Genomic DNA, 144,179 nt, shown 5'->3' on the forward strand with positions numbered 1-144,179 from the left:
TTACCTGTTCACAGTGGTCGACCGCTTCACCCGGTGACCAGAAGCAATCCCCCTGGCCGACACATCCACCAGGTCCTGTGCCAAAGCACTCCTCTCATCCAGGAGTGCAAGATTCAGACTGCCATGGCACATCACTTCTGATCAAGGCGCACAGTTCACCTCCAGTTCGTGGACCAACATTGCCAACCTGTGGGGCACTCAGCTACACCATACAACGGCATACCACCCGCAAGCCAACGGCATGGTGGTGTGTTTCCACAGGCACCTCAAGACCACACTCATGACCAGGCTGAAGGGCCCCAATTGGGTAGACGTGCTGCCATGGGCACGACTGGGCATCTGAACAGTGCCGAAAGAAGACCTCCACGCATCCTCCGCTGAACTCATCTATGGAGCCCCACTCATGGTTCCCGGGGATTTTGTTCCACAGGCCAGAGGACAGCAGGAGGAGACAATCATCTTCCTGGACAGGCTCCACAAAAATGTTGGTAACCTGGCTCCGATCCCACCCTCCAGACACGGACAAGCCAAGTCCAACATCCCCAAAGTACTCAAGGACTACGAGTATGTGTTTGTACACAGAGGACTCCACCGTTCACCACTGCAGAAGCCATACGAATGTCACTTTCAAGTTATCCGGAACAACGGAGCCACCTTCGAGGTGGACATCGGTGGTAAACCAAAGGTCTTCTCTACTGATAGACTCAAGCCTGCCCACACAGACCCAGCAGAACCTGTGGAGACACCAACACCTTGATGCAGAGGCAGACCGCAAAAAACTTTGGGGACTATACCTACGGACACTATAGACTGTAACGCTGGTTCTGCGGGGGGGGGGGGGGGGTAATGTGGTGGCCCGCAATTGCGAAGATCAGGCCAGCACATTGCGCAGCAGCAGATGCAGACAGAGATCGCTAAAGTGATTCCCAGGACAACAAACCGGCAGGGATAGAAGCTGGGGCAGCATCAGACTAACAGCCCTAAAATGATGTTGGTCAAACTGCCCAACTAACTCAGCAGAAACAGGCTGGGGAAGAAGGGCATTCATATGCATGGATGTTCGCACCTGCTATTGTTATTCATACGGCTGACTCAGTCAATCAGCAAAAACCCCAGGAACTTGAACAGTATAAAAGCAGCCTTTCCAGCCCTAATAAAGGAGTGAGCTTAACCTGCCACACTGTGTGTGTGTGTGTTTCTTTGTAGCAGTCAGCTACAGATAATTAAAAATAACTTTTGTTCCAGTAACCATTTGTCTTGGTGAATATCTATTGCTGCTGGATTTTGGTGTCCTCTGGGCTCTTAACAATCCCCACTCCCCAGCCTTCTCCCCGAAACCCTTGCTGCTCTGGCAATTTCTGTCTTAAGTACACCCAATTATCTCGCTTCCACGGCTGCCTGTGGCAACAAGTTCCACAGACTCACGACCCTCTGGCTATAGAAATTTCTCATAATTTGTTTTAAATTGATCCCCTTTTATTCCGATATTGTGGCCTACAATGGGAAACAACTTTGTCACATCTACTCTGTCCAGGTCTTTCAGTATTTGAAATGTCTCTAATGAGGTCCCCCTCATCCTTTTGTTCTCCAACAAGTACAGTACAAGAGCTGACAAACGTTTCTCTAAGGCTAACCTTTCATTCTAGTAAATCTTCTCTGAACTCTCTCCAATGCTAGCACATCCTTACTTAAATAAGGCATCCAAACTATACACAGTACTCCAAATGAAGTCTCACCAGCACCCTATAGAGTCTCATCATTACATCCCTGCTCTTGAATGCTATTCTTCTAGAAATGAATGCCAACAATGCATTCGCTTTCTTCACTACTGACTCAACCTGGAGGTTAAGCTTTAGGGGATCCTGCACGAGGACTCCCAAGTCTCTTTGCAACTCTAAATTTTGAAATTTATCCCCATCTAAATAATAGTCTGCCCATCTATTTCTTGTATCAAAGTGCATGACCGTAAACTTCCCAGTATTGCATTTGATCTGCCATCTCTTTGCCCATCTTCATAATCTATCCAAGTCTCTCTTCGGCCTTTCCATGTCTTCAGCACCACCATTTTGGTGTCATCTCCCAATTTAGCAACAAAGCTATCTATTCCATTATCCAAATCATTTAAAAACCACGTAAAAAGAAGCAGCCCCAACACTGATCCCCGCGGAATATCACCAGTATCAGGCAACCAACCTGAATAGGATCCCCTTATTCCCACTCTGTTTCCTGCCTATTAACCAATGCTCTACCCATCCTAGTATTCTTCCTGTAATTCAATGAGCTCTTGTCTTGTTAAGCAGCCTTATATGTGGCACCTTGTTGAAGGCCTTTTCAAAGTCCAAATAAACAGCATCCACTGTTTCTCCCCTGTCAATCATTAGCTCCTCAAAAAAGTGTAGTAGGTTTTTCAGGCATGATTTTCCTTTAAGGAAACCATGCTTACTTGGAACTATCTTGTGATGCTGCTCTAGGTACATCACAACCTCATCTTAGACAATTGATTCCAACATCTTCCCAACCACCAACATCAGACTAATATGTCTACAGTTTCATTTCTGCTGCCTCCTTCCCTTCTTAAACAGTGGAGTGACATTCGCGATTCTTCAGTCCTCCAGAACCATGCTAGAATCCTGGAAGATCATTTGCAATGCCTCCACAATCTCTGCAGCAACCTCCTTCAGAAGGGTATATTTCATCTGGTCCGGGAGACTTATCTACCCTTAGACCATTTAGCTTCCAAAGTACCTTCTCTTTTGTGATTTTAACAGCATTCACTTCACTTCCCAGAGATCCTTGAAAGTCTATTAAGCTACTAATGCCTTCTACTGTGAAGACGAATCCAAAATATTCATTCAGTTCCTCTGTCATGTCCTTGACTCCCATCAGCTGTTCTTCTTGAGTACTTCAATACTTCAGTTTTTAATAAAGCAAATACTCCTTTGTTCTTGAATAATTAAGACCCACTTTATTTCCATTAGCTCTGTCTTTCTGGATGCTGTGTCTCCAAATATGAACACTTTTTTCTTATTTCAATGGTATTTCTGCAACTGTGCTCTATAACTTATTTTATTAAGACATTTTTATATGAAATACCTGTATAACTTAACATTAACCTAAATATTAATATTAACACAGATCCATTACACTGCTAAGGGTCCCTTTATCTTTAGCTCTCTAATCATCTCTGGTTCATTTGATAGCACCCAAGCCAGAACAGCTGATTCCCTGATGGGCTCATCAACAAGCTACTCCAAAAAGCCATCCCACAAACTCTCTCCTGAGGTCCCACACTGACCTGACTTTCCCAATCTACTTTCATGTTAAAATCCCCATGATTATCTTTCTGACATGCCTTTTTATTTCTTGTTGTATTTTGTAGACCACATTGGCTGCTGTTTGAAGGCCTGTATAATATAACTGCCATTAGGGTCCTTTTACCTTTACCATTACTTAACTCAACCCATAAGGATTCTACCTCTTCTAATCCTATGTCCCTTCTTTGCAATGATTTAATATTGTTAATTACCAGCAAAGCCACACCACCCGCTCTACCTACCTGCCTCCCAATGGCACCTATCCTTTAGCCATGACTCAGTAATGGCAACAAAATCATATCCTCCAATTTCTAACTGTACTACAAGATCATTCACCTTGCTTCTAATGCCACGTGCATTTAAGAATAATACCTTTAGACCAGTAGTTCTCTACCTTTTCCTTTCCACTCACATACCACTTTAAGTAATCTCTATGCCACAGGTGCTCTGTGATTCGTAAAGGATTGCTTAAGGTAGTATGTGGGTGGAAAGAAAAAGTTTGAAAACCACTGTTTTAATCATACCTAATTGATTTGTAATGTGCATGGTTTCATAGCTCGAAAGGAAATGGGCCAATGACAATTTTTATCCAGCAAAATATTTCAGTAATAATTGGGTCTAGAGCAGTGGTTCTCAATTTTCCCTTCTCACTCACGTACACCTTAAGTAATCCCTTACTAATCACAGAGCACCAATGGCATAGGGAATACTTAAAGTGGTATGTGAGTGGAAAGAAAAAGGTTGAGATTGGTTTAGACCAGTTTTTGAATGTACTCTGCCTCTGTCATCCCTCTGGTTGCAATTTTGTCCCATCACCTGCTTTTCTTTTGAATATTTTATTTATCATTTTCTAAACTCAAACAGTGTAAACAATCTATATTAATAAAAATACACTGCATTTTCCAATTATATTCAAACTTCACCGCCGTCCAATTTTTTTCCAACCCCTTCCCTTATGCCAATTAACATATCCAGAGACAAAATTAAATAGACAATTACCTCAAAAATTTACAGTGTTCCTTTATCTTCCAGACATAATAGGAACATCAGGACCAAAAAATAAAACCAAACAATTACATATAAAAAATTCTTACGAAAAAGTAAAAACAAATTAAATGATAAAACAGAAATCGTAGGATTCGTCGGGACCCCACCGCCAGCTTCCAGGTCTTTAAATTTTTGTGACCCAACCTAATTAAAATGGATGGATAGAATGTGTTCCCCCACCTCCAAAGAGAGGGTAAACGGGAATGGACAGAGCAATGAAGCACAAGGAACTGCACAATATCTTTGCACCTATATAACACAGGTACGGTTGCCAAATTTTAAGGAAGGTGTCATATTTCCTCCTTAAGTTATAGGTAATTTTCTCCAAGGGAACTCAGCTCTGTATTTCCGAATTCTAGCACACAATGCCTAGATGAGAGTCCGACTTCCAAGTTAACGCAGTGCACTTTCTGGCCACTGCCAAAGTGATCAACACAAATTGGATTTGAAAAATGGACAGCTTCATCATAAGTCCATGATGTTTCCCAACTCTGGGTCCAGTGGAAATTCTTTCCCTATGATATTTTTCTTGGACTTGGCCTAGCTCTACCCAAAAGGGCCTCACCTGGGAGCATGAGCAGGTTGAGTGCACAGTTTCTCTTCTCTGTACCTCAGCTAAAACATTGATCTGAATTTTCTGGCTTAGCTTTGTTCAATTTCTATGGCATCATAGTATAACTGATGTAGAAAATTATACTGCACCAGCCTGTATTGAGAGTTAATAATTGTGCTCATGCTGTCATAATACAGGTCTGACCAGCATCTTTCATCAATCGTTAGACCTGTCTGATTCCCATCTTTGCCTAGATTTAAGAAGATCTAGCTTCAAGTTTTCCATTTGGAGTAAAAAATACATTGCTGCAATAAACTTACACATGTTCTCCTTTTAAATCATGGCTTCCATGCCACTGCACTCTAGTAGGACCATAGCTGGACCTAATATGTCCCTTAAAAAAGACCTTAACTGAAGATAGCAAAATAATGTCCTGATTGACAAATCATATTTATTTTTAAGCTGTTCAAATGACATAAGATGCCCCAGGCTCGTAACAGTCCTCGATATTACCTGATCCCTTTCTGGCACCAGGTGTCCAGGATCTTGTTATCTTTTGTCCATGGTATTAAGCCATTCTGAGTCAGGGTTGTTTCTGAAGACAGCCCCATTTTAAGTCCAATGTATTGATTAATCTTGTTCCACACTTAAAGAATATGTTTAATAAAGGGGTGTCTTTGTCACCAGATAACAATTTAGAGTCCCATTTATAAATAAAGTCTTCTGCTATCTTTTCACCTATCGTGTGCAGACCAATTTGTGCCCAGGGTAGTACACCTCCTCCCTCAATGAGTGAGGGAGTGCAGAGAAGGTTTACCAGAATGTTAAACCTCAACATCGACTGTGCTGCCCAATAGTTTTTTTAAAGTCTGGTAACCTCAGTCTGCCCAGACTATAATCCCAAGTTAATTTCTGCATGGAGACCCTGGCTACCCTCCTGTTCCAAATGAACCTTTTTACCTGTGAATTAATATTCTGGAAGAATCTCTGGGGCAATGTCATGGGCACAGTCTGGAAGAGGTACTGAAGCTTTGGCAACACATTCATCTTGATACAATTGACCTGCCCATCAACGTGATGGGTAGGGGCATCCATCTGTTTAAGTCCTCCAATTTTTTTTGAGTAAGGGGGTATAATTCAGTTAATATAAATTTTGCAGATTATTAATCACCTTGACTCCCAGGACTCTGATTCCCTTGTGGCCACTTCAATTGAGTGTTTTCTTTAAAATGACTATTGTCCCCTGTTGTAATTTCGCTCATTTTCCAATTAATCTTGTACCCATATTCCTCTAGGGTAAAACCTGGTCAATGAACTTGCTGGGTTTATCAGATATATCAGCACATCATCTGCAAATAGGTTGATTTTATGTTCTTCACAGCCCACTCTGAATGCCTTGATGTCTGGATCCCATCATATAGTTTCAGCCAGCGGTTCTATAGCCAAAATGAATAGAGGTGGATACAATGGACACCCCTGACTACTAGATCTCGATAGTGGAAAGGGTGGAGATATTTTCCCATTGATCACAACTTTAGCCTTGGGCACGCGATACAGCGCCCTAATCCAATTTATAAAAGTTGTTCCCAGCCCAAATACCTTCTCCACATCCAGGGCCTTGGCTACACTTGGTCATCTCTTAACTGTGCCAGATGTATGATATTCAACAGGCTGCTTAAGTTTTGCACAACCACAACCCCTCCCCATGTTCCCTTCTCCTAACCCCACCCCCCACCATCCTTCCTCCTCTGGCAATTGCATCTCCCATCCTGTTGTCATTTCCCTCCATTGTTTCCTCTCCATAACATAACATAACAATTACAGCACAGAAACAGGCCATTAGGCCCTTCTAGTCCGCACCGAACCAAACACCCCTCTCTAGTCCCACCTCCCTGCACAATGCCCATAACCCTCCATCTTCTTCTCATCCATATACCTGTCCAACCTTTTCTTAAATAATACAATTGACTCCGCCGCCACTATTTCTCCCGGAAGCTCATTCCACACGGCTACCACTCTCTGAGTAAAGAAGTTCCCCCTCATGTTACCTCTAAACCTCTGCCCCTTAATTCTTAACTCATGTCCTCTTGTTTTAATCTTTCCTCCTCTTAACGGAAATAGTCTATCCACATCCACTCTGTCTATCCCTTTCATAATCTTAAATACTTTTATCAAATCCCCTCTCAACCTTCTACGCTCCAAAGAATAAAGACCTAATCTGTCTAATCTCTCTCTATACTCTAGATGCTTAAACCCAGGTAACATTCTGGTAAACCTTCTCTGCACTCTCTCCACTCTGTTTATATCCTTCCTATAATTAGGCGACCAGAACTGCACACAGAACTCCAAATTAGGCCGCACCAACGTCTTATACAATCTCAACATCACCTCCCAACTCCTATATTCCATGCAATGATTGATAAAGGCCAGCATATTAAAAGCCTTCTTCACCACCCTATTCACGTGAGTTTCTACCTTCATGGAACAATGTACCGTTACTCCTAAATCTTTCTGCTCTTCTGTATTCATCAATGCTCTCCCATTTACCACGTATGTCCTGTTCTGATTCTTCTTACCAAAATGAAGCACCTCACACTTATCAGCATTAAATTCCATCTGCCATTTTTCAGCCCAAATCCCTCTGCAATCCTTGAAAACCTTCTTCATTATCCACTATTCCACCTATCTTAGTATCGTCTGCATATTTACTAATCCAATTCACCACCCCATCATCTAGATCATTAATGTATATAACGAACAACAATGGGCCCACCACTGTGGTGGCACACCACTGGTCACCACTGTGGAGGCACACCACTGGTCACCGGCCTCCAACCTGACAGACAATTATCCACTACCACTCTCTGGCCTCTCCCTTTCAGCCAATGTTCAATCCATTTGACTATCTCAAAATTTATACCTAAAGACTGCACCTTCCTAACTAACCTTCCATGTGGTACCTTATCGAAGGCCTTACTGAAGTCCATATAAACAACATCCACTGCGCTACCCTCATCCACATTCCTAGTCACCTCTTCAAAAAATTCAATCAGATTGGTCAAACATGACCTTCCTCCCACAAATCCATGTTGAGTGCTCCTGATCAGACCCTGTCTATCCAGATGTTTATAAGTACTATCTCTAAGAATTTTCTCCATTAATTTACCTACCACAGACGTCAAACTTACAGGCCGATAGTTGCCAGGCTTCCTCCTTTCATCTTTTCCCCCTCCACCCTCACCCCAGAGTCCTCTCAGGTGCCTTCCCATTTACACATATTTACATCAAAATCACTTTTGTAGTGGTTGTTTACATTGACATACATTAATCCCAATTTTTATTTTTTTTCCCCCAACTGCTGGCAGTTCCTTGGCAAATTTCTGTGCCTTTCCCAGGTCTGCAAAGAACCTCCTTCCCCTCCCCGGCAGTACTACTTTCAGAGTAGGTGAGTGTCTAAGGACACCCTTGTGCTTCACCATTCTCTTAACTGGAATAAATTCTTTCCTGCACTTTAAAAGTGCTGCGCTGATAATAGGGTAAAAAAATGCTTTGTAACCCCCTTCTTCCTGCTGCGGGCACCACCACCCCCCAAATTTTTTCCGTCTTGGTGACGCAGTAGCTTCTCCAGGACCCGGTTTCAGAAGGGGTGATTCAATAATCCAAAGACCTGCCCTCTGCACTAGTGTCTCTGATCTCACTATTTTTGCCCTCAGTAGTACAAGTCACAGGCAGTAATCCTGAAATTACCTGCTTCTCAGAACTTGGTGGTACGAATGTAATGGCATTATTCCCTTTCCTGATGGCAGTAGCACGAACACAGCATGTCCTGGGTGGAGTGGATCCTTAATGTTTGCTGCTGTTCTCTGACACAGTGTTCCATTGTGATGTTCTCAATGTTGGGGTGAGTTTTGCCTGTGATGCAGGGCTTTTCTCTCAGGGGTATTGGTGCCCCCATTCCAGATGGTGATGCAGCCGATCTACACACTTTCCACTGCACGTCTGTAGAGGTTTGCCAAGGTTTCCGATGTCATATTGAACTTCTGCAAACTCCTGAGGATGTATGGGTGTTGATGTGCTTGTTTTGGGTCCAGGAATGGTCCATCGACATAGCGTTCACCCTCTCCACCTCTGATCCCCAAATGATCACTGGATCATACACTTCTGATTTCTCTTTCTTAAAGTCGACAGTCAGCTCCTTGGATTTTGGTGATATTGTGTGAAAGGTTGTTGTTAGTACTCCATTCAGACAAGTTTTCAAGCTCCCTCCTGTGTACTGACTCTTTGTCCCTTTTTTATGCTGTCCACTTCTTCTTTTCTTCTTTGGCTTGGCTTCGTGGATGAAGATTTATGGAGGGGGTAAATGTCCACGTCAGTTGCAGGCTCGTTTGTGGCTGACAAGTCCGATGCGGGACAGGCAGACACGGTTGCAGCGGTTGCAGGGGAAAATTGGTTGGTTGGGGTTGGGTGTTGGGTTTTTCCTCCTTTGCCTTTTGTCAGTGAGGTGGGCTCTGCGGTCTTCTTCAAAGGAGGTTGCTGCCCGCCAAACTGTGAGGCACCAAGATGCACGGTTTGAGGCGATATCAGCCCACTGGCGGTGGTCAATGTGGCAGGCACCAAGAGATTTCTTTAGGCAGTCCTTTTACCTTTTCTTTGGTGCACCTCTGTCACGGTGGCCAGTGGAGAGCTCGCCATATAACACGATCTTGGGAAGGCGATGGTCCTCCATTCTGGAGACGTGACCCACCCAGCGCAGCTGGATCTTCAGCAGCGTGGACTCGATGCTGTCGACCTCTGCCATCTCAAGTACTTCGACGTTAGGGATGAAAGCACTCCAATGAATGTTGAGGATGGAGCGGAGACAACGCTGGTGGAAGCGTTCTAGGAGCCGTAGGTGATGCCGGTAGAGGACCAATGATTCGGAGCCGAACAGGAGTGTGGGTATGACAATGGCTCTGTATACGCTTATCTTTGTGAGGTTTTTCAGTTGGTTGTTTTTCCAGACTCTTTTGTGTAGTCTTCCAAAGGCGCTATTTGCCTTGGCAAGTCTGTTGTCTATCTCGTTGTCGATCCTTGCATCTGATGAAATGGTGCAGCCGAGATAGGTAAACTGGTTGACCGTTTTGAGTTTTGTGTGCCCGATGGAGATGTGGGGGGGCTGGTAGTCATGGTGGGGAGCTGGCTGATGGAGGACCTCAGTTTTCTTCAGGCTGACTTCCAGGCCAAACATTTTGACAGTTTCCGCAAAACAGGACGTCAAGCGCTGAAGAGCTGGCTCTGAATGGGCAACTAAAGCGGCATCATCTGCAAAGAGTAGTTCATGGACAAGTTTCTCTTGTGTCTTGGTGTGAACTTGCAGGCGCCTCAGATTGAAGAGACTGCCATCCGTGCAGTACCGGATGTAAACAGTGTCTTCATTGTTGAGGTCTTTCATGGCTTGTTTCAGCATCATGCTGAAGAAGATTGAAAAGAGGGTTGGTGCGAGAACGCAGCCTTGCTTCACGCCAGCATCATCAGCAAATTTGCCCCTGGTGTTATTGTCGCACTGAGGCACAGTTGTAGGTGTAATGAGAGGAGAGCAGGGAGCTACATACACAGCTCTGTGGTTCTCCGGTGCTGATGGAGATTGTGGAGGAGATTTTCTTGCCAATCCTCACTGACTGTGGTCTACAGGTGAGGAAATCCAGGATCCAATTACACAGTGGGGTGTTGGGGCCCAGGTCTTGGAGTTTGATTATCAGTTTTGAGAGATTAATGGTATTAAATGCTGAAGTGTAGTCAATAAAGAGGATCTTGATGTATGCATCTTTGCTGTCCATGTGTTCCAGGGCTTTGTGCAGAGCCAGTAAGATGGCATCCACTGTAGATCTGTTGCTGCGGTAGACAAATTGGAACAGATCCATGTTTCCACTTGCATAGCAGCAGATATACTTAACAGCAGCCTCTCAAAATACTTCATCATTGTGGATGTAAGTCATTTAGCCAGGTTATCACACTTTTCTTAGGTACTGGTATGATTGAGTCCTATTTGAAACAAGTGGGTACCATGCCCTGACGGGGTGAGAGGTCGAAGATATCCATGAATACATTGGCCAACTGGTCAGGTTTTCAGTACTCGGTCATCGTAAAGGTAAAGGTTCCATTATTGTCACATAATCCTACATTTAGAATGTAACATACATGACATTCTTTAACTATGTTCACTGTAAGGAGGACAGAGAGTCACCACTTTGTCCAGCACCCCCTCATAGAAATGAGGCCCCAGTAAGGAGAGGAATGAACTTGCAACCCTGGTTTACAAGACCAGTGTTCTAACCACTGAGCTATCAGAGCATTGCCTGTACTGTGGTCTTGGAGCAGTAAACATTTAACAGTTCATTTCTCACAAACTGATGGTGAGGGGATTGCAGGGTTGAAAGAAAGTTCATAAAAATTTAAGCTTCACATTTCTGACAAAGAATTTTTGGAGATTAAGATAAATGAGTTTGAATTTTACATATTCTTTGGCTTGGCTTCGCGGACGAAGATTTATGGAGGGGGTAAAAAGTCCACGTCAGCTGCAGGCTCGTTTGTGGCTGACAAGTCCGATGCGGGACAGGCAGACACGATTGCAGCGGTTGCAAGGGAAAATTGGTTGGTTGGGGTTGGGTGTTGGGTTTTTCCTCCTTTGCCTTTTGTCAGTGAGGTGGGCTCTGCGATCTTCTTCAAAGGAGGTTGCTGCCCGCCAAACTGTGAGGCGCCAAGATGCACGGTTTGAGGCGTTATCAGCCCACTGGCGGTGGTCAATGTGGCAGGCACCAAGAGATTTCTTTAGGCAGTCCTTGTACCTTTTCTTTGGTGCACCTCTGTCACGGTGGCCAGTGGAGAGCTCGCCATATAACACGATCTTGGGAAGGCGATGGTCCTCCATTCTGGAGACGTGACCCATCCAGCGCAGCTGGATCTTCAGCAGCGTGGACTCGATGCTGTCGACCTCTGCCATCTCGAGTACTTCGACGTTAGGGGTGTAAGCGCTCCAATGGATGTTGAGGATGGAGCGGAGACAACGCTGGTGGAAGCGTTCTAGGAGCCGTAGGTGGTGCCGGTAGAGGACCCATGATTTGGAGCCGAACAGGAGAGTGGGTATGACAACGGCTCTGTATACGCTTATCTTTGTGAGGTTTTTCAGTTGGTTGTTTTTCCAGACTCTTTTGTGTAGTCTTCCAAAGGCGCTATTTGCCTTGGCGAGTCTGTTGTCTATCTCATTGTCGATCCTTGCATCTGATGAAATGGTGCAGCCGAGATAGGTAAACTGGTTGACCGTTTTGAGTTTTGTGTGCCCGATGGAGATGTGGGGGGGCTGGTAGTCATGGTGGGGAGCTGGCTGATGGAGGACCTCAGTTTTCTTCAGGCTGACTTCCAGGCCAAACATTTTGGCAGTTTCCGCAAAGCAGGACGTCAAGCGCTGAAGAGCTGGCTCTGAATGGGCAACTAAAACTAAACATATTACATACAACAAAATGTACAAATTAGAAGCAGGAGTGGGTGGGCCATGGCACCTCAAACTTGCGAGCTAATGTGCAGGCAGAGGCAGTTTAAAGTAGCACGATTGTAACCACCAACATTGTGGGCTGAAGAGCCTGTTCCTTCACTGCACTGTGCTACCTCATTCAGGATGGTCTCACAGTCTACAGATCCTTGAAAGTTCAGTTTTGATGCATAATGTGCTACATAATGTCATTCTACACATTTTTAAAATGTTTTTATTAACTCTGCTGACAACTTTTTTTGAAGGTATTGAGCCACACAATATACCATCTTGAACATTGAGGGCTTCTTCATCTGAATAAGTTTGATCTCAAGCTAAGGACATCTACAATTCCATCATCTACTTGAGGAAGTTGATATTTACCCAAGTTAATAAGAAGAATCCAATACAACCAGTTACCACCTCACTGTCAAAAGACAAAGGAGGAAAAACCTAACACCCAACCCCAACCAACCAATCTTCCCTTGCAACTGCTACAACCGTGTCTGCCTCTCCCGCATCGGACTTGTCAGCCACAAACGAGCCTGCAGCTGACGTGGACTTTACCCCTCCATAAATCTTCGTCCGCGAAGCCAAGCCAAAGAAAAAAGAGGCATTGTGTGTTTTTACAGTCATGTCAAGTATTTTTACAGTGTTATTAATAGGCATGTACTCAACAATAACCCATTCCCCATTGGTCAGATAGAATGCTCTCCAATGATATGAATGAGTGAATCTCCAACAGTTGGTAAACATCATCTAGGACAAAGTGATTTATGCTCTGTTAAGCAACATATACTTATCATCTTTGCAACTATGGTTGGAGTTTATAACATTTACAGGAAATTAATACAGATTAAGACATCATGATTGTCATGATAATGAATATGCATGAGATGTATGCAGATAGAGGTTGAGCTATTAACCTGACCGGAGGTCAGAGGGCATGCGCGCGATGTATGCAAGTGGAATAATGGAAGCAGAGAAATAAATACACGCCGATGTTCAACGGGTAAATCATGTGTTGATGGTGCTATCAATTTCACATTTCGGGCCATAAATGTGACATTGGCGATGAGGAGAAACATTTTGGATTTTGAATCCGTGGCTTTGAGCTGGAACGTTTCATCATGGCAGTCACTGGAGCTGAATTTCTAGCACTTCACGGTGTTCCTCATTTTGACCCGACGGGCAATGCAAGCACTGTGAGCGTGAAGTGGAAGGCATGGCTTGAAGAGTTTGAAGCTTACGCCAACAGTCGTGGCCTATTTCTCGATGGGAGTACGGCGGAGCAGAAAGCACAGCGGAGGGCGTTACTCCTCTTCACCGCAGGACCTGCAGTTCGGGAAACTTTTAAGACGCTTTCGAATACTGGAAGGAAGGAGGAATACCAGAAAGCTGTAGATGCATTGAATGTACACTATGTGGTGACACCGAATGCCATATTTCAATGCCATTTGTTTCGCAAAACAAAACAGGAAGATGGGGAAACGGTCGCTCAGTACGTGATGAGATTGCGACAACTGGCTGTTGGATGCAATTACGTGGCAGCTGATTTGGACAACCAGTTATTGGATCAAGTCGTACAACACTGCAGATCAGACAAACTCAGAAGGCGACTGCTTGAAAAAGGGGGTGAGTTGAAACTTACCAATGCTTTAGCAATCGCTGCTGCATTAGAGGCTGTTGAGGGGCAATTTCATACCATGAAACTGAAAGACAACTCAAGCCAGCCCGGTAAAGACAAAGTTGGTCAACAAGTAAATAGGCTCTTGCATAGCCATAGCCAGCCAAGAAATATGCCGACACGTGACTTGGAGTGTTACAGATGTGGAGACAGAGGTCATATTGCAAAAGACCCATGCTGCCCAGCAAAAGGCAAAGTTTGTAGAAAGTGTGGAGGTAAAGACCACTTTGCAAAGAAGTGCGAAAGCAAGTCAAATGCAAACCAGAATGGGAAGAGTACAGCTTCTAAGGGCAAAGCTTGGGGGAAAGGAAAGTCTCCTGGAAAGAAAGGCAATTATGGACAGAGAAAGTAAGGCACTATTCGCTGTATAGAAGGTGACCCAGAAAGTGACGATGATGACGTCAACTAGGATGGGCAGAAATACTATCAGTTTACATTGAATGATGACCATCATGAGAAAGTCCCAGTGATAATTGGTGGTGTGACAGTTCCGGTCATTGTAGACTCAGGCAGTGACAGTAATGTAATTGACTGACACTTATGGGAGAAATTGAAAAAAAAAGATCATTTGTACGTCAAAGAAACTGTATCCATACACAGCAACCAAGCCATTGCACACCATTGGATGTTTCACTGCGACTGTTGAAGATGGTGACAAGTATACCGAAGCAGAGTTTGTTGTCATAGACGAGAGGGGAGAATTGCTGAGTAGACGCATGGCGCAAGATCTGGCAATACTTCATATTGGAGCTCATATCAATTCAGTTCAGTCATACGAGGATATGAAGCAAGAATTCCTCGCTGTTTTCCAGGGAGTAGGAAAGCTGAAAGGTCGACAACTAAAGCTAGCAGTGGACAAAACGGTCAAACCCAAGCACAACCAGTGCGCAGAACCCCATTTGGACTTCGTGGGAAAGTCGAGGCCAAAATCAAAGAGTTGATTGAGCAAGACATTATTGAACCTGTAGAACATTCAACGCAATGGGTCAGCCCAGTAGCGATCATGCCCAAACCAAATGGTGACATGAGACTGTGGGTTGATATGAGGATGGCCAATGAAGCTATAATTCGAGAACGACACCCCATACCAACAGTAGAAGAAGTACTCCAGGAGTTAACAACCAGTCAGGTGTTCTCAAAAATCGATTTAAAATGGGGCTATCATCAACTAGAGCTGGAGCCAGAATCCAGGGACGTGACAACATTTGTGACTCACTGTGGATTGTACCGGTACAAGAGGCTATCGTTCGGCATCAATGCAGCTCCTGAGATCTACCAGTACGAAATCCATCGAGTGATTCAAGGCATTCCTGGAGTCGCCAACATTTCTGATGACATCATAGTCCATGCGGCTACACAGGAAGAGCATGACAGATGGTTGAGGCTTGTGCTATCCAGACTACAGGGGGCAGGCCTTACTGTGAATGGAGACAAGTGCCAGTTCGGTGTCTCAGAGATGGACTTTATGGGACACATGCTTACACGGGAAGGACTGAACCCAGCTGATGCCAAGGTGAAAGCTGTTGCCGATGCACGTGAACCCCAGAATGCAACGGAGATGAGGAGTTTCTTGGGATTGGTCAATTATTGCACAAAGTTCATCCCTAACTTTGCTACACTGGCAGAACCACTGAGGAAACTAACCAGGAAAGGTGTACCATTCCATTTTGGCCCTGAGCAGAAGGAAGCATTCACAGCTCTGAAACAAAGTCTGACGAATGCCGATACTCTTGGGTATTATGATCTGGATGCACCAACCAAAGTCATAGCGGATGCTAGCCTTGTTGGTTTAGGAGCCGTGTTGGTCCAGACGCATGATGAGGGACCAAGAATCATTGCCTATGCCAGCAGATCTTTGACAGATGTTGAAAGGAGTTATTCTCAGACAGAGAAAGAAGCACTCGGACTTGTATGGGCCTGCGAGAGATTCCATGCATATTTGTATGGCATTGAATTTGAACTCATCATGGACCATAAACCATTGGAGGTGATCTATGCCGCCAGGTCCAAACCGTGTGCCAGGATAGAATGATGGATGCTCAGACTCCTACCGTACAAGTACAGAGTAGTCCACTTTGCCGGGAAAGCAAACATTGCTGATCCGCTGTCCAGATTGTTGAAAGATGAATGCCCACTATCCAAGTCAGAACTGGAGACAGAAGCAGAGAGCTTTGTACGCTTCGTAGCTATCCAGTCGACACCGGGAGCTGTGACAACGAGGGAAGTCGAGAGAGAGTCCGAACATGACCCAGAACTCATGGAAGTTAGAGAATGTATCCAAAGTGGACAATGGGACAAGTGCACTCACAAGGCATATATTCCCGTTAGAGACGAACTTTGTTGCATCGGGCAGTGTGTGTTGAGGGGTTGTAGATTGGTGATACCACAGAGGTTGAGACCGAAGATCGTATCATTAGCTCATGAAGGACACCTAGATATTGTTGGTATCAAGCAAAACCTCAGGAGTAAAGTATGGTGGCCAGGTTGTGATAAAGACATGGAGAAATTCGTCAAAACCTGCCATGGGTGTCAACTCACAAGTAGGAGTAATCCCCCAGAGCCGATCCAGAGTACGCAACTCCCGACAGGACCGTGGATCGATGTAACTGTTGACTTTCTCGGACCTTTACCAACTGGCGAGTCAATCATGGTAATGGTGAACTATTACAGCAGATACTATGAGTACTCTGTGATGAGGTCAATGACCTCTGGAAAAAACGATACAAGCATTGGCAGAGATCTTCGCGAGACATGGATTGCCTGTTACGCTATACTCTGATAATGGTCCACAGTTCATCTCAGAGACATTTGCTGAATATATGAGGACCACAGGCATCCACCATCACAAAGTAACTCCTAAATGGCCGCAAGCCAACAGAGAAGTAGAGAGACAAAATCAGTCCATCGAAAAACGACTATGGATCGCTCATGCAGAAGGACAGAACTGGAGAGAAGCATTGCTATCCTATGTAGCTGTCTATCAGGCAACCCCTCATGCAACCACAGGAAAAAATCCAGCAGAAGTACTCTTCGGGAGGAAAATCCACACAAAAATGCCCGAACTGAAGGAAATCAGGGACAACCAGGAGATGAGGGACCACGATGCTGAAAAGAAGGGGGCAGCAAAGCTGGATGCAGACTCGAGGCGTGGGGCCAGGTACTCAGACATCATGCCTGGAGATAATGTTCTTGTGAGGCAAGAGAGTGGTGGTAAGCTAGACACACCTTATTACCATCAACCCTACACTGTTGTATCCAGAAGCGGCTGTATGGTGGCAGTCAGGTCTCCAGCTGGAATCCTCTACAAAAAAAACGTGTCTGGTGTCAAAAAGTACCAATCCAGAGTGGCACCGAGTGAAGTGGTTGGAAACCAGTACGAGTTGCTCAACCTGAGGGACCAGACGACGTTCCAGAGTAGTTACCAGTTTTCCCGATGAAGTGGCCAGAGTACCAGAAACACCAGAGGCCGTAGCGAGCAGTGTTTCCGGTACTGAGGGTGAGCAACCAAGTCGCGACAGTAGCATTGCAGGAAGGCTGAGACGGGACAGGAAACCACCTAAGCGATATGAAGATTTTGTGCCATATTTCTAATTGTGCTCGCATTATCATGAAAGTGAAAGTTTGTGATAGTTGGAATGAGTTTCAATGAAGAAAAAAAAAGTGCATCGATTCAGTGGAAACGCAGTAATGATACTCGCCAAGGAAAAGTGGAAATGTGTGGTGATTGTGGAAAAAAAATAAGAGAAAGAATGTAAAGGGTGTACGCTGAACGCTGCCCTTGTGAAAAATGCAGTGAATGCGCATATGTGGATGTCAGGAAGGAAACCATCGCGAACTCCATGAAAGAGACTTTTGCGAAGTTGTGCTATGATTACCTGGATCATTGCTGTTTTGTTGTGTTTAGCGTTATTAGAAAAGGAAAACTGTGCGCCGAACATTTATTTTATACTTGACGTGGTTTGACTTTGGAACATCAGTAGCAGTAACGAACAATCAGAAGTATTTTGATGCAGGAAGAGGAATGATAATGGGAAGATTTGGACAGTGATTTTGATAAATACATCATAAAGTACATGTATGAGTGCTGTAAGAATTGCATTTTTGTTTTAGTCGACTATTTGGTATTAAATGAAAAAAATAACAAAAAAAAGTATAATTTTAAACGTTTACATTTTGCAAATGAGGTGACCATTGTATTAGTATAACTACAGAAAAAATATTGAGCCATTATATTACATTTGGTTATAACACGGTTACGTTACATTTTGTGAAGAGGGAATTTGATGTTGCTTTTGTTGGTTTGAAGGCAGAAAAATGCTATTGATCGTGTTAAAGTGTTTGCATTTAAACAGAAAGAAATACAGCAATGTATTATGTTCGGTGATATTCATACAAGATATACACTTAGATTGAAAGGTTAAGACACATAAAGATATAAAGTTTATTTCCAGTGAAAGGAGGGATGTCATGATAATGAGCATGCAGATAGAGGTTGAGCTATTAACCTGACCGGAGGTCAGAGGGCATGCGCGCGATGTATGCAGGTGTGGAATGGTGGAATAATGGAAGCAGAGAAATAAATACACGCCGATGTTCAATGGGTAAATCATGTGTTGATGGTGCTATCAATTTCACATTTCGGGCCACAAATGTGACACACCAAATGGGATACTTACCAGGAATATGGGAGTATTATCAACTATAGGTTCCCCTCCAAATTTGCACTTCATTCTGACTTGGAAATATATTACTTGCCTTCATCATTCTTGGGCCAATATCCTGGAATTCTCTGCATTCGCTTTTGTTTCTCTTACTGCCACAGAACTTCATTGATTTATCCCAAGTATTACTAATATTTGGGATAAAACGATTAAAAAAAGCAAAAAGGCATCGCTGGATTGCGTTTGTGTGGGGGTAGCGGTAATGCAGAACAAGAACTAAAATAGGAGGAGGCACGACTTCTATGCAAAAAGCTTTGGGATGAGGTAGAATGTAAGGAGAAAATCCAGACAACAAACAGAAATGCAGCAACAATGCAATATCCGGAATGGGCAGGAGATCCAAGATGGCGGCTGTGAATACGGTGTATTCACAGCAAGGACCCGGAAGTGAAATTGTGATGTGGGCGATTACCAAGGGTCCAGGCTCGGGCTGGCTGTTGGAGTGCGGGTTGGGGGACTCGTCCCGTCCTCGGAGAAGGTGGTCCATGGTGGCGAGTGAAAACCGGATCGGACGGTAGCAACTCGCCTCTCATGGACGAGTGGAAGCCGAACCCGCGGGCCAAACCGTTCATCCCGCGGCGGCACAGGAGCTGGTTCATCTCATGGAAGTACAGGTTAAGGGGGCAGCGGTCCGTCAGGAGGCTGTGCCAGGTAAGGAGGCCTCGGCCCTGGGCCCAGCACCGCCCCCTGGCGGGTCGCTCCGGGACAGCGAGGAACTGGTGGGGGAGGGGGGGAGAGAGGGGAGTAGAGAGGAAGAGGGGGAAAGAAAGGGGAGTATAGAGAGGAAGAGGGGGAGAGAAAGGGGAGTAGAGAGGGAGAGGAGGGAGACGAAGGTGGAAAGGGAAAGAGGTGGAGGGGAGGAAGGGGAAAAGGGAGAAAGGTGGAGGGGAGGAAGGGGAAAAGGGAGAAAGGTGGAGGAGGAGGGACAGGTTGGATAGAGGAGATGGAGGGACGGAGAGAAGGGATAGGGACGACAAGGGCGAGAGGAGAAGGGGAGGGGTGGAGGATGGGGGAAGGTGAAGCAAGGAAGAGAGTTGGTCGGAGGGAGGGACAGGAGATGAGATTGAGGAAAAGGAAAGAGGACTGGAAGCTCACTTTCCATATCGGCTACTTCTCAGCAGAAAGGGCATTTTAAATCCCTCGCCCCATTTACACTGAAAAGCTGCAGTTTATATGACCTATCTTTGGAAGCTTGCTTGCTTGTTCATGCAAAACAGAAAAAAGCTGGCTCCGTGAGACCTTTTACACAGCAAACCGACTTCCTGAAGCAAAGGAGGTGCGGGATGTGTAGCACAACAGTGTCGGCACCTGATGTGACATTGAGTTAAGAAAATAATCTGATTCGGTGGGTCTGGACACAAGGATTAGCAATCACACATGGCTTTTATTAACGCACAACAATTATAGAAGGGTGTGGGAAAATATTAACTGGAATAAAGCACTCAGGCGCGCACATTTATAAAGGAGCTGGAGAAAATGTCACAGGAATAAAGCACATGCGTGCACAGTTTATAAAGGAGTGTGGGAATTTGTTATAATACTATGCAGTTTATAAGTGGTTGACTATTTCTGTTGATTTTAGCAATTTTCACAGATAGACATTCAAACTCAAAAAATATGGCTGCTGAGATTGAGGTCACAGAACAGTTTTGCATTATAGCAACTGTAACTCTCTGCTAACAAATGCGCGCCAGCGCATTAAGTGTCTAAATGTTCCATTGTTGATGTGATAGGTAATCAAATTGTAATCTAAACTAAGCATGAGATATGCTTTCCCTGCCAACTCCAATCGGCAGTTACAAGGGCAGGCTAAGGCTAATTGTATTCAGCATCCTTTTAGCACACTTTTATAAGACCATAAGAAATAGGAACAGTAATTGTGTTCTGTTTAACATTTTCCCACACTCTTTCATAAATTGTACGCGTGCGTGTGCTTTATTCATGTAACATTTACCCACGGTCTTCTACAAATTGTGTGTTAATAAAAGTTAAGTTTGATTGCAAACCTTTGTGTCCAAACACACCGAATCTGATTCACACAGGCGGTGCCGACCTTCACACACCTTGCACCGTAGCGTCCACTGCTCTACTCACTACTGACTATGACCCTTTTCTGGACCCAACATCGCAACGATGTCTTCCCTTGCCATTTTGACCCGGCAATGTGGGTCGACCGTTTTAGATAGGTCCTGCATCAATATGCTCCACCGCTGAGAGTGCCTACCTTGGCGGATTGAAGACGGGTAACTCTAGACCCCCCCCGCCCCCCCAATCCGCCTTCAATTTTATTTTAAGCACAGAGCTCGAAAGGCGGATAAAACCCGGCTTTCAAGCCATGTGTAATAGGGGCTCCTGAGTAAGTGGGAGAGCCAGAGATTCTTATGTCTTCAAAGTAACATCCAGCATTCCCAGTACATTAAAAGGAAAAGTATCAAGTGCTGGCCAATGTAATTCATGCAAATGCACATTTGATGGTGCTTAGATGTGACAACTAAAGGGCCTTTTTCTGTCCGTACGACTTCATAACGCTGCAGATTTTCCAGCAACTAAATACATTAAATGGTGCCTTGATGAAAGTCTAGGACTTGAAACAATGGTTATTTATCTTTTCCCCATAGGACCTGTTGAGTTTCTCCAGCAATTTTGTGTAGGTATTTACTCCATTCATTGCGTATGCAGACTTTGTGGTTTCGCTCCAGAGTTACCATCAACGTTGTCTCTGCAAAAGCTTCCAAATCTACGGATGGATACAGGCACCAATGTTGGCGTCGTTTCCCAGTTCGTATTCTCTAGGCTCTGACCAGGCTCCTCTGATCAGTGGGGAAAAACAAGTTCACTTGCCTGACTGTAAGATTCCCAAAGATACGATGAGATGCTGTTGGGACTCGATGGGTCAGATGGGTAAGATAAAGGCCCACCAGAGACTGCAGATGCTGGAAACTGGAGTAAAATATCCATCTGCTGTAAAGACTGCTCTTGATGAAGGGTTCTGGCCCAAAAAATTGACATAGTTTTCTCTTACTGATGCTGCTCGAATGGCTGAGTTACTCCAGCAGATTGTGTTTTGCTCAGATGGGGGAACTTCTCAATCAATGTTTTGGGATGTGACCCTGTTTTGAGACTGTAAACAAGGAAGCATTTAAAAAAAAAGTATGGGTGGGGCAAGAAGTGATGGGACGATATGAGCAGGGTTAGATGCTGGCTCACAGCATCAGGCTCTTTGGATCCATTTGGATTATTCTCCCCATTACTGTATGGGCCTTTGCCATTTACTATTCTTCCAAATCAGACAAGGCATGTGCGAATTATAACGCTACCTAAAAAGCCACCTTACTGAGAATTTTGTCGCAGTAGGATATTTCCAAGAGTGATCAATTTCATAGTATTCTTGGGGGAGAAGGGATGGAATAGGGGGTAGCGAAGGGAAGGGTTGCAACACTCTTGCATACCCATGGAGATTGCTGGCTCAGATTGGGTTCCAAATGTATTTGGAATATCCAGCAAGGGACAGATCCCCTCAAATCCACAGCAAGTGATTATGGTTAATCCCAAAGCCTGTGGCTTTGAAACCTGGAATTGGAGGCTGAATTTGGATTTTTTTAAAGAATTGGTAGAACTCGGCCACACAATTATAGCTGGTAACTGTTTAATACTTTCTATTATTAAGGGTGCCAGCTAACGTACCTCCTAAAGTATCACTGTGCACTCTTGCACTTGTATATTTTATTTGGTTTTGGTGTTTTTTGGATGTCGAATCAGCAGAAGGCCTCCTGACATTTCTAGTCAATGTTGCTCATTTTTTAATTTATTTCAGCATCAGGCGGATGTAAAGCAAGTGTTGAAACTGCAGTGAGTGGGGTGAGGTGCGAGCAGGGTCAAATCAGTGTGAATTTGGATGTCCAAAAGCTGCCTGGCGTTGATTTCAAATATGCATTGCAATAAATGTAACCAAGTTGTGAAGATAAAGTGTAAAACATGCGTATATAGTATACTGGCAGGACACCATTTTTGTTGTCATCCATATCTCTGCAGCTCATGAAATGTGTTTTGATTTGAACTAAGAGTGTGGTGATATGTAATTACATCACTAGGTCACCAGGGGTCATCCAAGTAACCTTGTGTACAAAGCAGTCCAGAGCTACAGTCTAGCCTTCCAGGTTCGTCTTGCAGGGAGACAAGGCAGACCTCTTAGTGTACATATTAGTTTATTAAAGCTGTCATATACTCGCACTGCTGGTGTGGTTATTGTCAGTACAAAGATCTCCTCTACTGAGCTGTTTGGGCTCATGTTTAATATTTTGTTTTTGCATTTTGATGTTTTTATCAACGTAAGATGGATCATTTCTGTCTTCCAGACTGGTGCACTTCTGTTTTTAATTGTGACAATAATTGTCAACATCAAGCTTATTTTGGACACAAGAAGAGCAGCAAATGAGGAAGAGCTAGAAGAAGATTATGGTGAGCTTCTGTGAAGAACTCTACAATATTTTGATTTCTGTTTTGTTAACCATGCTAATGTGTTATTTCTCATTTTCTATTGGGAGATGTGATGTCAGTTCTTTTCACATTTAATTAGTAAAATTAAAGAGGGGTTTTTAATATGGAGAGAGAATTCACTAATGTTTATTTTTATAATCTTGATTTACACAGAATATTTTCTCAGGCTCCAAATTGGCAAACCTGTTTCAGTGAAGTGTTAAACATGGCCTTTTGAGTCCAGTTTGGCAGTTTAAAGTTGCTAAGAGGAATAAACCTTGATGGGGTAATCATTACACATTAATGTTTTTGAGATTGCAGGTTTAAATTGTTACTATTCTATTTTTACATGTAACATAAATCAATAGAAGTGATTTGCATTGTGGTTTAATATGGTTTGTTTTTTTTTAAACTTATTTTTCTTAAAAAATTGACAATTATTTCAATTTTAAAAAGTTTTATATGAAGCCAATGAAAAAAACACATGTTTAAAAAAAACCCTAACTTTACTCCCTCCCTTCCCCCCACCCCCCCCCCCCCCCCCCCCCCCGCCTTTACTAAATACCTTTTCGTACACCGTCAGAGTTCATAGTTTAAATTAACCTCAGGATTCAGGGAGAGATCACTTTTGAATTTAGCAGCATTATTAAAGTTGGGCACCAACATAGTTAAAATATGGTCACCATATTTTAAGAAATTATCATACTTGTTCCTTAAATTGTGCGTTATTATTTCCATTGGTGTACAACTAAACTTCACTGCTATCCACCTCACCAAGGTAACTGGAGAGTCCAACTTCCATGTGTTTGCAATACATTTAGTGCAATTTTAACAAACAAAATTTGAAACTCTGTAAAATCATTAGTTATATCTATAAAATTGCCTAACAAATAAAGTTCTGGATCACCTGGGAAGGTCATCTTGTAATACTTGTTAATACATAGAAACATAGAAGATAGGAGCAGGAGTAGGTCATTCGACCCTTCGAGCCTGCTCCGCCATTCAACGAGATCATGGCTGATCTTAAAGTTCAGTACCCCGTCCCCGCCTTCTCTCCGTAACCTTTAATACCCTTATAATGAAGAAATATATCTAATTCCCTCTTAAATATATTTAATGAACCTGCCTCTACTGCCCTCTGTGGCAATGAATTCCACAGATTCACCACCCTCTGGGTAAAGAAATTCCTCCTCATCTCGGTCCTAAATGGTTTGCCTATTATCCTCAAACCATGGCCCCGGGTTCTGGATTTTCCCATCATTGGAAACATCCCATCTGCATCCATTCTGTCCAGTCCTGCCAGAATTTTATATGTCTCTATGAGATCCCCTTTCAATCTTCTAAACTCCAGCGAGTACAATCCCAATTTGCGCAATCTTTCCTCATAAGTCATCCTGCCATTCCAGGTATCAGCCTGGTGAATCATCTCTGCATTCCCTCCATTGCAAGAACATCCTTCCTTAGATAAGGTGACCAAAACTGCACACAATACTCCAGGTGTGGTCTCACCAAGGGCCTGTACAGCTGCAGTAAGGTATCCTTGTTCCTATACTCAAACCCTCTTGATATGAAGGCCAACATACCATTTGCCTTTTTAACCGCCTGCTGTACCTGCATGCTCGCCTTCAGAGACTGATATACAAGTACCCCTAGGTCTCTCTGCACTTCCCCATCTCTTAATCTATTGCCATTCAAATAGTAATCTGCCCTCACATTTATCCACATTGTAGTGCATTTTCCATGTATCTGCCCAGTCCCTCAATTTATCCAAATCACACTGGAGCTTCCTGACCCCCTCTTCCGTTCACACAACCCCTCCTAGCTTAGTGTCATCTGCAAATTTTGAGATATTACATCCAATCCCCTCATCCAGATCATTAATGTAAATTGTGAACAGCTGGGGTCCCAGTGCAGATCCCTGTGGTACCCCACTGGTCACCGCCTGCCACTCAGAAAACGAGCCATTTATCCCAACTCTCTGTCTTCTACCTGCCTGCCAGTTCTCAATCCACATCAATACTTTGCCCCCAATCCCATGAGCCTTGATTTTGGAAGCCAGTCGTTTATGCGGGACCTTATCGAAGGCCTTTTGGAAGTCCAGGTACAGCACATCCACTGGCTCTCCCCCATCTATTTTACCTGTCACCATCTCAAAGAATTCCAATAGATTTTTCAAGCACGATTTACCTTTTCTAAATCCACGTTGACTCCGTCCGATTCCTTCTCTGCTAGTTATATGCTCCGCTATTACATCCTTAATAATGGATTCCATCATTTTGCCCACTACTGATGTAAGGCTCACCGGCCTATAATTCCCCGCTTTTTCTCTACCCCCCTTTTTAAATAGTGGGGTAACATTAGCTACCCTCCAATCCATGGGAACTGATCCTGAGTCTATCGAGTTCTGGAAAATAATTCTTAAAGCATCTGCTATCTGAATGGCCACTTCCTTGAGTACCCTAGGATGTAGATTATCATGCCCTTGGGATTTATCTGCCTTCAATCCCATCAATTTCCCCAAGACCATGTCCTTAGAGATACTGATTTCTTTCAGCTCCTCCCTTGCATTAGTCTCTATGTTTCCCAACATCCTTGGGAAGTTATTTGTATCCTCTCTTGTAAAAACAGAACTAAAGTAAGAATTTAATTGGTCTGCCATTTCCTTATTCCCCATTATATATTCCCCTGATTCCGACTGCAAAGGACCTACTCTGGATTTCACCAATCTTTTCCTCTTAACATATTTATAAAAGCTTTTGCAGTTGGTTTTTATATTTGCCGCAAGCTTACTTTCGTAATTTATTTTTGCTCTCTTGATTAATCCCATTGTCCTCCTTTGCTGCATCTTGAACTGCTCCCAGTCTTCGGTTGCAGTACTTTTTTTGGCCAATTGATATGCTCTCTTTGGACCCAATGCTGTCTCTAATTTCCCTTGTTATCCACGGTTGAGTCACCTTTTTTGGTTTATTTTTATGCCAAAGCTGTATAAACGATTTTTGCAATTTCTCCATTAGATCTGTGAATGCTTTCCATTGTCTATCCACAGTCAACTCCCCCATAAACACCACCCAATCAATCTTACTCAACTCCCGTCTCATACCATCATAATTCCCTTTATTTATATTCAGGACCTTAGTCTCGGTTTTAATTTCATCACTCTCCATGTCAAGTGAGAATTCGATCATATTGTGATCGCTCCTACCCAAAGGGCCTCGTATAACAAGATTGCTGATTAGCCCCTTATCATTGCATAATACCCAGTCTAAAATGGCCTGCTCCCGAGTTGGTTCCTCGACATATTGGTCTAGATAACCGTCCCGTAAACATTCAAGGAATTCCTCCTCCTCTGTATTTTTACCAATACCTCAGAAATATCTTGCCAAGTTGCCAACATGGTCAAGTTGAATGAAATAATACCTCTTTTGCACACCTAAAACACAATTCTGGCATTTCTGGCTTAGATTTGTGCAACTTCTGTGGAGTGAGATACAGCTGATGTTTAAAACAAAATTATATTGAACCAACCCATATCTCTCATTAATAGTTCAAGTTACACTATATACACACCATTCAGACCAGGATTGTTCTGATATTGCAACACCTAAGTCAGACTCACACCTTTCCCTTGATCTCTGTAAACCAGGTTTAGCACTTTCTAACTGAAGAACAAAATACATTCTGGTAATAAATTTGGGCATATTACCCACCCACAGCATTCGTTCTATTTCACTAACTCCTGGAGGAGTCAATGCCTGTCCCCATCATTTCCTCAGGAATGCTCTCAGTTGAAGAAAACATAGAAATGTTCCATTAGGTACTCCTAGGTCTGTCTCATTTGTTGAAATGACATCAAAGCACCATCTTTATAACAGTCCACTATACAGCGTATACCCTTTTGTAACCATGTGTTTAGAATTTTATATCCATATTCAAAAAATACATTGTTACATAATGGAGCTCTTAGTGAAATACTCACTTTTCGTACCGATAGTGTTACTTATCTTTCTTTTTATTGATTTAATACTCCATTTATAAAGTCTTTAGCTGTTGCTTCATTCATCTTGGTGAACTCTCTTCAAAAAAGTATGCTAAAAATCTTACTTGTGCAGCCAGATAACATTTTTTTTAAAGCCTGGGAGTCTCAGCCCTCCTAATGTAAAATTTCAGGTTAGTTTTTCCAATGCAATTCTGGGCCCATTATTATTCCATAGGAATTGTCTTACTTAATTCTTTAACAATTTGAAACAAAATTATTGGGTAAAGTTTTGGGTAATGATTGGAACAAGTATTGAAGTCTTGGCATCTTTACACAACTCGCTTTTCCTATTAGTGTTATTGGCAAATCCTTCCAATTTTGAAAATCCTGTTCTATTTACTAAGCAGAGGAACATAATTAAGCTTGTACAGATTTTGTAAATTGTTGTCTGTTACTTATTTAATCCTATCTGATTTCCATTCAAACTTACTGCTTCTTTTATATCTTTTGTAATCATGGTTTGTTAAGGGGATTATTCACTTTTGTCTATGTTACCCTTATAACCTGAACTCTACCATATTTTCTGAGGGTCTCCTGTAACTTTTCGAAGGACCCTTCTGGATCTGACAAATATAATACATCGTCCACAAATAAATAATTTTAGGATCGTCTTAATCCCAGGATCTCTTCTAATAATTTCAGCCAGAAGTTCAATTGCCATTATAAACAATGCTGAGAATAGTCAGCATCCTTGCTTACTCGATCTACTCAAAGGGAATACTTTTGTCATTTGACTATTCGTAATTATATTTGCCTGCTGATTGTGATATAACGCTTTAATCCAATTGATGAATCCCCTTCCTATTACCAAATTTCTCCAATGTTTTAAACAAAAACGGCCATTCTAATCAGTCGAATGCTTTTTACTGCGTCTAGAGAAACTGTTATATTTGGATTACGCCCTGATTTTGCCATGTGTATTATATTAAACAGTCTGGCTAGATTATTTGCTGAATGTTTACCCTTTACAAATCCTACCTGGTCCGGATGTATTATTTTTGGTAGATATTGCCCCAGCCTATTGGCTAACGCCTTTGCTACAATTTTGTAGTCAACATTAAGAAGAGAAATTGGCTTATATGACACCGTTTTTTATGGATCTCTATTCTTTTTGGGAAATACTGTAATTATCACCATTGAAAAAGATTCTGGAAGTGTTTGTGTCTCCACCGCTTGATCCAATACATCCATCAGTAAGGCATTAACATATCTTTACATTCTTTATAGAAGGTGGAAACTTATCCTCTCCCAGAGACTTGTTATCCTGCAACATGCTCAATGCTTTCTAATTCTCTTCCCTTGTAAAATTGGCTTCCAGGTCATTTCTATCATTTCCATCCAATCTATAAAGTTCAACCCCTTCTAAGAACTCACGTATTTTGTTTTCTTCCCCCGGTATATCCTATTTATAAGGCTCAGAATAGTATCGCCGAAAGGCATTATTTATTTCTTTCTGATTATATGCAACTACATTGGCATGCTTCTGTATTGCATTTATCACCCTTGTTGACTCTTCCGCCTTTAATTGCCATGCCAGCACCTTATGAGCCAGTTTCCCCAGTTCATAATATTTCTGCATACTTTTAAGTTTTGTTTTTTTCCACTCTGTACATTTTTAAGGTCTTATAATGTTTTGTTTTCCATTGTTCTATATTCATCTTGTTCACCTGTTCTCTGATATTCTTTTTCTATTTCCAATATCACTTTCCAGATTATTTAATTATATATTATATTCTCTCTTCAGACTTTTCATAAATGAGATAATTTGATCTCTCAAAAAGGCCTTCAAAAAGCTGTTATCCATTGATCCCAAATTTGTTTCACAAAAGATCTCTATTTCTTGCCTATTAATTGTTTAAAATTCTCCCGCTTTAACATTATGGGGTCAAAACGCCATTTGTAAACACCTTCCTGTTTCTTCACTATTGAAATAGTCAGCATAAGCGATGAGTGATCAGAAAATAGCCTCAATAAATATTCTGACTTCATCACCCTACCTTTTAGTCCAGCCTACAGTCAAAATAAATAGATTCTTGTATGTGATTCATGTACCCTTGAGTAGAAAGAATAGTCAATCTAAGCTGCCTCCAAATATCAATCAAATTTAAATTCTTTATATAAGGTAATGTCATTTTAGCAGCCTGAGCCCTAGTTACTGTTCTTACAGATTTATCCAATTTCCGATCCAGACAGAAATTAAAATCTATCAAAATATTTTGTCTCTCCTCAGCAGTTTAAAAAAAATCCTTCATAAAGGCTTTGTCATCATAGCTTGGTGCATAAATATTAATTAATTCCATAATTATGAATAAATCTTACAGCTTACCAAAACATATCTACCCATTTGGTCTTTTGATTATATTCTCTACAATAAACAGAACATTCAAGACAAAGGTTCATAGTCTAATTAGGAGTGGACAGTAAATATCAGTATTGCCAGCAACTTCTGTATGCTGAGTGTAACTACCTTATAACCTCAAATTGTACATACAGCATAGCCTTTCAACCCATGCAAATCTATTCAACTCCATCTAACCCTTCATCCCTCACAGCCCATAATCCTCCATTTTTCTTACATCCACGTGCTTATCTTTTAAATGTCCATATTGTATTATCTTCAATCACCCTCCCCCAGATAATGAATTCCAGGCACCAATTTCCATGTGTTCTAAAACAAAACTATCTCTGATCTCTCCACTAAACTTTTCTCCACTTACCTTAAACAGATATTTTCTAATGGCTTTTTACCTATTTGGTGTAACTTTATTCTTCCAGCTCCCATTATTTACCAGCATGTCTCTACAGGTGTTTTATGGATATTTGTTTTGTTCGTGGTAGACAATGCGATGCCTAATATGGAAACTGCTCGTAGGCCATCGCATGGCCGGAAGGTTCTGGACATTGAAGTATATTCCAGCCGGTCAAAGGTGTACGTTGCTGTTGATGGAACTACAGTAAGTATTTTCTCCCTATTTAATTTTAGTTACTCTGCGATATTCCAGTACTAGTTTTAGTATTGCATATAGAGGCAGTTCCTGGGTTGAAAACGTCTGATTTACGACAACCTGTAGTTGTGAACCGATAGTCCGGCTGGAAGGAGAATGATGTCCATTTGAGCAGAGCTCGCTTTCCATTGGCTCGCTGCCCTGTCAATCATCATGTGGCCGGTGACACACATCCGCTGTCAGGCTACGCTGCATGTGGCCTGGGCAAAGTAGCAGGCAGGCAAGGGGATGAGCGGACCAGTGGAGGGGAGGGAGGAGAAGAAGAAGAAGCAGTGTTCACCATCTCGATGCCTCTGGTATCGGCTCGGCGTGGGGCCGCGCTTGGCTCCGCAAAATGGCAGCCTGGCCTTAAAGTGTGATTGCACCACCGAGGAGGGAGGGGGAGCGAAGGAGCCAGGCGCGGATCAGAAGGAGCGAAGATGCAGGAGGGCGGTGGGGTCAGGGGTGCTGCCATTGCCTAGCATAGCGAAAGAATAGTGTACCCCATGTCTCAAGTGTGGGAACAGATTCGGAATTCAAAATTGAAAGTACCTATACTGTACTATAGCCATTTGTCCATCATCTTCTCCTGTAAGTGTTGACTTTTAATCATCATCTTATGACCATACGTAGAGTTACTTTTATTATTGCGTACCGTACTGTATTATTACCTGTATTATTATGTACTGCATTGTCATGTTTAAGATGTTTTAGTATATTGGGAAGTGTTTCATATTCCTATAAAGGTAAAATATATACTATATGTGCTATATCCCTAAGATAAACATTTGACTAACTGATGCTGAATAGGGTTCGTATGTACCTGTACCGACTCAAGGTAACGGAACTCATTTTTAACCCGAGGATTGCCTGTACTGTATAGGATCAAGTTGAAAGTATTTTTTGTTGGAACAGGGTACCATCAAAGCATTAGCAAGAGCTAATACAAGGAGTATGTAAGTTCACTGTAATTGCTTTTGATGGTTATGCATGCGTTTTATTTTACAATTCAGAGAAGAAATCTTCCTATTTCATTCTATTCATATTTTTATTGTAGTGTCTTGTAACTTCTCTTCAGGAGAGTGGATGTTACACGAATATCTTTGTAAGTTTTTATTTCTGAATGTCCTGATTTCTTGGTTACTACCTTTTTGTTACTTTCTGGATCTCTTGGGTCTATTTGCTCTCCATTACATTGATGAGATAACCATAATTCATGTGCGCCATGACATGCTGTTGGCCGGCAATTCAACCATAGGGCTGTGGAACTCGAGACATCCTAGCATTAGGCTGCATTGTGTGCCTATCCATGACCGTGGTGAACAACCATGGAATATTTATTTCTATCTCCTCTTTGTCTTCCCTTGAACTTGGTGTTCTATTATGACATGCCTATTGACATGACAGAATTTGAAACTGAGTCCTCCTTGGCATCCACCGTATATTTCGGTGTATAAGTGGACCAGTGTATAAGTTGACCACCACCCCCCCCCTTTTTAGCCTCATTTTAAGGGTTTTATGGTATATCCGGCGTATAAGTTGACCCTAATTTTCTAGCTGCTTGATATGCCCCATTGACTGGCGTACAAGTCCACCCCAAAGCTCGTGATGCATTAGATGGGGCATTGACTGGCGTATGCTTTGGCCCCTCCACCCCCCCCACCCCCCCACCCCCCAAGATTGCACGGATTTATCTGCTGGGTGTTGGCTGGAGGTGATTGCTATCGAAAATATGAAGCAAGCTTGAAGTTGAAAGAGATATTTGTTTGGCTCCTTCATTGTTATAAATCAGACTGGTTGGGTAATTAGGAATAGGAACAGAACCTTTTACGCTTGCGGAGATGAGGTAAATTGGGGCTGGGGAATGGTATATGACCAAATTTTACTGACTGATACAAGATCAGATATAGTCACATGATAGAAGCTACTAGACTGTGTACAAACAAAATGCACATAGTGCATTTAATATACTGTCCCCTCTCCCAGGTACCTAGAATACAGAACTTTACAGCAAATGTTGTGCTAGCCTATATGAACAGGCTCAACAGTCTAAGCCAGGGGTGTCAAACTCAAATTCACGGAGGGCCAAAATTAAAAACTTGGACTAAGTCGAGGGCCGAACTAAATATTTATTGAAAATTTTCAACAACATCTGCATGTTTTCTCTTCTTTCAACATACGTAATGTTAAACTTTTTCTTATTAAAATAAATGTTTAATAATAGTTTTGGATAAACTCTTTCCAGAAGCATTAACAAATGAGAAATAAAATATTCAATAAATAATATTTCTCTACAGAGGATTTGTCAAATGTTGCTAGTGTGCTGTCGAATAGTAAAATCTGAGGGCTATTGAGAATGTGGGAGAATAACATGATTCCTGAAACAATCAAATGGGTGACTGATTGTGGGCATGAACTCTAGCAGGGTTATTTGCCATGCCCTTTTTCCATTGGTACAGATATCCTTTGATTTACACACTTTTCAAGTTTTATGCCTAATGAGCTTGTATCCAGGTGCAGGACCATTTTTTTGAGGAGGTGACTAGGAATGTTGATGAGGGTAGAGAAGTAGATGTTATCTCTATGGATTTCAGTAAGGCCTTTAATAAGGTTCCACATGGAAGGTTGGTAAGGAAGGTTCAGGCGCTAGGTATTAATTTTGAGATAGTCAAATGGGTTCAACAGTGGTTAGAAGGTAGATGCCAGAGAGTCATGGTGGATAACTGTCTGTCAGGATGGAGGCCAGTAACAAGTAGTGTGGCTAGGGGATCAGTATTGGGACCCTTGTTATTTGTCATTTACATTAATGATTTGGATGATGGAGTGGTAAACTGGATTAGTAAATATGTGGATGGTACAAAAATAGGTGGCGTTGTGGATAGTGAAGAAGGTTTTCAGAGATTGCAGAAGGATTTGGACTGCTTAGAAGAGTGGGCAGAAAGATGGCAGATGGAGTTTAATACTGAAAAGTGAAGTGCTTCATTTTGGAAAGAATAATCAAAACAGGACATATACAGTGAACGGGAGGGCAGTAAAAAATGCAGAAAAACAGAAAGATCTAGGAATAACAGTTCATTGTTCTTTGAAGGTGGAATCTCATGTGAAAAAGGCTTTTGGTATGTTGGCCTTTATAAATCAAAGCATTGAATATTGGAGTTGGGAAGTGATGTTGAGACTATTTAAGGCATTGGTGAGGTCAAATTTAGAATACTGTGTACAGTTCTGGTCACCAAATTATAGGAAGGTTATCAACAAGCTAGAGAGGGTGCAGAGAAGATTTACTAAAATGTTGCCTGGAGTTCAGAATCTAGATTACAAAAAAAGATTGAGTAGATAAGGTCTTTATTCATTGGAGTGTAGAAGGTTGAGGAGGGGATTTGATAGAGGGGGATAGATAGAGTAGATGTGAATAGGCTCTTGCCCTTGAGGGAAGGTGAGATTCAAACAAGAGGTCACAATTAAGAGTTGGAGGGCAAAAGTTTAGAAGAAATGTGAGACAGAACTTCACTCAGTGGTGGCTGAGTGAAATGACCTTTCAGAAAAGGTGGTCGCAGCAAAGTCAATTTTGTCATTTAAGGAAAGGTTGATAGGTATATGGATGAGAGGGGATTGGAGGGTTATGGACAAAAAGCAAGTAGGTGGGACTAGAGGAGATCACTTAAATCGGTACGGACTAGAGGGGTCGATATGGCCTGTTTCCGTACTGTAATTGTTATATGGTTATATGAATAAGCATTTCCAATTACCTTAGACGTTAATCCAATAAGCAAGAAATTACACCAGCACCTCTACCTTCCTAGAAAACGTTCTGCCAACAACTACAGGTGTGCCATTGAAAACCTACTCGATGCATCGCAGCATGGTATAGGAGCTGCTCTGCTCAAGGTGAGAAAAAGCTACAGAAGATGGTGAATGCAGCTCAGAACATAATGCAAACTTCTTTCCCATTTACTTGAGTTTAAATCACCCAGTTCCTTGTTGGTAGGCGAATTAGTTCGAAGAGATAGGTTATGTTTCGGTATCTGTCTTGTGTGCAAATAATCATTGACCTCGCACACTATCTTATACCATTTTCTTTCTATCATGATTATAGCATTGCAGAAATATGTATGCAGGCAGCATCTGCTGGGAGTTAGAGATGGAGTTGAACCGTGGGAGGTTGTAAGTTGGCTGATGGTATTTTTATTTTTCTAAAATTCCACTCACACAAATTTTACCCTGGAACCAGTATTTGGTTACATACAAGTGAGCTTTTGGAATCTTGGAAATACTTCATTTATTCCTTGCAGATTATTTGTTGTATGTATAGCGTTCGTGCTACGCGAGCGTGGAGAAGAATGACACACACACCAAAGCCCTGGAAAATGAGACTGGTTTATTGCCCTGGCTGTTGCGCTTATATGGGCCCTAGGCACTGAAGTGAGGGCCCCGTGTCATCGGAGCACCTACCTGGGATTGGCCAGTGTTCATACCAGAGTTCCCCATCGTCCCGCCATGCGGAAGGTCATGTCGCCCCCAGGTCTGTGCAGTCGCTGCGTTCATTGGCCATTTTGTGAGCCGGTCCTTGTCTCCAAGCACAGGCTGCTACATATGCAACAAGTAAATTTTAATTTTAAAGTAAAACTATGATTTGTTGTGAATTATGTCAACTAATCCAATTATTATCATACCAAATGAAGAACGTTACTGAAGACACTAAAGAACAAATGTCTTAATTCCACAGGCAGCCAAGAAACTTTCATTAAATGTTACCGCCAATCTGTCTTTGTAGGTTCTTGAAGATGAAGTCAAAGAGCAGAGTCGAGGAATACACGTTATTGTTCTGAATCAAGCCACAGTAAGTAGTCTGATACATGAGGCAAGATGTCTTCCAACAAACCCAGAGTTTACACATTTGGGGTGTATGTGGTATAGTCTTTGGATATTTTGACGGATCCACAGTAATTGAAAATAATTCTTTCTGTAGCTTTTCAAAGAAATAAATTTTTTTGACGAAACTGTTAATATGGCCTGGACCTTTCCATTTTGCTGGGATAATGTAAATTATCAGGAAAAATAGTATGTTCAAAATGATAGGAATTGTCCACAATGAGAAACCTCCAGATATGATTATTATGGACACAAACTTGGATCCCACACGTCAATTTTTGTTTGGCATTACAGGTGTCAGTTTGCTTCTAGGAGTCTGTAGGTCACTTGCAGGTTTTAGTATAGTTTAAGGCATTTTGCACATTGAACTATATGATGCCCATTACTATAGTGCATTACTGATACCAGAAGTGTGCTGGGTCGGTGGATCAATCTTGTATAGCACTAATTTGACTCATTGCTGCTATTCAGTTTAGATGACATCATGTTAAGAAGCACAAGGGAATCTTGGCTATTAGCTGTAAATTGGATTGCTGAAATGGTGTTGTACACTGAGATGGTCCTGATGGGCTTACGCAAAGCAGGATAAATTTGGTCTGGTTAATTACGCTTCAGGGTCAGCAAAGTCCTTTGTGACAACATAAATTTTCTTTACTGTTGGCTGTCACTCTGTACCTAGTACAGCGAGAAGAGTTCTTCTGCAGACAGTCTAACAGGTTATCTCTAACATTCATATGTTATGTAATGAGCATAATTTACAAAGTACAGGATTACAATCTAAAGGAAGACATGTTAGCACCAAGCAAGAGTAGCAGGTGAGCACTGCTATGGGGTTCATTTAGGAACCTGATGGCTGCAAGGAGGAAACTGTCATCAAGCCTGGTGGTGCATGATTTCATGCTCTTTCACCTCCCCACTCCCCCCAAACCCAGATGGGAAAAAGCAGCAGTGTGCCTGAGGTGTGATGGGTGTTTCCTATGTGGGCTGCTTTTCCTAGCCAGCAGGAGATAGAGATGGAATTAATGAATGGGAATGAAGTTTGAATTGTGTTCTGAGCTGCATGCACTTCCTTCTGTAGCTTTAGATCTTGAGCAAAGCACCTCCTATACCATGCTGTGATGTACCCAGCAAAAATATTTTCTATCGTGCATCTGTATAAGTTGTTGGGGGACCAGGGGACATGGTGAGCTTCCTTTGCTTTCTAAGAAGGAGGAAGTGCTCGTGCGATTTCTTGCTCATCACGTCAATGAGCTTGTCTAGGCCGGGTCATTGGAGATGCTTACCCCTAAGAACATGAAGCTTGTCTACTCTTTCCATATAAGTACCATTGATGTGGAAAGGTTGTGGTTTATGACCCGTCTCCTGATGTCAAGGATCATCTCCTTTATCTTCCTAATCTTGAGAGAGTAGTTGTTATCTTAGGACTATGCTACTAGATCTTCAATCTCTTTCCTGTATTCCATCATGTCGTTATTTGATACTCAGCCCACTATTGTGGTGTCAGTGACAAATTTGAAGTTGGATTTGGAACGGTATGTAGCTGTGCAGTTGTGGGTGAAGGAGGGGGATGGTTATGCATCTTTGATATTGAGTGTGCTTGTGGAGAAGATGATGATACCCATCTTCACTGGTTCTGGACTGCAGGGCTGGAAGTCAAGAATCCAGTTGCAGAGCAGGTGTTGAGGCCTAGATCCTGAAGTTTGGGATTGAATTTACTGGGCTCTAAATGTCTCACTAGTATTCTGTGCTAATAACTGAGCCACATCCCAACCCATCAGGATTTCCAAGCAAGTGGATTATTGGAGTTTTACTGTCATCTGTTATGAATTGAGGTAGCTGTGTCTGGAAATGTTTGGCATGGTGCATTGAAGATAAATTTCTTGCTCCATATATAATTTTCCTCCTGATATCAAACAGTCCTTCTGCTGAACAGATTGCCAAAAGTGAAATGATTAAGCAGTAGGCAGCCTTCTGTCTGAAGACAATGGTGCTATCATGGATAGTCAGTTGGTTTTAGAGCAGTGTCTGGAATGACTCAAGGCCCACACTGGCGTGACAGTCTCTGCCACAGGTGCTGCAGATAAATCGGGACAAAGGATTATGGTTGACTGGCTCTGCTGTCTCTGCTTGTCCTCTTGTCCTCCAGCTGGAATGTCTGCTTTTCCTCACCGCTCCACTTCCTTTCTGGCAGTGCTTCTTCATTAGTCATACTCATCAGGGGCTCTCAGTTGAGCATATCAATGTGAGCGAGTTTCAGATCACACTTGCAGACATCTTTGAACCACAGCTGTGGCCAGTTGGTGAGTCGAGATCCTTCATCCAGACAACCTTACAGCAGGTCTTTTAGGATGCGACCATCCTCCATATGGTGTACATGGCCAAGCCACCAAAGTCGTCGCTGCCACAGCAGGAGGTGGCTTTATCCAGAACCTCTGTGTTAGTGAATCTATCCTGCCAGGATATGTCCAGGATGCGTCGAAGGCTTCAGTGATGGAAGCTTTCAAGCCAGTTCTCCTGTCTGGCATGCATTGTCCATGATTTGGCACCATAAAGCAGGTGCTGAGGATACACATCTTGAGCTTTGTGTTCACTGTGAAGTGTTTGTTGTTCCACACTCTGCACTTTCCAATTTCAGCATCCAGTGAGAGGTGGAGCCCAGGTATGTGAAGCTGTCAGTGACATCAAGTTCTTCATCTCCAATGCTGATTGTTGGTGTGGTTGCAACATCTTACCCCGTCACGTTGGTTTTCTTGCTCATTGTCACCCCAAATTCCTGTAGCTACTCTTCAGTGTGGGAGGTCAGTGTGAACAGTAGCTCTCTGATGAGAACTTGCCGGGTCTTGCTCTTTGCTTTCAGATGGGCCAGATTAAAGAGTGTTCCATCGTTCTTGTGTGCAGATGTACTCTGTCCTCGGAATCCCAAACTGCGAGTGACAGCAGCAGGGAGAAGATGATGCCAAATAGTCTTGGTGCTAGGACACAGCCCTGCTTTAATCCACTTAGAATCTTAAATGGTTTAGAGGTGGGTCCATTGAAGCTGACTGTGCCTTTCATCTTGTCGTGGTAATAAGTGATAATGCTGAGCAGCTTTGGATGGCAGCTGATCTTCCCTAGCAGCTGGAACAGTCCATGCCTGTTCATGAGGTCAAAAGCCTTGGTGAGGTTTATGAAGGCAATTTACAGGGCATCTGCTGTTCCCGGCATTTCTCCTGGAGTTGGCAGACTGAGAAGATCATGTCAACTGTTGATCACTTTGCCATGAAGCCACACTGAGATTTGAGTAGATGCGATTAGTGAGGTTTTGCAGCCAGGTTAGGACCATGCGGGCAAAGAACTTTCCCACGGTGCTTAACAGTGAGATGCCGTGGTAGTTGTTAGAGACACTACGATCGCCCTTGTTTTTGTTCAGGGTAACGATCTTCGCATCATGCATATCCTGAGGTATGTTTGCCTAAAAAACAGAAACATAGAACATAGGAGCAGGAGTAGGTCATTCGACCCTTCGAGCCTGCTTCGCCATTCAACGAGATCATGGCTGATCTTAAAGTTCAGTACCCCGTCCCTGCCTTCAACCGTAACCTTTAATACCCTTGTACTGAAGAAATATATCTAATTCCCTCTTAAATATATTTAATGAACCTGCCTCTACTGCCCTCTGTGGCAATGAATTCCACAGATTCACCACCCTCTGGGTCAAGAAATTCCTCCTCATCTCGGTCCAAAATGGTTTGCCTATTATCCTCAAACCATGGCCCCAGGTTCTGGATTTTCCCATCATTGGAAACATCCCATCTGCATCCATTCTGTCCAGTCCTGCCAGAATTTTATATGTCTCTATGAGATCCCCTCTCAATCTTCTAAACTCCAGCGAGTACAATCCCAATTTGCACAATCTTTCCTCATAAGTCATTCCTGCCATTCCAGGTGAATCGCCTCTGCACTCCCTCCATTGCAAGAACATCCTTCCTTAGATAAGGTGACCAAAACTGCACACAATACTCCAGGTGAGGTCTCACCAAGGCCCTGTACAGCTGCAGTAAGGTATCCTTGTTCCTTTACTCAAACTCTATTGATATGAAGGCCAACATACCATTTGCCTTTTTAACCGCCTGCTGTACCTGCATGCTCGCCTTCAGAGACTGGTGTACAAGTACCCCTAGGACTCTCTGCACTTCCCCATCTCTTAATCTATTGCCATTCAAATAGTAATCTGCCCTCCGGTTTGTATTACCAAAGTGGATAACCTCACATTTATCCACATTGTAGTGCATTTGCCATGTATCTGCCCAGTCCCTCAATTTATCCAAATCACACTGGAGCTTCCTGACCCCCTCTTCTGTGCACACAACCCCTCCTAGCTTAGTGTCATCCGCAAATTTGGAGATATTACATCCAATCCCCTCATCCAGATCATTAATGTAAATTGTGAACAGCTGCGGTCCCAGTACAGATCCCTGTGGCACCCCACTGGTCACCATCTGCCACTCAAAAAACGAGCCATTTATCCCAACTCTCTGTCTTCTACCTGCCAGCCAGATCTCAATCCACATCAATACTTTGCCCCCAATCCCATGAGCCTTGATTTTGTAAGCCAGTCGTTTATGCGGGACCTTATCGAAGGCCTTTTGGAAGTCCAGGTACAGCACATCCACTGGCTCTCCCCCATCTATTTTACCTGTCACCATCTCAAAGAATTCCAATAGATTTTTCAAGCACGATTTACCTTTTGTAAATCTATGTTGACTCTGTCTGATCCCTTCTCTGCTAGTCGTATGCTCCGCTATTACATCCTTAATAATGGATTCCATCATTTTGCCCACTACTGATGTAAGGCTCACCGGCCTATAATTCCCCGCTTTTTCTCTACCCCCCTTTTTAAATAGTGGGGTAACATTAGCTACCTTCCAATCCAGGGGTACTGATCCCGACAGTGAGATGTCTCTCTCCAGCATAGACAGAGAAGCTCATGGACCGACTCCAGCAGCGATGTCTTCCCGCACTTGATGACTTCTGGGGATATGGAATCTTCGCCTGGCGTTTTTCTGCCACTCAGGCTGTCAATTGCTTTGCTCAGTTCTTCCATTGTGGGTTGTGCATCTAGTTCCTCCAATATTGGCAAGTTATCAATGGCATCCAGGGCTTCTTGAGAAACTGAGTTTTCTCTGGAGTAGATTTTCAGTTAGTATTTAACCCATCTCCCCATCTGCTTTTCCTGATCAGTGATGACTTCCCCTGTATAGGTCTTCAGTGGGTCTGACTTCTTCATTGGTAGTGCAGTGGCTCGCTTGATGCCCTGGTACATGCCTCTGGTGTTGCCGGTGTCAGAAGCACTCTGAATTATTGCGCACAGCTGTAGCCAGAAGTTGCTGGCACAGTGACGTGCTGTTTACTGGGCCTTGCTGTGAGCAGCTCTTAATGCCTGCAGATTTTTCTGCCTTGGGTCAGCACAGTACATTTTGCTTCATCACTGGTGATGTTTACCTCAAACCAATTGGTGTTCTTCCACTTTTTTTAAAACTGCATGCTGTTACTGCGGTGTTATAAATGGCACTGCAAAAGGAGGTCCAGGTTGCTTCTGTACTCTGATCTCGGTTCATGGGAAGAGTTTGGTTGAGTCGCTCAAAAAAAAATCTAGATGTTTCTCAGGATACGTTGTCTTGCAGGTGCTGATTTTCGGCTGGCCCTTCTATTTGGCACGGCAGAACTTCTTTGGCTTGAACTTCCCTCTGGAGATGATCAAGGAGTGATCCGTGTCGCAGTCAGCACTGTGGTACGCTCTGGTGTTGGCGATGCTATTCAGTGAATCTCGTCTGACGATGACCAGATCCAGCTGGTGCCCGTGTTTTTACCTGGGGTGTCTCCATGACGCTTTGTGGCACACTTTATTCTGGCAGAAGGTGTTGGTGACATATGTTGTGGTAGCAGCAAAACTCCAGGAGTCTCTTTCCATTTTCATTCATCTTCTCCACGTAATGTTGTCCAAGAACAAGTGGCCAAGATTCATGGTCTACGCTGACTCTTGAATTCAGGTCACCCAGGAGGGTAATGTGCTCTGACTTGGGAATGCTACTGACCTTGACACCAAGTGATTCGTACAACTGGTCAATGGTTTCAGCTGCTGAGCAGTGTTTTGGCAGTGTAGACACAGATGATGTTTATAGTCCCTGTGCGGTGGAGAGGCGCAGACTGATGATTTGCTCTGTACCATTTGCTGGAGGCTCGACCATAAGGAGCACCACATTCCTTACAGCGAAGCCTATGCCATGCTCTCTGGACTCCTCAGTTGTCTTTCCTTGCCAAAAGAAGGCATAGTGTTCCTCCTTTAGGGTACAACTGTCTGGGAGTCTGGTCTCCTGCAAGGCTGCTATATCAATTTTTAGTCTGTGTAGCTCAAGGTCAATAACCGCTGTCTTACAGACATCATCAACTGCTTCGAGGTCATCCGTCAATCCTAGATGTATAGATCTCACGTTCCAGCTTGCGATTCGAAGAGCTGGCGTCTATGTTTTCTTTTGTTGTTTGACTGGTGTAAGGTTGGCAATCTGCTTGTCAAGCACTGGGACTCTAAGCTCCAGACACCTACTGAAGCAGGTAGATTGTGGCGGGTCAGCACTTTATTGGCCAAGGACTGCTTGGCTTAAGGTGGGCGATAGCTGACCAGTAAGACGTGATGGCCCCTCCCACTGTTGAAGACAACCTGTGGCATCCAACTCCAGTTGAGTCGGGACTTAAAACCTGTAACTGCTGTCTTCCATATTGTACTCTCACTGCATGGTGAGCCTGGAGTGACCTCTCCAGGGCGCATGTCAGGGCAAAGTGAAAGGAGGCCTTGCGCTGCCCAGACAACATGACCCCCCCCACCACCACCAACCACCCCCCCCCCCCCCCGACCTCATCATCAGAGTCCAAAGGCGGGCAGGGCACCACGTTTAGGGATGACTTGATTGCAGAAGCAGCCAAAGGATGGCAACTATGTGATGTCCAACCGCCTTTGGAGCTTCGCTCTTGGTTTTCTGTAGGAGTTCGCTCCCTTAGCCTACACATCTGATGCTGATCCACTTGAAAATGGAACTATTGTTCCATAGCTGGAGCATGGTGGTTGGGAGCATGCAGTATATGGTATATATAATGTCCACCTGCATTTCTATCCATTCAAAAACACTTAGAAACACTCAAAACCATTCATAAACACACTAGAACTGCAACCTTCTCCCATCCACCTCTGCTACCGCAGCCCCTCCCTTTCAGCCTTGCAGCTGACAACTCTCTTCCCAACCCCCCCCCCCACCCCCCCAGTGCTGCCGTCACAACCCTCTCTCTTCCATCAAAACTGCCACAACCCTCTCCCCTCCAGCCTGGCCTCTGTGACCCCCTCCCCAATAGAGTAACTGATTAAACAATGGTATCTGTGGAAAGAGCTGATAATAACTAGGTTTAAATGGATTGCAGGAGATTAATATTTAAGGAATTCAAGGTAGGTAACTGGCACAATTTTTAAGAAAAGGAAAATACCCAAACAGAAAATATTTTTATATTTCTTTGGCTTGGCTTCGCGGACGAAGATTTATGGAGGGGGTAAAAAGTCCACGTCAGCTGCAGGCTCGTTTGTGGCTGACAAGTCCGATGCGGGACAGGCAGACACGATTGCAGCGGTTGCAAGGGAAAATTGGTTGGTTGGGGTTGGGTGTTGGGTTTTTCCTCCTTTGCCTTTTGTCAGTGAGGTGGGCTCTGCGGTCTTCTTCAAAGGAGGTTGCTGCCCGCCAAACTGTGAGGCGCCAAGATGCACGGTTTGAGGCGTTATCAGCCCACTGGCGGTGGTCAATGTGGCAGGCACCAAGAGATTTCTTTAGGCAGTCCTTGTACCTTTTCTTTGGTGCACCTCTGTCACGGTGGCCAGTGGAGAGCTCGCCATATAACACGATCTTGGGAAGGCGATGGTCCTCCATTCTGGAGACGTGACCCATCCAGCGCAGCTGGATCTTCAGCAGCGTGGACTCGATGCTGTCGACCTCTGCCATCTCGAGTACTTCGACGTTAGGGGTGAAAGTGCTCCAATGGATGTTGAGGATGGAGCGGAGACAACGCTGGTGGAAGCGTTCTAGGAGCCGTAGGTGGTGCCGGTAGAGGACCCATGATTCGGAGCCGAACAGGAGTGTGGGTATGACAACGGCTCTGTATACGCTTATCTTTGTGAGGTTTTTCAGTTGGTTGTTTTTCCAGACTCTTTTGTGTAGTCTTCCAAAGGCGCTATTTGCCTTGGCGAGTCTGTTGTCTATCTCATTGTCGATCCTTGCATCTGATGAAATGGTGCAGCCGAGATAGGTAAACTGGTTGACCGTTTTGAGTTTTGTGTGCCCGATGGAGATGTGGGGGGGCTGGTAGTCATGGTGGGGAGCTGGCTGATGGAGGACCTCAGTTTTCTTCAGGCTGACTTCCAGGCCAAACATTTTGGCAGTTTCCGCAAAGCAGGACGTCAAGCGCCCAAAGTCCCCCAAAGTTCCTCAACATGATTATCCAACTGCACGAAAACCAACAAGGTCGGGTCAGATACAGCAATGAGCTCTCTGAACCCTTCTCCATTAACAATGGCGTGAAGCAAGGCTGTGTTCTCGCACCAACCCTCTTTTCAATCTTCTTCAGCATGATGCTGAACCAAGCCATGAAAGACCCCAACAATGAAGACGCTGTTTACATCCGGTACCGCACGGATGGCAGTCTCTTCAATCTGAGGCGCCTGCAAGCTCACACCAAGACACAAGAGAAACTTGTCCGTGAACTACTCTTTGCAGATGATGCCGCTTTAGTTGCCCATTCAGAGCCATTTTTATATTTAATGCATATATATTTATATATGTGTGTGTGTGTGTGTGTGTGTTTTTTATATTTAAATATAAGGCTATAAACCCATTTATTGCATTTGAACCACTCGCATTGACTTGCACTTCTAGTGCACAATTTTTGTGAAATAGTAATATTGGGTCCAAATTTTGGAAATTTGCATTTTGTCAAAAAAAAATTCAGGTAGTTTTCCAGTAACAACATATGGCAATACCTTGACAGGGTAAATATGAATATATTTATTTGCCTTTCTCAATGTATATTTTCTTATTATATTTATCAATTTTTTTCTTTGTTGCATTTTAATACGAGTTGGAGTGGTTTACGTCCAAGAAAGCTGCATCGATAAAACTTTAATTATGTTGTACGTGTATATGACAAACTTTTGGTCTTTGACCTGAAACATTAGCCCTATTTCTCTTTCACAGATGTTGCCTGACCTGTTAAGTGTTCTCGGCGTTTTATGTTAAGAATTCTTGGTTTGTTTTTGAGTCCAATTAATCTTTGGCACAATCTTTCCAAAGCAGTTCTGAATTATCGCTGCATTAATTATTATACAGAAGGGACTTTCAGACATTTTAAATATTTGCTCTTTGGCAGGCTTTAAACCAAATGGATTTGTTGATTAGCCAGTTGCAGTTGTGTGGTCAGTAATAGTTTACATTTATAGTTTACATCAATTGTTTTCAATATTTTTGTCATGCTGTTTTAAGGAATAACATTTTTGTGGTTACTTGGGTCATTAATGGCAGTGAATGGTTCTTGCCTTAAACAGGGTCATGTTATGGCCAAGCGTGTGTTTGATACTTATTCGCCCCATGAAGATGAAGCTATGATCCTGTTTTTGAATATGGTGTCTCGTGGAAGAATCCTTCTCTTCACTATCAAGGTTAGTGTCATCTTTTGGTCTTCAGAGATGCTTTTCTCTGTGTAAAGTTTTTATTTTGCAATTTGGTTTTGTTTGGAAGGAGATACAACTTTCAACTGAATTGTTGGCATATCCTTCTGGGATGAAACTGTTCTTGTCAGAGGTATATGACTGCCTCTATATTAGTTATACATTGTCTTTCTCCGTCTATATTCTACTTGCTACAGTATCCATTTTAAAACCTTTAGATTAATGGGGTAGCAGTTAACGCTGTTGAATAAAATTAAAAGTCAAATTCTCAGTATAGGAATGCTCTTTGAGTGATGTAGCAGGTAGAAAGCTGATGAGATGAATGTGAAGCATTTCTAGCCCCTCATCTCTGCACAGCACAGCGGAAACTCCCAACTCAGCTAAATGTGGTGGCAAAGCAGGATGTGATGTACATTCCTGACCTCTGCTGCAGCTGTGGAAGAGCACGTTGACCTGCTGGATTGGAATCGACATGATTCAGGCTTACATTATGTAGAAGATTTTATCCAGCAGAGGGGGCCATACACTAACATCATCTGTGTGGAGAAAGGCAAATTTGATTTGTCAGTATGGATAAGGTAAAGTGAACACTTTTTTTAAAATGGCGCCTTACAGTGTTGACTAAACTTTAGCCCCTTTTCCACTGGTACCTTGTCCCAGGAATTTAATGGGGAATTAACTGGTTATGGGTCCAGTGGAAAAGGAAAACAATCAGCATGCCAGTGTCAAATCACGCTGGAGATTAGCAGCCTCTACCCCTACTCATATCCCTGGCATCAGCTGATTAAACTAGTGGAAAAAGGACAACTTCCATCCATTCCATTGTATTCGAAGGTAGACTCTCCAATCCCCAGGGATAAGTGTGTAAACCAATCAGTATCCCAGTTAAGGTGGCCCAGTGGAAACAGCACAAGTGGCTTCCTATCCCAGGACACTGCGCAGCCAATTAACTGGATGCCAGTGGAAAAAGGGTTCTTGTGTGCCCTTTCTGTACCCTGCCAGTTCTGACAGGAATTATCTGAAGGGGAGTTCCCATTCAGAACTATTAAAACTCAACCCCAGAACCATAAAATCAAACTTGCCCGTGAATAAGGATGTCCTAAGATCGCTGGCAAACCTCGCAATTGGCAGAAATAGTAGTCTCCGTCAGACCATGAGATCTTTATAAACAGTTGATGCACAGGCAAATTAAACACCGCAGGAGTTTCAAACAGCCAACAAATGGGTCATTTAAACTTGGTGGGAGTTGCAAGCAGCAGGCGCTCAGTCCATTTAATCCAGGAGATTTAGAGACATCACATGAACCATTTAAACACCACAGGAGTTACCAGCAGCAAACCCATGGGCCAAATAAAAAAAGATCCAACCTTGTGGACGTGTTGAGGGGGTGGGAGGGGAGGGAGGGTGCTACAGGTTAAGCTAAGACTCCGGGTCTTGAGGCTTCTGCTCCCTACCTAGCCAAATGTACAATACTTGGAGAACAAACGATAAACTCTGAGCGAGATTATAGCATCAGAGAGACATCAGGGCATACTGTGTTATATGTTTTACAGAAACATGGTTAAGAGAGGACTTTCAGGTCATGGTGCTACAGCCTGTAAGGCTACACCGTCCACTGCACTGATTGGATACTGGTGTCAGGAAAAACCAGGGGAGGCGGCATTTGTGTCATCATCAATTCATTGTGGTGCACAAACATGATAGTTATGTCCCAGTCCTGCCCCCCCCCTGACCCGGAACATCTGGCGATTAAGTGCTGCCCATTCTACCTGCCGTGGGAGGTCACTGCCATCATCCTGGTTAGAGTACATTCTGCTCCAGGTTGACATCAGGGTGGCACTGGAGGGACTGAGCACTGTGATTAGTAGCCATGAGACACCACGTCCTTCCTGACCATTGTAAGAGACTTCAATCAGGCCAACCTGAAGAAGACTAACAAACTACCACCAAAACGTCACGTGCGAGACCAAAGGAGCCAACACACTTGACCACTGCTACACATGAAGAACACCTACCCAGCCATACCACGACCACACTTTGGCAAGTCTGATCACCTGGCTGTACCTCTATTCCCAGTGTACAAGCAGAGACTGAGGATCACAGCACCCATGGTGAATATGCTTGAGGGAGGCGGAGGACTGTCTGCAGGACCGCTTTCAATCGGTGGACTGGAACATATTCAAGAACTCATCCTTAGACTTGAATGAATATGCCACATGTGTCACCAATTTCATCAAGATCTGTGTGGATGCATGTGTGCCTATACACTCCTGGGTGTTTTCTCCAAACCAGTAGCCTTGGATTAATCAGAGAATTTGCAACCTGCTGAGGGTGAGATCATGGGTGTTTAAGGCCTGGGATCCAGATTTCTACAAGAAGTCCAGGTAAGACTTGCAGAAGGCTATCTCTGAAGCAAAGTGGCAATTCCGGAGGAAGCTAGAGACTGATACATGCCAGCTATGACAGGGAATGCAGGCCATTGCAGCCTACAAAGTGAGGGCAAACCCAATGGATGACTGATGCTTCATTACCTGATGAGCTGAACACCTTTTATGCCCACTTTGAGAAGGAGAACCCAACAGTACCAATCCTTGAAAAGGCTGAGAACCCTGTAGTACAGTGGTTCTCAACATTTTTCTTTCCACTTACATACCACTTTAAGCAATCCCTGTGCTGTAGGTGCTCTGTGATTAGTAAGGGATTGCTTAAGGTGGTATGTGGGTGGAAAGAAAAATTTTTGAAAACCACTGTTTTAATCGTACCTAATTGGCTCGTTATGTGCACAGTTCCAGAACTCCAAAAGAAATGAACCAATGACAATTTTTCTCAAGCAAAATTGGGTCTTGAGCAGTGATTTTCAGCCTTTCCTTCCCATTCACTTACCACCTTAAGCCATCCCTTACTAATCACAGAGCCCTTGTGGCACAGGGATTACTTAAAGTGGTATGTGAGCGGAAAGAAAGGGGTTGAGAACCACTGCTGTAATATCTGTCTCTGACCATCATTCAAGAGGGTGAAACTTTGCAAGGTATCAGGCCCTGACAGCATAACTGGTAGGGTACTGAAAATCTGTAGCAACCAACTAGCCAGAGTATTCACAGACATTTTCATCTTCTCATTTCTGCAGTCAGAGTCTCCCTTGCTTCAAAAGGGCATCAATCATCCCAGTACACAAGAAGAGAAGTGTGAGCTGTATCAATGACTATCGCCTAGGAGCACTAACATCTGCTGTACAAAATGCTTTGAGAGGCTGGTCATGGCCATAATTTACACCTAAGCAAAGGCCGAGACTGACTGCAATTCACCTATCGTCACAATCGCTCCACAGCATATGCAACATTGCTGGCTCACCACTCGGCTCTGGATCACCTTGAAAACAGCAACTCATATATACGGCTGCTCTTCATTGATTACAACTCAGACTTCAATACCTTTATTCCCTCAGTGTTGGTCAAGAAGCTATAAATTCTAGGCTTCTGTACCACCCCCTCTGCAACTGGATCCTTGACTTTCTCATTGGAAGACCACAGTCAGTACAAATTGGAAACAATGTCTCCACCTCACTGATTATCAACACAGGCGAACCCTGTGGTTAGCCCACTACTCTACTCATTATACACCCATGACTGAGTGTCCAGGCACAATTCCAATGCTATCTACAAATTTGCCAATTACACCATAGATGTCAGCAGAATTACAAATGGCAATGAGGAAGACAGATCATCAAGAGTAAGGAGATGATTGTGAACTTCATGAGGAAGTCAGGGGAACACAACCCAGTCTTAATTGAAGGGTCAGTAGTGGAGAGGGTCAAGAACCTCAAAATCTTGGGCATCGACGTCTACGAGGATCTGTCCTGGAGCCTCCATGTCATTGCCAGCAGCTAAATGTTGTGAGGAGTCTGAGGAGATTCGGTATGTCATCAAAGACTCATTTAAACTTCTATAAGTTTACCATAGAGAGCATTCTGGCTGGTTGCATCACTGTCTGGTGCAGAGGTGCCAACATTCAGGACAAGAAAATATTCCAGAGGGTTGTTAACTTGGCCTGCGACATCCGGGGCACCAGAGTTCACTCCATCGAGGACATCTACAAGAAGCAGTATCTCTATCCTCATGGACCCCCATCACCCAGACCATGCTCTCTTCACTCTGCTACCATTAGGAGGGAAAAGGTATAGCAGCCAAAAGACGAGCACTCAGAGGCAGAAGGACAGCTTCTTCCCTGCTGCCATCAGATTCCTTTGACTTATCGTGCACTATTTTTATTTATTCCCATAAGGTGGTTTATCTGAATGTTTACTTAGCCATCAGCCAGCTCCCCACCATGACTACCAGCCCCCCCCCCACATCTCCATCGGGCACACTGTACTCAAAACGGTCAACCAGTTTACCTATCTCGGCTGCACCATTTCATCGGATGCAAGGATCGACAACGAAATAGACAACTGACGCGCCAAGGCAAATAGCGCCTTTGGAAGACTACACAAAAGAGAAAAACAACCAACTGAAAAACCTCACAAAGATTAGCGTATACAGAGCCGTTGTCATACCCACACTCCTGTTCGGCTCCGAATCATGGGTCCTCTACCGGCATCACCTACGGCTCCTAGAACGCTTCCACCAGCGTTGTCTCTGCTCCATCCTCAACATTCATTGGAGCGACTTCATCCCTAACATCGAAGTACTCGAGATGGCAGACAGCATCGAATCCACACTGCTGAAGATCCAACTGCGCTGGGTAGGTCACATCTCTAGAATGGAGGACCATCGCCTTCCCAAGATCGAGCTCTCCACTGGCCACCGTGAGAGAGGTGCACCAAAGAAGAGGTACAAGGACTGCCTAAAGAAATCTCTTGGTGCCTGCCACATTGACCACCGCCAGTGGGCTGATATCACGTCAAACCGTGCATCTTGGCGGGCAGCAACCTCCTTTGAAGAAGACCGCGGAGCCCACCTCACTGACAAAAGACAAAGGAGGAAAAACCCAACACCCAACCCCAACCAACCAATTTTCCCTTGCAACCGCTGCAACCGTGTCTGCCTGTCCCGCATCGGACTTGTCAGCCACAAACGAGCCTGCAGCTGACGAGGACATTACCCCTCCATAAATCTTCGTCCGCGAAGCCAAGCCAAAGAAGAAAGAAGACATAGTGATGGTGCTGTAAAACAACAAATTTTGTGATGTTCATAACAATAACTTCTGATTCTAAATGTAAACTAACTTCAAAACAGTCAGTATTCTGACTAAAATTTGACACTTGGCTGTGATTCTATCTATGAGCTTGAAGTGTACACAATACACTCGGGTGCAGATATTCCTAGTGGGTTCCATTTATCGACTTCTTATTGTCTTGTAGGGCAGAAATAGAAAAGAATAAATAATTGGTCATGCGTGACCTGCTGAGTTTCTCCAGTACTTTTATGTCCTGCAAAATACATAATTGGTGTAAATGATATGCCCTTTTCTTAATTGTTTTCCACTTTGGATACATTTCTTCATTTTTAAACTCAACATAATCTACTTGCCCAATTTTAGATTTTTCCCCCCCCTTTCTGCTACAGGAAAGTGTGAGAAGCAGAGGTGCCTTCACAAATTTCACTCGAGACAAAAATTGAGAACAAAAAACATTTATTTTACAACAATGCAAAGTTGGGTGCTTCCCCTTACCCTGGGAATATACACACATACTGGGGCTTACCCAACTTTTTATACATTCCATTTCAGTACAGAGGTACCTCCCCCCTTAACATTCTTCTGCCTCCTGGATTGGTTTAGCATTAGGTAATTCTGCCTACGTACAGCTTATGTGCCTTTATGTAAACTTGTTTACCAGGAAGTGTCATATCTTTGTTCTTATTCATAAATCTCAACCCCCAGGACTTGCTAAATCTATCTACTTGCTATACGACCCCTATTCTATTATACTTACTTAACCCTTCCTCACATTCCATTCTTACTTCACCCTTATTTAACCCATCATAATTCATTCCCAATTAGCACTTGCTTGACTCCCCATATTCCATTATCCCTTACAAAAGTGTATTCAGGAGAAACTTTCCGGGAGGTGGAAATGAGAAGGAAGAAACAGATACCTTAACAAATATTAAGTTTAAAATCAAATATGATAATCTTGCCTAAAAATGTGTTAATGGTGGATTAATTGGTGTTGTTTGATCTAATCACCTTTCTTGAAATCCATTGCTCATTGATTTTAATTTGGACAAACAGCACAGTAGCAGGCCCTTCTGGCCCATAAGCCTGTGCCACCCAAATATCCCAATTAACCTACGGCCCCAGTAGGATTTTGAAGGGTCGGAGGAAATCCAAGCAGACACAGGGAGAATGTACAAACTCCATCCATACAGACAACACTGGATTAGAACCCGGGTCGCTGGCACTGTAATAGCATTGTGTTATCTGTTACGCTAACCGTAGCACCCTGATTTAGTAGTTTAAGCTATTGAATTTGCAATGATCTGTCAGTGGCACACACTTGCATTCTATACTTCTCCTCATGCTTCTTACGAAGGATAATATTTAATATACGCTGTACCTTAAATTTTAAGTTTCTAGTATTATTACCAAATAAGAAAGGTTTTTACAAATTTCTGTGGAATAATACAGCATGTTCTATATGCATTTTTCTTCAGAAAATGGTGAAACATCAGAATGCCTCTTGCAAGGGTTAACTGTAATAAATATGAAAGTTCTGGATGACCAAGGCTAGAGACTTTGAAGCTCTCTACAGTTCTTTGATCTGACATATTAACTATTTCTCTTTGCACAGATACTGCCTGAAATCTTGCATTTTCTGGGTTTATTTCCGATTTCCAGCTTCTGCAGTGTTTGGCTTTTGACTTTGTTTTGTCAAGAACCTGAAGTAAAAATTGTTGAAGGCTTTTTCTCTGGAAGTTTTAAATTTTGCTGGTCTGACCTTTGTCAGGACAGCATGATCAATACAATTAATATAAGGTATTGGCTGGTGCAATATTTTTTTTCATCATCTGTACCTTGCTCCACAAAAATGAAATAAATTGAAATCTGAATTATCCAATCTATGTTTTTGATGGAGTCAAGATTTAAGGATCTTTTTGCATTCGACCTAGTCATGCGCTAAGGTGAAATCCTTCTGGGAAGACTTGGGGAATCTCCTGGAACAAATTTCTGGAATACAATACCAGGTGCCAGAATTGTTTTTATTGGGGAAATTAGACCTAAAATGAGGCTGTCAAAATATCAGTTGAAATTTGTTAAACTCGCTTTATCAGTGGCTAGAAAATGCAAAGCCATTCCAGAAATCTGATTCCCAACTGAGTATAACCTGCTGGAAGACAGAAATGCATAGTTGTGTTCCCCTGGAGAAGATTACTTACAATCTCAGAAATTTTTACAACATGTTTTTAATAATGTGGAACCAGTATTTAAGATATACGGGGGTTAACTTTGACGATTCCGCCTCCAATCTCCAATATCCCTAGCGATGTCTATGTTAAGACATTAATCCCTGAAGGGTGGAAGTAAGCTTTTTTTTCCTTTAGGGGAGGGGAGGGGGTCTTTCCCTTTTTCTTTTTTCTCTTCTTTTTTTTGTTTCCTACTTTTATTTTAAGGATTGGCACAGTGTAATTTTGCATTTCTAAACAATAGTGCAGAATTTGATATTTGTGATAATTTGTTGATGGTTCCTTTTAATATCAACATGTAGTTCAGTTTTGGCATTTTATATATATCTGTGATGTTTCTTTGATTTTGTTTGTTTTGTAACTCGAAGTTGATTGAAAATCCTTAATTAAAAAAAAGTTTTTAATTTGCAGCCATTGTGTAGACTATATTGGGAAGAACAGAAACATTTACTTGTGTTGGGATGAGTCTGAGATTACAATAATATACAACAATATTTATACCAGCCATTTTCAACCACTTTTTGGCTATGGCCTCTTTCAGACTCTTCTCAAAGTTTATGGGCCCCCTTCCCTGCGAAGCAGTCAAGTTTAGTTGGTTTCCTCCTTACGTAAACCTACTACATAAAAAATATTTTGTGATTTTGATATGTGCCCACCACTCACCTATCCCCTCCCCCCCCCCCTTCCCACCAATATATGATGTAGCCTCTGGGGGATGAGCGGAGGGTGTAGGGCTCCCAATGAGAATGGTGGATTTTTTTTTTATTCATTGTTTCCATTTTTCAAGTGATTAAACAGACTGCACAAGGTGAAAATTCACTATCGTACTCTTTTTTTTCTCCTTCCCCCTAAGGATGAGGGATCCTTCCATCTGAAAGATGCAGCCAAAAATCTGCTTAAAGGCCTGGGTAGTCAAATTGCCTCATCACTCAGTTGGCGAGATATGTGGACTTTTGTGGTAAAGAAAGGAGGTGTGGTATATCCATATTTATAAACTAATACAATGCAAAATAACCTTTTTCTTGAATAATTAAAGGTAAATAAAGTGGAATAGTCATCAATATTTTCTTTTAAGTTTGTATTTGTAATCTACAATCTGTACTCGTAACTGCGGATTTCCAGTTTTGATCTCATTCTCGGCAATGCCATATTAATAACAGCTATAGGGCTTTGCGTATTCTTGCAGTTGGTATGTGTAGTAAAGGTAAATGCAAAACTGATATATTTTTATTTTCAGGTCAAGTGTATGGCGAAAAACATTCAAAATCTCCTGCCTTGGCCACTTGGGGTGATCCAGTTTTATTGAAGACTGAAGTTCAGTTAACCTCAACTGAAGGTGAATTTTCATACCTCCTGTCCTTTTTTTTTCTAAATGTGGGTTTGTGGCAGTGCACCATACTCGTGGTGAACCAGCCAAGCTTGTACTGCCACGTGGCGGCGCACCCATGAGAAGATGGTGCCCTCAAGGGACCTCCTTGCCTCGTGGCTTTAATCCAGCGCACGCCTTGCGCAGATGTTATGACATCACCACCCACGCGAGGGTGGAGCTTACTCTGCTCTTAAATTTACAGTCGTTGAGAATCCCCAACGTAGTGGCTGTGAGTTTCTTGCATAGTAGCTACTGCTACATTGGTGACCCTGACAAGGCCAGATGTTTTTTTGGTCTCCCGGCATGGATCCCGCTGAGATCAACACTGTTGCCATAAAATTGCCCCCCTTCTGGACCCATCGCCTACGTACGTGGTTCGGGCAGGCAGAGGTGCAGTTTCGCCTCAGGAACATTTCTTCAGATGCCACGATGTTTTACCATGTTGTGGGCATGCTAGACGAGGAGACAACAGCCAGGATGGATTAGCTCATCCACAACCCGCCAGCTGAGAGTAAATACCCTGCCCTCAAAAACCTCCTTCTGGGTACATTCGGTCTCTCCCCACAGCAGCGCGCTTCCAGACTCCTGCACCTAGACGGGCTAGGAGACAGAATACCGCCGGCCCTGATGGACGAGATGCTAACGCTGGGGGAGGACCACAAGCCCTGTTTCTTGTTCCGCCAGATCTTCTTGGAGCAGATGCCCAAAGACATTCAGCTCCTGCTGGCGGATGAGGACTTCATGGACCCATGGCGAGTTGCGGCCTGAGCAGACACCCTCTGGTGAACCAAAAAGGAAAATGAGGCCACCCTCAGCCTGGTCACCCGCCCAGGAACCAGCCGGTCACAGCCCTCCTCCAAGCACTTTCTTTCTACCCACTTACCACCTTAAGCAATCCCTTACTAATCACAGAGCTCCTCTGGCATAGGGAATACTTAAAGTGGTTTGTGAGTGGAAGGAAAAAGGCTGAGAACCACTGTTCTACAGCTATAGCTGGGAATATGAAATGAACTACTTGGTTAGAAGTAAGTGGTTGAGAAAACATTGGTCAGTAGATGCCGATGGAAATAAATGACAAATGATCCAAGCCATTTTGTTTGGTGTGAGAAGGCATAAAAGGTTGAGTGTCTGCTAAAAGTTTTCATTTCTCAAGATGCTGAATGCCGCTGGGCAGACACTGATGCTAATCGGAGGAGGAAGACTTTCTGCAGTAAAGTGGAAGGATATGGGAGCATCTGTAGCTGTAAGGATCCAGCTCCGATTGAATTTAACCCTGAGCCTGTAAGTTTGTATTATCCCTTTGAATTGTTTTATCATTGGTGCCTTCAGTATTTTCAACCAATTGGTTTCAAGTGGCTACGATGTTAGGATTGCTGGAAACGTGTCCCAAATTGATTTTTGTTTAAAAAAATTTGAAAATTCTAAAATTTGAATCTTGACTTCTGATAGGCTCAGTGAATTTGTGGTCATCCCTGCCATTGAATTGAATCAATGTTCCAGAGCATTGCGTGTCGACTAATTTTATAATTTCCAGTTTTTATCATTTCGATCCCCCGAAAATAAATTCACCTGAGAACAGGGGAGAGATTGCTCACGAGATGCTGTATGACTGGTGAATTGGAACAACTTGTGTCTGTTTCATTTTTTCCTTTATCTTTCTGTACCCTCACTTTCTACTATCTTTTTTAGAGGCATCTCCCATAGTTGAGCAACATAAAGTAGAGATTTGTGAGCATAGCCATGAGCCAACTTCCTGTGGCCTCCCCCTCATTCTAAAATATTATATTCATAGTTTTACAAATGAATGGGGAAAATCTAGCTATTTTTCAAATAAGAGGAATTGTGTTGCCATAAGCTACAGGGTTCAGATTCTTAGCACTTGTTTTTATAACATTTTAGTCCAAAAATATTTGGATAGCATGTTATAGGGCTTGTTAAAGCTCTTTTGATTGGTTTGCTGCTACCTTGACACCCCTTGCCAGTTTTCTCTGTTCGTACAAATTGGAGGCCAAATGCTTTCTCTGACAGACAAAGCAACATTTGCAGAGTGATTTTGATGGCTACTACTCATTGGGTCAGATTAGCGTTGGTCAGCTGTAGGGAGTACTTCAAAAGTTCCTTCAAAGACTTAGTTTTTTTTAAAAATTGAATGCCGAGTTTTTTTGACTGATGTATAAATCATTTGACGGAAGTTTTAGATCAATGATTTGCAATTCAGGGGCATTTGAATTTTATTACAATTCATAGTATAACGCATTTAAACCAATTTGTTATAATTGTAATTTCCATATCCAGGATAATACAGAATATGATGTTTATTTTAACAGCTAAAAGATAACAAAGTTTATGATGTTCCCGTGGCAGTGATAGCAGGTAACAGGCCTAACTACCTTTACAGGTGAGAATGGTTACAGTTTATTTGGTTTATATGGTGATGTATTAGAGTTTTTTTAATGTTAATTTGAGTACTTTTAGCAATTTTGTAATCATTGTTGCTGAAATGGGTTAAGAAGATCTACATGGATAACTGTTGTAGCTTGCAAAGCTTTGCCATGAAAATTAGGGCAGATGATGGTAAATTCTTTGGCATTGGAGTGGAGAAAGATTCTGGATTCTGGGCACAAAATAGCAGAAGGTGATTTTTGAATTGAGCTGCAAACCAGACTCAATGGGTAGTCTTGTGGACCATGAACTTTAGGTCTAAAAGGATATGAAATGTTTTAATTTTTGATTAACACATTGGCCAAGATTTTAACATATCTGATATGAGGGAGTTGACAAAAATAAATGTTCATTTTGAATGTATCCTTGCTTTTCCACAGGATGTTGCGTTCGTTGTTGTCCGCACAAGGTGTAAATCCAGAGAGGATCATTGTTTTCATTGATGGTTACTATGAGGTGAGAATTTATTAATGTTCTTAATTGATAAAGGACATCTGTATAAAAATCATTTCCTCTAAAAATGCAATGCCTTCCAAATGAATTTTCTCCTTGTAGAAGTAAGGGTCTGTCTAGTGAACATTAATGCAGATTGATCAGTTTCAGTTGCTGTCCACGCTGCTTTGTGAAGGAATGCTGAGAAGGTTGCAACTGCTTTAGAGGAGTGAGGGGCTGCATGATGTGTGTTGCCTGGCAACCCCAGCTAAGCCAGTAAATTTCTACTAGCATTGAGATCCCTAGATCATGTGTCTTGCAAGAACAATGCCTTGGAAGATTTAATGTAAAGGGTTAGTACAAGGTAATAGAAACATAGAAGATAGGAGCAGGAGTAGGTCATTCGACCCTTCAAGCCTGCTCCGCCATTCAATGAGATCATGGCTGATCTTAAAGTTTAGTACCCTGTCCCCGCCTTCTCTCCGTAACCTTTAATACCCTTATACTGAAGAAATAGATCTAATTCCCTCTTAAATATATTTAATGAACCTGCCTCTACGGTAATGAATTCCACAGATTCACCACCCTCTGGGTAAAGAAATTCCTCCTCATCTCGGTCCTAAATGGTTTGCCTATTATCCTCAAACCATGGCCCCGGGTTCTGGATTTTCCCATCATTGGAAACATCCCATCTGCATCCATTCTGTCCAGTCCTGCCACCTCCTTACAACAATACATTTTTTACAAAGTGCACGAGAAAGCAAGGCAGTGTCTTTGGTTCTCGATTATTCAGGAATCTGATGGCAGTGGGGAAGAAGCTGTCCTCGTCCTGCTGAGCACTTGTCTTTAGGCTCCTGTACCTTTTTCCCAATGGTAGCAGAGTGAAGAGGGCATGGCCTGGGGAGTGGGGGGTCTTTGAGAATAGAGGCTGCTTTTTTTAAGACAGAGATATGGCAAAAAAGTAAAACTATTTGTGACTGTTGCACCAGGTTCAAAATGTCAGTGCCTCATCTTGGGTCAGCAACTGTGATATCCCTTGCGTGTTGACCGAAAGAGTTGTAAAGCAATGAATGATCAAAACCATTGGTTTCAGATGCTGGTGCCTGAGTCAGGAAAAGGAGATAAGAACAGGACCAGCTTGATCACAGGCTGAGATCAAGCTAATGAAAAAGAATGAGAAATCATAAAGAGCTGTTGGCAGACTTGCTTACTGCACGACCAGCTGCTAGATAGCAACACACCCTGTGTTAACTGAGTCCTTGGGTTTTGAAAAAATAATAAAGTGGTACTTTTAATAATGCTGTGGTCCGGAAATTTATTTAGAGGTCTGAAGCGGGACAAAACGTTGACGTCATTCTCCTGTCTATACAGTCCGTTTCCCCATATCCAAAACTCGGTTAACCAAAAAGTTCAATTATCTGAACTTTGTTTAGCGGTGACATGACGTCACAAGTTGAATTTTTTTTCATCCAACGTGGCTTTGACTCACTGTTCCATTTTGGTAACAACAGAATTCAAAACCAGTCGGGAAGACAGACATTGAATGGCTGGATGCCGGCTCAGAGAAGCAGGCTGTCAGTGAGCTGGAGGAAGTCGGTGGGTCAGGCAGTGCATATCCTCATTTCAGTTAACTCCCTTCCCTCTCTCTTTCCATTTCTTCCTTACCCTCCAATGTACTTGGTTCTTTGCTGTCCTGGTGTCATCAAGGAGAGCGACCTCTGAGGCAGAATCTGTGACGGCAGAGGGGAGATGTCGGGAATCGGTGATGGCTGACCTTCCATTTTCTTCTGTTAACTGATACAAATATTCTGCTGATGTTTCTGGGCTGCTTAAGCCATTATTCAGTTATCTGATAAATCTAGTTAATTAAAAAATGTCCGGTCCCAAGCTTTTCGGATATGAGAGACGTACTGTATTACCTTTTTGCACTGGAAGTCACTTGTAATTCTTTCGGAGATGAATAATATTATGAATTGATATTCTGTATTAGAATTAAAACCCGATCATTTGATGGGTCCCATTAATATTAAGTGCTCATCTTTTTTTTTTAATTAAATTTTTTATTTTTCACACCATAAATCACAATAGCCATGATATACACTTTTTCTTTTCCACACATTTACAGTGACTTTTTCTCCCCCCCCCCCTCCTCCCAAGCCACCCCCCCACCCCCCCCCCCCCCTCATCCATTTTAGGTATACACATCTTAAAAAAAAGTGTGAATAATGAAGAGTTTCAATACAGGTACACGATCCTTTATCCGGACATCTAAAATCCGGAAAGCTCCAAAATCTGGCAAGTGGGGAGAGAGGCGGCAGCGCGAGTTGGACGGCTGAGGGACCGACGGTTGGAGGAGGCGGCCGGGCAGCCGAGGGACCAGCGGTTGGGGGAGATGGCCGGGCAGCCGAGGGACTGGCAGTCAGGGGAGGCGGTCGAGCGGCTGGGGAAGCCAGCCAGGTGACTGGAAGGGGGTGGGAGTGGATACAGTAGCACAATTCGGGTGGGCTTTCCGAAATCCAGAAAAATCCGAAACTCGGAACACATTGTCCCCAAAAGGATCGTGTACCTGTATTTGTTCTCTCTTGCCTACATGCACACTATCTTCTTGAAAGCCAGATCCAGTGTTCAAAATCCAAATTGGAGACCCCAAAATAGGCTTCACATTTCAGGAATTTTATTTTGGGATATAAATCATTGTGTGCTGGATTGATGTTTTCTGTGATCTAATATATATTACTTTATAATATTTAAATTCTTACTTTTACACAGTGTTTACTTTTCCCCTTCACCAGGAGCCAATGGATGTGGTGGAGCTCTTTGGCCTGAAAGGTGTTCAACACACTCCCATTAGTATTAAAAATGCTCGCGTCTCCCAGGTATCAGTTTCAAGTTGCAGTAATCTGCTTACCTTTTGCTCCTTTCATCCTCCTAGCAGTCCAGTTAGAATTCTTTCTCATCAATGTTTTCCGATTTAACAGTTCATTGAATTTGTTTATTGCTGCTGATCAGCACAGAACCATGTCCAGTTTATTGTCATCTGATTGCACATGAACAACCTGACGAAATAGTGTTCTCAGGTCCTCGGTATAAAATATGCAGACACACAACCAGACTTAACTCGCATACAGGCAAACAATACATATCCAGGATAAGTATTTCATCTATACCAGTGGTTTTCAAACATTTTCTTTCCACTCACACACCACTTTAAGTAATCCCTATGCCATAAGGGCTCTGCAATTAGTACAGGATTACTTGAGGAGGTATGTGAGTAGAAAGAAAAAGTTTGAAAACCACTGATATATAGAAATTTATTTTGTTTCATGAACATGAGAGTGAGCAGTACTTTTGGTTGTTTAGCATTCTCACTTGGCCCTTTCATACCAAGCCTCTGCCTGGAGGCTGGCTATAAGCAGAAAAATATAAACTTATCTTTCATGGAGCAGCCCTAAAAGGCAGCTCTTGGATCACATTCACATTGAGCGGCACCTCGTAGAGCCCTCAGGAGCCAATGGAGGCAGGGCGACTGGTAGCACCACCCATCATAAATACACGGCAGAACAATGGCCGTCTTCCCTGCCCTTAATCCTCCATTCAGCTGGAACTGCTCTGCATTTCCCAGAAGGGTGCCAGCTGCGTGGAGGTTATGGGTAGGGAAGGTGGCTGATGGGTAGGGAAGGTGGCTGATGGGTAGGGAAGGTGGCTGATGGGTAGGGAAGGTGGCTGATGGGTAGGGAAGGTGGCTGATGGGTAGGGAAGGTGGCTGATGGGTAGGGAAGGTGGCTGATGGGTAGGGAAGGTGGCTGATGGGTAGGGAAGGTGGCTGATGGGTAGGGAAGGTGGCTGATGGGTAGGGAAGGTGGCTGATGGGTAGGGAAGGTGGCTGATGGGTAGGGAAGGTGGCTGATGGGTAGGGAAGGTGGCTGATGGGTAGGGAAGGTGGCTGATGGGTAGGGAAGGTGGCTGATGGGTAGGGAAGGTGGCTGATGGGTAGGGAAGGTGGCTGATGGGTAGGGAAGGTGGCTGATGGGTAGGGAAGGTGGCTGATGGGTAGGGAAGGTGGCTGATGGGTAGGGAAGGTGGCTGATGGGTAGGGAAGGTGGCTGATGGGTAGGGAAGGTGGCTGATGGGTAGGGAAGGTGGCTGATGGGTAGGGAAGGTGGCTGATGGGTAGGGAAGGTGGCTGATGGGTAGGGAAGGTGGCTGATGAGCGGCCCCAAAGGCCGAAGCAACCTGGTGACGTGCCGGAGTGGCCGGTGGGGCTGTCGCAGCCTGCATCGGCTGCCCCCTGACGGCCCCTGACCTGACAGCTCCCCCCGCCCTGTCAGCCCCTGCTCTGACAACCCTCATCAGCCGCCCCTGCCCTGAGGGGGTCATGGAGGAAGAGGGGTGATGGGTTGCTGGCTGACGACGTCATCACGAAGTCATCAGCTCACCCCTAGCCAGCTGCTTGCAGCACCATTGCAGTCATATGAGACGGCGGAGATGATCTTTCCTCAAGAGGGATTGCAGTTGGCGCCTTGGAGCTGGCCATGGCACATTCATAGAATAAGTCTCCCGAAGTAAGGGCAGAGAATCTCCACCTTTACAGTCGGGCTTTTTCACTGCATGAAAGGGGCTACTGCCTGTGGGAAAGAAGCTGTTCCTCAGACTGCTGGTGCTAACTGATTCTCCTGTATCTCTTCCCCGATGGGACCATCTGAAAAATGCTGTGTGCAGGGTGAAAGGGATCCTCAGTGATTTTGTGCACCCTCTTCAGGCAACGATCCTGGTAGATCACATTGATAAGTGGGTGGGAGGCACCAGTGAGCCCCTCTGCCATGCTTGTACTTCTGTGGATTGACTGCCAATCCATTCCTCTGCAGCAACTGTACCACACTGTGATGCAGCCACCCAAGAAGCTCTCGATAGAACTCCTGTAAAAAGTTGACGTAATCGTGGCCACTAGCCTTGCTTGCTCAGCAAATGACATCACTGTTGGACCTTCCTGACAAGTGAGGAGATGTTGAGTGTCCACAATAAGTCACTAGTTAAGTGAACTCGAAGGAACAGGGGCAGGCTGTGATGGTGCTTGATGTTGGTGTCAGAGCACCTTCATTCACCTATATCTGTACAAGCAGACTGGCCACTGCTGTAAAAGTCTCTGTTGTCAGTTTTTGACTTTATCTATAAATGTGTTTGCCTTTCCCTGTTCCTTTATTTGTCCAGATGTATATTATTGGACTATACTTGCATTTCTTTATAGCTTTTTTTTCCTCTCTTCTCAGCACTACAAAGCCAGTTTGACTGCTACATTCAATTTGCATCCCGTAAGTTGTGCATGAGATTTTCTAAATATTTCTTTCGTTGGGACCTAATATTGCAGGTAAATGTTGATGATTTCAAATGGAATTGCCAGCATTATTCTATTCAAGTATAGAAGCACAGGAACAGGCCCATCAAGTCTATATGCGTCTGCCAAACATGATGTCCAAATCCTAGTTGGAGATTTTCTACCCTCTCTATACCCCTTTATAATTTTATTAATCTATTTCACGCCAAAGGAAATAGTCTTGCCTTATTCAATCACTTCCGCACCCTCTCTAGCTTAATCACATACTTTCTACAGCATGGTAATCAGACTGTATAATATGGTGCACTTAAATGTGGACTTGCCAATGGTTTATCCATTTGATATGACATGCCAACTCCTGTACTCAACTGCTGAGCTGATAAAGGCAACACATTTTGTGCCTTCTTGATTGCTTTGTCTATTTGTGTCACCACTTTCAGGGAACTATGTGCTTTTACCAGGGCTCACTGTTCAACAATACTATATCTTATCATGGTTTACTGTCCCAAAATGTATCACTTTGCACTTGTCTGTGTTAAATTCCATCAGACATTTCACATTTCTTTGCCTACATTTTGAATTGATCCTTTTGTAACTGAATTACTTCTTCACTGTCCTCCCAATTTACTGAACATTTAACACCCAAGTTTTCTTTGAAATTGTTAATCTGCATAATGAACAACAATGGGCCCAGCACTGATCCCTTGTGCTCACCAATCTGAAAGTTCAATCTCACACTTGCCACCTACCATCAAGCCAGTATTGTATTCAATTTGCTTCCTCACCCTGGATTCCATGTCTAAACTTTTGGGCCAGCCTTTTTGCGTGGGATCTTGTCAAAGGCCTCACTGAACTCCATGTACTGCATTGTCTACTGCCCTGTCTTCCTTTTAAAAAAAAACACTCAGCCAAATTTGTCAGATGTGCTCTCTCATCCTTAACCTTCCAGTACTGTTCTCACCCCTGATGTATGCCTGCAGTTTGCTGACTTGTCCATGCATCCTTTCCAAAATAAAGACACAATATTAACTATTTTAGAGTCATAAAACACTACAGCACAGAAACAGGCCTATATGGCCCTTCTAGTCCCACTGACCTTCACCCAGTCCATAGTTCTCCATTCCTCTCCCATCCTTATACCAGTCCAAATTTCTCTTAAATGTTAAAATTGAGCCCACATTTACCACTTCAGCTGGAAGCTTTTTCCACACCCCCACCACTCTCTGAGTGAAGACGTTCCCCCTAAACTTTTCCCCTTTCACTCTTAACCCATGTCCTCTGGTTTGTATCTCATCTACACTCAGTGGAAAAAGCCTATCAACATTTGATGTATTTTCATTCATATAACACATACATGCATATAACCTGCAGAAAATCATTAATTGTGTAAAAATATTTTCATATAACATGCATGATCATATAACATACAGGTGTAGTATTCTAAATTCTGACTCGCAAAATCAATTTGCATTTAAATGAAACATGAGGCAAAGCATATACAAAGGTATCTGCCTCATTGCACATGAACTCCTCAGACTTGACATCGACATAGCCGCTCTCAGTGAAGTCCGCCTGGCAGATGTAGGCAGCCTCCAAGAACGCGGCGCGGGCTACACACTCTACTGGTCTGGCAAGCCTTCGGATGAACGACGCCTATCTGGTGTAGACTTCATGGTCAAGAGCTTCATTGCCTCCAAACTCGAAAACCTTCCGACAGGCCTCTTGGACCGTATCATGTCCATGCGACTCCCCCTTCAAAACAAGCGTCACATCACCCTCATCAGTGTCTATGCTCCAACCCTCCAGGCGGAACCAGCAGAAAAGGACAAGTTCTACACCGACCTGCGCAACCTCATCCAACGCACCCCTACAGCCGACAAGGTTGTCATCCTGGGCGACTTCAACGCTCGTGTCGGCAAAGACTCAGAAACCTGGCCAGGAATCCTGGGCAAGCATGGCGTCGGCAAGTGCAACGACAATGGGCGCCTCCTGTTGGAGCTCTGCGCAGAACAGCGGCTCGTCATTACAAACACCCTTTTTCAGCAGAGGGACAGCCTTAAGACCACCTGGATGCATCCCCAATCCAAACACTGGCACCTCCTGGACTACATCCTGGTGCGAGAAAGTGACAAACGAGATGTGCTCCACACCAGGGTCATGCCTAGCGCGGAATGCCACACTGACCACCGGCTGGTTCGCTGCAAGCTCAACCTTCACTTCAAGCCAAAGCCCAGGAACAATAAAGCCCCCAGAAAGAGGTTCAATGTTGGAAACCTGCAGTCAGACGAAGCGAGAGGAAACTTCCAGGCAAACCTCAAAGCAAAGCTCGACGATGCAACCCGCCTCACGGACCCGTCCCCTGAAACCCTCTGGGATCAGTTGAAGACTACCATACTGCAATCCACTGAAGAGGTACTGGGCTTCTCCTCCAGGAAAAACAAGGACTGGTTTGACGAAAACAGCCAGGAAATCCAGGAGCTGCTGGCAAAGAAGCGAGCTGCCCACCAGGCTCACCTTACAAAGCCGTCCTGTCCAGAGAAGAAACAAGCCTTCCGTCGCGCATGCAGCCATCTTCAGCGCAAACTCCGGGAGATCCAAAATGAGTGGTGGACTAGCCTCGCCAAACGAACCCAGCTCAGCGTGGACATTGGCGACTTCAGGGGTTTCTACGAGGCTCTAAAGGCTGTGTACGGCCCCTCACCCCAAGTCCAAAGCCCGCTGCGCAGCTCAGACGGCAAAGTCCTCCTCAGCGACAAGATCTCCATCCTCAACCGATGGTCAGAACACTTCCAATCTCTTTTCAGTGCCAACCGCTCAGTCCAAGATTCCGCCCTGCTCCAGCTCCCTCAACAGCCCCTAAGGCTAGAGCTGGATGAGGTTCTCACCCTGGATGAGACATATAAGGCAATCGAACAACTGAAAAGTGGCAAAGCAGCAGGTATGGATGGAATCCCCCCAGAGGTCTGGAAGGCTGGCGGCAAAACTCTGCATGCCAAACTGCATGAGTTTTTCAAGCTTTGTTGGGACCAAGGAAAACTGCCTCAGGATCTTCGTGATGCCACCATCATCACCCTGTACAAAAACAAAGGCGAGAAATCAGACTGCTCAAACTACAGGGGAATCACGTTGCTCTCCATTGCAGGCAAAATCTTCGCTAGGATTCTACTAAATAGAATAATACCTAGTGTCGCCGAGAATATTCTCCGAGAATCACAGTGCGGCTTTAGCGCAAACAGAGGAACTACTGACATGGTCTTTGCCCTCAGACAGCTCCAAGAAAAGTGCAGAGAACAAAACAAAGGACTCTACATCACCTTTGTTGACCTCACCAAAACCTTCGACACCGTGAGCAGGAAAGGGCTTTGACAAATACTAGAGCGCATCGGATGTCCCCCAAAGTTCCTCAACATGATTATCCAACTGCACGAAAACCAACAAGGTCGGGTCAGATACAGCAATGAGCTCTCTGAACCCTTCTCCATTAACAATGGCGTGAAGCAAGGCTGTGTTCTCGCACCAACCCTCTTTTCAATCTTCTTCAGCATGATGCTGAACCAAGCCATGAAAGACCCCAACAATGAAGACGCTGTTTACATCCGGTACCGCACGGATGGCAGTCTCTTCAATCTGAGGCGCCTGCAAGCTCACACCAAGACACAAGAGAAACTTGTCCGTGAACTACTCTTTGCAGACGATGCCGCTTTAGTTGCCCATTCAGAGCCAGCTCTTCAGCGCTTGACGTCCTGCTTTGCGGAAACTGCCAAAATGTTTGGCCTGGAAGTCAGCCTGAAGAAAACTGAGGTCCTCCATCAGCCAGCTCCCCACCATGACTACCAGCCCCCCCACATCTCCATCGGGCACACAAAACTCAAAACGGTCAACCAGTTTACCTATCTCGGCTGCACCATTTCATCAGATGCAAGGATCGACAATGAGATAGACAACAGACTCGCCAAGGCAAATAGCGCCTTTGGAAGACTACACAAAAGAGTCGGGAAAAACAACCAACTGAGAAACCTCACAAAGATAAGCGTATACAGAGCCGTTGTCATACCCACACTCCTGTTCGGCTCCGAATCATGGGTCCTCTACCGGCACCACCTACGGCTCCTAGAATGCTTCCACCAGCGTTGTCTCCGCTCCATCCTCAACATCCATTGGAGCGCTTTCATCCCTAACTTCGAAGTACTCGAGATGGCAGAGGTCGACAGCATCGAGTCCACGCTGCTGAAGATCCAGCTGTGCTGGATGGGTCACGTCTCCAGAATGGAGGACCATCGCCTTCCCAAGATCGTGTTATATGGCGAGCTCTCCACTGGCCACCGTGACAGAGGTGCACCAAAGAAAAGGTACAAGGACTGCCTAAAGAAATCTCTTGGTGCCTGCCACATTGACCACCGCCAGTGGGCTGATAATGCCTCAAACCGTGCATCTTGGCGCCTCACAGTTTGGCGGGCAGCAACCTCCTTTGAAGAAGACCGCAGAGCCCACCTCACTGACAAAAGGCAAAGGAGGAAAAACCCAACACCCAACCCCAACCAACCAATTTTCCCCTGCAACCACTGCAACCGTGTCTGCCTGTCCCGCATCGGACTTGTCAGCCACAAACGAGCCTGCAGCTGACGTGGACTTTTTACCCCCTCCATTAATCTTAGTCCGCGAAGCCAAGCCAAAGAATTTCCTCCAGAGGAGTCAATCATCCAAAGTGGAGGAAAGGCTCTAGGAGATGCAAATGGCAGCCCTGGCTAACTAAGGAAATCAAGTGCATTATCAAGTCCAAAGGGAGTAATTATAAGATAGCGAAGCGGAGTGGGAAATTAGAGGATTGGGAAACCTTCAAAGAACATCAGAGGGTAACTAAGAAAGCCATAAGAGACGGGAAAATGAAGTACGAGAGGAAATTAGCAGATAATATTGCGGATGATAGCAAAAGCTTTTTTAAGTATGTGAAGAGGAAGAAATTGGTTCGGTCTAAAATTGGCCTTTTGAAAATGGGCAAGGGTGAAATTATTACCGGAAACAAGGAGATGGCAGAGGAATTTAACAAATACTTTGCAACTGTCTTCACCAAGGAGGATATAGGTTATAGTCAGTTAGTGGGTAGTGGTCATGCGGTACCAAGAGACTTGGGGAACTTTACTGGGGAGGTAGGGGATCTAATGGATATCCGGATCCAGAAGCAGGAGGTTATGAGTAAATTGTTGGGACTGAGGGTTGATAAATCCCCAGGGCCTGATGGGCTGCATCCTAGGGTGCTTAAAGAGGTGGCTATGGAAATTGTGGAGGCACTGATCGACATTTTCCAAAGTTTCATAGATTCCGGGGAGGTCCCTGAGGATTGGAGAGTGGCTGATGTGGTGCCGCTTTTTAAGAAAGGAGGGAGGGAGAAAATGGGAAATTATAGACCAGTTAGCCTGACATCAGTGGTGGGGAAGATATTGGAGTCCATCATAAAAGGAGAAATAGCAGAACACTTAGTCAGTAATAATAGTATAAGGGCTAGTCAGCATGGATTCCTTAAGGGTAAGTCATGCTTGACTAACCTTCTGGAATTTTTTGAGGATGTGACAAAGAGGGTGGACTCGGGAGAGCCAGTGGATGTGGTGTATTTGGACTTCCAGAAGGCCTTTGATAAGGTACCGCACGGGAGTCTAGTGGGCAAGATCAGGGAGCATGGTATTGGAGGTAAGGTGCTGACATGGATAGGAAATTGGTTAAGAGATAGGAAACAAAGGGTTGGAGTAAATGGGTCTTTTTCAGAATGGCAGGATGTGACGAGTGGAGTGCTTCAGGGATCGGCGTTGGGTCCTCAGTTGTTTGTAATTTATGTTAATGATTTGGATGAGGGGATTATAAATAACATGAGCAAATTTGCAGATGACACGAAAATGGGTGGCGGTGTGGGGTGTGAGGAGGATGTAAGGAAAATGCAGAGGGACTTGGACAGGCTGGAGGAGTGGGCGGCTAAATGGAAGATGAATTTCAATGTGAACAAATGTGAGGTTATTCATTTTGGGGGATGTAATAGGAAAGCTGAGTATTATTTAAATGGAGACAGGCTAGGGAGTGGGGAAGTGCAAATGGATCTGGGTGTACTTGTTCACCGGTCACTGAAGGCTAGCATGCAGGTTCAGAAAGCTGTGAAGAAGGCAAATGGAATGTTGGCTTTCATAAAGAGGGGATTGGAGTATAGGAACAGAGACGCCCTTCTGCAGTTATACAGGGCCCTGGTGAGACCCCACCTGGAGTATTGCGTCCAGTTCTGGTCTCCAAACTTGAGGAAGGACATACTAGCTATAGAGGGTGTGCAGCGCAGATTTACAAGGTTAGTTCCAGGGATGGCAGGGTTGTCATATGCAGCAAGGCTAGAAAAACTGGACTTGTATCCATTGGAGTTTAGAAGGATGAGGGGGGGCATGATTGAGGTATACAAAATCATCAGGGGGATAGACAAGGTGAAGTCTGATTACTTGTTCCCAATGATGGGGGAGACGAGAACTAGAGGGCATAGTTTAAGAATACAGGGTAGGCCCTTTAGGACGGAGATGAGAAAGCATTTTTTTTACCCAGAGAAGTGTGAATCTGTGGAATGCTCTGCCACAGAGGGTGGTAGAGGCGGATTCGCTGACTATGTTCAAAAGAGAGTTAGATAAGATTCTTGTGGGTAACGGAGTTAAGGGTTATGGGGATAAGGCTGGAAAGGGGTACTGATGGTAATGATCAGCCATGATCTAAAATGGCGGTGCTGGCCCGACAGGCCAAATGGCCTACTCCAGCTCCTATTGTCTATTGCAACACATCAATAAGTTTTGGAGAGGATTTAATTAAATAGATCGAAGACGGGCTTTCAAGAGTTAAGCAGTATTTTAATTCTAATGTCTCAAATCAGAGGAATTTGGGAATACAGATACATAATTCCCTGAAAGTGGCGTCAAAGGTGGATAGGGTTGTAAAGAGAGCTTTTGGCATATTGGCCTTCATAAATCAAACTATTGAGTACAGGAGTTGGGATGTTATGTTATAGTTGTACAAGACATTGATGAGGGGGGAGATTAACATATCAAATGCCTCTGATTTGAGACATTAGAATTAAAATACTGCTTAACTCTTGAAAGCCAAATTCCTCTGTCCTACTGCACTCCTCAGTGTCCTACCATTTACTGTGTATGTCCTTTCTTGGTTTGTCCTTCCAAAATGCCACACCTTGCACATCTGCTTTAAATTCCATCTGCTGTTATTCAGCCCATTTTTCCAGCTAGTCCAGATCCTTTTCAAGCTTTCAAAACTTTCTTCGCTGTCCACAACTCCTCCAATCTTAGTGTCATCTGTAAACTTGCTGATCTAATATACCACATTATCATCCAGATTATTGATATAGATAGAACAGCAATGGTCCCTGCACTAATCTCTGAGGCACACCACTAGTCACAGGCCTTCGGTCTGAGAAACAATCATACACTATTACTCTCTGGCTTCTCCCATCAGCCATTGTTGAATACAGTTCGCTACTTCACCATGAATACTTAGTGTCTGAACCCTCCTGACTAACCTTCAATGCCTTACTAAAGTCCAAGTAGACAACATCTATAGCCTTTACTTGAAAAAACACACAAATGCTGGAGAAACTCAACAGGTCAAACGGTGCCTTTATAGAGCAAAGGTGAAGATACATTACCAATGTTTCGGGCTTGAGCCCTTCATCAAGGTGTGTGATGTATCTTCACCCTTGCTCCATAAAGACACCATTTGACCTCCCGAGTTTCTCCAGCATTTATCACTTAACCATGCTGTCAACAGAATCCTATGTTTTACCACAGCCTTGACTGTTAACCCCTGCCTGGGCCACAGCCATCTCATTTCTAAAAAATGTTTTCAGCCTGTAATGTAACCAGTCATTTTTCTACCACTACTGCTGCTCGACCCCATAGTTCCTCAGCAGATTGTAGCATCTACTACTTGCCATTTGTCTTGGATCCTAAGATAGCCCCATCTCCTTTGTAATATTGAAATATATCAGGCTGTCTCTGTTCTCTTCCCTGATCTCTCTTGCTTCCATGTCTTTCTCCACAGTAAATACAGATGAGAAGCCTTCATTTAAGACATCACCCATAACTTGTGGTTCTACATATAGTTTATCACACTAGTTCTTGAGGAGAAATACTCCCTTTCATGTTACCCTTTTGCTCTTGGTAGACTTCAAGGATCTTTCTTTCACACATTTGCGAGGGATACCTTTCTGCCTTGTGTAATTTTGCATCCTTTATGTTTGAGAGGCTTGATTTCTGACATGTGGTTCCTTTTCTCCCGATCTGAGCCTCAATACGTCTCATCAACCAGAGTTCCCTAATTTAAAAAAAAAATCTTTACATAGCAGGCAATTTTATTGTCTAAAGATTTTCAAAGGTGCTTGAAGCAGTTCTTTGGAGGCCTTTTTAGCCTCTTAAACGTCATTGGAATCCAGAATGTTTGGACTGTTTTTTTTGAATGAGGCCCCCAAAAACACAACAATTTTCTTTTTGTGCAGGTAATGATTCCAGTATTTGGAGTGTTTTTTGTTTTGATGCCATTTGACTTGAGTTTCACCAGTCAAATGTTACTTTGTTGTCAACACTGGTCACTCTGATCCAAATATTTGGATCAGGATTCTGATGAGGTCTAGAGCCAAATATTTCAGGTGAAAGCCAAACTAGAAGTCAGTGAACCGATTACACTGGAGAACCTTTTTTTTAGAACCATAGAACAATTATAGCAGAGAACAGGCCACCTTGACCCCTCTAGGCTGTGCCAAACCATTTTTTTTTTGCCTTGTCCTGACCTGCACCCAGCCCATAGCCATCCATACCTCTCCCATCCAAATTCTTCTTAAATGCTATAGAAAGGTTTATTTCTGAGGGGGGGAAAAAAAAGGGGATTATAATAGACAACTTCAAGATGAACAGAAAGATCATTTCAGATTTGCTGTATTGCGCAGGAAGTTGGAGAAACATTAAATTAAATTCTATAGACTCATTGCGTTAGTTCAACTGACCTAAAAATGTTTTGCTGCTGGTTTTTGTTTGTACTCTGCATCTCAGGCCTCTCGCGTCAGTGATCAACAATAGTCCACCAGCATTGATGGATTTCAATTGCCCTGATACCGCTTTTCCTTGTTTGCAATGTCACTGACAGCACCAAGATCAGCAGGGAAGAAGACCCCCAAGTGCAAATGCAGAAAATGCATTTTCAACGGGCATGTTTGCACTTCATGGTTTTGTATCTTTGAAGTAGATTTAAGATATGACAGGAAAACACAAAAGTAGGTCATACCTAATAAAAAAAGACGACGTGATACGAAATTTGTACGGTGATTTTTGTTAGAAATTGTCCAAAATCCATTAAGAATATACCCCAAACTGTTCAGAAAGCAAAATCTTCATTGTTCAGTGTAGTTGACGAGTGTGCTCTGTAGCACTGTGACACACCTTCTGTCATTGAAGGTAGAAACTCACGTGAATAGGGTGGTGAAGAAGGCTTTTAGTATGCTGGCCTTTATCAATCATTGCATGGAATATAGGAGTTGGGAGGTGATGTTGAGATTGTATAAGACGTTGGTGCGGCCTAATTTGGAGTTCTGTGTGCAGTTCTGGTCGCCTAATTATAGGAAGGATATAAACAGAGTGGAGAGAGTGCAGAGAAGGTTTACCAGAATGTTACCTGGGTTTAAGCATCTAGAGTATAGGGAGAGATTGGACAGATTAGGTCTTTATTCTTTGGAGCGTAGAAGGTTGAGAGGGGATTTGATAGAAGTATTTAAGGTTATGAAAGGGATAGACAGAGTGGATGTGGATAGACTATTTCCGTTAAGAGGAGGAAAGATTAAAACAAGAGGACATGAGTTAAGAATTAAGGGGCAGAGGTTTAGAGGTAACATGAGGGGGAACTTCTTTACTCAGAGAGTGGTAGCCGTGTGGAATGAGCTTCCGGGAGAAATAGTGGCGGTGGAGTCAATTGTATTATTTAAGAAAAGGTTGGACAGGTATATGGATGAGAAGAAGATGGAGGGTTATGGGCATTGTGCAGGGAGGTGGGACTAGAGAGGGGTGTTTGGTTCGGTGCGGACTAGAAGGGCCTAATGGCCTGTTTCCGTGCTGTAATTGTTATGTTATATGTTATTTTGCTGATAGATGAGAGTAAACATTCAGGATTTGTCCACAGTTGTACCTGGGCAGTTTCTCTCGGTTATTACTACTTGTCACTATACCAGAAGTACGGCTGCACTGAAGTTGAGCTGGTTAGTTTTGCAGTGGTGCATTGTCTGACCTCATCCCCTTTGCAATAATAACAAATGTTTTTGCTTGATCCTTGGATATATTTCAACTGTCTTCACTTCTTACCTGCCAAGCATTTTGGTGTTATCTCCTCTGTCTGCTGTACCATAGTGTCCACCCAAAAAAGCAACACCCCCATTTCAGCTACTTGAATGAATGAATGTTATGAAGAGATAATCACTCGTGTATTCTTCCAGTGTCCTCATACCTCAGCTCTCCACTAACAAATGTATTATCTTTTTGGTAAATAGAAATAAAATAAAAACTAGAGATTGGAAGTGTGAAATTAAAATAGAAAGTGCTGGAAACTCTCAACAGACCAGTCACACCCTGCAATATTTGACCTGAAATGTTGATTGTTTCTATTCTACACACACTGCCTGACTTAAGTCTTGCCAGCACTTGCCCTGCATGGTAACCTATGTTTAACTTATTTGGCTAAAATTACATATTTTAATATTTGCATTAATGTAATTAATTTACCATTGCATATAATTACTGTTTATTTTTGGATGGATATATTTAGGATGCAAAGTTTACTGTGGTACTTGAGGAGGACTTGGATATCTCGGTGGACTTTTTCAGGTGAGTACCACAGGCATATTTTCCTTTTTTTAAATGGAAAAAAACACCAAATGAAGCATTGTTCAAGTTTATTATCTAACTGCACGTGTACAATTTGATGAACCAGCATTTCTCTGGACCATAGTGATGTACATACGCCATATATGCTGTTATATAGGTTGACCCAAAACTTTTTTTAAAAATTCACTTAAAATCAGGGGAGTCCTATACAAAGAGTCTAAACTCCTTACCTTGACGACAAAGTTGCAACACCACTGCCATCTTCCTGCTGTCTCTGATGCAATCTCGCGCATACCCTTTAGTTATTTGCAAAGTCTCAGCGCTGCTCCTCGGGGTCCATCTGCCCAGTCCAACTATTGTCAGCTTCATACAGGCTTTAAACAGCCTGTTACAGGAGCTGATAGTGATTTATTTTAAAATATCCAAATAAAATGTAAACCTTAAAATCAGTGGTTCTCCTCCTTTTCTTTCCACTCACATACCACTTTAAGTATTCCCTGTGCCATGATTAGTAAGGGATTACTTAAGGTAGTATATGGGCGGAACGAAAAAGTTTGAATCGAACCTAATTGTGTGCCCGGTTTCATAACTCCAAAGGAAATGGGCCAATGACAATTTTTCTCAAGCAAATTTTTCAGTAACAATTGGGTCTAGAGCAGTGATTCTCAACTTTCCCACTCACATACCACCTTAAGCAATCCTTTACTAATCCCAGAGCACCGATGCCATAGAGATTACTTAAAGTGGTATGTGAGTGGGAAGAAAAAGGTTGAGAATCACTGCTTTAAATGATAATATATTATTAAAATATTATGATTTGCTTTGAACAGTGGTAAGTGCCAGATTTATTTTTTGGCGGGGGGGTGGGGGTTGTCTTATTCAAAGGGTATCGCTCAAAACCAACATTTTAGGTGGAAATTCCAGGGGTCGTCCTATATGATGGCGTGTACAGTACATAACTCTTTTAGGATGATTTACTCAGTTACAGGATACTATTTATTAATCTCACAGCATGCAGTAAGAGGCTGTTTCCCAGCCAGAAGTCCTGATTTTTGACGTTCCTGTACCAACCACTTCCTTCATGGTAGTGGGTCAAGGATACTGTGTGCTGGGTGGAAAGGGTCCTCAATAATTCTTTGAGCTCAAAAAGCACGCTCCCAGTAAATGTTGTCAATAGAGGAAAGGGAGATGCCTGTGATTTTCTTGGGTGTATTGACCTCTGGTCTGATGCTTTACAGCTACCACACCATGGAATGATGCAGCCAGAAAGGATGCTCTGAATTGTGTTACTGTAAAAGGTTGTCAAGATGGGGGCTGGTAGACCTTGCCCTCATGTGATGATGCAATAGGGGAGGGGGTGTATTAGACTGACTGATTCTCATGTATGGAGTTGCTTGCTTTTGGCTATGGCTGTAGAGATGCTCCACACCCCTACTAGTATAACAGATGGAGACGCTTTCCCACTGGCCAGTAGAGTGCTGGCTGAGAGTCTGTTAATAAAATTGATATGCCATAGACATGAACTAGACAAGAGTTATACTAATACTGGGCTTTTATTAACAGACTCTCAGCCAGCACTCTACTGGCCAGTGGGAAAGTGTCTCCATCTATTATACCAGTAGGGGTGTGGAGCATCTCTACAGCCATAGCCAATAGCAAGCAACTCCATACATGAGAAGCAGTCAGAATAATACACCCCCCACCCCCATTACATCATAACACCTCTTCAACCTCTGTGAAATGTGTAGTTACTGCTGCACCTTCCTGACTGATGAGGTGGTGTTGGGGTCCAGAACAGGTCATTCTTTATCTGCACATTAAGGAACATTGTGCTCTCCAATCTCCATGACAGAACCATTAATATGTAATGGAGAATGGTCGACCTTCGTCCTCCTAAAGTCCACAATCATCTCCTTTGTCTTGTCCATATTGAGACTCAGGTTGTTAATGGCACGCCATTTTACAAGCTGCCCAACCTCCTCTCCGTAAGCCGACTCATCATTGTTGCCAGTGATTCTGTTAGAACTGAAACTGGCAGTGCAGTCATAAGTCAGCAATGTTAAGAGTATTTATTTTACAACCTCTATTTAGCGATTTTATTTCTCTTTTGTAGACTTTCTGATCTTTAAATTCCTAGAAAGTTGTTCAAAACGCTTGTGAACCTAACCAATGATTATTCTGTAGAAAATTAGTTATCCCCGTGGATTTCTTTATAGTCTTGATGATTTTTCTGCAAAATTAGGTCAAATCTTTGTCCTCATAATTAACAAGTACTCTGGAATTTGCTTTCTTCTAGTTTTCTAAGCCAAACAATTCATTTACTTGACGAAGATGAAAGCTTGTATTGCATATCTGCTTGGAATGATCAGGTAAGGCATTGCAAAACTGCATCTGGTCAAATTCTAGGTTGTGCATAAGTACGAATGACACTCTGTTTCTAACACCTTGATGAAGGGCTCAAGGCCGAAACGTTGGTGATGTATCTTCATCTTTGTTCCATAAGGCACTGTTTGACCTGCTGAGTTTCTCCAGCATTTGTGTGTTTTTTCACACTCTGTTCCTCATCAGTTCAGCTGTGTGAAGTGTTTACCATTCAACCCCAACCTTGTCTCCACTGGGTTCACAACTTTGAAATGCCACGTATCTAATTTGTCTGTCATCTTGTAATTCCTCTCACCCATAATACTTTCATCTTCACCTAATGCTTGTTCCAGCTTCCGTTTGCTAGTTGATGTTCATGTTCTTATTTCTGCCTTACCTGTATTCTGTTAACTTTTGCATGTTTGTTGTGCCCACTTTTCCCACATTTTCCTTTTTGGTTTTAGTGAAACAAATTTCTGCTTTTCCCATTTCTACTTTGCTCTGACCAACTAATTCCACTTTTACCAGTCTTTGCATGTCACAATACTATCCTCATTCATCTCCCTTCATTCCATTTGTTCAAGTCTCTAGACTGCCCTTAATTCCATCTAATTTGTAATCAGTGTTTCTCCCAGTGGTTTCCCTTTGTGCTGCTACAAGATTGGGCACTGTATCTCCCTCCAGGTAGCTGTGATGATTTATTTTTTGTCTCATCCCAGACTGGATAGTTCTCTGCCTGAGTTTCCATATTCCGATTATACTTTAAATTTAGACAGTAACAGGCTATTTCGTTCCACATATTTATGCCGCCTAATTTACACCCAATAACCTACTCCCCCCCCCACCCCAGTATGTTTCAAACAGTAGGAGGAAACAGGAATTCCCGGGGAAAACCTACGCAGACATGGAGAGAACGTGCAATCTCCTTACAGACAGTGCGGATTCGAACCCCGGTCCCAATCACTAACTGCTATGTCAACCATTCTTCCCAAACCACTACAACATTGTGCACCGTACCTTCTTCCAGGTCGGTGTCATGGTTTCCTTTCTGTCTCATCCTAGACTGTGGACATCTCTCTGCGTTTACATATTCAGATGTGGTGGGGGGGGAGGTGAAAGGACAAAGGTGGCCTTTGATTTGGATAGATCTTGCATATGTGGGTGTTCTCTCTCCTTGTAGAAAGTGAAGGTTTTTAAAATGAGGTGCTTTTGCAGACATTTGATTTCCTTTAGTGATCTAATAGATGATACCTACTGGAGTCTGATTGCACCTGGGATGGAGAATGAATGATTAGGCAGTGGATCAGGTGTCACCTGTATTGTGTTGTGCTTCTGAAGGGCTATTGGAACTGCATTCATCTCAGTAAGCAAGAGTGTTCCACCACTCGTGACTTGAAGATGCTTGGAATGCTTTGTACACCAGGTATTTGCCCTCTGACCTGATCTTTTAACCACTGTGTTTTTAGCTGGTGCAGTTAGCCTCTGCTGTACCAGGAGATTTTGTGATACTAATAATATTGAATACAAGGGGAGATAGACTTCTTTTTTATCTGGTCCTCCTGTGATGCAAATTGCTACTCATCAGCTCAAACATGAATATGACTGGATATGCAGCTGTGGATTAATTTTTTTTGCTGGGAAATTGTGTATAAATTTGAATCTTTTGTCCACAAGCTTCTCAACATGAAACCATGGAAAAGGGATGAGTCCAGCACATTGCCATACGGTCAACCTGAAATATATTCTACATCCTTTGTGTTAGGTATGGCTTCAGCCACATGGTTTTTCATGTGATTGTTACTAAGTTTCCTTAAGGCCCCACACAAAACCTTTAGAATTCAGCTATTTTGATCATTGTTGGTTAGGCTTCAGTGGTTCTGGTAAAGCCCAAACTGTGTATCAGTCGACAGATGAATTGGTGAATGAATGCAGCTTTATAGAAGACCAAATATAACAGGGCAATCATTTAGCTATAATTAAAAAGCAAAATTCAAGATATTGGAAATTTTTGATTTAAAAGTAGGAATTACTTGATGTGGTGATAATGCTGGGATTTTAGCTGGATTGGACTTGTGAACAACATGTGTCTGGAGAACTTTCCATAGTCACTGCAATATTTGGCTAGAGGAATTCGTAAGTTGTGAACGAGTATAGACGGGCCTTCATGTGCCCCATTGCATGACATATTTGTGCCCTCAGTTGCCTCACCTGTAAAGAATCAGCTTGGCCTCTGTTGTGGAGAGGATCATGGAGGAGGCTGGGATGGACCGTCTGCTCGGTGTTATGATTGAAGATGATGATTGCTCACTTCATCTGTGTTTCTTGCACTTGTGTGGTCTACTGTTACTGTGAAGCCACTGCCTCCCCATTAGATGAGATTTTTTTTCCACTGAGACTTCGGCTCATCAGCATTGGGAGTCTTGGCGGTTTAGTGCAAATATGCATCAACTGGCTAAGGATAGGAATTGATTGCTTTTTCTCTTGAAATGTTCCTTCTAAATCACAATGTTAAATTTAAGTTGGAGATCGTTTATGCCATTCACTTGGTAAACGGAGAAGGTTGAATTGCATGCAAGTTCTCACTGGATGGTTATTTTACTCGCGGCTCTGCAGATTATTTGATAATAATGCATTTATCAGACCAGCGTTACTTGATTGAGAATGAGCAATAATAGTATTTTAATAACTGTTTTATTTGAACTTAGGGTTATGAGCACACAGCAGAAGACATTGCTCTACTCTATCGAGTGGAGAGTATGCCAGGGCTTGGCTGGGTTCTAAAGAAAAGCCTTTATAAAGATGAATTGGAGCCAAAGTGGCCAACACCAGAAAAGGTAAGGGTTGGCGTAATTTCTAGTGGTTCAATGTGGTTTTCTGTGCATTAGTCTCATAGTTATGTCCTCACTGACAAAAGGCAAAGGAGGAAAAACCCAACACCCAACCCCAACCAACCAATTTTCCCCTGCAGCCGCTGCAACCGTGTCTGCCTGTCCCGCATTGGACTTGTCAGCCACAAACGAGCCTGCAGCTGACGTGGACTTTTACCTCCTCCATAAATCTTCGTCCGCGAAGCCAAGCCAAAGAGTCTCATAGTTATTTCCATCTTATTTATTTCACAATCACTTTGCTGCAAACTGATACTTGTTTGTTTCCTCTCTCTTTGCAAGTCATAGAAAAAAAAATGTAAATGCTGCAGCTCCAAGTCCGATAGCCTTTGGAATCTAACCTAAGGCATCTTCAGCAGTTCAATGTGCTTGGGTTTAACTTATCAATCAACTACTTTGGATCAATTCTTTTGCTCTCCATGGATAATAAATGGATTAAGAAATCCATAATAACCAAGTAAAAACCCAAAGTTGACATGCATATAGTAACCAGGATATGATCTGGAAAGCTGAACAATAATGCTGAATTGAAAGAGAGTTGGTGCAAATTTTTGATTTATTGGACACACTTGTAAATGGTTGATTGTCTGATGAGCGGGGACTATGAAGATTGTTAAAATACAGTTCTTGTGATAATAGGGTGTCAGGTTATAACAATCAATGATGTACACAAAATGTATTTGAGATGTCTTAGCTTTTAAAATGAATGGGAACAACATTCATTGTCAATTCAAAGCTTTTAAAATAAAGAGAAATAAGGTGAATATTTACCTTATTTTCATAATATCGTATATACAAACTGTGGTTTCAACAATTATGTTCAAACCATAATCACACCTGCAACCTGAGTGAGAGAAACGTTTGAACCCAGACTGGTCAACGTGACATAATTATGTTTGCGAAACATGGCAAAAAATGACAGTAGCTGATTAATGTGATGTAATATGTCGTAATATTCACCCAGGCTAACTGCTCTCATTCTACAAGATGTGAAGGAAGTGTGAGCACGAGAAATTTTTCTTTGAATCAAAATATGGACAACACTTTTCTTATTCTAATGTATCCTAATTTCAAGGCATTGTGAAATATAAAGTGTTCACTATCACTACTCGACACAAAGTCTTGGAGAACAGGTTCATCTTTATTTCGAGTCTGCAGAGTCGGGTGTCCCTGGTCTGGAGACACACCAGAGGTTCAGAATCATCACTCCTTTGTACAGTCCCACGCTCAACATCACCCCACCTTCATTTACCTTCTTCCAATCAGAATCCCAATACATTACAACATTCTCCTTCTTCTCTCCATCAATCCAGGTATCACTTCGTTCCTCCCTCTTCATACATCGCATGTTATGTTAATTAATTCATTCCCTCCTTAGGGGCGTCTAAGTTAATATTCATGTCTCTATTAAGCAAGCGCAGTACTAGCTATAGACTACCTTAGGTCACTGTACCAGTCTGAACCAGATCCTTGCATCCTTGGGGCTCGAGATAAGAAGGGGCCCACTAGCTAGTACTGTCTACTCTCAAGCTTTAATCTACATACTTTGCATTCCATCACTTCTCACAGAATGGTGCAAGTTTAATCATTTTCAACCATTTTTCACAGCATCATCCTCCAAAGCGTGAACTGTGATATCTCAAATTTCAATCTCTTTAATCGAATAAATCGAGCTCTGTAGCTGTTACTTTATGTAGTTTTAATTTGTTGATTAAAATGAATAAACATTTTGCATATCTTTGTAATAAGACTTTCGTAACAATGAATAATAAAGTATTTACAGTATGATAGAGATATAAAAGTAAATGAGGATACAAATGATATAAAAGCTTTTTAAAGAGACACACATCTTTAAAGAGATACAAAACATTTTGTATCATTTGTATCTTCATATACTTTTTTATATCTATCATATAGTAAATTAAAACTACATAAAGTATCAGCTATAGAGTTTGATTTATTGGATTAAAGAGATTGAACATATCATAATGTTGAAATCTAGATATTATGGTCTTGCTTGAATGAATGAACAGCAACAACATAAAGTAAGTGTTTGAGTACAAGGGCCATCCTGTCAGATGAGTGCTCTCTGGAATCATGAAGTAGGTGACAGAATCAGAATACTTGTGACGTTGACATCTTACCAGGTGTGGGTTAGCATATTGAGAGCTGCTGTCAAACTCTATATCACTGAAAATTGTTAATTCAATAAATGACACATCAGTTTCATCATGGAACAGTTTTTTTTTAAATAGAAAAAGATCAGTCTGTAACCAGTGGTTCCATCATCATTTTTAGACAGTACTGTACTGCTCTTGACACAATTAGAGTTAATTGGCTTTTTAAATATTTAAATCCTTGTTTCTGTTCAGCAAGTCTTGATGGTCTTTGACTTAGTTTTGGAGTGCCTCAAATTATTCAAACCACATCCTAGCCTGGTCCTTACCATCTCCAATTTCTGCCTGTAATTACAAATTTCCTCATTACTTTGGCTCTATCTTCATAAATGTTCCTTACTTATGTTGGTTAGTGGTTCACTGTTCATCAGAATTTTTCGTCAACCAGGGACTTCAATACAGTGGCTCAGCTGGCAGGATGTGTCTGATAATTAGCTTGCCTCCTGATATAATCCTTCAACCTTTGAAGTTTCTTGCCATCATTGGTAGTCAAGCCATGTGTGTTATTGGTTGCAAAGACACTCCATTACTTGATTATACAAGGCGTGAAGAATTTAGCAGTTCTAAATCACCCAAGTTTGCTTTGATAGAATTTCTTCACCAACACCCAATCACTGGCGCTGAAAAGGCGTTGTGCTAATTGCAGCACAGTTGGCATAGTGCAAAGCTTTTACAGTGCCACCGATCAGGACTTGGGTTTGAATTGTGCTCTGTCTGTAAGGAGTTTGTACGTTTTTCCTGTGTCTATGTGGGTTTTCCACAGAGACTCGGATTTCCTCCCACTGTTTGAAATGTACTGGGGGTGTAGGTTAATTAGGAGTAAATTGGGTGTCACAGACTCGTGGGTTGAAATGGCCTGTTACCATGCTCTATATCTAAATTTTTTAAAATATGTACCGCAAGTCACCAGACACCCATCATTTCTGAGTGATATGTCATCCAATTTTCATCTGATAAATTGTCAGATATTATCTAATATTAGTGAGGGAAATTGATTCCAGGACTGCATCAGCACATGGGATCACCACTACATTCTCTGTTCCCTTCAGTCACCCATTATCACCAGGACTGCTTCCTCGCAAGAGGTCACCCTCACTGTCTCAGTTCGCCAGAGTCACTGTGTCCAAAGAATTTTCAAAATGCCTGTTAATACTGTATTGATATTTGTTATATCAGATTTCAATGCTTTGCATATGTTCACAATTAACTGCACTTTCATGCTAAGTGAAATTTAATTACATTCATTAGTGTACGCTTTGTGTACGGCATGCACACAATTTTTGTTTCACACTTGGGGAAAAAAAATGTTTTTTAAAAATTTCTTGGTGTGTTTCACTACTCCTGAGCTATCGGTTCATTTTTTATTTGTTGAAAAAAATTCAGAGTTTATCATGTCAATGCGCATCGTCTACAACCTTTGTGATTGAAACAGTCTCTGGGGCAGTAGTCTATGCATCCTGCAGCCTGGGTTCATTATTTAGGAGAGGAGAAGTAAATAATACTGTGAGTACTCCATATTTATTTAGAAAAGATATTTGATTTTAATTTCTGGTTTGTTTTTTTTTCCCCACAGCTCTGGGACTGGGACATGTGGGTGAGAATGCCCGAGCAAAGAAAAGGTCGGGAATGTATTATCCCAGATGTGTCCAGATCTTATCATTTTGGCATTGTTGGACTTAATATGAATGGTTATTTTCATGTGCGTAATAGATGAATGTTTTAATATGAAGCTGCTGTGATGGAATGGGCTTGGGGATGAGGGAGCCTCCAGTGTGGAGCAGCCAATTACACTAGATAACAAATTTTTTCAAAATGTTTGCTCCCTGAAAAAAAAAATTGGGGATTATAGAAAACTTCAAGCTGAATACAAAGGTATTTTCAGATTTCCTGTATCGCTTAGGAAGTTGGCGAAACATTAAATGAACATTTATTGAACTTAGCATGTTTAATTGCATAATAACACTGACACATTGCGTTAGTTCATCTGACCAAAAATGTTTTACCACTCATTTTGTTTATACTCAGTATCCGATGCCTCTCATGTCAGTTTCCAACAATAGTCTGCCAGCATTGATGGATTCCTCTTGCCCTGATATGCTTTTCCATGGTCATATTGTCCTGGTGAAACCTTTGTCACTGACTGCACCAAGATCAGCAGGGAAGAGGTCCAAGTGTGAATGCAGAAAATTAATTTTCAATGACACGCTGCACTTCATGGTTTTATATGTTTGAAGTAGACTTAAAATACGACAGGAAATCATGAAAATAGGTTCTATTTTAAAAAGAAAACACTATGTGATAGGAAAGTTTTAGGATGATTTTTATGATCAACAGTCCAAAATTCATAAAATACACCCAAAAATGTTGAGGAATAAAAATCTTTGTTGTCCAGTGTTATGTGCCATGACCTTACTGGTTGGCTTTAATGCAACTCGTAGTACCTTTTTACAGTTGCATATTAAGCAGTGATTTGGGTATCATTTTAATCTTACTTTAATAACATTTGAATTTTTTTGTTGCAGTCATTAATTTTAAATTTTCTTTTTTGCTTTGAAGGAAGCCTATTTCAAGAAACACAAGCTCAACACCGTTCCAAATGTGCAGCTCAAAAATATAGATAGGTACCTGATACTTCAATTTATCTCCAGCTCTTTTCTTCCTTTTCCTTTTCCTGGTGGACTTGTGTGCTTTATTTGAATAATCTTGCTATCTAATTATCTCAGCAATTTTTTTGAAACGCGTCCTGTGTGGTTGGCTCGTCTGGAAGGCTACATCATGTGGGATCAAGGGGGAATGAGCCAACAATTCTAAATTTGGCTTGTGAGGGGTTTGAAGGGTGGTGTAGAAGGGTTGTTTTCCAGATTGGAAGACTAACCACTGGTGTTCCACAGAGATCGATGCTGACCTATTGATGTTTGCTTTTATGTTAATGATTTGGATAACGTAGTTAATGTGATTAGTAATTTTGCAGTTAAAATCAAAATTGGTTGTACAGTGGACAGTGAAGAGAGCAATTAAGGATGACCACAAGATGTAGATCAATTGGGGATGTGGGCCTCGGAATGGCAGATGAAATTTAACTTGAACAAGTATGAGGTGTTGCAGTTTGGTAAGTTAAACTAGGGCTGGACTTGTACAATAACTAAGACCTTAAGTCATAAGTCCAGAAATGGGCTGTTCAGCTTATCAAGTTTGCCCCGTTATTTAATCATGAACTAACCCATTTTCCCCACTCAGCCCCTCTGCCCGGCTTCTCCCCATAACCTGGCTAATCAAGAACCTATCAATCTCTGTCTTAAATACACCCAGTGGTCTGGCCTCCACAACCACCTGTGGCAACAAATTCCACAGATTTACTACCCACTGGCTGAAGAAATTCCAATGCATTTCTGTTTTAAGTGGAGGCCCTTCAATCCTGAAGTTGTGCTCTCTTGTCATAGACTCTACTACCATGGGAAGCAACCTACATCTACTCTGTCCACGCCTTTTAACACTCTCCTGTCAAAAGCTTCTCACATAACTTTTTCATTCCTAAAATCATCCTTGTGAATATCCTTTGAAACCTCTCCAAAGTCAGCACATCTTTTCTGAAATAAAGAGCCCAAAACTGCTCACAATACTCCAAGTGAGGTCTCACCAGTGCCTTATAAAGCTTCAACATCACATCCCTGCTCTTATATGTGAAATTAATACCAGTATTGCATTTGCTGCCTTCACCACCATCTCAACATGCAAGTTTACCTTCAGGCTATCGTGCACAAGGACTCCCAGGTCCCTTTGCATCTGGGTATTTTCAATATTATCCTCGGTTTTTTTTCTACCTAAGTGCATGTCTGTATACTTTCCAACATTATATTCAATTTGCCACGTCTCTGCTCATTCTCCTAAATTAAGTCCTTCTGCAGCCTCTGTGTTTCCTCTAAACTACCTGCTCTTCCACCTTTCTTCGTATTATCTGTAAACTTGGTGACAAAACAATTCATTGCTTAATCCATATCTCCACTACCAATCAGAATTTGATCCCTGTATTCTAACTTTCTGCTTCCTGCCAATCAGCCATTGATCTACCCACACTAGTATATTTCTTATAAGACCATGGACTCTTATGTTGTCAAATTCCCTCATGTGCGGCACCTTGTCAAATGCCTTCAGCTAATCCACATATACAACATCCACTGCATCCCCCTTAACCAACTTGTTTGTCACTTCCTCAAAGAATTCCAATAGGTTTGTCAAGCAAGATTTGTCTTTAAGGAAACCAATCTTAGAAACTAAATTTGTTTGCTGTTATTATTCAATTGAAATATTTTTAATGGTTGATGGACTGTGCTTGTGTGCTAAGGTTTAAGTTTTGGCCTATTCTGTCATGTGCCTCCAAGTACTCCATAACTTCATCCTTCACAGTAGACTCCACTGACATCAGGCTAACCAACCTATAATTTATTTTGTCCTTCCTCACTCCCTTCTTGAATAGTTGCAAGGAGAGTCTAGGACTTGCTTTCCTGGATGGTAAAAGGAAGTTAAATGACATTACAGAGGTATATAAAATAATGAGGGGCATTGAGAAGGGAATGGCTACAATCTTTTTCCCAGTTGCATGGAAGTCAAAAACTGGGGGGATAGTTTTAAAGTGAGAGAAGAATAATTTAATGGGGACCTAAGGGGCAACATTTTGTACAGAGAGTGGTGAGTATATGGAATGACATGGTATAGATAGCCATAATTGTGATATTTGACTGACATTTAGACAGATATTTGGATAGGAAAGGTTTGGAGGGATATGGGCCGAACACAGGCAAATAGGACTAGTTTGGATGAACAATCTGGTCAGCTTTGAGCTGGGCTGAAGGGCCTGTTTCCTCATTCTACAGCTCTCTGACTCTGAATTTATCATCCATTCTTGCAGTTGGATTAAAATTTGTTTGCAATTACACTTTATACTAATGAACCTTCAATTGAAATATTTTTAATGGTTGATGGAATGTGCTTGTGTGCTAATGGGTTCAAACTTTGTTTTCCAGTTTGAAAAAGGATGCCTATGAGATTGAAATTCACAAGCTGCTGAGGTGATGTACGGTAGTTGTTTTGTTGAAAAATAAAGCTCTCATTTTCATTTTACTTTCTGATCCTAATTCTTATATTTAATAAAGGAGCAGGTTGTAAAATCAGCTCCGTATTGTAACTTTTCATTTCAATAATTTCTGTGCTAAGAAATTATTTTAAATTTTACATATTTAAAATTTACATTTAGACATTCAACACAGTAACAGGCACTTCTGGCCCATGAACCCGTACTGCCCAATTGACCTACAGCCCCCATACATTTTGAAAGGTGGGAGGAAACCGAAGTGCCCAGAGGAAAGCACACGCAGACACAGGGAGAACGTACAAACTTCTTACAGACAGCACTGGATTCAAACCTGATCGCTGGTGTTGTAATAGCATTATGCTAACCACTATGTGCTGCCTTTTCATATTATTATTCTTAAGACTTACTTTAAAGACTTTTATTTAATCTGTGCTTTGTTACTTGTGTATGTGACAATAAATATCATTCATTCATTCATTATTGGTTTAAAAAGACACTATACTTGCTCTTTTTCATGGAATTATGTAATGATTTATTTAAATATAATTAGTTTGTTCGTTGATACAGTGTAATTAGGTTTCTGTAGATCCTTTTGGATTGATGATAATTGGTGGTTATTCCTGCAGTGAGGCCAAGGTTCTAGACCATACCAAAAACCCTTGTGAAGATAGTTTCATTCCCGATACGGAAGGAAAAATATACATAATGTATATCCGAATGGAACAGGAAGCTGATTTTGCAACGTGGACACAGTTAGCAAAGGTAAGAAAAATTTCCTCTGGTCTGCACCTCCAAGAAGTGACTTAAGAGGCATGAGAAATATTAATCTAAAATTGGAAGTTGCATGACTGTGTAAAGGTACTAATTTGCAATAATTTGGAGAAATCCCACATTCCTTTGGATTGTTGCAGATGGAATGTTGGGTGTACCTGCACCTTAAGAAATGGTTAGCCTGTGAGGAACAAACTGTATATATGCGTATAATAGTCAATACCATGTAAAAGTCGACCCCCTATTTTTGGCCCCAAAATCTGATATTTTCCATATATCGTGCATAAAAGTTGACCTCCCTCACCCCCCAATCCCTGCCATTTTTGACCCCAGCCATCTGCCGATCCAAGTTCCTAATGCCCCAACTGCAGACTCTTTCTGAGGTCCTGGCCAACTGCCCATCTGAGCTGCCGATGCCCTGGCCTCCCACCCATCTGAGCTCCCCATGCCTTGAACTCAGACAGCACCTGGTCCCGGCCGCTCACCCTTCAAGCTCTTGATGCCCCAATGCTGACTTACCAGTGACAGATTAACTACCACCTGGGCCCCTACTCTGAGCTTTTATGGTTCCCCCTGACCTTGTCCCCCTGCCTCACCCTTTGATGAATAGAATAAAGTGAGTTACGTTACATTACGTTAAATAACTATTATAAATAGACTTATCAGGGCTTTGGATAATGCTGAAATACACAGGATGGAGATCCAACCAACAGCACACATGTCCAGGAAGGAGGGTACCCCGCCACCACACTCCAAAGCCCAGAAATCCAACTCCAGGCTGTAGCTGAGTGGCAAGTCTAGTGAAGTGAAGGCAGACAGTGAAGAAGATATAACCATATAACAATTACAGCACAAGATTAGGGCAGTGATGATCGACTTGGGCATGGGTTACTGCAAGGCTAGCTACACTACACCGGGCTTCCCCTGCCCTCATGGCTGCTCCCCTCGGTGGTGGGCAGACCCCTGTAGGTGATCACCAAATCAGGCGACAACCACCAGGAGAACTTCATGCTGACACACTGGAGCCCGTGCTGAAGCTGGTCAGCCCGCTGAAGTAAGGCATCGTGGTGAACTGGGACAGGGTGGAAGCACTCTTGGCTCACATCTTCCACAGGGCCTTGAGGATCCTCCCCGAGTAGCATGCCCGAGATGGTGCCCAGCCCAGCCAGCAGCAGTAAGATGGCCGAGATCCTCCTCGAGACTTTCAGAACCTCTGCCATGCACATTGCCTACCAGTTTGTCCTCTCACTCTACTCCTATGGCCACACCACCAGCTTTGTGGTGGAGTGTGGCCACAGAGTCACCCACATGGTACCTGTACACAAAGGCTACATCATGCCTCATGTGACCAGTGACGGCCAGGGCCGACCTCAATGACTACCCCCCAAAGCTGATCAACGAGGCAGGCCACTGGTTTACCAAGAGCGGGCCTCACATTGTGAAATGATGCTACACCTCGGTCATCTTCGAGGAGGATCTCGGCGTGGACGTGAGCAAGCACCTGGCGGAGTACAAGCTCCCCGATGGCTACTCATCATGCTGGGCAAGGAGAGTCCGAACCCTCCCCTCGGCCTACCGCACACGAACACCGGATGGGCATTGGGAGCTGAGGGATTCAATGTTGCCTGTTTTTGAACTTTGAGACCACAGCATCTGCCACGGATGCCATGGTCTCACAGTTCAAAAATATGTGGTGTGGGAGAAGGCCGTGGGGTCGGGGAAATTGCCAGGATGTAAAGGTGGGGGGGGGGGGAGCAGTTTCCCCTCTACTCCCCATCCCCACCCCGACCCCAGTTATGCCCCTGTGGTTACTATGAATGGGATTTTAGGTAGTTTTATATGAGATAGTACAACTAAACTTTAAATTTTTAATTAAAGTTGTGCTGAAGATGACATACCTCTAATAGATGTATTTGTAAAGAAATCCAGCTAAATTTGTTCATGCCTTAATAGGAATGTGATACTTAATTCAACCTCTGAACACCACCAATAATTCCTGATTACACAAGTAATGTATTATTTTAAGGCATTGTACTGCTAATATTACCATCCATGTTGGACTTGATTCTCAATGTTCCAGAAATGGTCTTGAGGTGTTGCTTTTTCTTTTTATACCTGGAGAAATCCTCTAGTTTGAAGCCAATTGCCTGTGGCAACTTTTTAAAATGAATCCCACTGACTCTTGTATTGCCATTGGAGGCAGTCGAAAAGAGATTCACAAGGCTCATTCATTGGAAGAGAGGGTGAACTAAAAGAAATTATATGCATGTTTTTTTTGTGAACATGCAAGATCTTGAGGAGCATGAGATGGTAATTGTTTCCACTGATCGGAAAGGAAACATAGTAACAAGATTAAAGGAAAGCAGAGGAGTCAACCCAACAGGACTGTGATGACAGCAGCGGACCAGCGAGGGGCTCAGGGACCCACACAGGCTGCGAGTGCCTTACTATCAGGGGACTCACACAGGTTATGTGCGGGCCGTTGGAGACTGGCTCATAGGAACCAGGCATCGGAGCCAGGATTCTAGAGGGTGCTGAGGGCAAGAAGGGTTCCCGAAGGGCCTCAAATGCTGCAGGCTTCCTGATAGTGTCAAAGGTTTAGATTTGGAGCTCATATTGCTGATGAATTGAACAGGAATCTGAGGCTGCGGAGAAGAAGCTGTCCTTGTGCAGCTGAGTGCTTGTCTTTTGGCTCCTGTACTTTTATCCACAAGTAGCAGAGTGAATAGGGTATGGCCTGGGTGGTGGGGGTCCTTGAGGACAGCTGCTTTCTTAAGACACAACCCCTTGTAGATATCTTCGATGGAGTGAAGTATGGGGCCTATGATGTCACAGGCTGAGTTAACAATCATTTGGAGACTTTTCTTGTCCTGAGTGATGCAACCAGCCAGACTGCTGTCCACGGTACATCTGTACATGTGTTCGCAAGTCTTCAGTGACATACTGAACCTCCTCAAACGAAGTGTAGCTGCTGGCGAGCCTTCTTCATGATTGCACCAACATGGAAGCTCCAGAACAGATCCTCGGAGATGTTGACACACAGGAATTTGAAGTCCTTGACCTTCTCCACTACTGAACCCTCGATGAGGACTGGGTCATGTTCCCCAGACTTCTTCCTGAAGTCCACAATTATTTCCTTTGTTTTGATAACACTGAGTGAATCCACTCAACTAGCTGATCTATCTCCCTCCTGTACGCCTATTCCTTGGCATTTGTGATTCTGCTGACAACTGTGGTGTCATTGGCAAATTTGTAGATAGCAGTAGAATTGTGCCTGTCCACACAGTCATGGGTGTATAGTGAGTAGAACAGTAGGATAAGCACGCATCCTTGAGGTGTGCCTGTGTTGGTGATCAGTGAGGAGGAGACATTGTTTCCAATTCGTTCTGTTTCAGAGTTATGTGTTGTGTATTGATGTAAGTGTTGTATGGGTTATGATAAAAAGTGACAGTTTGCCTAAGAGAGCCAAGGTGAAAGGGTGGGAGTGGGACTGAGCATGTGCAATAATGAAAAAAAATTCTAGACGGACGATAAACCACCACTGGGTGGTGCTGTGGAGTGGAAAAAGGCCCAGAGCATGAGTCATGGTCTGGAGGACAGTTTAGAATGTTGGGATTTCAAAAAAGATGAACATTCCAAAGGGAGCCAGAAGGATCCGGACCAAGCCAGTTGTCCTCTCTCTGCAAGCAACACAAGACAACTTTGAATTTTGTGCTCTCTCCTCTATCTCTCTCTCTCTCTCTCTCTCTTTCTCTCTCTCTCTCTCTCTCTCTCTCAAAGATATTTTGCCTTCAGTTTACCAAACAAACTGAATTTTGTTTAAAATCTTTGCTTCAGTTGAGATCAAAGTTTTGTGAGTCTTGTGTGTTTTGTGTCTTAAGTTTTTCTGTGGGCTGGTTGGAAATATTACTTAGACTTTAATTACATATGTTATATTTTGGCTGGGGAATTTATTAGTTTTACACTGTTATAGAAATTTGCATAGGAACCAGTGGGCATTTTGAATTAAAGTTTAAAGTGAATTTTTGTTAATAAAGTAATTGCTCATCTTTGCCCCTGTGCCTTCTTTGTGGTTGCTGGTTTGATCTTGTAACATAATTTGGGGGTATCATCCGGGATCAAACCAATTTGGAAGCTTTAGGGGCGATTGACTTGTGCTTAGTTATCAGTCGTCTGAGTTTGACTCAACCTCCAGCTTGAAATTAAAAATAAATGGTGAGTGTATAAATCACCAGCAGAAAAACCAGCAACTATGAATATTGACCACTTCATAGCGAACCCTTCAGTGGTTAATTTAAAAATGGCTAAAAAGTCTGAACTGATGGTTATAGTTGGCAAGTTAAAACTTCTTACAGTAAGAACTGGGATGAAAAAAAAGGAAATTGCCCGAAAGATTGTTAAGCACTATGTAGGAAAGGGGGTATTTTAAGAAGCTGCATTAGAACAATTTCCAAAGGAGAAAACTTCAGAGGAAGTAAAGTTGGCTTTGAGAAAACTAGAGTTAGAGGAAAAAAGAGAGGCAGAAAGAAAAGCTGAACAGGAAGCAGTAAGGCAGGCAGAAATGGATACAGCTGATAATCCAAATAGAGTAGAAAGAAAATCTAGAAGTGAGGTTAAAGGAAGAGAGGAAGAGAAATGGGTGAAGGAAAATTTTTCGAGTGTTATTTGGCATTATTGTAAGAAGCCAGGGCGCATAATAGCAAATTGTTCTGTACTGAAAAGGAAGAAAGAGAAAGGGGTGGTACCAACCACCTGTGTTCAGAGTGAGAAAGTTAGGAATATTTTTAAACCGTTCATGACTGAAGGTTTCATTTCGGTTAAAGAAGGATCCAATCAAGTGCCAGTTAAAATCCTGCGGGATACTGGAGCAGCCCAATCTCTTATATTAAGCAAAGTTTTGAATTTTGGTGAGGAGACTGATACTGGAGATGTGAATTTAATTAAAGGCATTGGTGGTGAAGCAGAGCCTACACCTTTGCATAGAATAGTGATGAAATCAGACTTAATTAATGGCCCGGTTACGATAGGGATAAGATTAAGTCTGCCGGTGGATGGAGTTTCTCTTTTGTTAGGAAATGATTTAGCAGAGGGTAAAGTCATACCTGCAGTGAAACTCACAAGTAAGCCGTTGGTTTATGAGTCCATAAAGGATTTGGAAATCTACCCTGTGGGTGCCATTACTAGAGCCATGTCTAGAAAAAAGGTAGAGGTAGAGAAAGTCTGTGATGATCCTGTAGTGGAGGCAAGCATTGAGGACAAACCTAAGGATCCAGCTTTGCTGTTGTTAAAAGAAGAATTAATAGCCAGACAAAAGCATGATCCTGATCTTGCTGGGATAAGAGATAAGATTCTGTCTAACCAGGAAATTGAAACTGTGCCAGTAGGTTACTTCGTTCAAGATAGAATATTGATGAGAAAGTGGAGACCACAAGTGATATCTGCCAGTAAAAACTGGGCAGTAGTAAGGCAAGTTGTAATTCTCAAAACTTACAGGAATGAAATATTAAAGTTGGCTCATAGTACACCTTTAGGAGGTCATCTTGGAGTGAAGAAGACAGTAGAAAAGATAAAGAAACAGTTTTATTGGCCAAAATTAAGAAAGGGTGTTGTAAACTTTTGTAGAACCTGTCACATATCAACTGGTGGGCAAGCCTAATCAAGGACCTCTTTACAACCCACCCCTGCTTTTGGGGAGCTTTTTTCGAAAGTGATAGTGGATTGTGTGGGCCCATTGCCAAAAACCAAAGCAGGGCATGAATATTTGTTAACACTCTTGTGCACAGCTTCAAGATTTCCAGAGGCTATTCCCCTGAGAAACTTTAAAGCAAAGATGATTGTGAAGGCTATGCTAAAATTTTTCACACTGTTTGGCCTTCCAACGGAAATTCAATCGGACCAAGGGAGTAATTTTATGTCTGGAATATTTCAACAGGTGGTATATGAATTGGGAGCACATCAAATTATGTCATCTGCCTATCATCCTGAAAGGTTCCATTTAACTGTGAAAAATATGATGAGGGCTTATTGGATGGAAAATAAAAAGGATTGGGATGAAGGAATCCATTTGTTATTGTTTACTGTTAGAGAGGCAACTCAGGAGTCTCTTGGCTTTAGTCCATTTGAGTTGGTCTTTGGTCATGAAGTCGGGTCCATTACTATTGTTGAACAATCAAATCTGTTGGATTATGTTTTCAAATTTAAAAACAGATTACATCAGGCTTGCGAGATGGCAAGGAAAAATTTTAAAACTGCTCAGGAAAAAATGAAAATTTGATATGATCAAAAAGCAAAAATGAGGGACATTAAACCTGGCGAAAGAGTATTGGTTTTGTTTCCAATGCAGTCAAACCTTTTGAGAGCTCAGTTTTCAGGACCATATAAGGTGAAATCAAAAAAATAACCAGGTCACCTATGTTATTGAGACGCCTGATCATCAAAGAGAGACACAGGTCTGTCACGTGAGCATGCTTAAACCTTACTTTGAGAAAATGACTGAGGAGGAGACTAGGATTCCAACCAAGGTGCTAGTTATAGAGGAAATTAAGGAGGAGATAAGTTTCGTGGAAGGTCATGGAGCACAGAAAGTGATAAGCCCCAGGCTGAAATATTCTATAGTTTTGCAAAACTTCGACACCAAGTTAATGCATTTGATTAAATCAGAAAGGGAATAAATGAAGACATTACTTATGAAATTTAAGGATATATTCCCCAATGTTCCAATAACTATTGTGGCTTGTCATGATGTGGAGGTCAGTGATGCTAAGCCTATTAAGCAGGATCCTTACAGAGTTAATCAGGAAAAGAGCAGATTGTTGGATCAAGAGGTGGATTATATGCTCAAAAATGACATCATCCAAAAATCAAGTTCAAATTGGAGTTCACCCTAAACCAGATGGCTCAATTCGATTTTGTACAGATTATCGAAAGGTAAACATGGTGACAATAACTGATACATTCCCTATTCCCAGAATAGATGATTGTATAGATAAGGTGGGGAACGTTAAGTTTCTTACAAAGATTGATCTCTTAAAAGGATAGTAGTATGTTTCTTTGACAGAGAAAGGCAGGGAGATTTCTGCATTTGTTACACCTTCGGGATTATATGAGTATAATGTTATGCCTTTCAGGATGAAAAATGCAGCTGCACATTTCAGAGAATGATTAATGCAATAATTCAGGGTTTAGAGCACACAGGAGCCTATATCGATGATTTAGTAATTAGTACGGATATATGGGAAGAACACATACTTGAATTAGAGCAGTTACTTCAGAGACTGGTGGAAGCATACCTCACAGTGAATTTGCACAAGAGTGAGTTTGGACATGCCACTGTAATTTATCTGGGTTATGTGGTAGGACAGGGACAGGTGGCACCGGTTGGAGCAAAAGTATTGGCAATCACTGTGTTTCCTATCCTGGTAATAAGAAAGCTCTTCGGAGATTTCTCGGTTTGATTGGCTACTATCATAGATTTTGTAAAAACTTTGCAGAAATTGCACTCCCATTAATAAAATTACTTGGAAAGAAAGAAAAATTTATCTGGTCAAATGTATGCCAGGAAGCATTTCTAAAGTTAAAGACCATTTTATGCCATCAACCTGTACTTTTGTCCCCTAACTTTGAAAAGCCATTCTTTTTAGCTGTGGACTCCAGTGACGAAGCGATTAGCGATGAGTTTGGACATGCCACTGTAATTTATCTGGGTTATGTGTTTCAGTTGGGATCGAAGTTTTGTGTGTTTTGTGTTTGTTTTGTGTCTTAAGTTTTTCTGTGGGCTTGTTGGAAACATAACTTAGACTTTAATTACATATGTTATATTTAGGCTGGGGAATTTATTAGTTTTACACAGTTATAGAAATTTGCATAGTAACCAGTGGGCATTGCTATAAAAGGGGGGATTTTGAATTAAAGTTTAAAGGTGAATTTTTTTTTTGTTAATAAAGTAATTGTTCATCTTTACCCCTGTGTGATATGCCTTCTTTGTGGTTGCTGGTTTGATTTTGTAACAGTACTGACCATGGTCTTCTGAGGAAATCAAGGATTCATTTGAAGAGGTGGGTGCAAAGGCCTAGATTTTGGAGTTTGTTGACCAGCACTGAGGGAATAATGGTGTTGAAGGCTGAGCTGTAGTCTATGAAGAGCAGCCCTATGTATGAGTTGCTGTTTGAGGTGATCCAGAGCTGAGTGAACCAGTGATATTGCTTTTGCTGTGGAGCGATTGTGACAATACGTGAATTGCAGTGGGTCCAGATCTTTGCTTGGGTACGTGTTAATTCTAGCAATGACTAACCACTCAAAGTATTTCATTACAGTAAATGTTAGTACTACTGGGTGGATAGTCATTGAGGCAGCTCACTGTGCTCTTCTTGGCCAGTGGGATGATTGATGCCCTTTTGAAGCAGGTAGGAGCCTCTGTCAGCAGCAATGAGAGATTGAAAATGTCTGTGAACATTCCAACTAGTTGGTTGGCACAGATTTTCAGTACCCTGCCAGGTAAGCTGTCAGGGCCTGACACCTTACGAGGATTCACCCTCTTGAATGATGTTCTTAGGTTAGCTTCAGAGACAGCTATCACAGGGTCCTCAGCCTTTGCAGGAATTCTCGTAAACACTGTTGGATTCTCCTTCTCAAAGTGGGCATAGAAGGTGTTCAGCTCATTGGGTAATGAAGCATCACAGCCAGGTGTATGATCAATGTGGGGGATCAGAGATGGTAAGGGTGAGCAAATTTAAATTCCTGGGAGTTACTGTCTCAGAGGACCTTTCTTGTACCCAACATAAGAATGCCATCATGAAGAAAACACGTTAGGAGTTTATGAAGGTTTGGTATGACTTCAGAAACCTTAGCAAACTCTTACGGATGTGCAAGGAAAATGTGCTGACTGGCTGAATCAGCTACCAATATGGGGACACCAATACCTCTTGAGTGGAAAGCCCTGCAAAAGGTAGTGGACGCAGACCAGTACCTTACAGGCAAAACTCACCCCACCGTCGAGAACATCTACATGGAATGCTGACATCGGAGAGCAGCAGCAATCATCATGGATCCACACCACCCAGGTTATGCTCTGTTTTCACTGCTGGATTCAGAAAAGTGGTTTTGTATGCCATAAGACATGTATCACCAGGTTCAAGAACTGTTGCTGCACCTCCACCATTGGACTTCTAAACATTAAACTCAATCAGAGACTCATTTAAGGACCCCAACTTTGCACATTAGTTATTATTGAATATTTATTTTCTGTATTGCCAGTTACTTTTGCACTTTTCTTTGTTTTTATTTCTCTTTTTTCTTGAGTACAGTTTTTTTGCACTACTAATAAGTAGAAATTCTCCCTGGCCTGCAGGAAAAAATAACCTCAGGGTTGTATGTGATATCATGCATGACCTCTTACAATAAATCTGAACTTTAAACTTGATTTTATTTGATTTTTGAATGTCTCAAGCTTTTTTTCAAATTGTACTTTAATTGTATCCTCTTTGATAGTACCAATTATTTTCATTCACTCAAAATCAACATCCACTAAATGGTCTCATAAAGTTTCTAATTTGAAGGAGGATGGACTGTATCTTCTCTGGGCCTGCTAAACAAATGAAATACCTCAATTTTTTTTGCATTACCCTGCTATTTTTATTTCTGTGCCCTATACAATGCATTGCCTTCCTTCTGAGACTATAGCGTCTGGAATTAAATAGCAGTTAATTCTTTCTTTAAGTTTAGCTTGACTTCTTTGCTTTTCAACATTTAAGATTCCTTTATTGTCATGTAATTTTACACAAAATTCCCTTCTGCCTGCCATAGGGCAGAGTCCCCCAGTGTCCTTTTCAGTAAGAAAGAAAGAGAAGCGAAAGAGAGTCCCTTTAGAGTCGGTGTTTGTGGATTCGTCTCCAGTGCTCCCATAGCCTCTGCAGCCGCACAGACACCTTTTTGATCCATCAGCCATCAGGGCTCCAGAACCAAACCTCCTTCGACGCCATCAGGAAGGAATCCCTGTGGGAGCCCTTCTTGACAACACTCCATGCGGGTCCCCTGACCATGTGTCAGCCGAATCCTTTGTGGGTCTCCCAGCTGCTGAGAGCTCCTCGCTGGTCTGTTGATATGTTCATCGGCCAAGTAGGGCTGTGTCCTCTGCTTCTCCTCCTCATTGTGGGGGGGGGGGGGGGGGGTGTCCTTCTGTTTCAGGTGCCCTGTCCTGGTCCTCTTCTCCCCAGAGGTTGCATCCCCTCGTAGCCACTTCTGAGCACTAGTGTCACCATTTTGGGGACAGACCTCCATAGCTAGAGGATTTTACTTACAAACCCCATCAGTTCCTTTAACAGGCCATTTAAAGCCTGTACAGAGCCACAGGCATTAGGACTGGGTGGTTAAATCATTTGGAGCAGTGCTGAGTCTCTGCTCTCCTGGGTCTTCACCAGTGGCAGTGCTGACATTACAACAGCTCCTGTAGCGTTGCCACTTTTATACTCGCTGCTCCTTCATCCAATCATAATATATTTGTCTGAGTTGTGATTAACTGCACTCAAAAACATAAAAAGCTGTGATGAGTACCATATGTGCACTTTTTCTCCATCGACAAAGAAATGATAAAAATGATTTAATTTTTGAAAATAACCATTGACTATAAATATGTTAATAGGCTGGATATCAAATAATGAGAAAAAAAATTAGGAAAAAGATCGTTTAGTTGCATGATGCAAGATTTTCTCTCACTCGCTTGTCACCAAGTAACAAGTGGAAAAAAGATTCACCACCAATGTTTCTTGTGCAACCACACATAAAGACTTGGTTCATGTTAAAACTCAAATATTTCAGAACAGCTGATCTTGTGTGGTCCATCATTAGCTTGTTCTAATTTTCTCAAAGCTATAGTTATTGTGTATTCCAGTGCCTGCACATCTGGGATCTAGATGTCCGAGGTAGCCACAAAGGCATGTGGCGACTGTTCAGAAAGAAGAACCACTTGCTTGTTGTGGGGACACCTTCATCTCCATATTCGTAAGTATTATCACATTACGTAAATTCTTATTGTAGCATTTCTTTTATGTGGTTAATAATTTGAGAATTTTTTGATCAGGTGGAGGATTTCCTTCAACACTAAATGAAGTCTAACTGCTGTGCACTAACTAAATGCAGTGGAGTTCTGTTGGGCATAATAGTTCAGAATGGGTGAAGCTGTAGCAAGATGCTCATTGTGTGGTGCTGCAATGTGATCGAGATGAAGTCTTATTTGCCCCTTGTAGAATAAACAATTCACCAAATGTTCCACTGAAATTTTGAAGACAATTTTTCAACTTTTTCTTTAAACCAGGGTAAAGAAGCCTGCATCAGTTATCCCAATATATCTTGAGCCACCTCCAAAGGAAGACGTGGAATTGAACTAAGAGTGGCAATCAAGGAATTTACTAATGACTGTCTTGACTACTTTGTACCACAATATTTAATGTACTGTTATGGTGTTTACATGTTTACTGGCCTGCTTTAATGAAAGAAAACAAAGTTACCAATACTTGATTAATTGTAAAACTACCATAGATTTAGTTTTATAAATTATGAATTGATATATTTATTATCTGAATGCTGAAACTGAATTTTCTGAAATATTAACAATGCCACTGTGGTTAGATAGTTTAACTAATGGATCGAAGACATGAATGGGGTTCTGATTCCTTGAAACTAAATATAATTGATGAATTTAGCTAAGCAGACTTCTGCAAGCTTGTGTATTTTCTTGCACCACGAGTGTTTCTACTGTAATTATCTCGTTTTTTTTGTACTGCATAACAAGTTGACCAGAATTTTTATCACAAAGCTCTATCGTGTCTTCAAATTATAGAACTATATAAATTACTAAATATGTTTGATATTACTTTTTAAAATATTGACTGGATCATTTATTAGGAGTAAGAGAGAGAGGCAGAGGATTTTCTTGTGCCCTGCTGGGCTGGTGTTATTTTTTTTAAGTGCTAACATTGAAGAGCAGGAATGCAGTAATTCAATGTAGTTATTATAGGCTGGAATTCCCAGGTTTGTTTGTTTAATTAATCCCAACTTGGATTAATCATTATTTCTTGATTTGTTTAAGAGCTTGTTGCTTGTTTATTTGCATCTATTCAATTGGGATAGATTGTGTTTTCCATGATAAATGGTTACTGTTTATATTTGTATATAATCAATGAAGGAACCAGTAAAACCTTTTGAAACTATATGGCTCCTCTGGGGTGACACAAATATCTCCAGAGTTCCCTGAATATTTAAACCATCTAGTTTAAATATCAATGCTGGTATTTTCCCCTTTTAGAATGTTTATTTTTTCAACTTTGTACTCCAGCCCAAAGCCGACAGCTATTATACACTAAATGAAGTTAGCTAGTTTAGGCTTTGATTGCTTCAGAAGGAATGAAGTGTCTGACTCAAATTTATAAGATGAAAAACTGAATAATCTTAGTTTTAATAAAATGTTTTTAAACCAGCTTTAAAACTACTGACAGTTGATGGGATGACAGGGGCAGAACAGGGCAGGGGTTAGATCTTGAACACCATCCACTTAACTCAATGAGCTATTTATAGAACCTATTTGAGTTACTAAACATTCAAAAACCTTTATCACAATTTGTTTTCAAAACTTATTGTAGCAGATCCTTCTACAAGGCAAATTGATCATTTTCTAATTAATAATTGATACAAGTTACATTGGTCAACAATATTTTTCAAACGGTTTGCTTCCTCAAAAAAATAGGGGATTATGATAGACCACTTCAAACTGAACATAATGATAATTCCTGATTTTCGGTATCATGTAGGAAGTTAGAGAAACATTAAATTAACTAGGGGATTATGATAGACCACTTCAAACTGAACATAATGATAATTCCTGATTTTCGGTATCATGTAGGAAGTTAGAGAAACATTAAATTAACTTTTATTGAATTTGGCATCTTTAATTGCTGACACATTAAATTAGTTCAACTGACCTAAAAATGTCTTCCTGCTGATTTTTGTTTGTACTCAGCATCTGATGCCTCTTGTGTCAGTGTTTAATAATAGACGGCCACCAGTTGCCCTGATACCGTTTTTCCATGGTGCAATGTCTTGATGAAACCTTTCACCATGTTCATCACTGACTGCACCAAGATCAGCAGGGAAGAGGTCTAAGTGTGAATGCAGAAAATTAATTTTCAATGACATGCTGCACTTCTTGGTTTTATATGATTGAGGTAGACTTAAATATGACAGGAAACCATAAAAATAGGTTGTATCTTAAAAAAAAGGTACGTAATGGGAAACATTTAAGGTTATTTTCGTGATCAGCAGCCCAAAATCCATAAAATATACCCATAAATGTTCAGAAAGTGATATCTTCGTGGTCTAGCATTATGTGTGCAGCCTTGATCTGTACCTTATTGCAGGACAGGTTTCAGTCATTATCATCAAGGAAATTTACATGATTATCTCTCACCTGGCTGGTGACACTAAATGCAGGTACATTTATTTTTCCCTGTTCCACTTCTCATTTGGCACTTAAGAATATCTGCTAGAACTGGTAAATTTGATCTATTGTGAAATGTTGCCTTGTAAAATTTTGTATGTGGATTTAGGCTAAGGATGAGATTAACCTTTTTATTTAGATTTAAGTGCTTACATTATAACTTTCTATAATGATAGAGTCCCAGTCCTGTTGCAGTAGAGAGATCTATTTGGATAGTTGCTTAATGATTTTGCCTCAAAATAAATTTATAAGCCTACCTTCAAGGTAACAAACATTACTCAAGATAATAGGACATTAGTGATTTCTCAATAATTGTAAGTTTACAGAAATACTAGTTCTAAAAGGTGCCAAATACATGGTGCCCCTGATAAAGTAGAAATAATATTTAATCATGTGATGCCTGATGCTCTTACCTGTGGAAGTTGAGTTAAAGTGAAGCATTTCTTAATACTTTTGGAGATTTAGCTGCTGTGGTGAAGCTATCTTCCCCCACGTGTTCCTCCACCATCCCCCATTCCACCCCCACCATCACTTTCAAAAATGATTTTTATTCTGAATGATGAGTAGACTGCAAACCTGTACAATACCAATTCTTCAACCCGTTTTGAAGCTTAATGGCAGAGATACTGTTATGCCTGATCATTTTGTGCAAAAGATGGATAATTCTATACAAATAGAAATTATTTTTGTTTAAAATCAAAAGTTTTGTTTATGATGCAGTGCTCCTCTTAACTTCTTTGAAGCAAATTGAATTAATTTTTCAATAGTTGTTAATTTGTGATTGAATTAATATGATTGTTCCAAAGATCATGACTTTATTGTAAGGATTAGACACTATATAGCATTTTCAAAAGTTAATGTCAGGTGAACTACAAAAAGTTTAGTTACAAAAACTTGATTCTTTCTGTAGTCTCCAGATGATCTAGCTCTGGTATCAGAAAGATAGCTACGAGATTTGATTACTGACTATGCATGAGAATAAGGGGAAATTATTGTCAAAAAACAGGAAACTGGCCTGCCAAACTTTTGATCAACATATCTTTTAGGCACTTTTCCCCTTCTGCATTTGTGGTTTGTTCTGTGTGGAAGGTGAATTCAAGTTTTCAAATGTAGAATTAGAAATAGTCCTAAAGTAGAGTGGTTTGAAATAAGGCAATTGGAGCTCTTGTGCTTCATCTGTTTGGGAAGGTGGCATGAGAGAAAGATTCTGCTACCTATTTATTTAATTTAAAAGGTTTTTTTTGTTTTAATAATTTCAGTATCTCTGGATTCTTTGGTATATTGTTTTCTGTTATTTTATTTAATATCTGATTGAGATCATCCCAAAATTTTTCTACTCTCTCACATGTCCAGATTGCATGAATTGTTGTTCCCCTTTCTTTTTTACATCGAAAACATCTATCAGATACTGTTGGGTCCCATTTATTTAACTTTTGCGGTGTAATGTATAGTCTGTGTAACCAATTATATTGTATCATACGCAGCCTCGTATTTATTGTATTTCTCATCGTTCCAGAGCATAACTTCTCCCATGTTTCCTTTTTTATCTTTATATTTAAATCTTGTTCCCATTTTTGTTTAGTTTTACCATTTGTTTCCTCATTTTCCTTTTCTTGCAGTTTAATATACATATTTTTTATAAATCTTTTGATTAACATTGTATCTGTAATCACATATTCAAGGTTACTTCCCTCTGGTAAACTCAAGTTGCTTCCTAATTTATCTTTCAAGTAGGATCTCAGTTGGTAATATGCCAGCGCTGTATCTCCCGTTATATTGTACTTATCTCTCATTTGTTCAAAGGATAAGAATCTACTTCCTGAAAAACAATTTTCTATTCTTTTAATCCCTTTTTTTTCCCATTTTCTAAAGGCAAGGTTGTCTATTGTAAAAGGGAGTAGCTTATTTTGCGTCAATATTAGTTTTGGTATTTGGTAATTTATTTTATTTCTTTCTACATGAATCTTCTTCCATATATTGAGGAGATGGTGTAATACTGGAGAAGGGTAAATTCTCCTAAGTAACATAAAAAATAAAGAATTTGGAATTGACTTGGAGGATGCACAAAAAAGATTTGTTAAGATAGCCCTAGCTGTAGCAAAAAAATGTATTATGTCAACCTGGAAATTGGAAGATAATTTGAAAATACAACAATGGTATATAGAAATGAATAAATGTATTCCATTAGAAAAAATAACATATAGTTTAAGAAATAATATTGAAATATTCGAACAAGTATGGGAGCCTTACATTAAATACAATAGCGAAAACCTACCGGGAACAAACATTACCTAAGTTGATGGAAGGAGAAGAGAAGAAAAGAATGGACTCAGTAGAATTTCTGGTGTATTTTTGTTGAATGACAACATTGTCTAACTGAATTAATGCAACCTAGATTGTATAACTAAAATGGATGAGAGGGGGGGGGGGATGGGGGGGTGGCTTGGGAGGAGGGAGGGGGGAGGGAGAAAAAGTCACTGTAAATGTGTGGAAAAGAAAAAGTGTATATCATGGCTATTGTGATTTATGGTGTGAAAAATAAAAAATTTAAAAAAAAAAAAAAAAAAAAAAAAAAAAAATAATTTCAGTATCACAATCCTTTGAGTTTGTCTGATAATGTGGAGAGAATGGGTTTAGGTGGATTGTTTGAATGTGGTTGGTTCCTGAATTGATGAGGTTTTGGCCACATTCACAGCAATTAAGTATTCAATACTATAAAGGTTGCTACTTTTCATAAATGTAACCTTCTTTCCTCAGTGTGCTTCGTTATCTTAACAATAAGGTGGAACATTTCAAAACTTCAAGCATGCTTGTGCCCATATTGCCATTGTGGCCTTGTTTCTTTCATCTGGTCATCCAGATACAGTGGCATTTAATTTCGTAACCAGGACAAAACTGGTTGACTACAATGAATGCATTACATTTTCATGCATCCAATTGAATACTTATGAATACTGCACTGTAAAGCCACTTGTACTGAGTATCAACTGCTTTTACCATTTCGGAGACCCTCTTCCAATATCTTAATCTGCTTAATAAAATATTGTTTGCTATTGCATGGAATAAACAAAAGAAAATTGTTTAGATGGTAATGTGACTATAACCTTCCAATGGTTTTTGATCACATTGTAATAAAGAATTTTTGTATATTGTAAATAAGCATAAAGGTAGATGGAATTAAACAGAATTGTACATGTTTTCAGAATGTGCTTGATTCTTTGTAAAAACACAAAAATGTGTTTTTATTTTCCTTTTTTTTAATTGATTGTGGTTTCTAACAATCAAATTGGCCACCAATGGCTGCAGAAAATTAACACCGTGAATCCAACATTTACGAAAGTTAACCAGTTGTGAAAAATGCTGACTTTATTGTTCAAGATGTCACTGGAGCATGATGACTCCATTAGCCTTTAACATGCAAAAAAAAAGTCACCTCAAAACAAATAACAATAATAAATCTGTAATTTGGATGTTCTTCCATTCTACAACCAATTTTGGTGCCATCTGCAAATTTATGAATCACATAAATGGTATTACCATCCAAGTCATTAATATAGATAACAAATAACAAAGAAGTCAACCTCAACCCCAGCACCATACCAATGGTCACAGGTCTCCAAGCAGAGAAACAAATCTTTACTGTCACAAATATTTTTCCTCTGGCTCCTTCTTAGGGAGCCAATGGATTGCGAGCACTTGCCATAAAACATTATGTGCAATCTGGGGAACGTAATGATCATGCACTTTGTCAAAGGAATCAAAAGGCTCATTGTTACCTAAATGTTGAGAGACTAGATGAGTGAAATTCAGAGGGATTGAGGTGTTTTAGGTCCATATATCACAAAGTGAGCAAGTAGGTCAAGCAATGAAGAAGACTTTTGTGCAAAGGGGTTGGGAGTTTTAAGAATAAGGAGGTTTTATATTTGTCGAGGGTTGGTGAGATCATATCTGGAATATTGTGTATAGTTTTTCTTTTACCAAAGAAGATTTGCCACAGAGAGACTAGAGGATATGGCTCTGTATTCCATTGAGTTTCAAAGATGGCGACACAGCTTGCATAGAAGTTAGCACAACACCTTTACAGCATCAGTGATTGGGACCGGACTGTGGTTCGAATCTCATACTGTTTGTAAGGAGTTTGTCTGTTCTCCCCATGTCTGTGTGGGTTTTCTCCAGGGGCTCTGGTTTCTTCCCACCATTCAAAATTATCAGGGGTGTAGGTTAATGGGGTATAAATTAGGTGGCACAGACTTGTGGGCTGAAATGGCCTGTTACCATGCCATATGTTTAAATTTTTTTAAAATTAAAGATTCTAGGGACATGACAGGGTTGCTCTTGAGCCACCATATAATTTATGACTCCTTCCTGTCTTTTGCATCCTAAACCTTCTGAATGCTTCCTCCTCTCTAGCTTTCTCGCCTCTTTTGAATACCACCATTCCTTATCCTACCATCCTGGTCATGTCTCAGTAGATCAAATCTATCCAGAAACCCCCACAAAATGTTTCTCAACATCCTCTATATTACTTTGGTGCTTTACCCCTAAGAACACCTGCTCCCAATTTACTCTTCCCAGTTCTTGCTTAATCCCATTGTAATTAGCCCTTCCCTAATTAAACACTTTACCATTTGTCCTACTCTCTTTGTCCATAGCTATGCTAAAGGTCAGGGAGCAGATGTTACTTTTCCTGATAGGCTCCCCTACCAAGATGTCTGTTACCTTATCAGGTTCATTACCCAGTACTAGATGCAATATGGCCTTTACTCTAGTCAGCATGTCCACAAACTGTGTCAGGAATCTTTCTTGAACACATCTGACAAATTCTCCCCATCTATCCCTTTTGCAGTAAGGAGGTGTCTGTCGATATTTGGGAAATTGAAGCCTCCCTAACAACAATCCTGTTATTTCTACACAATTCCAAACATGACTACTTATTTGCTCCTCAGTGCACCCAGGGCTATTTGGGAACTTATGGACTACTCCCAGTACAGAGATCACTCCCTTCCTGTTTCTGACTTCTACCCATACTGACTCAGTAGACAATCCCTCCACAGCATACTCCTTTTCTGCAGCTGTCATGCTATACCTGAGAGGTAATGCTACTTCCCCATCTTCCTCTTTTACCTCCATTCCATCCCTTTTAAAACATCTAAACCCCAGTCCTTGTATCAGCAAATCTTGTCTTAGTGTCAGCCAAGTCTCTGTAATGGCTGCAATATAGTAATTTCAGGTACTGATCCATGCCCTAAGTTCTCCCTTAAACCTAATACTTCTTACATTGAAGTAAACACATTTCAAAGCCTCCAAGTGGCTACATTTATGCTCCCTCCAATGTTTTTCTCCTTGTTTATTGCGATGATGTTGAACTCAAGCACTTTGACAAGAGATTAACCTATTGGAGATGGCCTTCCTCATTCTGTCCTTGCCAATCATGTCTTGCCAGAGGATTATGTTGCTTCCAATCTTGGCATTAGAAGTTGGGAATATCAGTTTGTCCCCATTTTGGGATGAAGGCAAGGAATGCTTGTATCACAATCATGGTCTATGTCCTCCTCAACCAAAGCTTCAAATACTGGGGTATTGTGCACAGATGACAGCAATGTATTCTCCCTCCAAATTTACATGGAGGATAAGCAAACCAGCAGTAGTATCTAACCTAATGCAGACCAACATCCTCAATATCAAGGCCTGGGTTGTACTCAGATGTCCACATTGGGCAGAGCATGACATTCACGTGACCAAAACAGACTCTCCACTCAGACTTCTGTCAGAGATGGAGATGGCCAGGGAGATGGAAGAAAATATTAAAGGATGTTCTCAAAGCCTTCTGGAAGAAATGCAACATCCCCATAGACTCTTGGGAATCTGATCCAGGACCATCAAATATGGAGGAAAAGTTTTGGGGATGGTATTTGGAACATTAAGTCTGCATCGTGGGAGTAGGCTGATGCCCTTCATAAGTAGTTGAAGTAACACCCCACTTCATAACCTGCCTAACCAGTTAGCCTCCTCCTATTGCGTCTGTGGTGTCTAATAGAGTCAATGCATTTCCAGATCTATTTCAGTAACCACCTTGGAATCCACAACACCTGGAGCTGAAGGAAGTCCTCAAGGGTTGGAGAAAAAAAGATTATAAAAAATAATTCAGTAATAAATCTTAATGTTTGATGCATTGATTTGTGTATATATTTGCACTCTAGTCTGAGCTTTTTTGTATTTCAGTTCTGCCCTTGGTTACTGTTGTATTTGGAAAGTATCTGGTTTGGTGGATTCACATAGACGAATCTAGACACAAGTTTAACAATCAAAAGTAACTTTATTGGAAGCACTGGAGAAAAACTGGAAGATGTCAAACAATACTTAATTACTCTACTACTAAACAACTATGTAGACATCCACATCAGATCCAGGTTGGACTCTGATACTGGTGGCCATCTACACCCTCATGCATGTGTATACATTCTACAGATAGGGACTTTCAAACACACTCCCAGTTCCCTGCACTAAAGGGGTTACAGCTCTCTGTACTACTATCATAGTACGATGGCTCAGTTTAAGTGCAGTGCACACCTTACCCATGACTCTTCCAGTAATCATCCACAGTAATGACCTGGCATGGAATGATGTCTGGGGCTTGGACCACGAGGCAGTGAGAAAGAAATGAGCTATGCATCTATGTTTTATACAGTTCTGAGCTGGGCATCTGGCCAATGATGACCCTAAGTAATTTAAATGAGCCAATGGCAAGGTGTGCACTAATAGGAGACCAGAGTCCAACCTTGATTGGCAGGTGATGCGAAACCCTCCCCACTATTGAGTACATCTACAGGGAACGCTGCTGCATGAGAGCAGCAGCAATCATCAAAGACCCACACCACCCAGGACACGCTCTATTCTTGCTGCTGCCATCAGAAAGAGTTATAGGTGCCATAAGACTCACACCACCAGGTTCAGGAACAGCTGTGACCCAACCCCTCTCCCACCACCATCACTCCTCAATGATAAACTCAATCAGAGATTCATTTAAGAACTCTTGCTTGAGCACTTCATTGATTTTTTTTTTGTTCTCTCTATTGCACAGTCAGTGTGTTACTGAAGTGCCAGTTGATGAAGTAGACAAAGAGGATGTGGTCATAGGACCCTTGGAGGATGAGAAAGCAAAACTGGTAGCAAAAAATGAGGAAATGGCCAAGGCATTGAACAAATATTTTGTGTCAGTCTTCACGGTGGAAGACACATCCAGCATGCCCAAGTGCGGAGTTAAGGATGCGAATGTTGGGGAGGGCCTTGATAAAATAGTTGTTACAAAGGAAGTAGTGATGGAGAAACTAATGGAACTAAAGCCAGACAAATCACCTGGTCCTGATGATATGCATCTAAGGGTTCTGAAGGAAATGGCAGAAGTTATAGTTGATGCATTGGTGGTCATATACCAAAATTCCTTGGATTCTGGGCAGGTCCCGGCAGACTGGAAGAAAGCAAATGTCACGCCACTTTTTAAGAAGGGATGTAGGCAGAAGACTGGAAATTATCGGCCAATTAGCTTGGCGTATGTAGTTGGAAAAATGCTTGAAGCCGTCATTAAAGATGAAATAGTGAAACTTTTGGAACGTAAGGGTTCAATCAGGCAGACGCAGCATGGTTTTAGAAAGGGAAGATCTTGTTTGACAAACTTGTTAGGATTCTTTGAGGATATAATGGGTGTGGTGGATAGAGGGGAACAGGTTGATGTTGTATATTTGGATTTCCAGAAAGCGTTTGATAAGGTGCCGCACAAGAGACTTCTCAGTAAGTTGCAGGAAAGTGGAGTCCGGGGAAGTATATTGGCCTGGATTGAAAATTGGTTGTCTGACAGGAGGCAGAGAGTCGGGATAAATGGGAGTTTTTCAGGTTGGCAGAGAGTGGTAAGTGGGGTGCCACAGGGGTCGGTGTTAGGCCCACAACTGTTCATCATTTACATTGATGACTTGGAGGAGGGGACAAAATGTGGTGTAGCCAAGTTTGCGGATGACACCAAATTGAGTGGAAGAGGAAATTGTAATGAGGATGTGGAGAGTCTGCAGAGGGATATAGTTAAGCTGGATGAGTGGGCAAAGGTCTGGCAGATGGAGTACAATGTTAGTAAGTGTGAGGTTATCCTCTTTGTCAAGAAAAATGAAAAAGCTGATTATTATTTAAAGGGTGAAAAACTACAGCACGCTGTTGTACAGAGGGATTTGGGAGTGCTTGTGCATGAATCGCAAAAAGTTAGGTTGCAGGTGCAACAGGTTATTAAGAAGGCAAATGGAATGTTGGCCTTCATTGCTAGAGGAATTGAATTCAGGAGTAGGGAGGTAATGTTGCAACTGTATAAGGTACTGGTGAGACCGCACCTGGAGTACTGTGTCCAGTTCTGGTCTCCATATTTGAGGAAGGATACACTGGCTTTGGAGACGGTCCAGAGGAGGTTTACTAGGTTGATCCCTGGGATGAAGGGGTTGACTTATGATGAAAGATTAAATCATCTAGGATTGTATTCGCTCGAGTTCAGAAGAATGAGAGGAGATCTTATAGAAACATATAGAATTATGAAGGGATAGATGTAGGAAGGTTTTTTGAGCTGGCCGGGGAAACTAAAACGAGAGGACACAGTCTCAAGATTCAGGGGAGTAGATTTAGGACAGAGATGAGGAAAAATAGTTTTTCCCAGAGAGTAGTGAATGTTTGGAATTCTCTAACCAGGGAAGTGGTTTAGGCTGCCTCATTAAACATATTTAAAATTCGGTTAGATAAATTTTTACATGATAGAGGAATTAGGGGATATGGGGAGAAGGCAGGTAGGTGGAGTTAGGTCATAAATTAGATCAGCCATGATCTTAGAAACTCATGGCACAATAATGAAAGACAATAGATGCATATAGTTATACCCAAGGGGAGTGTCCTTAACAGTAGAGATAATGCACAGCCAATGTTAGTACAGCAAGGCTTGCCAGAGGGGAGACTGGCAGGTTGGCAGAGATTTACCACAGTTATCTGTTTACAGCTTTGTTTTATTTACATGTTTATCCTGTTTACAGTTTATTTTTTGCACTATCAATTAGTGGTAATTCTATCATGCCTGCAGGGAAAAAGGAATCTCAGGGTTGTTTGTGATGTCATGTATGTACTCTGACGATAAATATGAAATCTAATAGTACAAATTGTTTCTTTTATTAGATTTAGAGATAAGTTAGGTATATTACCAAACAATTTATCTGCTTATTATCAAGTACGAGATTTATTGTTAGAAAGTTTCAGTAGAGAGTTAATATTACCTGGTCAAACAAAACTTGAGAAATTAATTGTTGATAAGGGGTAAAAGGGATTTGTTTTGGAAATGTATATGTTACTACAGGAAAAGATGACGAAGGTTGATATATTTAAAATGAAAGATAAATAGAAGGACCTATCTATTCCTATATCTTTGGAGGAGTGGTCTAATATGTATGTTGACAGCGTTACAAAGTTAATTAATGTACAATATAGTTTGGTTAATTATAATTTTTTGCATCAGTTATATTTAACCCCTGAAAAAAAATTTTTTAAATATGAATTCAGTGTATCAGATTTGTGTTTTCGGTGTGGTGAACAGACAGGTACTTTTTTACATTCATTATGGGAATGTACAAAAGTCAGACCCTTTTGGGAAAAAATTATTTATTCAAGATAGATCTATATATTGATCCATGGGTATGTTTATTGGGATATATGAATACATTACGACAGGTTTGTGATTGGTGAAACCTCAAATTGCATTTATACGTAGCTAGAAAATATATAGCTGTCACTTGGAAAAACAATGTTGAATTGAGTATACAAAGATGGCATAACAAAATTCAATCATATATTTATTTGGAAAAGATAACGTATAATTTCCAGAATAATTATTCTTTTTTTATTAAAATGTGGAGTTTGTATTTGGAATGTATGGGTCTGGATGTGAAGTAAAAGTTTTTATTTATAACAAAAGATGTAAAAAGATGCCACACCAAAAATCAACCTGTTAAAACCTGGTATAATTGTGTTTTTTTTAAAAATGCTCCGAAGTGGGGTGGGTTGTACGGGGTGGGTTTGGGGGGAGGAGGGGGCTAGTAGGGGGTCGTTTTAGATGAGTATATTGTATATGGGTTTTTTTGTAAAATTCTTTAATAAAATTTTCCAAAAATAAAAGTTACAAATTGCATGAAGACCCACCTACCTGCTGATGCAAGCAATTATAATATTGCAGTGAACCGGTGTAGTATGACAGGTCAGGTGAAGTTCTTCTGCCCTGTAAAATTTTGTTTTAATATTAAAGGAAACACAATTTGGTTCAATTTCAGAGGTGTTGATTTGCAGCCAAGGAATCTTAAGAAAGAAATTAGAAAGGCCAAAAAAAGGCACAAAGAGGCTTTGGCAGACAAAGTAAAAATAAATCCAAAGGGTTTCTATAAGTACATTAAAAGTAAAAGATTAGTGAGGGATAAAATTGGACCCCTTGTAGATAGTGAGGGTAGGCTGAGTGAGAAGTCAGAGGAAATGGGGGAAATTTTGAATGATTTCTTTGCCTCGGTATTCACTAGGGAAAAAAAAATTGAACCAGTTGAGGTAAAAAAAAAAATAGTGGGGAGGTAATGAAGCATATAAGGATAACCGAGGAGGTAGTGATGGCTGTGTTGAAAGAGATTAAGGTGGATAAATCTCCGGGACTGAACAAAATATTCCCAAGTACACTCAGGGAGGCTAGTGGACAGATAGTGGGGTCATTAACAGAGATATTTAGGATGTCATTGGCCACGGGGATAGTGCCAAAGGATTGGAGGTGGCGCATGTGCTTCCGCTGTTTAAGAAAGGGACTAAATGTAAACCTGGGAATTATAGGCCCGTGAGTCTGACGTCTGTTGATGGAAAGTGTTCTGAGGGATGGTATTTACAAATATTTGGAGTTACAGGGATTGATAGGGAGTAATCAGCATGGTTTTGTCAGGGGTAGATCATGCTTGACAAACCTGATTGAGTTTTTCAAGGGGGTTACAAAAAAGGTTGATGAAGGGAAAGCTGTGGATGTTGTCTATTTAGACTTTAGTAAAGCTTTTGACAAAGTTCCCCATAGGAAGTTAGGAAAAAAGGTGGAGGCATTAGGTATAAATGAGGAGGTAGTGAAATGGATTCAGCAATGGTTGGATGGGAGGTGTCAGAGAGTAGTGGTAGAAAATTGTTTGTCCAATTGGAGGCCATTGACTAGTGGAGTTCCTCAGGGATCGGTCCTCGGTCCACTATTGTTTGTTATATATATTAACGATCTGGAAGTAGGGGTGGAGAATTGGATAAGCAAGTTTGCGAATGATATTGTGGACAGTGAGGAAGATTACCGTAGATTAAAAGGTGATTTAGGAAGGCTGGAGGTGTGGGCTGAGAAATGGCTGATGGAATTTAATACAGATAAGTGTGAGGTGTTACATTTTGGAAAGGCAAATCTAAATAGGTCATATGCATTAAATGGTAGGCTATTGAGATGTGTAGAGCAACAAAGGGATTTAGGAGTTGTGGTAAATAGTACCCTCAAGGCTGATACTCAGGTAGATGATGTGGTGAAGAAGGCATTTGGAATGTTGGCCTTCATAAATCGGAGTATTGAATTCAAGAGTAGGGAGGTTATGATGATCCAAATTTGGAGTACTGTGTACAATTTTGGTCACCAAATTATAGGAAAGATATAAACAAAATAAAGAGAGTCCAGAGAAGGTTCACGAGAATGTTGACAGGATTTCAAGGTTTGAGTTACAGGGAAAGGTTGTGCAGACTGGGGCTTTTTTCTCTGGAGCATAGAAGATTGAGAGGGGACTTGATAGAGGTGTTTAAGATTTTAAAAGGTACAGACAGAGTAAACGTGGATAGGCTTTTTCAATTAAGAGTGGTGGAGATTCAAACTAGAGGGCATGGTTTAAGATTGAAGGGGAAAAATTATAAGGGGAACATGAGGGGAAATTTTTTTATGCAAATGGTGGTAGGGATGTGGAATGAGCTTCCGACAGATGTGGTCGAGGCGGGATCATTGGTTACATTTAAGGAAAGACTGGATAGTTACATGGATAGGAGAGGACTGGAGGGGTATGGACCAGGTGCTGGTCAATAGGACTAGGAGGGTGGGGATTTGCTACAGCATGGACTAGTAGGGCCGAACTGGCCTGTTCTGTGTTGTAAGTGGTTATATGGTTTATATGGTATCAATCAGTGGCACAACATTTAAACTAAATCTCAAGTTCTCATTTGATTTCAAAATATTATTGGATAGCAACATTGCTAAGATTTCAATAAGATGCATTATTTGTACTTTTGTCAGAACTTGGTTGTGGTTGATGTCAACCTGGGGCGCAAAGCCTCAAGGAGTTTGGATCATCCAAGGTCGGTAGGGAGGCTTTGAGACGAACTGAGACTTGGTTGGTAGTTTCCCTTTTGAAGCTGGCATACGTTAATATCCAAGACTTGCTGATGCCATTAAACCAGCCCTAAGATGGCTGCAGTTGGACATTTTGTAACATCCAAACTGAAATGTGACTGTGCTTAGTTCACTGGTGTTTGTAGCACTGTTGTTCATTTGAAATTGGGAGGAATGGGTTAAGGTTTAAATAATTAATGTTCTAAGTTGGATAGTGTTAGAAATTAAAGTACCTTTAAAGAAATTGCTCGAGACAAAAATTGAGAACAAAGAACATTTATTACAACAACAATGCAAAGTTGGGTGCTTCCCCTTACCCTGGGAATACACACACATACTGGGGCTCACCCAACTTTTATACAGTCAATTTCAGTATCAGAGTGCCCTCCCCCTTACATTCTTCTGCCCCCTGGATGGGTTTGGCATAGGTAATCCTTCCTGCCTACGTGCAGTTTCAGTACACTTGGAGGACCAGGGGGTATCCTGTGGGTGCCCCATCATGTCATTGTCCTTATTCACACCTTCCTGATTCTCGGGGCTACAATCTCTTGGTATGCGGAGTTGACTCATTCTATCTAGGGTTGACTAATTTCATATGTATAAATCTGTGTATGGTTAGCTAATTAGATATGTAGGACTTGGTACTTCTGTCCAGGGCTAGGAGACCTTTATCTGATCCAGACTACCTCAACTTCCTACATTCTATTGTACCTTACCATTCCTTTTCTTAGTCTTATGGTCTTGTCACAAAGACTAGAAGATTCTTATGTTAATCGTGCTGACTCTGCTTTCCTGCATCCTAACCCCCAAGCTTATCCTGTTTGTACTGGTTACAGCCATTAACTGATGAATTTTAGTTTCTTCCATGTTCATAATTTTAGATCAATTTTCCCATCTCTCACAATAGTCTACGTAAAAAGATGGCCAGTCCGATGTATTTTGGCTGCCTGTCATCATTTAGATAGTAATCAATTTATTCCTAATAGTACGTTCAGTGCTTTGGATCAACGTGCATTGTGTTAAATGTGCTCTATAAATAAACTACTGTTATTACTGTTACTAGAAGCCTGATATTAAACATACCATCAATGATTCCAGAATACAAGGACCTAAGTTCGAATGTTTGATGTTAATTTTACATCAAATATTGGTGTTCTCATCTGACTTTTACATCTGTTCATTTCCAGCATGTTGCATCATACCTGCATCAGATTTCAATCTGGTGCTGCAGTATGTCCAGATTTGCAAATGCAATGCAACAATAATATTCATTTTTTTTATAAACCTCTTGTTCCCAGAATCATAAATAAGTTGCTTACAGTCCCGTCCTTGAAGCTACCATAAGATAAAAAATTATGTGAGAGATTTGGTCACATAACAGTCACGACTTAGGCTGTCAGCGTCTGCAAAATTATGTGGCTCCATTAAGTGGTTAGTTATGCTATAATTTCATGAGGAAATAGTATTAATTTACCACTGATTTAAACTCATTAATTTAGCTCTTTAAACCACACAGAACATCTAAACAAATCACAATGTAAACGCAGGAGATGCAGCACAAAACAAAAAGCTTAAATCAATCACATATCTTGGCAAGTTGGAGCTAAAATTGGCAGAGCAACTCTCTCCAAATAAACTGTGATCTTCTTCCTTATAGTTACTAGGCAATTTTCTGCAACACTAATTTGGATTAAGAAATGACTGGGTTTATTTCTGATTACACATCTCTTTAACCTGTGTTCCCTTCAAGCATTGATTTATAAAGTGATCTGTGGATCCTTTCTTGTATTGCATCCTAAGATAATTATTAATCACTTAGTGATTTCTTCCTGTGTGTTGTGTGAATAATGAGTAATTCCAATCTCTCTGGTGACCTGAACCAGCGATGATGAAACTGGTAAAACTAGTATTACTGAATGGGTTTGCATGTGATCTTTAGACTGAGGAAGAGGTTTATGCAAATTTGTTTTAGTCATATTACATTTAAATTATTTATTGCATCAGGAAATTATCCCAAATATTAGTGAGATTTAAAAAAACCTAAATTATCTTTTGAGATTAATTATAGAACAATGCAGTGTTCAGGGAAAAAGAAACAAATCCGCTTGCGACTCGCCCACTTTTCCCACAGGCTATATTTGTAACCTGCTCTCCGAGTTGGTGAGGTCACCCTCAGAAACTGCTTTCATATTTAAATGTGCCCTTATGATTGGTGATCTCATTGTGCCTTTCCTCCAATGAGTAGGGAAGCAATAGTTAATTTCCTGTCAACCCCACCCTGGAGGAGACCTGGCCCATAGGTGAGTCACAGCAGAAACACTTATTTAGGTCAACAAAGAAGATATTAGGTTTTCTTTGTATCAGGCTCCATTCCACCTCAAATAATTACTTGAATGTTGGGAGTGTACTTTTAGTTCTGGGCATTAGTGTCCTGGTGTTTTAAATTGTGCTCCTATTCAAATGCCATCTGCAAAATTTCTGATGTCAACAGGAGGGAGATAGATCAGCTAGTTGAGTGGTGACACATCAACAACCTTGCATTCAGTATTAGCAAAACCAAGGAGATGACTGTGGACTTCAGGAGGAAATTAGAAGAACACAAACCAGTCCTCATTGAGGGGTCAACAGCAGAAAGGGTCAAGAACTTCAAACTCCAGGCTATCAACATCTCTGAGGATCCAGTTCTGGGGCCTCCAAGGAGCAATTACAAGAAGGTTCACAAGTAGCAATACTTGGTGAGGAGATTTAGTATGTCACCAAAGACTCTTCAACACTTCTACAGGTGCACCATGGAGTTATATGTGGATTGTGAAGAAACATGTGGCCTCCCTGCCTGACTGGAATATTGTGGGTGGTTACATGTCCTCCCTGTCTCAAATTTTATTTGGAAGTCACATCACCTGTCAATCAAGGTTGGACTCCAGACATCCACTAGTGCACACCTTGCTGTTGGCTTGTTTAAATTACAGTACCTCGGGTCATTAATGGCTAGGCACCCAGGTCAGGACTGTGTAAAACATTGATGCATTGTGTAGTGATAGCATACTAGCAATACTCCTGACCACTAGAGGGAGTCAGAGACTAGTTTGTTGTAGCTCAATTGGATTCAAGATGGATGCCTCTGTATGGTCATGAGTTCTATAGTTAATAAGGTATAGTTATTTTAAAAGAACCCTGTTTATTACAATAAATAAATGTCACAAGGCACCAGGCGTGTAAGAAACACCAGGAGCATGCAGAATGTGTCAGTTAATACCAGCAGAGAAATGGAAGTGTGAAAACTCCTGAAACAGTAAATTGGAATGGAAATGTCGGCCACAAGTGGAGGTTGTTTAAACAAAGATTCATGCCATACCTGTAAGCCTTTAGACTTGATAGCAAACCTGATGCACAGAAGATTGCACTGCTACTTACCATGGCAGGACCTCAAGCACGAGAGGTTTTTAATACATTTGTTTTTGCTGAGACATAAGACCAGGGAAAGTTCGACAAGGTTATCGAGGTGTTTAATGAACACTATTCACCAAAGAAAAATGAATTGTTTGAGAGGTATGTGTTTCACTTGTATATGCAGCGGCATGGAGAGAGCTTTGATACTTTTTTAATGGACTTGAAATTAAGAATATGCAATTTGGATTGCTGCAAGATTCAATGATCCGTGATCAAATTGTGTTTGGGATTATTGATAAGAAAGTGGAGAAAGAGGTTTCTACATGTGACAGCTTACCTTAGCTGGAGCTGTGAAGATATGCCACGCCAATGATTTAGCTCTGCAGCACATGAAAAGGTTCTGTGAGAGTGCAAAAGCCAGTGAAAACCGTAGCCACAGTCTGCATCCATGTACATAAACAAAAAAAAGAGATATATAGGAAACAACAAAAAGATGGATAGACATTCCACTGTAAATGATATAGTACTCAGCATGCACCAAAACAATGCCCCACCTATGGAAAAATCTGTAATATGTGCAAAGGGCAGAATCAGTATCCAAAACAATTTTCTTCCAAAGGGAAACAAAATGGAAAAAAGAGTGTACACTCTGTTTTTTTTCCTTTGGCTTTGCTTCGCGGACGAAGATTTATGGAGGGGATAAAAAGTCCACGTCAGCTGCAGGCTCGTTTGTGGCTGACAAGTCCGATGCGGGACAGGCAGACACGGTTGCAGCGGTTGCAGGGGAAAATTGGTTGGTTGGGGTTGGGTGTTGGGTTTTTCCTCCTCTGTACACACTATAGAAAGAACTGACCCCTGTGATACACTTTTTGATGGCATGGTAGTGCAGGAAGATTCTCAACCATAGACAATGAACAGCCAAGCGTGAACATGCAGGATAAAGGAGCTGTGTCATTACATACAAATGGAGCAAATATTCATTCAAGCTGAACACAGGGGTAAAGGTCAATTTGATCTGTGAGTGTGACATCAGGGCAAGGAAGATAAAGCCATACATCTGTGCAAATTCAGTACAGCTCAAAGCCTACAATGGACAGCACATTGACATGAAAGATGCACGAAAACTGAAGGTGAAAATTAAAGAGCACCTCAGGTTTGCAGTACCCAGACATGAATCACTGCTGAGTGACAACATGTGAAAACATAAAACTCGTCTAGAGGGTGTACATACCAGGGAAACGTATTATGTTAGCTGATGCGTTATCCAGGGCAATGATGCAGAGTGAAGCACACAATGAGAGTTCCAAAGAGACTGATGTGAATCTCCATGTGAACCTGATCACAGAATCTCTTCCCGTATCTGACATGAAATCCAAGCAGATCACAGCTGAAACAGAAAAGGACACAGTTCTACAAAAGGTCATCAAGAATCTGAATAAAACATGGCCGAGAGGTGAATGTCAGCCATGCTACAACATCAGAGCTGAGTTGAGTGTTGTCAATGAACTTCTACTCAGACAGAACAGAATTGTCATTCCTCAATCACTGCGACAAAAGATGCTGAAGAGGGGCATCTTGAAATGGAAAAATGCAAGAGGAGGGCCAAAACTGATGTTTATTGGCCAGGGATAAAAACTGACATTGACAGGATGGTTTCAAGCTGTGAGACCTGTTTGAAGCATCATGCAAAACAGACAAAGGAACTCATGATCATAACTGACTTATCAGCGGAACCATGGCAAAAGATTGGGACTGATCTGTTCCATGTGGATGGAAATAATTATTTGCTGGTTATTGATTATCTATTTAACTATCTGCAGTTCAGTGCAAACTCCGGGAGATCCAAAATGAGTGGTGGACTAGCCTTGCCAAACGAACACAGCTCAGCGCTGACATTGGCGACTTCAGGGGTTTCTACGAGGCTCTAAAGGCTGTGTACGGCCCCTCACCCCAAGTCCAAAGCCCGCTGCGCAGCTCAGACGGCAAAGTCCTCCTCAGCGACAAGATCTCCATCCTCAACCGATGGTCAGAACACTTCCAATCTCTTTTCAGTGCTAACCGCTCAGTCCAAGATTCCGCCCTGCTCCAGCTCCCTCAACAGCCCCTAAGGCTAGAGCTGGATGAGGTTCCCACCCTGGATGAGACATATAAGGCAATCGAACAACTGAAAAGTGGCAAAGCAGCAGGTATGGATGGAATCCCCCCAGAAGTCTGGAAGGCTGGCGGCAAAACTCTGCATGCCAAACTGCATGAGTTTTTCAAGCTTTGTTGGGACCAAGGTAAACTGCCTCAGGATCTTCGTGATGCCACCATCATCACCCTGTACAAAAACAAAGGCGAGAAATCAGACTGCTCAAACTACAGGGGAATCACGTTGCTCTCCATTGCAGGCAAAATCTTCGCTAGGATTCTACTAAATAGAATAATACCTAGTGTCGCCGAGAATATTCTCCGAGAATCACAGTGCGGCTTTCGCGCAAACAGAGGAACCACTGACATGGTCTTTGCCCTCAGACAGCTCCAAGAAAAGTGCAGAGAACAAAACAAAGGACTCTACATCACCTTTGTTGACCTCACCAAAGCCTTCGACACCGTGAGCAGGAAAGGGCTTTGGCAAATACTAGAGCGCATCGGATGTCCCCCAAAGTTCCTCAACATGATTATCCAACTGCACGAAAACCAACAAGGTCGGGTCAGATACAGCAATGAGCTCTCTGAACCCTTCTCCATTAACAATGGCGTGAAGCAAGGCTGTGTTCTCGCACCAACCCTCTTTTCAATCTTCTTCAGCATGATGCTGAACCAAGCCATGAAAGACCCCAACAATGAAGACGCTGTTTACATCCGGTACCGCACGGATGGCAGTCTCTTCAATCTGAGGCGCCTGCAAGCTCACACCAAGACAAAAGAGAAACTTGTCCGTGAACTACTCTTTGCAGATGATGCCGCTTTAGTTGCCCATTCAGAGCCAGCTCTTCAGCGCTTGACGTCCTGCTTTGCGGAAACTGCCAAAATGTTTGGCCTGGAAGTCAGCCTGAAGAAAACTGAGGTCCTCCATCAGCCAGCTCCCCACCATGACTACCAGCCCCCCCACATCTCCATCGGGCACACAAAACTCAAAACGGTCAACCAGTTTACCTATCTCGGCTGCACCATTTCATCAGATGCAAGGATCGACAATGAGATAGACAACAGACTCGCCAAGGCAAATAGCGCCTTTGGAAGACTACACAAAAGAGTCTGGAAAAACAACCAACTGAAAAACCTCACAAAGATAAGCGCATACAGAGCCGTTGTCATACCCACACTCCTGTTCAGCTCCGAATCATGGGTCCTCTACCGGCACCACCTACGGCTCCTAGAACGCTTCCACCAGCGTTGTCTCCGCTCCATCCTCAACATCCATTGGAGCGCTTACACCCCTAACGTCGAAGTACTCGAGATGGCAGAGGTCGACAGCATCGAGTCCACGCTGCTGAAGATCCAGCTGCGCTGGATGGGTCACGTCTCCAGAATGGAGGACCATCGCCTTCCCAAGATCGTATTATATGGCGAGCTCTCCACTGGCCACTGTGATAGAGGTGCACCAAAGAAAAGGTACAAGGACTGCCTAAAGAAATCTCTTGGTGCCTGCCACATTGACCACCGCCAGTGGGCTGATAACGCCTCAAACCGTGCATCTTGGCGCCTCACAGTTTGGCGGGCAGCAACCTCCTTTGAAGAAGACCGCAGAGCCCACCTCACTGACAAAAGGCAAAGGAGGAAAAACCCAACACCCAACCCCAACCAACCAATTTTCCCTTGCAACCGCTGCAATCGTGTCTGCCTGTCCCGCATCGGACTTGTGAGCCACAAACGAGCCTGCAGCTGACGTGGACTTTTTACCCCCTCCATAGATCTTTGTCCGCGAAGCCAAGCCAAAGAAGAAGAAGATTTAACTATCTGGAAATTGCGGTGCTTCCTAACATGCTTGCTGCTTGTATTATCAAATGTATGAGATCGATCTTTGCAAGATATGGAATTCCTCAGATTGTCAACAGTGTCAATGGACAATGCTCCAGTTGTAGAGTTTCCAGATCTTTGTAGGAGAGTATGAATTTCAACATATGACTTCAAGTCCTCTGCATCCACAGACAAACAACAAAGCAGGGAAAGGGATTCACATAGTTAAACAGTTGCTCATGAAAGCACCAGAGTGGCTCAGATCTATATCTAGCACTATTGAGTTATAGAGCATTACCTACTGAGCTTCTGATGGGGCATAGATTATACACAAACAATAACATATGTCGACGATGTCAAACGGAAACAAAAGTATCTGCAATGGAGACAAAAAGCAAACTGTGACAAGTCAGCAAGAAACTTAGGGCCACTGACACCACATGACACAGTGAGACTCAGAGATTCCAACATTTGGGACAAAAAGGCTACTGTTCTGTGGGAAGTAAATCCAAGATCCTACACTATCAGAACAGAGGATGGTCAAATACTGAGGAGGAATTGAAAGAGCCTGCAGAAATGGACTAAAGCAGAAGACCCATCCTGCACAGCATCAGAGGAAACACCACCAGGGCTAGACAGTAGTGGACCAGCAGAACTGACACAAGTACCTATGTTAAGAAGATCCACATATGTTATCAAAGCATCTGACAGACTGAATCTCTAAAAGAAAAAGAAACGCACACTTATAAAGTTTGTGCTGCTGATGTTGTGTTTATGTTTATGTTGAACTTTAAATTGAAATGAATACTGTATTAGCGTGTCATCTTGTTAGATTAAAATCTCAAGGAAAGGGGATGCAGTGATAGAGTGCTAGTTATCCTACTGAACACTAGAGGGAGTTGGAGACTAGTTTGTTTGTAGCATGGTTAGATTCAAGATGAATGTTTCCATACCAGTGGTTTCAACCTTTTTCTTTCCACTCACATACCACTTTAAGTATTTCTTATGCCAGAGGTGCTCTGTGATTAGTAAGGGATTGCTTACTGTAGTATGTGGGTGGAAAAAAAGTTTGCAAACCACTGTTTTAATCATATCTAATTGGCTCATTATGTGCACAGTTTCATAACTCCAAAGGAAATGGGCCAATGATAATTTTTCTCAAGTAAAATATTTCAGTAACAGTGGGTCTAGAGCCGTGATTCTCATCCTTCCCTTCCCACTCTCATACCACCTTAAGCAATCACTTACTAATCACAGAGCACTGATGGCAAAGGGATTACTTAAAGTGGTATGTGAGTGGAAAGCTAAAGGTTGAGAACCACTGCTCCACATGACCTTGAGTCTATAACTAATAAAGTATAGTTTTTTGTAAAGAACCCAGGTTTCTTTATTATAATAAAAGAAACATCACACATAGCACATTTCTTTCTCTCTGCCTCATGGTCCAAGCTCCAGACATTGCTCCACGCCAAAACGCCACTATGCACATCGAAGTGTCATGGGTAAGGTGTGCACTACACATAAGCTGAGCTGTAGTACAGTACTGCGCATGATCAGTATTTGCAGTGAGCACACACCCGATGTTACAGGGAACTGGGAGTGTGTGTGAAAATCCAAGAGAGTAGAGTGAGTACATGTGTGTGAGCGTGTAATGTATAGGCGGCCATTGTTATCAGAGCCCCACTTTAGTATGATGTGAACGTCTATATAGTTGTTTAGTTACATCCGGTACCGCACGGATGGCAGTCTCTTCAATCTGAGGCGCCTGCAAGCTCACACCAAGACACAAGAGAAACTTGTCCGTGAACTACTCTTTGCAGATGATGCCGCTTTAGTTGCCCATTCAGAGCCAGCTCTTCAGCGCTTGACGTCCTGCTTTGCGGAAACTGCCAAAATGTTTGGCCTGGAAGTCAGCCTGAAGAAAACTGAGGTCCTCCATCAGCCAGCTCCCCACCATGACTACCAGCCCCCCCACATCTCCATTGGGCACACAAAACTCAAAACGGTCAACCAGTTTACCTATCTCGGCTGCACCATTTCATCAGATGCAAGGATCGACAATGAGATAGACAACAGACTCGCCAAGGCAAATAGCGCCTTTGGAAGACTACACAAAAGAGTCTGGAAAAACAACCAACTGAAAAACCTCACAAAGATAAGCGTATACAGAGCCGTTGTCATACCCACACTCCTGTTCGGCTCCGAATCATGGGTCCTCTACCGGCACCACCTACGGCTCCTAGAACGCTTCCACCAGCGTTGTCTCCGCTCCATCCTCAACATCCATTGGAGCGCTCACACCCCTAACGTCGAGGTACTCGAGATGGCAGAGGTCGACAGCATCGAGTCCACGCTGCTGAAGATCCAGCTGCGCTGGATGGGTCACGTCTCCAGAATGGAGGACCATCGCCTTCCCAAGATCGTATTATATGGCGAGCTCTCCACTGGCCACCGTGACAGAGGTGCACCAAAGAAAAGGTACAAGGACTGCCTAAAGAAATCTCTTGGTGCCTGCCACATTGACCACCGCCAGTGGGCTGATAACGCCTCAAACCGTGCATCTTGGCGCCTCACAGTTTGGCGGGCAGCAGCCTCCTTTGAAGAAGACCGCAGAGCCCACCTCACTGACAAAAGGCAAAGGAGGAAAAACCCAACACCCAACCCCAACCAACCAATTTTCCCTTGCAACCGCTGCAATCGTGTCTGCCTGTCCCGCATCGGACTGGTCAGCCACAAACGAGCCTGCAGCTGACGTGGACTTTTTACCCCCTCCATAAATCTTCGTCCGCGAAGCCAAGCCAAAGAAAGAAATTGAGTATCATTTGACATTCTCCTGTCTGTCTCCTATGTGTTCATTAAAATGACCTGTGATAGAAACACTGGTGTCCAGACTCCTCTCTGTGAACCACTGAACCTGATACTCTTCCAAATGCAACACATGGAGAGCATTCTGATTGGTTGCATCACTGAGTGGTATGGAGGTGCCAATGCACAGGACAGGAAAAAGCTCCAGAGAAATGTTAACTCAAGTCAGCAACATCACGGGCACCAGACCTTACCCTATCAAGGGCATCTACAAGAAAGCAGCCTCTATCCTCCAGGACCACTACTACCAAAGCCATGCCTTTTTCACACTGCTACCATCAGGAAAAAGATACAGGAGCTTGAAGATGAGCACCCAGCAACACAAAGACAGTTTCTTCACCTCTGCCATTAGAATTCTGAATGGACAATGAACCACAGACATTACTTCACTTTGTCCTATTTTCTTGCATTATTTATTTAGTTTTGAAAAGTAATTTGCAGCAATATTTGTTCTGTCATGATGCTGCAAAACAATGAATTTTGTGATATGTTCATTACAATAAATTCTAAAATTCTGGAAGAATTCTGTTATCTGCTGTTTCAAAAAAATTATAGGCCATGACTGAAATATTTCTTTTTGAAAACAACTCAATTCCTGCTCATTCCCTGCAGATTTAAAAAAAAATATTTGTGTTTATACAATTATCTCTGAACATTTACTACTGAATCTGTTTCAATTATCTTATCAGATTATTCTGAATCCTAACCAGCAATTGTATAGAAAGTGGAACACCAGAAGAAAAAGATTTTTTTTTTCATTTGTATGCTGCCATTCTCAACACTTTCAGAATTCTGCCAATGCTTTATGGCTATCGAAGTATATTTGTGAGGTGCTGATATGTTTATTTTTTTAATGTAATTTAGTGATATAGCATGATAACAGGCCCTTCTGGCACATGCCACCTAACTGCACTCATGTGACCAATTAAAATTCTAACCCCGTACATCTTTGGATCGTGAGATGAAGCAGGAGCACCTGGAGGAAACCCATGTGGTTGCAGGAAGAACGTACTGTGATGGAATATTTGGGAATGTTTTTGGGAGACAAATTTGTAAAATTAGAATAGGTTCCATATATACACACTTTAAAACAGATCTTATTTGAAATACTGAAATATTTAGTGACTTTACAGAAACTATGGAGAATGCTCTGCACATTTCACAAATAGGTGCTAATTGAAATAATGCCATGAACTGAATGGACTGGAGACAGGTCATCAGTGTTGAACATTTTTTACAAGGTTTCTGAGCTCTCTGCAAAGTGCTCATTCAGAGGTCATTGAGAGGTTTGTTTATCTAAAACAACAGATGGGAGCCGAAGACTAACTCCTGTTGTTTGCTGGAGAAGGAGGAGCTTTTGCAAGTGAGAGAGAGAAGGACATATGGCTGGCAGTTGGGATCTCAGAGAGAGAAAGAGGGGGAGACTGAATAGTGCCAGCCAGGAGAAGCTTGTTGGAATTGTAACAGAAGTTCCAGAGTGGTGGATGGCTGGAAGTGCTATCTGTCTGATGTTTGTCTTAGAATAAGTGGAACAGAAAGGAACTCTGTGATAGCCTGAAAGAATGAGGTTATCATCTGGAGAACCCGGACATCAGCAAGACATTGAGGTGATTAATGGTGGTATCTCAGTTGTGGAAATCCTGAAACAACACATATCTCTCTCCGCAAACCTACGAGAACCTTCCCGAGTGGTAAACGTTTACCTTTTGAGCACCAAAGCCTGGTGAACTTTATAGATGTTAAATTCTGTGCACAGTATAAGAATTGCCTGCAACCAGAGAACTTGGAAGAATGAGAAGTGAGATTGAACTGTGAACCAAAGAACTTTTCTTAAATTAACACACACATTACATACATGTGTGCTTAGAATTAGAAGGAGGTTAAGTTGGGTAGTTAAGTTAATAGAGATGTTAAAGTTTGATTCTGTTTTCATGTTTAAAGATAATTAAAAACAATTTTTGTTTAAGTAACTACTTGTCGTGGTGAATATCTATTGCTGCTGGGTTTTGGGGTCCTTTGGCTCGTAACAGTACCAACTCCTCATTGTTATTGACCAGGGCAAAGTAATGAAAGGACTATTGCAGGAGAAAATGGGAGGGGGAAGCAAATATGATTGGTAGTATAATCTGGCTTTGTTACCTTTTTAATGCCTGTCTGAAATCAATGAATTAAACATGGTTGGAGGATTGAGAAAAAGAATATCTGATTCTGGACGTCTGAAAAAAATATCAAAACAAGTAGTTCCAGCTCCATTTGTGAGGAAAGAAATGGAGCCTACAATTCAATACACAAATATGCTGTTGCTCCTTTGTCAGGAATAAGAAAGAGGAGGACTAAATGCTGGTTGTCCTTCACTTCCACTGGGTACTGTGTGGCCTGCTAAGTTTCTCCAGTACCTTTTTGTATTGCGCCTGACCGCAGCATCTGCAGATTTTCTTGTTCAACTCCATTGTGTTAACATTTCAGTTCATTAGAGCTGTTTCTCTCTCCATCGGTAGTGGCTTCAAGTTGAGTAGTTCATGTTTTCTGCCCTTATTTCCCACCTCTCAAGTAAAGGGATGTTCTTGCCTTTAGAGCCATTGTTTTGTATATGAATTCAATTACATTATGTTCATCACAGCTTTTAATTGGCATCCCTAATTTTTAAGGTGGTTGATAAAACAAAGGAACTATGAATATCCAAAGATATTTCCTTTTGAAAATTGCTACTATAAATAAGAGAGAGAAGGAAAGAGAGAAACCAAGAAATGAGCAAACATCAGTTACGAGGAGGTTATTGCAATCTATAATTGAGGTGACTAAGCAGAGTTGATGAAGAATTAACAGAAAATATAAAAGAAGTAGTGTAAACTGACAGAAATCCAGTTTCCATCCACGTTACAAAGAAACAAAATTTAAAGCTCCTGTATTTGGACTTATTCCTTTAGGCAGCAGATAAATAATTTTAAATCTGTGGAAAGGCTTTTGTAGTCAGGGTTATAAGATGAAGTGGACCATGGCAGGTGGATGGAGGTAAGGTTTCATAAAACAACTCCAAACTTAATCCTCCACCCAACACAGGAGGATGAAATCCCTTCAGATGTTGACACCCAAAAAAAGTTACAATGGCATTATCTTATGTGGTCATTTAAATTTAGCAGATAAGCTGATTCCTTTGAAACTTGGACTGGACAAAATATAATTGCTGGAATTATTCCCAAAGTCAGGCATCCTTTGAAGAGAGGGGGAAAAGAGTTAGCATTGTAGATCAATGATCTTTAGGAATCTAATGGTCAAGATGTAGCAACTGTTCCTGAACCTGATGGAATGAGTCTTATGGCACCTATAACTTTTTTCCTGATGGCAGCAGTAAGAACAGATCATGCCCTTCAAGGTGTGGATCCTTGACGTTTGCAGCTGCTCTCTGACGGCAGTGTTCCAAGCAATTTTTCTCGATGGTGTGGAGAGTTTTGCCTGTTGGGCTGGGCTGTGTCCACACCCTTTTGCTCAGAGGTGTTTCAGATTTATTGTCAGAGTACATATGACATCACATACAATTCTTTTTCCTGCAGGCAAGGCAGAATTGCTGCTTATTGATAGTGCAGTAAAAAAATCTGTACTGTACTTGTGCAGATGCAATAAATAAAGAAAAATAAACAAATTATGCAATACAGCGAGAAATAAAAAAGCAAGAGTCCTTAAATGAGTCCCTAATTGAGTTTGTTGTTGAAGAATTTGATGGTGGAGGGGTAGCAGCTGTGCCTGAACCAGGTGGTGTGAGTCTTGCGGTGCCTATACCTTTTCTCCTGATGGTATCCGTGAGAAAAGAGCATATACTGGTTGATGTGAATGCTTGATTAATGCTGCTCCTGTCTGACAGTAGCGTTCTCTGTAGCTATTCTCAATGGTGGGGAGGGTTTTGCCTGTGATGTAATGGGCTGTATCCACTACCTTTTTCAGGGCTTTCCACTCAGGGGTATTGGCATCCCCATATGAGACTGTGATGCAGCCAGTCAGCACCCTTTCCACCACACATCTGGAGAAATCTGCCAGGGTTTCTGATGTTATACCAAAGCTCTGCAAACTCCTGAGGAAATAAAGATACTGACATGCTTTCTTCATGATGCCATTTGTGTGTTGGGTCCAGGAAACATCCTCTGAGATAGTGGCCCCCCCCCCCCCCCCCGCCCCCAAGAAGTTGATTTGCTCGCCATCTCCACCTCTGATCTCCCAATGATCGTTGGATCGTACACCTCTGGTTTTGTCTCCTGCAGTCAACAATCAGCTCCTTGTTTTTGGTGACATTAAATAATGAGGTTGTTGTTGGCACACCAATCTCCCTCCTGCATACTGATTCATCATCCCTTTTTCTACAACCCACTACTATGGGATTGACAGCAAATTTGTAGATGGTGTCATACCAAGCCACATAGTCATAAATGTATAGCAAGTAGAGCGGTGGGGGGGGGGTTCAGAAGACCTGTGATGCTCTGATACTGATGAAGATTGTTGAGGAGATGTTCTTACCAATCCTTACTAATTGTAGTCTGGAGGTGAGGAAATCCAGGATCCAATTACATGCTGGGGTTGAGTCCCAGGTATTGGAATTTGCTGATTCATTTTGAGGGGATGATGGTGTTGAATGCCGAACTATAGTCGATAAAGAGAATCCTGATGTATGCATCTTTGCTGGTCAGATGTCCCAGGGCTTTGTGTAGACCCAGTGGGATTGCATCCGCTGTAGACCTGTTGCTAAAGTAGATGAATTTGAATGGATCCATGTCGCTGGTTAGACAGGAGCTGGTATGCTTCAATGGCAGCCTTTCAAAACACTTCATCACTATTGATGTGAGTGCCACTGCTTGACAATCATTTAGGCAGGTTACTTTTTAGTGCCCCCATACCAGGCTGTGATGCGGCCAATCATCACACATTTTGTAGAAGTTCGTACACATCTGTAGAAGTTTTCCAAGAATTTACAATGTCATACTTAACCTCCTGAGGAAGCAGAGGTTTCTTCACGATTACATTATTATTTTGGGTCCAGGAAAGGTCCTTGAAGATAGTGACTCCCAGGAATTTACATTTGTTCATCCCATCCATCTCTGATCTCCCAATGATCAATGGATCATGCATCTCTGGTTTTCCCTTGCTAAAGTCTACAATCAGCTCCTTTGGTTTTGGTGACATTATGAGTGGTTGTCGTCAGCCAAGTTTTCCATCTCCCTCCTGTGTACTGACTCATCGTCCCTTTTTATACAGCCCCACTACGGTGGCATCATCAGCAAATTTGTGAATGATATTGTTGTCGTACAAGGCCACACAGTTTTAGGTGTAAAGCCTGTAGAGCAGGGGCTAAGTACCAAAGCATTCTTCAATGACTTCTGTTCTTATTCTCTCTAACCTTCCCCACCTCCCACACGTCCCTTCCTCTCCACCTCTCCTTACTTCTGTCCAATACCCAATCATGTTTCAGTCCCTCCTCAGCTTTTACTGACCCCCCCCCCCTCCCACTTTGGCAATGACCTGGTGAAACCTTTCGCCACATTCGACACCTGAATCAGCAGGGAAGAAGTGCAAATGCAGAAAAGGAATTTTTCATGATGTGTTGCACATCAAAGTTTGGTATGCTTGAAATAGACAAAGCATGATAGGACAATATTAAGGTGATTTTTTGAGATCAGCAGCCCAAAATCCATAAAATACACCCAAACGTTTTCAGGAAGCAAAATCTTCGTTGTCCATTGTTATCACCCTTCCTTACTTCAGTTACAATAAAGGACCACAGCCCAAAACATTGACAATTCACTTCTCTCCGTGGATGATTGACCCACTGAGCTCCTCCAGCTGCTCATTGTTTGCTCAAGATTCCAGCATCTACAGTTTTCGTGGTTTGGAATACAAAGTGTTGTTCCTCGGGTTTGCATTTGGCCTTGTCCTGGCAGCGCAGAAGACTGAGGACACACTGATTTGTGTGGGAATAGAAAAGAGAGTTGAAATGGCATATAACCCGAATCTCAAAATGGCTGTTGTGCACAGAGTGCAAGTTCTTGACAAATGGTCACCTAGTCTACATTTGGACTCCCGAGTAGTAGAGGAGGCCACATTACAAGCACCAAATACAATCGACTATATGCACAACAAATTTGGATCGTTTTCCTGAGAACATTAGAAGCAGAGTTGTGACCTGATAAAAGCGGGTAAAATTATAAAAGTTTAGATCTTTTTCCGAGAAGAGAAATGTCAAGTTCTGGAGGAGAATAACTTAAAGGTCAGAAAGGCAAAGTTTAAAGGAGACATGCAAGACAATTAAAAAAAAAATCTAGTAGTAGGTACCTGGAATATACTGCAGGGTGATAGAAGCAAATATGATGGCAAATTTTACCAGGCATTTCAATGGACAGGCTGAGAATAAAGGGATAAACAATCAGTGAGTCGGTGGAGGAACTCACCAGGTCAGGCAGTATCCATGGGTAAAAATGATCAGTCAACATTTTGGGGCATTGAAAAGTGGTATCAGGGCCATTGGAATCCATCGATGCTGGCTGACTATTGTTGGATGCTGACATGAGAGACATCTGATGCTGAGTACAAATTAAAATTAGTGCCAAAACAATTTTAGGTCAGTTGAACTAAAGTCATGTGTCAGCATTATTTTGCAATTAAACATGCTAAATTCAATAAAAATTAAATTAATGTATCTCCAACTTCCTAAGTGATACAGCAAATTTGAAATGATCTTGGTGTTCAGATTGAAGTTGTTTATCATAATGCCTATTTTTTTCCAGGAAGCAAACCTTTTGAAAAAAAGTTGTCCAGTGTAATAGTATATAAATTGGGAAAGAAGCTTAAACTTCCAGTTCTCAAGCATTTCAATTCCCTACAGCATTCCCACACAGTCATGTCTGTCCTCAGCCTTTATACATTGCCAGAGTGGCACCAAACGTAAACTTGGGGAACAGTGCAGTATGCTCCTGGACAGCCTTAAACCCAATGACATTTTTTATCATTTTAGATAACCCTCATTTCTGATTCCACTGTTTCTATCCTTTCTTTATCTACTCCCACACCTATTTTTCTCTAACTTCCCCTTCCACCCCTCCCCATAGTGATCTCTCTGAGTAAGTCTCCCCAAATCTTCCACCTTCAATCCGAAACCCCATCACCTCTTGGCCCCTCCCATCTTCCTTCCCACTTCAAAAACTTATTATCACCCTATCTTTCACCTCGATAAAGGATCCCAACCCAAAATGTTGAGTGACCATTTCTACCTATGGATGTTGTTGCCTGACCCACTCAGTTGCTCCAGCACTTATTTGCTCATCACCTCCCATTCTGCTTGGGTTGCCTACAGCCCAATAGTATGAAGTGAATTTTTAATTTTCAGGTAACCCTCTCCCTGAGTGATTTTTCTAGTATTCCTACCAGTTCACTCAGTGTTTTACTCTCTCTCTCTCTCTCTTCACTCACCTTTTAATCCTCCCCCACTCCTCTGCCATGCCCTGTTTCCTCCCCTTGATTCATCCCCCTCACCCTCCTGGTTCCACTTGACCATTACACCATCACAAGATCACAAGACAAAGGAATAAAAGCAGGCCACTAGGCCCATCTGTCAACAACTTCTTCTTGGTTCATCTTTTCTATCCCCTCCCCTTAAGGTTTTATCTGCTGATCATTCTTCTATCTGGTTCCAGCTATTACCGAGCAGCCTCTTGTCTTTACCTTTCCCCTCCCCTCTCCCATCTCGCTCATTCTGCCTAATTTTTGTTCACTTGTTACGAACCGCGTGTAACAAGCAGCAAAAGACAATGAACCACATAGTGTTTAATTTTAAAAACTAATTTTATTTCTAACTCTTAAATTATAATCTTAACTTTTAACTATTCTTAACACTATATCTATCCCCAGTTATACCCAAATCATTAAAGTCTAGGCAAAATCCAGAAAGTTACTTCAAAGTTCAGTCTTTTAAATTCAGCGTTGAAGTGTAGACCTTTGAAATTTGATGCCCAGAATTATGATGAACTGATGTGAAGACTGGAGTTGTGGCTGCAACAGACTCACGAATTCTTCTTGAGTTGCATCTGAAGAAATGTCCATCCACACGAGTATGATCACAACACTCTTTGTTCTTCTGTAAGTGAGACTAGAACTGGGCAGCCTCCACGAAGCTTCCAAGATCCTGGCACCGGACTCTTCAAGTAACTTCAGTGTGAGTCACTTAAAATGAAGCAGTCTCTCCAAGTGACCTCCATTGTTAGTCACAATCGAAATGAAGCACTTTGATTCCAAAAAAGACTCTCCTATCACAGGTCAATCCACCAAAAAGGCCCAGACATTCACAGAGCATGCTTTGCTCTGAATTCCACAGAAATATCTGGCCACAAGAGCTCCTTCAAAGAGCTGTTTTCACTTCAGCAGTCAGAATGGTTCTTCCCTGCAAAATCGCAATGTCTTTACAAATGTATCAAATCTGGAACAGACTGTGACAAACCTTCCCTCAGTTCTGCCTATGTATTGAATTATCACTGGGCTGTGACTTGTGTTGTGCTTGGTGCTTGTGTGAAATGTTAAATGTTAACTGTGACCATTCAGTCCTTCCTGTCTATACTATCCCTTGCAGTGATAACCTCATTTTACTAAAATTGGAGCCCATTAATCATCTTCCAGCCACTGTCCCAATGGTATCTCCTTCCACACCTGGGTCAATCTCCCCATTAATTTCTTCCCCCTCTCAGCCAATCTGATTTTACATATCACCCTCCAACCTCTGTCTCACCCATCCCTCTCTTTTCTATATTCTATAAGGAGGAAAAACTCATTTAGTATTTAGGGAGGGAGTTCAGGAGCTTTGAAAGAAAGCAACTGAAACTATTGTTAATAGCTGGAAGCAAATGCCATAAGAGGTGCATAAGACGCCAAAATTCGAGGAATGCAAATATCTTGGCGGAGCTGGATGTGATTACAGAGACAGGGAGGTACAAAGTTGTGAAGGAGATGTGAGGAATCATTTACAATTGATGGATGAGCTGCCTAAGAACCAGAATCAGTCAGTGTGCAATGGATTTTGGCTGATAGAAAATAGAGGTAGCAGGGTTTTGGATAAGCTCAGGTTGAAGGAGGGTTTGAGGTGCTTTAAAGACCAAAAGTAATGTAGGGGTGCATAAGGGCTCCAGCAATAGCTGACTTTGAGTGATATTATAGATTTAGCTGTAAAGAGTTTTGTTGATGGAGTGGATAAGTGATTGAAAACTCACTTTGAGATAAACTTGGGCATAAATATGGAAATTCTGCGGTTCAAATTTTGACAGTTGCCTAGGTGAGGATTACAATCTGTTTAGGAAATAGCTCAGGATGGGGTCAGGCCCAGGAATGAAGACAAACACTTCCTAATGGAGAGACCAGTCTGCCTGTGTTGATAGCAGAACATCGAGCACTGCCACGCTGACCACGGACTCACCCCAGGGCTATGTGCTCACCCCTCTCCTCTTCATGCTGCTGACCCATGACTGCATCGACAGATCCAGCTCCAAGTTTGTCATCAAGTTTGCAGATGACACAACAGTAGTTGGCCTCATTACCAACAATGATTTATCGCTCTTCAGAGAAGAGATGGAAAATTTTACAAAGTGGTGCAACGGTAACAACCTGAGTCTCAACGTGGATAAGACAAAGGAGATGATCATGGACTTCAGCAGGACCAGGCATGACCACCCTCCACTACATTATCAACTCTGGAGTAGAGAGGGGGGTGTGGCAAGATGGCGTAGGGTGAAGACGTGGGAACTCATCTCTCCCCAACTGGAAAGTTTAAAGCCCGAATTTAAAGTTTTAGAAAATATTTGAAAACTTTATGAAAATATTGGTTATGATATGAGAAGAAAGGTGGTGAAGAAAGGAAAAGTTCAACAATAAAAGAAAATTACATTTTAAATCTCTGGAAGAATCAGAAAAAGTTGGGCCTACAGAAAACTTGGAACCTCGTTCTCAATTACATATGAATCTGAAGCCCCAGCGATCTTCTTCATTAAGGTTGAATGTGGCGGCTACATCTTCTTTGTGAGGATCAGCGCAAGATGGCACCGCCGCAACGTCCCTGGCATCACTCCGTAAGCAGCGTGATATCGCTGCTCTAAGCGTGCGAGTAGTGGGGCCGAGCGCGGGTTGGTCGGGGGACAAGAAGTGTAACTAGCAGCTGCATCTTTAACGCAGCTAGCTGGAGACGTGTTGCGAGTGTCCTACCAGCGCACGACGGTCACTGCAAGGACCAGGGCAGCAGTGCACATGCGCGAGACTCTAGAAAGAGTGAGGGCTGTGGGAGCTGCTGCCCAGCATTGGGCTGAAGAAATCAGCTCGACGTGGGGTGGGTTGCAGCCCCGCAACCAACCCAGGGAGGCTGAAATTTTACAGGAAGACGTGGAAGAGGAACTGCAGTATCAAGAAGAGGAGGATACTCAGCTTTTAATGGCAGCAGCTAAAGTTAAAGGTACCCCTACAGCATTACCTTCACCTTATAAGACACCTAGTACAATAAGCTGTATGCCTGCGTCTGTCTGATATGATGGTAATGTTAGAAACAATGACTAAGCAGAATGATAGTATGATGGATTATATGACTACTAGTTTTCAGAATGTTGATCAGCAACTTACTGGTATTAGACTTAAAATTACTGATATGTCTGTTGAGACTGTTGCAATGAAGGTGGATGTTAATAAATGTTTGAGAGAAGTGGATATGGTTGAAAATAATATTAAGAATGTAGAAGATAGAGTGGATCAAGTTGAAGGAGCAGTGGAAGGATGGCAAATTGGGAAGAAGTATTTTATGCAGAAGATGGAAGCTTTGGAAAATCAAAGTCGACGCAATAATATAAAAATAGTAAGGTTGCCAGAGGGTTTTGAGGGGACAAATCCTCTAAAGTTTTTTAAAGAGTGGATTGTTGAAACTTTTGGTTCAGAGTATTTTCCAGAAGGATTGGAGTTGAAAAGAGCTCATCGTGCATTAAGGAAAAAAATGTTACCAGGGGAAGCACCTTGTCCAGTTTTGGTAAGATGTCTGAGATATCAGGACCGAGAAATGATTTTACGTGCAGCAGTTTTACAAGCGTGTATGCAGTGTCCTTTAACTATACAGAATAGTAAGGTTTTTCTTTAATGCAGATTTGAGCAGGCAGTAGTTATGAGATGGAAGGAGTTGAATCCTGTTAAAACGGTTTTATGGAAGAAAGGATATAGATCTACTTTTAGATGCCCAGCAATTAAAAAAATATATTATGAGCAATATCAATCTCAGTTTTTTGAAAATCCTCAGGCTGCATTAATTTTTGCTAACTCTTTGCCAGATTCTAAGTTGATACAGGATTTTTCTTCCAAGCCATTGGTGACGCTGAATAAAGGTGGAAATGAGCAAGCTGAAAAAAAGTTGGAAGTTGAACAACTGATGGTTTTGCAAGAAGAAATACTGGAAACATCTAATACCCGAAGGGGAAGTTTCTATTAATCCAGTTGGGGAGAAGATGGGGACCCAGCCAAATCCAAAGTCATTTCCCACTGTTGGTATTAACCACACCCAGTTAATAAGGGGAGTTATTGCTTGCAGTTTTTTTGGGGGGGGGGAATAGGGGGTCGGTTTGGGGTTCTTTTTTAGTTGTTATAAGGGTTTTTTTTTGGAGCCAATTGTAAATTTGGGTGCCATTTTGTAAGATTTAATGAATACTTTAAACTTTGCAACTTTCAATGTTAGAGGATTAAATCATCCAATAAAACAGAAACGCGTTTTAGATTATATTAAAAAATTAAAAGTAGATATTGCATTTTTACAAGAAACACATTTGACAGAAAAAGAACATTTGAAATTAAAAAGGGATTGGGTAGGACATGTGATTGTGTCTTCATATAATTCTAAATCTAGAGGTGTGGCAATATTGGTAAATAAAAAAGTTTTGTTTAGTTTGGATTCTTTTTCTGCCAATGCTGGGAGAGTTTTAGTAGTTAAATGTAAGATTTTTTCAGAGTATTGGACATTAATGAATGTATATGCACCAAAGGAAGATGGTGAAGTTTTTATATCTGATGTATTTTTAAACTTAAATCAGTCAAATGAGAATGTTTTGGAAGGAGGAAATTTTAATTGTTGTTTGGATCATTTGTTGGACAAATCTCCAAAAACTAAAAAGATTGAAAATGGCAAAAAGGTTGTTTGAGATAATGAAAGATTTGAATTTGGTGGAAATATGGAGGAAATTAAATCCAACTGAAAAAGATTTTTCTTTTTATTCATCTCAGCATAATTCTTTCTCTAGAATAAATTTATTTTTGATTTCTGCACAGTTACAAGGGAGATTTAATTATGCCGAGTATAAAAGTAGATTATTGTCAGATCATTCCTTGTTGTTAGTTAAATTTTTGGATGCTGAAGTAATTGAAACTGCATACCATTGGAGGTTTAATGAGATGTTATTGAGGAGACCAGAATTTGTTAAATTTTTAAGAGATCAAATAACTTTTTATTTGCAGATGAATGTAGATTCAATGCAAGATAAATTTATTTTATGGGATGCATTAAAAGCTTATTTGAGAGGTCAAATTATTAGTTATACTGCAAAGATTAAGGAACAATATCTTTCAGAAAGTTTAATTTTGGAAAAGGAAATTGAAAGTTTGGAGAAAAAAATCACAGAGGAAATGTACTGAAGATGATAAATTACAATGATCTAAATTAAAATTACATTATAAAAATCTACAAACATATAGATATGAAAAAATTATATTACGATCTAAACAATTGGGGGAAAGAGCTCATAAAGTTTTAGCGTGGCAACTTAAAACTGAACAAGTATCAAGGACAATTAATGCTGTTAGGAAAAATGATGGAATTACTTATAAATGGAAGGAAATAAATGAAGAATCTTTTAAATTTTATAGAAATTTGTATACATCAGAGAGCAGTCAAGGGGAAGAACAAATTGATTCTTTTTTATCTAGATTGGATTTGTCAATTTTAAATGAGTTAGATATAAAAAAATTTAGATGCTTGTTTTACTGATTTTGAGTTGAGGGAAGCTTTGTATTTGAAAATCTCCTGGAGAAGATGGATTTACAACAGAGTTTCATAAAAAATTTAACAATTTATTATTTCCGTTATATAAGGATGTATTAAAACAAGCAATGGAAATGGCTGTCTTCCCAGAATCTTTTTTTAAGAGCATTGATTACAGTTATACCAAAGAAAGATAGGGAACCATTGAAAGTGACTTCATATAGGCATTGAATGTTGATTATAAAATTGTGGCTAAAGTCTTAGCTAATAGATTGGGTAATTATTTACCAAAGTTGGTGCATATTGACCAAGTAGGTTTTGTTAGAGATAGATACGCAGTGGATAATATAGTTAAAATAATTTCATTAATCAATGTAGCAAAACAGCAATTGAATCAACCAATGGTAATATCTTTAGATGCTGAGAAAGCATTTGACTGAGTTGAGTGGAAAGTTTTGTTTAAAGTATTAGAAAGATTTAATTTTGGTCCGTTATTTAGAAGTTGGGTTAAAGCTTTATATGCTGGACCTATAGCAAGATTAATGATGAATGGTCAGATTTCAGATTCTTTTAATTTATCTCGTTCAACAAGACAGGGTTGTTCTCTTTCCCCTGCGTTGTTTGCCTTTGTAATAGAACCTTTGGCTCAAGCTGTCCGACAGAATTTGAATACTAAAGGGATAAATGTGAAAGGAAGTAAATATAAAATAAGTTTGTTTGCAGACGAAGTTCTGATTTATTCAACAAATCCAAAAAAATCATTGAAGTTATTACAAGATTTGTTAAATCAATATGGTAAGTTATCAGGCTATAAAGTTAATTGGGAAAAGAGTGAGAATTTACCAATAGCTAATGAAGATTATTCATATTGTAAGCAAATAACTACGTTTAGATGACTACTAAAATTAAATATTTAGGAGTAATTGTAAATACAAAGTATCAAGATTTATATAATTTAAATTATATACCATTATTAAATAAGATTAAAATTGATTTAAACAAGTGGAAAGATTTACCATTGACTTTAATTGGAAGGGTTAATTGTATAAAGATGAATTTGTACCCTCGTGTTTAATACCTTTTTCAATCAATACCGTGTTTATTACTAAAAACATTTTTTTAAGGAAATAAATAAAGCAATTAGGTTAGTTTTATGGAAAGGTAAATTGTCAAGAGTTTCTATTCAAAAATTAACTTGGCATTATGAGTTAGGAGGTTTGCAGTTACCTAATTTTCAAAATTATTATGAAGCAGCACAGTTGAAGTTTATTAATAGATTATTTGATATAGTACAACCTCCGAGATGGGCAAAGATAGAGATGATCAGGTTTCTGAAAATAATATTGTTGGTTTTATTTATAAATTGAGTCCTAAATTGTGGCATGGACCTGTGGGCTAAAATGGCCTGTTACCATGCTGTATATCTAATTAAAAAAATATAGCAATGCTGACATCAAGTTTTCAGGTTGACTGTACATATTGCACAAAAAATTTGACAAGCTCAGAATTTGGCTTGTCACCAATTTTACATCTGAAGTAGAGTTCATAGGCTTTCTTAATAAGTGCAGTCATGCTGCATCTCTGAGCTTTAAGTGAATACTCACCACAAAGGTAAAAGAATGTATCGCTGCTGTTATGACATTGTCCTCTTCCTGAGGACAATAAATACTATTGTTTAGTACATTCACTTTGCTATTGCCTAAAGAACACGTGCATTAATGTAATGCACAGCATCTGTGTATGTGAGCTGCTTTTATAGCTTGTCTGTATCTATCCTGACTAAACATGCCCAGGCTTAAGATAATATTTGCATAACACCTACTTGGACTGACCAAAACAGCTTGATTTGTGGGTGTTACCTACCAGACAGCAGCAATGGAAATGAGCCCAGATGGTGTTATATTTAAAATAATACTTTTAATTATTAATTAACAATGATATAACACCTTACCTAATTTAAATTACACTTACCTAAACTTACCCAAATATGCATGAATATACTGGTTGTGTGTGTGTGTGTGTGTGTGTGTGTGTGTGTGTGTGTGTGTGTGTGTGTGTGTGTGTGTGTGTGTGTGTGTGTGTAATACTCCAGGTCACTACAACTCAAGGCACAATTCTCAGAAGGCAGTTCAAAGCTCAGTTTTGAAAATGCGTTGTTGACACATTGACTTGAAATTGATGCAACATGCAGGCTTTAGATGAAATTAGCAGTTCATGATGTGGGTGAAAGGGGCGGGGGGATGACAGAATGTTGATTAACTTACAAAACCCTTGTTGAGGTGCTTCCAATGAAATGTGCTTTTTGGATGAATGCCATCCAAAACTCCCCTCTTCTTTGGCATAGAGGACATGAAGCAAGTGATGTTCACAAATTTTCCAGAACTCTTTTCATGTGGCAGCTGAACTCAAGTGACTCTCGCTCTGGTCACCATCCAAGTGCAGTATTTCTTATTCAAGTAGAACTCTTTTCATGGGTCAGTTGAACTAAAGTGACCTTCACTCTTTTGGTCACAGAACAATATTCTCATTCTTCTATAAGGAACAGGAGAAAATCAGACAGATTGTCTATAACCATGTATGAGGCCAATCCAGCACAGTATTTCTTCTTCAGAGAAGTGTTTGTTCCTTTGGCGTCTCCTTAAAATGGCCACCGAGCAAATCCGTGTTCTGCTTCTTCAATATGTTGGTCACATGGTCTCTGCACCTGTGATTTCCAGGGCATCACTCCTCACTCTGCAAATGTATCCAATTTAGGAACATGCTGTTTCAAAAGGTTTTTGTTAAATCTGTTCTCTTAAAGTGGCAGTCCCACACAGTAAAATGAACGGAAAAATGGAGCACATAACAGTGGGCAATAATAAGTAGACTTAAACTATAACAGGAAATCACAAAAATAGGTTATATCTAAAAAAAACAGTACGTGATAGGAAAAAATTAAAGTCATTTTTGTGATCAGCAGCCCAAAATTCTTAAAGTAGACCCAAAAATTTTCAGGAAGCAAAAGATTTGTTGTCTAATGTTACCTATGCAGAACCAGGTAGCTTGCTGAGTACAAATCTGCCTCCATATTCCCTTTATTATATCCATGATGATGTTTCAAAGACACTACATTGACAAATGTGAACTTTGGAACAAAATGTTACCAACACCAATTTACTGTTGAAAGTTTAAACAGTGACCATATCTTTGTAGCTTCTGTTACTTTGGATAAGATACAATCCTGGTATTTACTGTAAACCAACAGTTTTTTAAACCAGTATTAACCTCTTTATTGTTGAGATTTTTTTTGGTATTTCATTCTTGGATGGCAGCTCCAGTCTTCTGCATTGTCTACAATAAAAAGAAAATAATCTTTAAAGTGGAACTCTAATATAAACATAATCCAAATACACAAAAAACTAATGTGGAATGTGGCGCGGAAACTGGTTTCAATCAGCCAGAATCTGATTCTGCTGAAAACCATAGTAAATGAGATTAATGAAGATTATAGTGGACAGATTCTGAGGTGGTTAATAATCTGCCTGGTTTCCTACAGTACTTCTTGAAAGACTTTAAGCCTCGAGCCTCATTTGCATAGGCAAGGGCAGCATCCCACTCACTCAGATCCCGTGGGGTTCATTAGGTGACCATTGAATGGATAAGGGATTTTTGGGTCAGTCCACTGTCTATAACCCCAACGTAACTATTCCTGATGGTTTCTTTGAGGATCTGGCCAATATATTTCCCGCAGAAGAGTTAATGGCATTTTTTTATATAGTGAAGGGGACTGAAGAATCACACACCAGCACCTTGTTGTAACATGCAACAAATAAAATCAGGTATCAGGTTTCAAAGCTCATTGCAGTTCCAAGCACTAGGCTGTTTCTGCAAATGTTTGACTTTCGTTCATGACAGAGATGTTGGAGCAAGTTAAGCATTAGCTTGATAAATATTAGACATATCTGAACTCTTTTTTGCAATGAGTGGGAACTGAGCCGTTTAAATTTGGAACTAAAAATACTTACTATTTTCTTAGAAATATGCATTAGCCAAATGAAATTCCTCGAAAACAGTCATAGGTTTAATGGAGAATGAATAGCAATAGTTGAAGATTTAACAAATTATTGACCTTAAAAAAAAATGTTGGTGGAACTCAATAGTATCTGTGGTCAGCGTTTTGTATCAAGACCCTACATTAGGTCTGAAAGCCAATGAAAAGGTGAAGAGAGAAGCGAGACTGGCTGGTGGGTGATAGGTGGAACTGGGTGAGGAGGAAATATTAGGCTGATGGATCCAGGAAGACAAGTGGAGAGAAAAGAAAGAAGCAGAGGCTGGAAGATGATAAAGGAGGGCTGATGGGCAGATGGACCAGGTGCGGGAGGCGAATAATAGCCAGAACAAATAGACCTTGAATGAATGTGGTCCACCATCCCTTGAAAGGGCACCGAGATGGTCCCCTGGGATGAAATCGTGTATTTGTTCTCTTATGTAGTTCGCCAAATTGGGTGATATTTTCGGAGGCATCAGGGATGTAGGTGCAGCATTCCTGCCCTACTACTGCACATGTACCACCTTTTTCTGCAAACAGCAGATTAAGGGCCATCTGGTTCTGCAGAGCCATGGTTCATTTAGCTACCTCATCCGCAGTGAGTTCACGAATCTGGGTCTGCATATTTTCTTTGATCCTTGCAGAGAAGATTTACTGGAATGTTGCAGGGACTTCAAGAACCGAGTTACAGGGAAAGATTAGGACTTTATTTCCTGGTGCATAGAAGAATGAGGGGAGATTTGATTGAGGTATTTAAAATTATGAGGGGGATAGACAGAGTAAATATAGATGGGCTTTTTCCAGTGAGGCTAGGTGAAATGCAATCCAAAGGACATGGCTTAAGAGTGAAAGGGGAAAAGTTTAGGGGAAATATGAGGGGGAATGTATTCACACAGCTGAAGTGGTGAATGTGGGCTCAATTTTAACATTTAAGAAGAACTTGGATAGGTACAGAGATGGGAGAGCTATGGACTGGGAGCAGGTCAATAGGACTAGGCAAAACAAAAATGGTTCGGCACAAACTAGAAGGGCCAAAGAAGCCTGTTTCTGCACTGTAATGTTCTATGATTCTAAAGGATGTCCGGTAATATCGAAGTGCTGTATTGCTGGGCCAATTAAGTAAAATAAATGCACCCTTACTAATACTATGGCAGCCATGGATACTTATTTTGATACATTGGCCTGTTCCTGTTCTATTTTCATTTCCCCTGCATGAACAGGCCCCCCTTATAGTGGTCAGTTTAAAATACAGGGGCATCTAGGACAGATCATAAAGAAGGTTGGAAGATGTACATGTGAATCTCTGGAATCCACTCTGCTACTGTAACAACCTTCTAGTTGTGTCTGCTGCCACTTCTTCCATCCCAACCTACTTTTATTTTCTATGTTTTGGACAATAAAGTGTCTGGTATATCTTTTTAATCAGCCTCGCGATCTTCAGACGAGAACAAACATCAAGGCCTCTCTGCTACCCTACACTGCCGTGGCCTGCTCTTCATGATGTATTCCATTCCTTTGTTTGAAATCCACAACTTTTCTTTTAATAAACCTTGTCAACTATTTGGCCAACGTTTGTATCAGCTAAATAGCACGACATGCAAATCTAAATTACTCATGCATTCAATAAAAATATTCCACCTGTAACATCCGTGCACAAAATACCTTCTAGTTACGAAAATATTTATCAGTCAATTCCCTTTGTCCTTGCCCACTGTATAATTTGAATCTGACTGGTCACTTCCCTGAACACTTTCAGTATTTCACTTTTCTGATCACCCTGTTTGCGAGATGTTGTCAAATGCCTTGATAAGCTCCTGTAAATTTTATCAGTGTACCACCCATTAGACCCCTAAATGTTAATCGTTCAAAGATCAAATAAATTAATTGCTAACTCTCCTCGAATTACTACTCTGTATCCCATGCACATAACCCCATATAGATTCTTTTTCTCTCCTTGTTTAGTACTTGACCAAGACCCTTACTCCCAACATCAAGGTGAAATAAGGCTCATTGTGGAGCATTTTAAACTGCCTTTTAAAGAACAGTTAAAAAGACTGAACCTTATCAATACATCCCATGAAATGGCATTCCTCAAATGCAGAATGGAGCAAACTCCCATGTGGTCACCTGACATAAACCATGAACCACATCAGCTCCAAAAGTAATCTTTGATGGCATAGGTGCTCTGTGATTAGTAAGGGATTACTTAAAATGGTATGTGAGGGAGGAAAAGGGTTGAGAACCACTGATCTAGCTAAAGCATGCTTCTCCAAGCTTTATGAAAGAACATGAAGATTCCTAGGCTGTTTCAAAATAATATTAACTCTAACTGAATTCCAACTCTTTCACCAGGTCAGCTACTGCCTAAAAATAAATCTAGAGCTCCTCAGTCTTTGCTTAAATTGCTATGCAGAGATCAAAATTAAAAAAAACCTTTGAATGAATTTGAATAACTCGGCATTCTCTAAACTTTTTATGTTGATTTTGCTTGAGGTGCTGTTGAAATCCATTATTTTTAGTGAATTTTTAAAAATCTCAAACTTCCTTGTAAAAGTTTATTTTTGTGCCACAGGATCTTCCTATGTTTTTTTAATATCATATTATCACTTCCTGATAAATTTGAGGTACTTGCCCTAGATTCCCAGAAATGAGCTCAGCTGTTTTTTTAAAAATTCCAATTGTACAATGGATTTGGCCTAACAATTATCTTGGGAGATGGTTCTGATGCACCATCAATTACCACAAAAGACTGATAGGCAACAACCAACCTCATTGACTGATCATGGCAAGAAGACTGGGGAGAATGCAAAGCGGTAATGGGTAATCTCAGGAGGCAGGTCCAGCTGGCAGCAGCTAGTCACAGTATAACAGTGGTTTACCACATTCACCCCTCCTTTAAGAAGAGTCCTGTGGGGTGAGATAGAAAAAAAATGAAACAAATATATATATGCATTTTGCAGGTCAAGGTTGTCAGAGGGTCTCCTCTGCCACAGCGAACAACGTGGTAGAAGCTGGGGCGCCGCAGCTTGTGTGGCTGGTCCGTTGCCACCAGGTACAGTTTGCCGGGGGGGGGAAGGGGACAGGTGAAAGGTGCAGAGCGTGTGGTGCTGGTGCATTATGGGTGACAACAGTTGCTAGGGGTGGAGTGTAGTCAGCAGCAGTTTCAGGGACCCTCAAGATGGCAGTGGGGGGGGGGGGGGGGACTGTACATGAGAGTGACTGTACTGAGTGGAGTGCGTCTGGGAGGACATTCTGCCAGTGGGAGGCAGGGGGAGCCCTGTGACCTTAGATCCAGGAGAATGGTTTTCCAGACCATGGCATTCTCCCTTTCCACTTGCCCATTCCATCTGGGATTCTAGTTGGTGCTCCTGTTTGTGGCGATGCCCCTGGCCAGCAGGTACTGCTGCAGTTCTTCACTCATGAATGAGTTCCTCGGTCGCTGTGGATGAAGCCATGGTACCCAAAGAGCGTGATGATATTGCGGAGGGCCTTGATGACTGTAGCCGTAGTCATGTCCAGTCAGAGGATCGCGAAGAGAAGTGGGAAAACTCATCAACGACAGTGAGGAAGTATACTCTTCGATTTGAGGAAGGGAGAGGCCCCTTGAAGTCAATGCTCTGGTGCTCAAAGGGTGCGAGTAGCTTTGATCAGGTGCACTTTGTCCAGACAGTAGAAGTGTAGACAGCTCAGAACTGGCACTTTTTGATCATCGTCTTGACTCCCTTTATGGAGTATGGTAGGTTCCATGCTTTAATGAAATGGAAGAACCTAGTCACTCCGGGGAGGCAGAGGTTGTTGTGGAAGGTTTTCAATCTGTCCATTTGGATTCTGGCACGTCCCACCAGATAGCATGCCTGAGGGCTTGTTAAGTTTGCCAAACCAGTAGAGGGTATCGAAATTATAGGTGGACAGTTTGATTCTCCACCTGAGGATTTTATCACTCTTGATTTTGCCCCTCTTGTAATTATTGAACATGAAGGTGACCTCCCGCTGGTCTGTGAGGAAGGTGAAGCATTTGCCAATGAGGTAATGCCTCCAGTGTTGTACTGCCTCCACAATGGCCTAGGGCTCCTTTTCACCTGAGGAAAGTCAGATTTCAGGGCCTTTGAGGGTGCGTGAGAAGAAGGTGACAGGTTTGCCTGTTTGGTTGAATATGACAGCCAGGGACGCATCACTCTCCACTTGGAAATGTGTGGACTCATCTATCGCATGCATCACCATCTTGGCGATGTTGTCCTTGATACGGCTGAAGGCTGTGCGGGCCACTGCCAACAGGGGAAAATGGGTGGCTTTTACTCATGGGCGAGCCTTGTCTGCAAAGTTGGAAACCCACTGAGCATAGTTCGAGAAGAAACCCAGTTATCTCTTCAGGGTTTTGAGGGGGAGGGGCAGCTCCAGCAGAGGGTGTATGTAGTCAGGGTCGGGGCCAATGACACAATTTTCGACCATGAAGCCAAGAATGCCTGGTTGGGTTGTCTAGAACACACATTTCTCCTTGTTATAAATAAGGTTCAGGAGCTTCGTGGCCTGGAGGAATTTTCAAAGGTTGGCATCATGGTCCTGCAGGTCATGGCCGCAGATGGTCACATTGTCAAGATATGGAAAAGTGGCCTGCAATTTATAGTGGCCCACCATGAAGTCCATCTCCTGCTGGAAAAAGGAGACCCGGAGGAAGTGGTAGAGAAAGTCATCTGCCTGGAATGTGGTATACTGGTGGTCCTCTGGGCAGGTCAGGAGCTAGTGATAGGCTGATGTGAGGTTGATCGTGGAGAATGCCTGATATTATGCAAACTGATTAACCATATTGGGGGAGGAGGTACGCATCAAGCTGCGTGTACCGATTGATGGTCTGGCTATAGTCTATGACCATCCTGTTCTTCACCCCATTCTTTACTACATCCTTGCCCAACAAACGCTGAACATCTGATTTGATGA

General features: G+C 41.8%; 1 protein-coding gene and 1 long non-coding RNA gene across 8 annotated transcripts in view; one reads left to right on the forward strand and one right to left on the reverse strand.

The window, feature by feature from the left end:
* The first annotated feature begins 13,973 nt into the window (after nucleotides 1-13,973).
* On the forward strand, nucleotides 13,974-100,268 carry pomgnt1 (protein O-linked mannose N-acetylglucosaminyltransferase 1 (beta 1,2-)). 7 transcript variants are annotated; one of them, XM_069938731.1, is made up of 22 exons: nucleotides 13,974-14,053; nucleotides 23,182-23,284; nucleotides 30,144-30,292; nucleotides 34,123-34,207; nucleotides 35,094-35,159; nucleotides 44,805-44,918; nucleotides 53,184-53,301; nucleotides 53,568-53,666; nucleotides 54,853-54,980; nucleotides 56,027-56,097; nucleotides 56,522-56,597; nucleotides 59,366-59,449; nucleotides 61,841-61,882; nucleotides 72,739-72,797; nucleotides 75,094-75,166; nucleotides 77,864-77,992; nucleotides 81,794-81,919; nucleotides 82,777-82,841; nucleotides 85,242-85,286; nucleotides 85,936-86,071; nucleotides 96,966-97,075; nucleotides 97,389-100,268. In XM_069938731.1, exons 3-22 carry the CDS (start codon nucleotides 30,180-30,182, stop codon nucleotides 97,459-97,461), a joined length of 1,812 nt encoding a protein of 603 aa, XP_069794832.1. In that variant the 5' UTR covers nucleotides 13,974-14,053; nucleotides 23,182-23,284; nucleotides 30,144-30,179; the 3' UTR covers nucleotides 97,462-100,268. The 7 variants fall into 7 exon arrangements, with proteins under 7 accessions (XP_069794832.1, XP_069794837.1, XP_069794835.1 ...); XM_069938736.1 differs by lacking the exon at nucleotides 34,123-34,207; XM_069938734.1 differs by lacking the exons at nucleotides 13,974-14,053; nucleotides 34,123-34,207 and adding an exon at nucleotides 19,226-19,477.
* A 38,120-nt stretch (nucleotides 100,269-138,388) lies between these two features.
* Nucleotides 138,389-144,179, reverse strand: part of LOC138762777 (uncharacterized) — an 8,396-nt gene continuing 2,605 nt past the window's right edge. Inside the window, exons 2-3 of the long non-coding RNA XR_011357134.1 lie at nucleotides 142,013-142,151; nucleotides 138,389-138,547 (exon numbers count right to left, since the gene is read on the reverse strand). This is a non-coding gene — a long non-coding RNA (uncharacterized lncRNA). The remainder of the gene's footprint in view (nucleotides 138,548-142,012; nucleotides 142,152-144,179) is intronic.

This window comes from Narcine bancroftii, chromosome 5 (genome assembly GCF_036971445.1).
Source record: "Narcine bancroftii isolate sNarBan1 chromosome 5, sNarBan1.hap1, whole genome shotgun sequence".
NCBI classification, from domain to species: Eukaryota; Metazoa; Chordata; class Chondrichthyes; order Torpediniformes; family Narcinidae; genus Narcine; species Narcine bancroftii.

What these genes read in the sequence shown, in the direction of transcription:
- pomgnt1 (XM_069938734.1), top strand. Translation starts at nt 19,358, where the DNA reads ATGGACGAGTGGAAGCCGAACCCGCGGGCCAAACCGTTCATCCCGCGG. An exon ending in AAAATGCTCGCGTCTCCCAG is followed by an intron (nt 59,450 to 61,840) that starts GTATCAGTTTCA and finishes CTCTCTTCTCAG; the next exon opens with CACTACAAAGCCAGTTTGAC. An exon ending in ACACCTTCATCTCCATATTC is followed by an intron (nt 97,076 to 97,388) that starts GTAAGTATTATC and finishes TCTTTAAACCAG; the next exon opens with GGTAAAGAAGCCTGCATCAG.